This window comes from Dreissena polymorpha, chromosome 14, assembly GCF_020536995.1.
Source record: "Dreissena polymorpha isolate Duluth1 chromosome 14, UMN_Dpol_1.0, whole genome shotgun sequence".
Taxonomy (NCBI): domain Eukaryota; kingdom Metazoa; phylum Mollusca; class Bivalvia; order Myida; family Dreissenidae; genus Dreissena; species Dreissena polymorpha.
This window is the reverse complement of record NC_068368.1, coordinates 39,291,514-39,435,692: the sequence shown is the minus strand read 5'-3', so window position 1 is coordinate 39,435,692 and position 144,179 is coordinate 39,291,514. Positions and strand designations below refer to the sequence as shown.

Genomic DNA, 144,179 nt, shown 5'->3' with positions numbered 1-144,179 from the left:
GCGAGACTTTCCGAACCTTTTGTCATTCTTAAATTCAGAGTGTGTGATGTGCATGTGTTGATGAGGCATTATCATATATCTATATGTAAATTTAGTTTCGAAACATTGACACAATTTAAATTGTATTTCAGAAAGGATTATTTTGCTATTCAAACAATATTTGAATACAGATATGTGAATTACTTTTATATATTCGAATTTTAGATGCGTATGCAAGCAGAATATGTGTAAGGACGTCAGAACGTTTTATATAACAACATATGTATCCCTAACGTATCCGTTATAGCTTTCATGCACTATATGAACTATGCGAAAACATGTTGTGATATTAAATAAATAATATCAAAACTTTAAGCTGTATCCATCATAGATCTTCTGGGAATTACGTTAAATACAATTTAACTACGTATATGATGATTCAGACACTTGTTTATTTGTGCGTTCCTTATTTACCAAACGTGGTATACTTAAACCGTTTCATAAAACAATTATTATATGAACAACAACATCAACTAAATCTGGCCTCGCTAGATCTTGTTTTATTGTGTAATATCGTCTTGCATGAGATGCACATTTAAGTTGTTTGTAAATAAATATCACGGCAATGTCTGCTGTCTAAATAAATCGAGGACAAGCGTTCAATACCATGGCAATGGCAACTTGAGTGGTCAAGTACTACCAATGGGACATTGTAAGCCGAAAGAAAGCCATAGCATGTTCACGTTGAATTTGAGAAAACTCGCAAATTAGAGACCAGTTGATTTAGTTTAAACATATGTATTTCAAACAATACATATTGTTATACATTGAATTACATACATCATTTATACAGTAAACATGTTTGAATAGGATGGGAACGAAAGACAATGTCTTATATAGTTCTTCTCCTTATACAAATACAATTACATCTTGTTTGACGAACATAGTTGGTTTTTTATGATTACACAATAATATTGGCATGCAAAAAAGGAAGAGAAACTCTGAGTATAGAGTTTCATTTGTTAAAAATGAAAACAAACATGTTATAGGTTAACATTTGAAGGGTGAAGGAAAAAGACTGGCAGAGTTCGTAGGAAAGAATATAAGAAGTTTTGAAATACATGATTATGACAAAAGAGGGAAAAAAGGTTGGGAGTCATTCTGTAGCATATTACAAATCAAATCGATTGCTTTTAACAATATATTTGTGAACTGCATCAGCTTTTTTAGTATTTGTTAAGAAGTCACGAGTGTTGTCTCCATATAGAATAGTTTCAATGCAGGGGACAGAATATACGGACATTGATTTGAGAAGTTCGTCGCGAATATGTGCATACTGAGTGCATTCGAGGGAATATTGTGACGTCGTTTCACGACGTCCGCATTGACATAACGGGGATGTAATAATATTGCGTCTGATGTTCATTTAAAGCACTACACTTTGTTCTTATGTGCGTGTGTAACATTTGAGATCGCTCTTTCGCCGTATGAAAATAGGGGATTTGCAATCGGTCGATCTGTGTTAATGAGCCTTTTGAAGGAATATATCGATTCGGCGTTGTTGGCGACATCGGGGTGATTTTTTCATTCGGATACAGTGGACGGAAGAAACAAATTTGAATAAAGTGACGTTTGCGCTTTATTTGTTTCGAGATGTGACGAATTTCTTAATGAGTAAGTGTTACTTGCCCTTTTGTGAGCAAAAGAGACTGTAAGAAGTTTGGAAAATTGTTCGAGTTCATTTTGTACATTTATATTAGTTTATGTTTGTGTCTTCGTTGACTGCGAGTTTCTCATCCTAGTTCATTATAAAGTTTTTCAAACGAGACTAGACATGTACAACCGGATGTTATTCGCGCGGCTTTGATTTGGATTTTTTCTAGTTCATCTTTTTCATATTGCGTACAATTATCAAATACAGCGTCTGAGTACTCAAGGATCGGTCTTATAAACGATATATATATTTTCTCGAGAGCTTTTCTATCAAGCATTATTTTCAATCGACGCATTATATGAACTCGTGTCCATGCCTTTTCCTTTACAAAGGATATATGTGCATGCCATGTACAGTCATTGGACATAAAAACACCTAAGTGTTTATGGACATCAACAATAGGAATATCAACGTTTTGCATAGTCAATGGTGGATGAGTTGGTTTATTTATTTTGCGAGAAACTAGCATTGATTCGGATTTTGATGGATTAAAGCACACCAACCATTTTTCACCCCAGCTGGAAATTGTATTAATGTCTGACTGCAATACGGCTGCATTAACGTTAGGTGAATTTACCACCATGTAAAGACTAGTGTCATCAGCAAACAAATGTTTATGTGCATTAATATCAGAAATGATGTCATATATATACACTAAAAACATAAGTGGTCCTAGAATAGAGCCTTGAGGGACTCCGGCGAGAATTTCAATAGGGGTTGAATGCGATCCTGGTAATATTACTGTCTGTTTACGATCGGTAAGATAATTTGACAAACACGATAAAAGATTTCCTCGAATGCCTGCATGTTTTAATTTGCTTAATAGACCTTTGTGCCATACTTTATCCAAAAAAAAAATTACTAATATCAAAGAATACAACTCTGACCTCAAGGCCATTATCTAAGGCTCTGCAAAATGTATCATAGATATATGTAAGCTGATTGACAGTGGAGTCACCAGGCAAAACGTAAGATTGAGTGGGAGCAAAACATTCATTTGCACGAAGAAAATAAAAAAAGTGTTGATGTAATATCCTCTCAAAGAGCTTCTTAGTAGTATTTAACAGTGATATTGGACGAAAATAAGACACTAGGGATGAATATTGGGCACACATTTGCACTTTTCCAAGAAGAAGGCATTTTGCAAGTATTTAAACAAGAGTTAAACAAATCACATAAGGGGTACTTTAATTGATACATTGCCTGTTTGAGGATTCGGTATCTATAACATCGGGACCGGACGCTTTTCCTACATTTAGACATTTTATTGAGTCAATAACCTCCTCCTCTGTTATATGTATAGCCTGAAGGCTGTTAGAGTTTGCATGGTGCATAGGTGGAAGATCATGGTTGCTTTCATCAACTGAACACTGACTTGCAAAGTACTTATAAAGCATATCAGCTATACTCGTATCATCCACTACAAAAATATTGGTGTGATCATCGTAAAGATGCGGAATTGAGTTATTTGTGTTCTTGGGAATACATTGTCGAAGTGTTGTCCACCAGTCTTTAGCGCAAAGATCGGACGACTTGAGCTTTTGTGCCATACTGTTAAAATATTCAATTTTCGAATTACGTAAAAGTAGAACAACCTCATTCCTGACATGACGGAAATTTGACCAATTATTAATACTGTTAAATTGCTATGCTGTTCGGTATAGACGTATCCGTTTACGAATTTTTTTCTTTATGTTATTGTTTATTCATGGAAGATCTCGAGAACGGATACACACATTTTTGTTCGGAATACATGTACGTGCAATGTTCAATATTGTTTCTGTTATGTTTTCCGTGTATATATCAAAATTTTCGCATTTAACTAGTTCCCATTTGGTATCTGACATTAATTGTCGTAGTTTAGAATAATCACCAAAGTCGTAACGCCAGATGTGTCGATAAAAAGTTTTACATCTTGGTTTTGTAAATTTTAATGTCACCAAAACAGGGCAGTTGTACCGAACAGTTTGATCTAAAAAGGGTTCGCCTGTTCCAGAAAGAAGTACGGTATTCCGATTGCTTACAAAGTTTAGGTCAATTATGGAAGATGCATGTTCAGTATAATGTGTTGGTTCGTTAAAGGGGCCTTTTCACAGATTTTGGCATTTTTTTAAACTTATTCATTAAATGCTTTATATCGATAAATGTAAACATTGGATCGTAAAAGCTCCAGTAAAAAATCAAGAATAAAATTTAAAAAGGAAAAGAACATTGCCCGGACCAGGTTTCGAACCAGTGACCCCTGGAGTCCCGCCAGAGTCCTGAAGTAAAAACGCTTTAGCCAACTGAGCTATTCCGCCGAGTACATATTCTTGGAGTATTTTATACCTTATATAAGCAATCTTCGTAGTTTCACAAAATTTAACGACAAAAACAGAACTCTCCAAATTATTCAATCGTTTCGCGTTGCAACGCTTTATAATTTTTAGGTTTTAAAATCGTCAAAAGATGCATATAATGGCTATATTAGACCATGGTAAATGTTCAGTATTACTGTTTCCTCACAAATATCATAACTAAAACGAAAATTTGCGAATCTGAAACAACTTTTTTTCAATTTTGTCAATTTACCAAAGCGTGAAAAGATCCCTTTAATAAGTTGCATTAGGTTATGCTGTTGACATAATTAATTAATCGTTCGTGCATTCGATTCCGCAAGAGCATTTTTGTAAACATCACCTGTTATAATAATATCATTTATTCGTGTTTCTCTGGCTAGCGCAATGGAATCTTCTAAAGAAAGCATATATGATCTATCCGCACTGTATATGGTACCTGACAATATATCTTGTATGGGACCCCATAATATTACTTATATGGGACCCAACAGTATTTCTTATATGGGACCGAACAATATTTCTTGCAATGCTTCTTATATATGTGACCAAACAATGTTTCTTATATCCTTTGCACACCTGTAACGTATTAGAACAAGCACGTTTGTTCTCACATCAAAACCAGGGCAAGTTTTACAGTGAATGACTACAACGTTATAGAACGCATACTAATTTCGTTGTTTCAAAACCTGACCCCTTTTACGGGTAGGAACCCTAAAACTTTTTTTCTTAAAAAATACAACTATCAATGTTTGTAAATATACTTTAACATTATCAAAGACAAATATTAAAATAAGACTGCGATGTTCAAAAGTTCAATATACAGTCTGTTGACTATAAAGTTGTCAAATAAAGTTTCGACCATTTATGGTTAATAATTGAGAGTTAAAATCAAAAAATATTTAAATCCTCAGAATTCATCTTTAAAAAAGCAAATGAGTGGTATTTTGAAAACAATGACTTTCTGTCAAGTTTGTGATATTAACTTAAGAAAGTGCTGCATTTCGAATGTTTATATGACAACATTTTGGAAAAAAAGATCAAATCATACAACGGATCATGTGTAATAATATTGTTTATTGATCTGTATTGATTTTTTCATACGTTACAGAGGTTTATTTGCTGTTGACAAAGCTCGTAAAAATACGTTACAGTTCTACTTAGTATTCTCATGCACTTCATTTTTCAGTTGTATTAAAGCGTAAAAATACAGTAAAAACCGCTATGGGGCATCTCTTTCTAAAACAAATTATAACTTATTTCAGCGGATAATTGTTTCACGATAAACAACTGTGACGGGTAAAAACGTATTTTAGGCCCGATTTTTGCTGTGAACCGTAAAATGTATTTAAAAAAAACGCGAAAATCAGTTACAGGATTGAAAATTGCGGAAAACGTGTACGTTGAACAAGTTGTAGGTATTACCTTTAAAAAAGCGCCGGTTTTGGGAAGAGAAAAGTTGTATACGTTTCAATACGCTACAGCGTTTCGCTGCAAAAATCGACCAGATGCCTAAAGAATATGGGACCCAACAATACTTCTTATATAGGACCCAACAATATTTCTTATATGGTACCTGACAATATACCATATATGGGACCCCACAATATTACTTATATGGGACCCAACAGTATTTCATATATGAGACTCAACAATATGACTTTCATGTATATGAGACCCGAAAATTATTGTAAAAATGTTTATTTGTTATATGAGACCCTACAATGTTTATGACTGATAAGAGGCCCAAAAATGTTTATTGCATGTATTTAGGCAGAGGAAGATGTATTGTAATAGTGCAATATCATCTGTTTACCACCACCGTTTCCCTTTGAAAGAAAAGAAAAATCTGAAGAGAAGGGGAATGGGAAGCTTGGTATTAGTTGATAGCCGTGTGGATACATAATTATGGATGAATGTTACTGCTTCAATATGATTATCATAAAGGCTTTAAAGCAACAATCCATTTTCATTTAAAAAGGTCCTGTTTATTTTGGCAAAGAGATATTAATCTTAGTTCTTTGCAGAAGACACAGAGGGAAAGTTTTGAAAAAAAAAATATTGGTTTAAAAATAATAAAAGGCATTTTTAATGAACAATTCTAGGGAACAGTTAAGCATTTAAAACTTGAAATGTTTTATGTTATTCATAAACCAATGTGGGACAGACAGACAGACACAGTGATTGCAGTATAGCTCCAATCACTTGTGGTAGGGGAAAGCCATATAAAATAGCTACATCTTTTAAATGGAGCAAAGAATGGTCATTACATGTAATTTACCTTTGGTTTTTGACAATTTATTGCAATTTTCCCCCAAAAGTCCTCGTCACATGGTAGTTTTCCCTTTTGAAAGGCTAAGGCCGTACCCCAGAGTAAATTTTTTGTTTGCTTAATGGATTTGATACCCATTTTATTTGTTTAAACATATACAGGCAAATACATGTAGTGCCAGCTGAAATTGAAATTAACAAACTTGATTAAACGACTTAAGGTCAAGGCTATCTGTCAACAAGTAATACCTTTAGGAAGAATTATATCCACACATAATCCATCAAGATCTTCATTCTTTTTTATAGTTTCCTCTGCCACCAGCTCTTGATTGTTTCTATTTTCTTTTCTTCTTTTTGACCGCATCTGTTACATATGAAGAAAACCTTCACTGCCTTGGTAGATTTTATAACAAAGAGGAATCTTAAATGATTTTCTTAAGAACTTGCCTTCCACTTGCACTGAGAGCAAGTTACTATGAACATCTTCTTGCCCCCAGCGAAAACAGGTTGTCCACTTTCACAAGTATGCATATACTTTAAAAGATAAACACAAGAATGCCATGTAAGTGTTTTTTTATCATGTTATGAAGGAATATGTGAAAAATATATGAATAAAACACGTACATGGAACTAAAATTTAAAAATAAGTTACTTGTTTTATTTCTGCATAAACAAACTGTTGCGTGAAACATCTATCAGACATGAAAATCATGCAAGATTAATACATGGCATTATATCTGACATAAATGATATTTAAATTTTCATAATATTTAATGATTAATCAAATACCTGTAGAGAATTACATTTTAGAAATGCCTTATTATTCACTTAATGTCATAAAGACTAGTCACTTTAGGGAGAAGTTCTGCAAAATCTCAAACAAAAAGAAGGAATAACGTTGGCCCAGTTCTTTAAGATTATTAAATTGTGTTTTGGAAACAGCCAATGCTTAGAAATTAAAAACAGTTAAGACAAATGATGGTTGCTGGCCATGTTATTGAAACAACCATACTATTGACTGCTAGCCGCTGTCAATCAAACTGGACGGGGCTTTATAATCAATAATCAAGGTGACTGCCAACAGCTGTTGTGTTTGAGTGTATTTGAAACTCTGACCTTTGGGCAAAAGAATTTGGTTGAATTTAGATTGATCATGTTTAATGCCTTCTTGAACACAAATAAAGCTCATTTTGCCAGTGGTCAGGGCATGAACCAGCTTTCCTACTTTTTGTTACCAGTACTAGCCAACCACAAGTGATCCACTTATTCCCCACTTAATTCAGAGATTGGGGAAGAATGACCTACAAATACAATGTTCGGGAACCAATCTCTATGAAGAAACTTTATCCTACCCCCAGATTCAAACCTTAGAAAAGACAGTCTACCGCTCTATCAACTGAGCCATAAACTCAGCTAGCTGGGCAGGCCGTAAACATTTTTGATTAAAAAAATCAATGCACAGAAAGCAGAAAGCATACTTCATTTTATCATATGATCATACAACCGGACATTACCTAACTTTTGGTTCCTAAACATCAGTAAATTACGGACTGCGCATCGCGATAAATAGTTGATATATTTAGATGATATTTAACACATAGCATCTTCAAGGCCTGTTCTTTAAAACGCATTGATTGAGTAGTAATCGGAAATGCTCTTTGTCAAACAGTTCGGTATGTTTTGCTGACATGTATATACGATTTTGTTGATTTCTGTCTCGTTTCCAAATCTAGGTTAAACATTGTTCGCGGCCACATGCTATAACTATGTTGGAAGGCAAGAAGTTTAAGCATTAATTTTAAGGCCATTTATTAGTCCTTCTGCCTGCAAAAGTCCATTTCATTTTTGATTAGTGTTTTATGATTGTGCAACACCTTAAATGAAATAAAGAATTAGGGCAATAACGGATCAAGCGTGATAATATGGGTATTGCTTATATATTATATTAAAATATATGAAAATCTTGTTGATTCTTACAATAAATGACCTCAATCTTAAAGTTTTATTTATGATCTATGTTTAATATCGATGATTATATATGATTCAAACAATTTCATGGTTTATAAGACGCCCATATCTTTCTGATCTATTTAGGATTTTCTACAGATATTTCACACAAGAATACAGGATCACATATAGAAAACAATCAATAACAAAAGCATGAATATTATTTATAACTTGCAATATAACTTGGTCCTTGTAAACAACAAAGTTCATGTTTCGACAGGTCAAATAGCGTGTTAGATGCCCCCCTCCCTGAGTGGTTTTGATCATGTGATCCGTTATAGCTACAACTGATCCGTTAATGCATGAATTCTGCGGCAAAAAAAGGTAACAAAATACAGTTTGCTTGTGTTTAAAAATAAGACTATGTGCTGAATCAGTTAGCAAAGCTAATATTAAATCAAAAGAATCTCGGACAATCGCTCCTACGAACAATCGCTCCAACGCTAAATTTGACAAGGCGGACAGTCGCTCCTACGATGTTTTGACAGGGCGGACAGTCACACCTATGATATTTTGACAAGGCGGACAGTCGCTCTAAAATTATTTTGGCAACCCGGCTAACATCTATAATTAACAGACAATTAAATTTGCCAACTTGTTAACAGAAAGCCAATTTAACATGAGCCGATCAATGTGATTTTAATTAATTAATTTACTTATTAAGAAACTATGTTACTGTTGGTCGATTCTTTAAATGTAATTTAGCAATCTGTGAAAACAATATGTATATATTGTGATGTCAATATTACGCCAATATTTCACTACCAACATGGAACTTCTAACAAAAAAACGCAGGTCTGTTTTATGCTTAGAGGGTCACTCGTACTCAAAGAAGCACACGTCTAAGTCAACCATATGATGGTTATGCAGTGAATCCAAAATGTCTATACAGTCGAATTCGCCTGCATGTTGCATTTGATCAATTTTGTCTTCAATGTATATTTTTTTCTGGTCTATTTTGTGTTATTGTAAGATATACCGATAACATTTTATCAATATATTATAATTTAATTATTTGCTATTATTTAAATATAATCGGTGGTGAAACGCGTAAGAAAGAAGACGGTGAGCCACTGACAGACACTAAAGACCTTTCGTTTGTATGTTTTTTCGTTTGTGTATTTTGTGTGCATATATATGTTTATAAATGTCATATAAATGTCATATCATAAAAACAAATGAAATAAAGAACAACATATTTGCGGTTTTTATGTTAATCCCATTCCCAAAATGGCACTTATTCCAATAAATGTTATGTAGGAAATGTAATGTTTTGAATTGGCTTACTGTAAACAAGTTGGCAAAATTAATTGTCGATTATATATAGGTGTTTGTCTTTGATCCGCATATAGTACGTTTTGCCGTGGAATATAAATAATGTAGGAGCGACTGTCCGGGTATACAAAATATAGAAGGAGCGATTGTCCGAGTTGGCAAAATAAAATAAAAGCTACTGTCCGCCCTGTCAAAACATCGTAGGAGAGAATGTCCGCCCTGTCAAATTTAGCATTAGCTAAAGAAACTTCAGCGTACAGTTTATATAGTATTGACATACCTGTACGCTGAAGCCAACCCCGTATCGAAAGTCAACCAGAGTCGTGGCATATTTATGTCACGCTATAAATCAAAGACAGTCCATTTTCTTGGATACATTTCTTCATATATTGGTGAATGAATATAAATTACTGCATTTGGACATTGCTTAAGGTTCAAATGTTTCAAATGCATATTACAATAGATGAAAATAACTATCATCAGCCTGAAAGTCATAATTTTGACGCCATTGTCGCTTTGTCATGTGACGAGTTTTCATTTGGATACTTTCGGATTGACCTTGACATTTTTTGCTTTTGCTGGAATTGTTAACATTACTTTTGTTTTCTGAAATCTATTATTTATGATTAACAAGTTACGTCTGGTGGATTTAAACACTGATTTCAAAGTGAATTTGGTAATTTTGAATATTTTGTACATTGATTTTGTATTAACACTACAATTTGTTTACAAAACAAGCAAGAATAATTTAAAATACCGGGAAATGTCATTCTGAATTTGTAAACACTTGAGCACATGGTATGTTACTAAAAAAGAAATAACATCATATGACCGTGAAATCTCGGGAGATTTGCATTTCAATCATGTGTGTTGCATCGCTGTTTTTCTCGATATGTTAGAGCAGAAAAGATAAATGTTAAATGTTTAAGATAGTATTTTGTGAAATAACATATCAGTTAAATGTGAAAAATGTCAATCTTTTCAATCAAGTACCTGATTTTGGCCATTAACTGCTTTTACAAGCTGTTTTGGACCGGTCTTTGTTAACTGTCAACTTTTCGTGAATTCCTGGATGACTTTTATACTGGGGTTGGTCCATAACTTTAATGTCACCCCAGTCAAAAATCATAAAAAGGGACTTTTAAAGTTATGGAAGCCAGAACTAATTTAGCGTAGGAGCGATTGTTTGTGGGAGCGATGGCCGGATACCTTATCAAACTGGTGTAAAAGAAGTCTTAAACCATTTATTGCTTTTCCCCCGAACAACTTTATTACGCTACTGATTCGGTAATAGTAACATGACTGTACCACTAAAGCTAGTCCAACTTGTGTGGTTAAAGATTCTGTTCTTTTATAATTTATAACCCCAGTCTTACCAATGCAGTCAGCCTAAAATATATAGTGAAATTGTGTCGCATGGAAATGATGTAATGCTACCATCATGCTTGCTTTCATGAAGGTCACTATATCTGCATTAAAGGCAGATTATAGGTTACATTTGTTTGTTTGCGGTAAAAAGTTTGTCGCCTAAATTCGTTCCACGGCTTTACATGTTTGAAATATCTTTGTCACTAAAAACTTCAGAAACTGTGTCCTTATTATCGGTTGCAGTTTCAGTTTAAATTCAGTCATTTGCAGAATAATTTTAATAACCAAAAATATAAATAAACCTAATAAAGATTATCACCACCTACCTTTTTGAGTTTGACCGCGAAAATTGACCATTTTTCCTACAGAGTTGTCGTTCGTTGCTATGCTGGTTCCCGTCAAATCACTGCGCGGAGGTTGGTCAATCTCATACGCAGTGGCCTCCCTTATTCTAACATTAGTTAATGAAATATTCAAAACACTCAATTTTGGAGCAGTTGAGTGCACAACACCACTAATTTCCCAATTGTAGTCAAAACTCTGTGATTTTTTAAATCCAAAAAGACCCGGCCCTGATGCAAAACTGGTGAAAAAAACACTGCTTGGTGTCCCTCTACCACAATAGCTTAAATGTTTTGCTTGGACGAATAAGTAGGTCACAAGACCCCTAAAAGGCTTTGAAAATGTACTATTTAAAAATCATGTCATTAACCGTAAGGCCTACATGTAGAGCTTTAATATTTGGTATAAATTATCATCTTACGCTTCTCTACAAAAGTTGCTAAAATTATTCCCCTGTTAGACTTATATGTGGGAATTCCCTTAATAACTTCTTATCCAGAGCCATTTGACCAATGTTGCTGAAACTTCACAGAAGTGATCACTGGGTGACCTTCCAAAATATCTAAAGGTTCCGCTCGGATGAATAAGTAGGTAATGACGCCCGATATGGTTTGTGAAATTGCAATCTTTAACAATCTTATTAATGCAGAGTAAAAAAGACTGGTTCATCAGATAACCAATATAGAGCCATCACTGTGATTATTTTTCCCAAAATTACCGCCGATATTTGGCTGCTTCCCATAGAGAAAATCAACATTTTTTTCCCAAAATCTGACATTAATTTCACAAAAAGGCAAAGTTTTTACAATAAACCCATAAAGATTGTAATGTTATTCAGCGATAATGTCGTAGAACGACTACCAATCATGCTTGTCGCCGAACAACAACTGACTTACGTATTGGTTTGCGAATGTAGACAAATATATATGATTTTACGTTGCTATCAACACATCTATATATTGCGGAGGATATTGGCAGTAGTCAATGTATAGTGATTGAGCATGCCTGTAATTACGTCATCGTCCAAGATGGCGGCAAGCAGGAAAGAAATTACGATGAACGGCAAAATGTTAAATAACATTCGAATTAACAACGGATATCATATGGTTATAAGGAAATAATTTCATGCGTGTGCAAATTAACGCTTAAGACTAATTTCGAGATAAAAACAACACATATTTAGTAGAAATCTGAACAGTGAATGTGTGTCACTGAAACCAGTGTTAAAAAATTGCAGTTCAGTCTACTAGCAATATCTTTTAATTATAGACGTCTCAACAATAAGTGTCAACATGCGTACTTGTAATAAAGGACCAGGCCCAACAATATTCTTTACTTATATGGATACCTAAAGTGTTAATGATACATTTAATGTTAATTCAACTATAAGTGACCCTAGAATGGCAACTTGTATATTTTATGTTGGACCAAACGATGCTTCTTACTTATATGGGACCAGACCTTTTTCTGCCTATCTCACGGGTGTGATTGACGGACCCATTCCCAATGCCAAATATGCATATTTTTCCCCAATTTAAAAAAAAAATCCGAATTTAAAAAAAAAGAATTTTTTTTTAGAAAGAAGTGACTTATGACTTATGACTATTAGACTCCATATCTCAATGTTATTTTTTAAACAACCTGCAAAACATATAAACATAATTTATATGATTTTAATCCAAAATGCCTGGAAAACCCCTGCCCAAATAATGCTTTTGTCGATGAAAATATTTCCCAATTCGGAAGATTTCGCGACTCGAAAAATCTCAATTTTGCTAGGTACTTTTTCCCAAAAAAAACAGAAAAAGGCCTGGGGACCCAACAATAGTTCTTATATGAGATTAAACAATATTTCTTACAATACTTTTTATATATGGGACCCAACAATGTTTCTTATATGGGACCCAACAATACTTCTTATATAGGACCCAACAATATTTCTTATATAATATGGTACCTGACAATATTTCTAAATCACAGCCCTTTTGATAGCAATAACACCAAGGTGAGGTCTTACTGGATCGTTCGGTCTTTAAAAAACAGTTGTTTACCACCTGTTTATTTTATTGTTATGCCTTCCTTTTTTTCTAATTTATTTATATAAAACTCCTGATCGGTATTGTGATAATGCATTTAAATTAATGTATTAAAAATATTTCACGTAAATAAGATTCCTAAAACTGTAGTTATTCAGACACAACCATATATAACATTCGTATTCACAAATGTTTATTTCTCCAAACCATTGTGTAAATTCTTCTAATCGTATGTCTTGTGAGTAAATTAGTAAATATAAGATGCGCAGTTGCAATATTTAATGCAAATTATGTATTTCCTTTATAACTTACCATGTTAACCAGTTCACAACACTTTCGGCCAATTTTTATATATTTAACCATTACTTACACATTGTATAATGCATATATAATGAAGCTATGAGCTTATATAAGGTTTACTGCTGAATAAATGTTGTTTTTGTTGTTGTTGCATTCAGCTTTACTGGACACAGGATACGTACTGTTACCAATTTTAAACTTTTATCCACTTGAGTTGTTCTGTGGGAATTTATCAAATGAATTAATAATTACCTAAATTGAGTTGTGTAATTCGGTAACAAACGTAAAGACAACTAGACGTTTTGTTTTTTATTTTGGTTTTTGGTAAATGTACATAATTTATACAAAAAAGGGAAACACAATAACGAAGGGATCAATAAAAATTAAATTTTGCTAAATTATCAAACTTGTTTAAGCTTTCGAAAAAAAACGTGCATAACTAATACAGCTTTAAAATACGCAACAGGTAAATAGAGCCTGAAAAGGCGAGTGGTAACCGCGATTGAAGCACCCAAAAGACTCGGATTTAAACCCCGTTTTAATCACACCTCTTTCCAGCAACGCTTTACCCTTATAATATTGGTATTGTTCCAAACAGTCAAACGTTGAAGTTAATGCATTGAATGCTATGTTGTTGTTGTTGTTTTAATTACAAAAGTATATGAACAAGTCCTTTTAATTATTCATATTTTACAATTTATCAGAAACCGTTGCTATCGAGGTAGTAAACAAAGAATGAGTTTACATAGATATTAATAACCAGCCGTTAATAAGTGGTTTACTTTGTTTATATGTGTTCTATCTCTGTTATAATATCATGAATATGACGCAAAATTATATTGTTCAATATCCGATTCATGCTAAGATGCCGAAATAAGTTTCAACAAATATTGTGTGTGTATCACCGGCATCTACTAGTACGTTAAATCGTTCGTTCTTCCGCCCGTATGTTCGTCCGTGGTTTACCTTAAATTACATGTTTCATACGACGTCAACAATGTTTCCTGCAACGCTTTGATTTTTGCATAGATTTGATAAATTAATACTCTCAACAAACCCACATCCGCTAATCTCATTTGACTCTCACATTGACTTACATGACAATTTACCATTGTTGAAATGTGGTGTTGTTTTAACCTGCTACTTTTTCTGCGAAAATCATTGCTCTTTGACTTGTTGACAGTGGTATGTATGGGTTGTTGATAAAGGAATAATGGAATTGACAAGAAATTAAAAAAAAGTTTCGATTATATTTTCAGTTACATGGACGTGTACATTGCGTGCGCAAGAATGCATATAAACATTGTATTGTATGTTTAATGCATACAGTATTGTTATCTCGATTTCTTATTCACTGTAACAGTATATATTACATATTGTGTTTTTTATGCCCCAGAAGGAGGGCATATAGTGATCGGACCGTCCGTCCGTCCGTCTGTCCGTCTGTCCGTCACACTTTGCGTTTAGGTTTTGAAAAATGCTCATAACTTCTATGTCGCTTCAGATAGCAACTTGATATTTGGCATGCATGTGTATCTATTTGAGCTGCATATTTTGAGTGGTAAAAGGTTAAGGTCAAGGTCATCCTTCAAGGTCAAAAGTCAAGAAAACAAATCCATTGAAGTAATAAGCTTTAAAGGGAGATAATTTACTGTACCTGCCAAATGATAAAACATATTAATAAATCAAAGCGGCGCAGTAGGGGGATTGTGTTCTCGGTCAGCAGCTGGAGCGTGCGCGTCGCGACCGAGGCGAGAGTCATCCGGAGAAGATTTTCGCCACCCTCGAGCCGGACAGCATATATACAAAACCAGTAGGGGCCATCTGTACAAAGCATAATCTAAAACATCACTTCTATGCCGACGACTCCCAGTTATACATTGCATTTAAACCCAAGGATAATGTTGCGCGCGATGATGCGCTGCAAGAAATTGAAGCGTGTTTGAATGATATTTTACTGTGAATGAAGAACAACTTACTTAAAATTAATGCTGAAAAAAAACGAAGTAATTATGTGTGTACCAAATCGCAGTAGTACTGAAAATGTCACCGTTAAAGTTGGTACAGCTATTATCAGTTGTTTAGTGCGACATACTGCCAACTTGCCCTGGCGACAAACAACTAAATAACGCAATACATCAGTACCTTAGTGGTTACAAAACAGGGGGAACGTTTTGATAATTGGCGCTATTGTTTTGTTTTACTCGCGCAAATTTAACTTGAAAACTGCGGGGAATGGGGACTATGAAGGAAGACGTAATTTATACATTTATACATTTATCAACACGCGATAAAAATTAGTTTAGACAATGGACAGCTTATTTGAATCTATGTTTTACCAATATCCAACACAGATTGATTGAGAAAGTGTTGCAGTAATTTAACAATTATTTAAAAACATTTTTGTATTAAGATTATTTTAGTATAAAACCAAGAATGAACAAAGATACACACCATCATTGTGGGCGATACGACGCGAATGTAAAATAAGCGGCCATACAGGCAATTTAGCATATCTGTCGCTAAATGTACGGGAAACAAACAAATGAAGAACTTAAAAATAATCTTACTGAAAAATTAAAAGGTCCTTAAACATGTGCAACCATGCTTGTGCTATTAATTAAACTCAGACAGTTTTAAGTACCATTGAACTTTGAATTTTCATCCGTTGTTTATGATAAATTTAACACACCTCAAAACAACTCTATTTTCAAACTGAAATACAAATTCGTAAACTTAACCACCGCACCGTTCATATGACAAGATTTATGTCATTTGAAGATAAATATCCGAACAAACTCCCACGGCCAATTTATATTATTATATAACATCATGGAAATCTATCGTTACACATTTCCCGGATTGACACAATAGCGATTTTTTTTAATGTCATAGAGTAAAACATGGAAAATTGTATTTTGTTCAAACCAGCGAAATTACATTGCTGATAATTTAAAAGCAAATACCGTGTCTTTAATGCAAACTCATACATCGGTATGGACAACATAATGAAGCGTTTGTAACACTGTTCATCGATACTTTGGAAATACGGGTTTTATTAATAGAGCGTTTTATTTCTTAAGCCATATTATCGCAGTGACAGCATTTTAGGTTCTTCTTCTTATACCGGTGAAGGCAAAACAAATAAACGTATTCCTGTCAAGTGAAATTATTCGAAAATAGTTCACACAATATATTTATTAGTAAATTTGTGTAAATATATTTATAAAAATGACAAAAAAATGTCAATACGTTACTGTAAATTGCATACCTTTTTTTAACTCTTTTTTTTCACAAAAACTTGTATGAAGACTTATTGTTTTCATTCGATAAAGTACCATTTATTTGATTGCATACCTCTTATCCCACAACAAAGAGCATGCTACATTTAAGGTACTGTCAACAGTGTTTTTGAGGTTCATTAGGTCTGGTGTGTTGGGTCGGAAAAATAAAACATGTCTTACATTAAGGGGTGGTGAAATTTGTCTTACGATGTTATTAATATAGGCATACAACATGTATTTTATTTAAATATATATCGAGTTCACACTACAGGTAGTTAGATTACTAAGAGAAATCATCCGTTTGCAGCTCATTCCCATTAATTCCTTAACAAATAATAACGTACTCTCAACATGGTGTTCATTAATCAATAATACGCTGATGTTTTTGATATGCTGCTTCGATGCTGGGTGATTAAATTACTTTTAGTCCTTTCATACAGACGTTGATGTAATTAACGGGATATTTCTAATGAGAAACTATACATTGTTTTGAATTTAATTTCCATAACCGATGTGTGAACTGGTAAATGCTTCTTTTGATGTACTACGGTGTTATATTGCTAATTTTCGACAACGAGAGTACTGTTAAAGATAATTTCCGTAACCTCTGTGTGAACTGGTTTATGCTCCTTTCGATGGACTACGGTGTTATATTGCTAATTTCCGACAACGGGAGTTGTGTTAAAAATTAAAAAAAATCAATAATAAATACATATAAAAGACAGAAGAGGGGTGCCGTACATATTGCTACCGAGGTAATTAATGTATACCGTTGAAACGAAAGTGAGGTATAATAAAAAGTGCCATCGTGTGAATACACAATTTCTTTGAAATATAACTTTGTATATCAACGTTATTTAGTCCGTTCACGCATATTTTAATGCTATCGATTGACTGATTGGTATGTGTCAACATCGGACACAAGTTGTTATAAAAACGTACAGCGTCTTAATTATTCCGATACCGCTGACTGATAAAAAAATAATGTGTTCAAACGGTGACTCTGTTAGAGCTCTCACCAGCTCCAATACTATTTACTGTTAAATTGTTCGAGAAGTGTATCGATGTTTGAACCTTTGTTTTATATGTCTGTAACTCAAAAAATTAAGTTTTAAGCAGCTTTAAAAAATAATATTGAATGAGATGTTGGACCAGATGACTACGTGAACACCCCGCTGTAACAAAACACATTTGAATCGATAAATAAACGACGGTCCGAATACTTATCCTCCCAAAACCGTTGTATCCGAAATTTCGATTTTATTTGCGGTTTCTATTCTTGAGCATGCCACAAGTATTTCGTAAAAATAATGCATTTAGATTTTCCATGTCTATATGTATAATTGGTCTGGCGTGAGTTATAGCATAATCTGTAACATGTTTCTATATTTATGTCGCGATCATTAAACCTTGTTGACAATGTTTACCTTAAATAACAAACAGAAACCACAATTATGTAACAGCTAAGCATTTATACTGTGTGCTAAATCGATACACACATTGTAAAGGAATATACAAAAACCGTATCAATACCAACTTTCAACAGTATGTTAAAATAGTAATATAAAAAAAATATGTATTATTTTATAGGAAATTGTGTATTCTTGAATCCGAATGTTATAGGAGAACAGACAAGTTCAGACTTAAAAAGCACATTTTATAAATGAATATAATATAATAACATTTAAATAAAAACTCAAAAATAAAAAAAACGATATAGTGCTAAAAAACGATGATTTTGATGATCGGTAATTTCCGTAATGCGTTCGGCACTTTCCGCCACCATTTTACCTGATGACGTAGTCAAGAGACAACTGCGCATGACCCAGAACGACATTCATTAATTGTTATTTACGGTTACTAGATTTAATAAATTTCAACAATATAACAAAGGTATCTCAAAATATCAACAAAAAACATTTAACTATGTGGCAAAAAACATTTTGTTCCTAATTCTCCTAGTATAGTATACGAAACGCATATATCCAACGCGCTTTCGGTAATGCCATTGCGCTTTCGGTATCGATACCGAAAGCGCGCGCTTTCGGTAAATCTAGTAACCCCAAAAATTGACCATTTTTCCTACAGAGTTGTCGTTCGTTGCTATGCTGGTTCCCGTCAAAGCACTGCGCGGAGGTTGGTCAATCTCATACGCACTGGCCTCCCTTATTCTAGAAGAGACATTTATATTATGGCGCATGCCCAAGGGAAGTTACTGCTGTGAGGAGTTTGACCTAATGTGTGCGAATGGTAGATATAGGCCCGACAATTCGAGTAAAGTAACATAATTATGCAAATTTGAATTTAAAAATAGTCATGAGGATTTTAAGCAGACGTTTTATTAGTGGGTCTTCAACTGTCGGGTCCAAGGTCCCGATAATCGACTTAGGACCCGACTATCGACTAAAGACCCAACAATACGGCGGTAGAATTGCAGTTTGACCCACCATTTCACCCAATTTGAAACTATATATATATATATATATATATAAATGAAGATGTTCAAGATATTCATTGGTTTACAATTGTACACTTTGCTAAAAATATTAGGAAAATTGTTTCTAGTTTTAGAAAAACTTTGTGAATAGGTAATAAACAGCTCCTGAAAAAAATAGGATTATTTGTGTCATGTTTGAGCTGAGAGCACAGATTAGAACTTAAAGCACAAAATAAAATTGTATAAGCTCAGATTAGTTTGTTTGCACCAGCAGATCAAAACTTCATTATCTATTATCTTGTTTGTGCTCAATGCTCAATTCTGTGCTCATTGCTCAAACTGCAAATAGTTTTGTTGACTTTTATATCTAATATTGGAGCTTAATTATGCTTACATTATGACCAATGTTGTTTAATTCTGTGTTCGCAATCAGAGACGTAGATTACAACATCTCTGTCGCAATGCATCTGCAACTGACTGGCTGTTGATAACCTGAAAAAAGAAGAAAGCAGTGTAGTGTCAGGGCTAGTTTAAATAATTAGACCTTGGTTACACAGGATTATCATCCCACCAAGGAAAATTACAAGCATCTGGATTTAAGCTCGCTTGGTAGGCATGCTAGAATGGTCATCACATGTTTTAGTCCTGCATATGTCATAATCTCTTTCTCTTGTGTACTATGACTATGTAAATTGCTTAGCAGTTGAATTTAAAATTTAAAAAAATACCGATTATTTACAATAATAATTATTTTAACTCAGCTCTCTCAAATTGCAAGAACAATTGGACAATGTAAAAAGTTCTATTAGAATGAGCAGTGGCTTGTAAAATTTATTACATAGTTGTTTGTTATAAATGAGCATTGATAAAACAATCAAGTTAAATGGATGTACAAATACATTATCGATTTTTTAACAGAATAAATTGTATTATGTAAGCCAAAAATGCACATATCATTGGTAAAAATAAGGATTTTGACGGTACTAGAAATTCATATAATTAATGTTATCCGAAATAATATTTTCCATTTATTTATCCGATTCAACTATCTATTCAACTTGTGAAGAATGAAAACTCCCATACAAAATCAATCGTTCCATGAAAATGAGTCATACCATTGAAATACTTAATTATAATACTGATCAAGAGAAAAATAATTTGCACAACGAACCACCTTTTAAAATTTGCTAGTTAACTTACTATTGCCATCGCCTCCGCTATATGTTCTTCTGTAACTGCTGACTCTTTGTATACAAAGGGGCAGGTAATCCAGACTAAACGTTAAATTGACATAACAAACAATTTGATTGGCTGAGCTAAATCGGGATCTCGAGATAGCGAAAATTCTGCACTCTGTCTTTTTTACTGCACCGCTCTTTTTTTAATTGTACGCCGCTTTTATTTAGTTTTGCACTCCTCCTTTTGCTATATCGTGGCCACGACATAGCTAACTCGTGGCCACGAGATAGAAAAAAGAGGAGAGCAATTTAAAACAAGAGAAGCACCGCTCTTTTTATAATTGTACGCCGCTTTTATTTAGTTTTGCACTCCTGTTTTTCTAGAAAAAAGAGGAGAGCAATTTAAAAAAAGAGAAGTGAATGTCACCTTTATGCCAACGTTTACGTCACCATGTATGTATAGAATGTTTGGCATGGCATTGACTGTTCTGCAAGATAAATATATCGACTTTCTTTATTGGATGATTTCGGATTGTTTATATCCAATCAGAAAAGAGCTTTTAAACGTTATTTTGACCCATGTTAAGCGAGATAATAAAGTACCACTTTTTGTTCACTTCCTATTTCTGACATTACGAGTTGCCTCCCTTTGTTCATGCTACTAAGTAAGTTTGTTTTATTAATATAGAATTAAAGGGTATAAAACGGCGCAAATTACCATGGACGTCGCTATCTTGATTTCCTTTAGATTATTACTTGAGTATCTCTTTTGTTCTATATCATATAGTTTGAATAGTCACAATTTCTTTTCCGAGTCTTTCCCTTTTTTGTATTTTGGCCTTTTGCCTTTATCCTATTTACACAGGTTACACATTCTATACATAGATGGTGACGTCACTACGTTATTGTCAGTAACACCGGTCATTCTCCTAGCAGTGTTGTCGTTCGTGCCTCAACATACATGTAAATGCACAATCTCCACGCAGAGTTGTCGTTCCTTGCTCTCACATACAACTCTGCGAAAGGCTCAGCACGCCATTTTGTCTATAAAATAGCTAAAACCGAACAAACGCATTCAATGTATATTTGATTGGATATTTAAGATCGCATGCATTAAATTAAGAAATATGACTTTTAAATGTACGATAAATCGTGCAAAAACTTGCGAGTTTAAATGCAACTCTTTGGAACTATTTTATTGCCCATTTACGCAGATGGAATCATTTCACGCACTTTACAAATGTCAACAATTGAACATAATGTTTATTGAGTGACGTTAGGAATTGCTTCGACGTGTGTATGTATGTTGGTTTCTTAACATCAAGAAACCATATCAATTTTATAATAATGAATTAAGACTGATATAAGATATCATGGAATGAGATGGTTTTCTTTAATGCAGTGAATGCAATGTAATAGTCGTGCAAGAGATTGTTTAGTATACTGTAAACTCAATGATGAACGCTTGGTATGATCATGACATGAATGAAACGCTTTCATAACAATAGTCCGTTCTGAGCCCAACACAGAGGTGAATGTTATGTAACCGTCGTGCAAGAGATTGGTAAATGCAATGAACCGCAGTGTAAGTGAACACCGGTGTGTACACAATGCAGGTTACACGATTGCAACAGGAGTTGTCCTGATATTTAGGCAGGTTTTGCTTCTCCTCTTAAACTCGACACATTAATAATATTAATTGTAACATACAAATACTTTATATCTACCAAGGCATCAGTAAAAGGAATTTATGTATTAATTTTAAAGATGTTAAAAAGACATGTTATTAATACATTTAAGCAGACTAATTGAAATAAGCGTGAGAAAATAAATCTTGCTTGAAAATCTATTTTAAGCGTGGTACATGGTAGTTGGCTTTGCCGGAATTAAATGTTGCATTCTAAGATGCATTGTTATGTTGTTTGTTTTATAAGTTCACTCTCAAATGCATGTGAGTAAAAACGAACAACACTGTTGACAATGGAATTAGATGTCAAGTACTAGCAAATCCAAGCTCTGCAACTAGAAACTACTGAATATTTTAAACAATGTGTAATGTAATTGTGACTTATATAAGCACCAAACCACTCTAACATCTCACATCTTTTCTTTGCTTTGATGGTTAATGTTGACTTCTAAGGTTTGCTAGAATTTAACATGTTCACACAGGTGATATGACTTCATTAATTATTAAGGTAATTGACATCTTGTTATACATAATAATTAACTGTTATCCGTATTCAACAATTCTTTTAAAAAAATCAGATGTAAGACATCTCATGATGCTAAAGAATTCATTTAAAAACATAAAAAAATAATGATCTTAAAAGAAATCTAAAATTCTTGAAACTTAAGTGACGAATAAAGACCAACGTCAACAAGAAATTAAATGTCTCCCGTGATGGCATGCTTGAAAAAGTTTATAAAAACTAACCGCTGTTCTCTGGTTAACAATTGACGTTGGTTCAAGTAACTGTTTTTGCCTTTTGTAAATACATGTACGCAATCATCGACCTCCACCTCGCTAAAGAAACAGATATCCGACGGATTTGGTGGCGCAAAAAAGGGTATATTCCGGTACAACGAAACTGTCACTTGTACCGTGTAAGTAAATTTGGACCATATTGTCGCTTATAAAAGTTAGAAGTGTGTCCAAACAAATCCGTACAATGATATAATAACTGATAGAAAGAACGGGATACAAACCCGAGCATGTAATTAATTTTACAAAATACCAACAGATATGTTGATTTATTCTTTTTATGTCAATATATTGTATTACCACAAATACTTCAACATAGACATTACAGTAATTGATCCTAATTTATTTTGCTTTATGTCTAATACCGTTTAAGTAAATCAGGTTAAGCAATCATTACCAACACTCCCCCCCCCCCCACAGTTATTTCAATTTAAATTATTTCACAGCGTTTGTAATGAATGACTTCATAATGAAAAAAATATATTAACAACATCATCAACTGACATTAAATTACTCCATATGTTACCTATAGTAGAGGCGTTTGACTTTTTCTTCTAGAAGACGGGTCAATTTTCAATTTCTAAGAATCGCGGTAGCGAGTTGACTTGATTTCTAGAACGACGCTCCTATTCTCTATTAGTCTCGGAAGATTCCCAAAGGCGATTGTTGTTGATCAGAGATCAGACGTCGCATCTCCTCTAGAAGCAGTTTAAGCTCTGAACCGATCTCTGTGTCAATTCTCGATGGATTTTCAAAGGAGAATCATGATGTCTGTTAATGGTTTCACTAACAACATCTGTTTTCTTGACATACGATAACATCAAGTAAACACTAAATTCTTAAGATAGAACAAAACTACTTATTAATTGTGTTATACATCATTTCTCAATTTATGATAAAGGAAAAGCAAATATATTTTCTCAGGAATTGGGGACAGGTAAGTCGTTTTACAGTAGTAAATAACATTTGACATGTTTAAGAAACTAAAGAAATACATAACTAAACACCGATAAGAATACAATTGTCTCTAGTAACAATTAAGCCACGGACAAGTTAGTTTTCTACCATGGACATTGATTTCCGCTATAGCTTTCAAAATACTGACAAACAATGAACATAATCACTAGATAACGTATTTGAGGCTAAGAATTTGAAAACGTTAAACAAAACAATTTGACGCTAATGTTTCACATTCTACATTGTGCGGCTTACCACAGCACAGCGATGTCAAGCAAACTGTTTTCCGGTTTTAAATGGTAAAAAAAACAGTAAACATTTTAAGCAGTTTATCTTTAATTCTGAGCTATTTGTTTCGACCTCACATTATTGTTCCTATCAGACGAAAAAAAGTCAATGCTGGATTTAGAATGAGGCGCATTGGTTCCCTGATTTTCAGACGACTGAGAGACCTTGGTATCCTATAGATGGGAAGTAGCCTTCTAAACTGCGCCCTGGATATAAAAAAATAAATAAATAGTCAAAGACAAGAATATATATTTCACAATTATGCACCTGATTATTGCTAGACAGCCCTATCAGAAAAAAAGTGAATTTGAGTTAACCACAAATAGCGCAATTTTATTTTTCCAGTCCAAATTACATCATAAGCAAAACGTATGCATCATATTGGTCATTTTAATCAAAATGATTGTCATATTAATTTTATGTCTAGACGTGGAGAAGAACATAATGAATTATAACCTGTTCAAATTATATTGTGTCTTCCGAATGAAGAAACACATTATAAGAGTGTAAGCTATTTATATAATGTATTTTTAGCTCGACTGTTATATATATAGAAATATATATATATATATATATATATATATATATATATATATATATATATATGTGTGTGTGTGTGTGTGTGTGTGTGTGTGTGTGTGTGTATATATATAGTGGAGCTATCCTACTTTTTCACTTAGAATATGCAGCAAATGTTAAAGTTTGCGTACTTCCCCGAATATTTTCATTGTCCCTTTACGTATTGTTTTCATATTTTGCATACTTGTTCACCATCATGACCCCAACCTAAAAACAAGAGCAGACAACTGTATCAAGTATGTTGACAGAATTATTGCCCCTTTCATACTTAGAATATGCATATTATTGATATATCTCTGTTATAGTTTGCGTACTACCCCAAATATTTCCTATATCCTTTGACATATTGCATACTTGTTTACCAACATGACCCCAACCTATAAACAAGAGCAGACAACTCTATCAAGCATTTTAACATAATTATGGCCCCTTTTCTACTTATATAATTTAACATTTTGCTTCCACTTATATAATTTAACATTTTGCTTAAATTGACATAACTTCTTTATTTTTGATCACATTTTATTATTACTTTCACAAAACAACACTTACCTGAATACCACAATGGATTCCACTCAAACAATACCCCACGCCCCTACCCAGAATCCCTTCCCTCCCCCCACCCACCCCCCATTTTTTTCTTTTTTAAAAACATTATCTAATAATTTACCACACCCTACATCATACCCCCCTCTTACCACCCCTACCCCCCAACCTCCCCCCCATTTTTTTTAAACATCATCTAATAAATTACCACACCGCACATTACACCCCCCTCTCACCCACCCCCCCCCCCCCCCAAAAAAAAAAAAATTAGATTTTTTTCCTTTTTTTATTTTGAAAGATACTCTAATGACCCTAGCCCACATTATACCCCCTCTCAACTCCCCCCCCCCCCCCGCCCCGAAAACAAAATTTGTTCCTTCTTATTTTTTAAATATCGTCTAATACATTATTGAATATGAACAATTTCCCCATGATGGCTTACGTTATACTGTCAAGCACTCGAATAGTCGAGCGCGCTGTCCTCTGACAGCTCTTGTTTATGTATATATACAATTCTTCACCTTAACTTCGAGCCGATGAGCCAGCTTCATTACGGTGATCTCTTGCTCAAACATCTCGACCTTAGCCTGTGTTGTGGCATTACCTATGACAGCGTTCAAAAACGAACAGCAATACAAATAAACACACGCTTCTAAGGCAGGTAAACAATAAAATATAATTCAGTCATGCATGGCCTAACTGCTAATCTAATTGGCTGCTATACGAGTGAAATGTTACCAAATAATAATTATAACATGAGACTGCAATGTGTACATTCAAGCCATTCGTTTGAATCTTGATACTTGCCTGACCTTCAATATAAGAATGTTATGTTAACTTTTCAAATAATTGGAAAGAGACCTAGAGAAAAAAATGGATGTGGGTGCTGCTATTAATATAAATAGTTCATTACAATATTGTCAATATTGTACAGTCTTAATAAATAATATGGAATTTGCTCTAACTTACTCCTCAAAAAATCTATTAAACGGTTAAAGATGCTTTTTGCAATTCTATGATTGCCATTGCTGACGTGTAACTATTTGAAGGCATTTTAGTTAAAAAGTATGAATTAATATAATTATCCAGTTTTCAAAGCTAATCGTAACCGTTTCGCTAAAGTCATGCTATGTTTATCAGCTTGTTCCGTAAGCGAAGTGTATTGCAAATTTATTTTTAAAATTGTTGCCATGTGAACATTTACGTCTTAATGATACTATGCAATATAGGTAAAGTTTCGTTGAACAGTGTATTTGACAATAATTTCCTTTTTTAAATTACTCAGATATTAGCGTTCTGATCTTATGCAGATATGATTGATGTTGCATCTTTTGTGTATAAAGGGATGATACACGTTTTCGAGGGCATGATCATTTGCGGGCGCTCGAAAAATCCGTTTCTGGAAGGATTTTGAGAGCGCCCGCAGATGATCATGTCCGAGAAAACGTGTATTTTCGCTATTATTGCATAAACAATCACACATACCAAAATAAATTAAAATAACATTAAAATAATTATAACGTTAAAAACAAGATGTTTTGTTCATTCGACATCGACAAAATAATTCGATTATTTCATATGACGTCATACAGTTCAAGGTTGTGTTTTACATATACCTCACTCGGACATCATCAGAAATGACGAGGCTTTACCTTCGGATAGGCAGTTTTCGATTTAAAATGTGTTTAAACAGTGGATTAATGCAAATTTGAAATGCAGCCGCGCAAAGTAAGAAATGAGGAATTATTTTGAATTTACTGGTCGTGACGGATAAAAATATCGTCAGAATAAGGCATTGTTTTCATAGATGTTTCTTTCGACTGAGTTTCGTATACAGGTCTATCTTATTTCAATCCAGCTAAATTTTCTAAAAATGAACACTGCCAACATATTGTCACTGGAGTATTTCAAGCATACAGCAGGAACGTTGAAGGTACATACACACTTACATTTACAGCATAGTCTTTTGAAAGTGTTGAGTAAATAACCTTTACTTTATTGATGTTGCCAATAACATTAAGCTGTTGTCAAGAGAATGCAGATGGTATAATTTGAAAAGTGGATTGAAATATGCATTTCCTTTATCTCTGCATGTATGAGGATACTGATGCTTATTCAGTTCCCTATTTATGCTCATAAAGTCGACGAAGGCTGTAGTTATTAACAAAATTAAGGGAAGTAACTGCGCGTGGACCAGTTTATGGATATGAAAAACACATAACAGGGCTTGAACGGCACGTGAATTGCCTTGTTAATACACGATTTCTCCCGTTCAAGCTCTCCTTTTTGCCAAGTTTCTGCACCCCGCCAGAGGTCGTTATAGATAGAGTTTAAGCAATAATAAGTATTAATGTTTTAACTGCATTGAACATTCCACTTAAAGCGGGACTGCACGAATTTTATATGTGTTTAATTGTGATATATTGATAAAAATATAACAATAGCACAAAATAGGCAAGAAAAATTATACATTGAAGACGAATTTCATAAAATGTAGCAAAGACAAATTAGCGCCCCGAGCCAATTTTGACGAAGATATTTCGTACATATTTTCCTTCAATAACCGAAGCATTTGTGTTTTTATTAAGATCGGAGTTAGTGTTCGTGTGTCGTATGAATAGATATCGTTGCAGAAATTTAAAATGATCCGTAAAACTAAATTTAGATTCACATCGTACATGTATGATATACATGCTGGCGAATTCGACTGTGCAGACATGTTCGATTTCAGAATTAAATATCTTGCTTTTAATATTTTGCATTTTTCGACACCTGTTCTTCTTTACTTTTATTTTCATTTATATTCAAATATATGTATAATAAGGTTTTTTTACACATTTTATATACATTTATAAATATTTGACAAAATCGTATAGTCCCGCTTTAAATAAATTCAAGTAGAAGTATTGTTTATTATATGGCAATTTTAAGGAAATGCATCCAAGTACAGGGGCGTACCCAGGCATACGGCAGTACGCCCATGCGTATAATTCAGTTTCAAACTGAAAAAAAGATAAGAGAAAACTCTTAAAATTCGGAAAATGCAATAAAAAGTGAGGGCTTTGGGAGTTAGGGGTATAATTATGTAAACAAGGCGTTTTATTTTAGAAAATAACAGTGGGTACAAAACACAACAACGTCTTAAAGCGAGATTATACGATTTTGTATATGTGTTTAAATGTAATATATTGATAAAATATGTTACAATAACACAAAATCGAAAAGAAAAATTATACATTAAAGCCGAATTTCATAAAATGCAGCAAAGACAAATTAGCGCCCCGAGCCGATTGTGACGTACATATTTTCCTACAATAACCGAAGCATTCGTCTTTGTATAAGGATCGGAGTTAGTGTTCGTGTGTCGTATGAATGGATATCGTTGCAGGAATTCAAATAAACCGTTAACCTAAGTTTAGATTCACATCGTGTATGTATGTTATACATGTACATGCTGGCGAATTCGGATTTACAGCCGTTTTCAATTTCAGAATTAAATATCTGGCTTATTTCGCATTTTTCGACACATGTTCTTCTTAACTTTTAATTTATATTGAAATATATATACAATAAGTTTTTTACACATTTTATATAAATTCATAAATATTTGACAAAATCGTATAATCCCGCTTTAACTCCAAACATATGAAGTAAAGTCTTTTTTTCACTTATGATGGGTAGTAATCACTGTGTAGACTTAACTCGTTTTGCGACTGTGTTGTCGCCCTTCAATTTTTTGGGAGCCAATATTCGGACACGGGTACCAGATTATGTTACAGGTCACAATATACCAAAAGATTCCCTGCACAAATTCAATGTAAAAGCAATAACTTAAACAAAAAATAAAGTCAAACTTTTGCGCGTAGACACCCCCATAACCGTACCTTTTCTTAAAGAGCATTCCAAGCCGCAATGATTTAAACAATAAAAAAGATAGGTCATCCAGTATGTAAGAAAGAACTCAATGCGAATCAGCGGTCACTGTTTTATGGTCATCTTTTTACCGGCATCTCTCCAGTTGATGATGGTTTCCCGCCAACTGTCAAAGTCTCATGTAGTCTCCAACCTAAAAGCAAAACAGTGAATTTGTAGTATACAACAATGTTTTCCCTACCACATGAACACAGAAATATTCAAAAATAAAGTCATGGCAAGTGCCCGTACAGAGAATTGTGTCTTCAAATAAATGAAGATTTTGTTTTTCGAGGGTACACCAAAAGTATTTAGTATATTGTAACCTACATGGCGCAAATTTGCAAAATGTCGGCGAACGCTCCGTATTATCTAGATGTTTTTAGAGAAAGCGTCAGCGAAACAGGTTCATAAGTTGATACTTAGAAACTAGCTCTTTTGACAGATAAGTGGGAAAATGTTCACATCTTTACATGTCCCTTAAGGTTAGTCGATTTATTGATCAACCCGTTCTAGAATTTAAAATGTATATCTGAAATCTAGCATTTCTTTGAATTTTCACATTTCTGGACGTTCAAATCATGATAGAATCATAGGGACTGCCCAAATTAATTTCCATTCAAATTATTGTAGGTATCTATTCGAAATTGTTCTCCTCTATTTAATTTATATATTAAAAATCAATTACGAAGTACTTTCCCCTATCGCGCAATCGGTAAGCACGTCGTCATTTTGTCCCATTATTGACCTGAAGGGCAGTTGTTCGATCCCCACTAGAACCTTTCACTTTACTTTTTTCTTCCAATACAACCATTTCCTAGTTTATTTTGTCTTTTTAATCTCCGTAGAAAAATATAATTATCTTAACTTTATACCAAAACTAGCTCAAACACTCAACTTTAAATGAAGGTTTATTTTAAGTTAATCCAGCAATTTGGCGCATGATTGCGACTAATTTTAAGTGTGCAATGGGTAGATTTGACATCTTCATAAATTATAGTGAGCACTTATTAATATGTTATGTCTTTTCAGATATGTCCACAGGAAAATGCGAAAGGCACAAGCAGCTTGGTTTACGTCCACGACGTGGTTCCGGTATTCTGTTAGCGCCGATGGAGTATATTGCGTACCGTGCTTTCTGTTTGCGGAGGAAGATCCGAGATGTAAGGCTTTGACCAAATCTGCGGTGTCCAACTGGAGCAACGCTTAAAAGATTATCGAGAAACATGGCGATTCAGAGTATCAATCACAGCAAAGCATTGCCGCACTGAATTTCATCAGCATAATGCAGGGGACCACCAAGGATATTGAATGTTGTATACATTCTCAATATAATAGTTTGGTAGCAGTTAACCGCCAAATAGTGGTGGGTGTAGTCGACACAATTATCATCTGTGGACAGCAAATCCTGGCTATAAGGGGCAAAGGGGAGGACTCGCGTAACTTTAAGGCATTGTTAGACTCTCAGGACAAACATAACCTTGTCTTGAAAGAAAAAGAAGTGGCGACCCTCGAACAAAATATACGTCTCCAAAAAAGACAAAATGAATTAATCAGCATCTGCAGGAAATTGGTATCAAACAAGATAGTGCAGGCCTGTAACTATGCTGAAATGTTTGGATTTATTGCTGATGAAGCAAGCGACAGCCCAAAAAATGCGCGTCAAAGTTAATATGAAAAATATGTAATGGCTATAATTTACGCCCGCGACGTCAAACATGTGATAACAGTGTTTATCCCATTTTCACCGCGACATTGACGGTATAACACGTTGTGGAATATACTTACTTGTATTCAACACTGTGGAATATACCTGTCGCGTGCACGGACTACTTTTTAAATGACGTCATGCGATATGCGCTAAAATTAGGTCGATATTGTTTGGTTCATTGATCGAATTTTAAGGTCACCCATTAGAAGAAAATGTTCATATTTTGCAGAAATATATATATATGACATATTCACCAAAAGAACTGTTGAAATAAAATATAAAATTACACGATTTTTGTTTTGTTATTTTTTTTATTTATATTTACTTTACCACTGAATGATTTTTCATAAGAAACAAAGTCGACAAAACTTAAGCTTCAAAATTATACGACCTTCAACCTTTAAATCTAGTCATATGACATAATTTTTCGCCATCCGTATAATGAATCAGCTGATTGATGGCGTCATAAAATGACATACTTATTGCGTCATTTTCCCCATTTTTTTGACGATTTATTATAAACGCGACTTATGTCACATGTTTTCTACATGTACTGTATGTCGACATATCTGAATTGTCAATTGATCACATTTTCCTTATTTCGTGTAATGTGCATTGTTTATAACCAAAGCATATACTTTTGACATTTAACTTAAATATTAAGAATGTACAACAAGCCATACACATATCGCACAGTTCATGAATAATCTGCTATGTTTGCTTTCCTATTTAATTCACGTTAGGCATAGAGCTGTGTAAAGTATAAGATGGTAAAAATAGCACCACACTGGAATTGGGTACGTCCCATTTTGTACACGGGTATTTTCTACTCATTTATCTGTTGTGTACTGGAATGTTTTCCATTCTTTGTGTATTTATATATTAAATTATTTTCTCGTACAATAGGGCATTTACCATAGATAAATAAAACATTGTGCAAGTTTAAACATAATTATGTTTGTATGCAGAAATCTGCAAATGCAACCGAGTTTACCAACGGCTATTATTAGATAAACTGCCCCGGTTCATTTGAACAGCAGTAATGTAGAGTACATGACGTACCGTGTGACGAAGAAGAAAGTTTATCGCGTTCATAAACTCATTTGAATAAAGTAATAGAATGGCATAAGGGTCTTTATTTAACTATGCTAAAATAATTATTAAAAACCCTAGATGCAAAATCGTCAATTATTGAGTTAAATTGATTATTAGATGGATTTTAAAGGATAATTAAAGGTAAGATACTAGTTCTTACGTGTTATGATTTTTGTTTGTACTTTTGTCGTTCCCTGTTTTCGGGGAAATGATTTTAACATGGGCGCCATTGATGCATCGGATCACACACGGCATACCCATAACATTATATAAAAAAACACGTTCTGCGCGTCCTTAAATTCGTCGTCCGAAGTCGGAAAACGTATTGCCCTGTATATTTTGTCAAACAAAGTGTCAGTCGCTGCAATTGTCTGTTTACTCGTCAAAATTGTCAAGGTCTCCGATAGCTAAAGAAACTTCAGCGTACAGTTTATTTAGTATTGACAGACCTGTACAAAGTCGCGCCAGTCAAACATCATAAAAAGCGACATTTAAAGTTATGGTAGCCAGAACTAGGTCGTCGATGGTGTACATGTATGTTGACATCGACAGCATTTTGTCTGGAGCAATCGCCGCCATATTGGATTTTGATCATTTTCTTTCGAAAATAAAATGAATTATAGTTCAGTAAAATCTTCTTTTCGCGGTCGTAATGTGTTAAAATTCGCATACTGCGTAAAATTGAATGTAGGCATATGGTGATATTTTTACTTGTTTTACAGTTTGTGTGTGAATTTTTTAAAGACTATTTTGCGTACCAGAACAAATACATGTATATCACTACGCATGGTTACATTTGTTAGATTTTAAGCGCTTTTATGACTGAATAAAAATTATTGTTAAGGTTATTAGATCTATTTATGTTAAATGTCACGTTGAAAAAATCAAATGGGATAAATAGAATACTAGGATTAGCGTTGAATACAGAGAAGTTTATGTTGCTCGGCTCGAACACCGAAAGCGCTCGCCAAGGCTCGCGCTTCCGGCGTTCTAAGCCTCGCAACATAAACTTCTCTGTATTCAACGCTAACCTAGTATTCTCTATTTATCTATTATAAAGTTTAAGGTTTCAATTTGCAGGTATGAAGCGGTCGAATCACTATGAAGACAGCTGCAATGCAATATACGCAGAATTTAGGTCCTGGCTCACAATGGATGAAGCTACATTCCTGAGGGAATGCGCGAAATGGCGCACTTGAAGGATAAGTGCAGCACTGGCCATGGACCGCCCTGACCCGCTGAAACACTCGAAGAGAGCATAGCTTTTGCGAGTGAGTAGCTATACCCTAGCATCAGCAAATGCTTCATGCAGCTCCTCGTTATGCCTGTCTCCACCGCAAATGCAGAAAGATCGTTTTCCACAATGCGAAAGGTTAAGACATACTTGCGGAGTACTATTGGGACTGAATTTGGACTCCTTAATGTATAAAGGGAAAGAGAAATCAACGCTGAGCATGTGGTCGACATTTTTGCACACAGGAAAGATCGAAAATTAGCATTACTTTTCAGGGTGTAGTATTGCACATACAAGTGGGCATGTGTTTTATGTGAAATTAGAGGATGTTTTCTTTTTAATGAATTACACATAGTCATAACTGGTTTTATTGCACGAGTTAAATACAAGTTTAGTATGCTCGCTCAAGACTCAGCGAGCTTGCTGTTGTTTCATTCAAAGAATGTTTGTTTTACAGTTTAATTAAAAGCGAATTTAATTTTATGTTTACCAAATACCCCAAATAAAATTAGTTTCAGTGAAAAATAATGACGGGCTTAGTTTATGGCGCCATGTCGCACCAGATCCATCCCCCCTCGCAATAAGGCTTCTTCAATTTTAAAGCATTGACACTTAAACTTAGCAAATAAATTATGGCCGAACGTATATTTGCTGTTGACAATGTTTAATGAAGTATTTCCTTTTATCTGTCTTTTTCAAGCAAGAAATTGATGAATAAAATTGCGAAAACGTGGCTGAAAAATAACATCAATGTGCACCATCTGCAATGAAGTTTCCAAAATTTTCTTGGGGGAGACCACCCAAACCTCCCCAGCAGGAGGGGAGAACCCTCTCCCGCACCTATTCCCAACACTCAGCTTCGCTACTCGATCGTGCGTTTAGCTGAAACAGCATCAGGAACGCCCCTGAAGTATACGCACGTTCAAAGTTATTTATGAAGCAGAATTTAATGGTTATTCTTTCTTTCTTTTTTCCTTCATCCGAGAATATAAATTATACGAAATCTTTATAATTTAAGGATCGTTTCTCTTAATAATTAATATGCACTTTTTAACAGGCTACAACATACATGAACATGAATTAAATAATATTATATTTTATTTCAAAAAATATATAATCCATCTAACTTAGCCAAGAACGCGGCTCAAATCTTATAGCAGGCATAACTTTTTTAATGTAATGTGTTACGGACATTCATGGAATGTTTCATTGATTTCCTTAAAATAGCAAAGGCATCATTGAGGTCAAGGTAAATGGATATGTAGACCAAATGGACTATAAACAAATTCCGTTCGTATCAGCGTATAGAAATATAATCAACGTCTGCGACAGGCTTGTATTTACCTAGGTCTTATCGCGTATATAAATTCTTATCAAAAGTTTATTCATAAAGATGTTAACATGTAGCTGTCGAATAAAAGAAATCTACTACTGAAGCTTAAGTGGCCGAAACAGTTCACGCCACAACTTCCACGTTGTAAATTTGACAGTATATCTTATGAATAGGTTGAAATATCAAAACCATCATGATTATAATTGTCTTCATCATTATCGTCTTCATCAACATCGTCGTCGTAAATGGCATCATCGTCATCATTATAAGTAGTTAATGTAAATACAAATAAAACAATCGGATAAATTACGTGAGATTCATTGCGTAGTGAGATTTTTTTTAACAAATTGTGTGTTTCCACTCACCAGGCAGATCACCTTTAATTTATTTGTATGTACCTTTTTATGCCCCCCTTCGAAGAAGAGGGGGTATATTGCTTTGCACATGTCGGTCTGTCGGTCCGTCCACCAGGTGGTTTCCGGATGATAAATTACCGCACCCCACATTATACCCCCCTCTCACTCCCCCTACCCCCCATACCCCCCCAACCCCCCCAAAAAAAACAATTTTTTAAACATCTAATAAATTACCACACCCCACATTATACCCCCCTCTCACTCCCCCCTACCCCCCCTACCCCCCCAACCCCCCAAAAAAACATTTTTTTAAACATCTAATAAATTACCACACCCCACATTATACCCCCCTCTCACCCCCAGACCCCCCTACCCGCTCCCACCCCCCCACCCCCCCCAATTTTTTTTAAACATCTAATAAATTACCACACCCCACATTATACCCACTCTCACCCCCCCACCCACCCTACCCCCCAAATCCCCCCAACCCCCCCACCTCCCCTACCCCCCCCCCCCACCCCCCTCCCAAAAAATAAATATTGTTTTAAACATCTAATTAATTACCACACCCACATTATACCACCCTCTCAACCCCCCCCCCTACCCCCACTCCCCCCCCCACCCAAATTTTTTTTAAACATCTAATAAATTACCCCACCCCACATTATACCCCTCTCACCCCCCACCCCCCCCCCTACCCCCCACCCCCCCCCCAAAAAAAAATAAAAAAAATTTTCAAACATCTAATAAATTTCCACATCCCACATTATACCCCCTACACCCCCCCCCCCAAAAAAAAATATTTTTGTTACACATCTAATTAATTACCACACCCCACATTATACCCCTCTCACCCCCCTACCCCCCCCCCCCGAAAAAAAAAGTTTTGTTTTTCCTTTTTTTCCTTTTAGAAAGATCGTCAAATAAATTATTGAATATGAACAATTTCCCCATGATGTCTTACGTTATACTGTCAAGCACTCGAATAGTCGAGCGCGCTGTCCTCTGACAGCTCTTGTTAGGTCACAAGGTCAAAGGTCAAGGTCACAGTGACTCGAAATAGTAAAATGGTTTACGGATGATAACTCAAGAATGCTTACGCCTAGGATCATGAAACTTCATAGGTACATTGATCATAACTGGCAGATGACCCCTATTGATTTTCAGGTCACTAGGTCAAAGGTCAAGGTCACAGTGACTCGAAAGAGTACAGTGGTTTCCGGATGATATCTTACATTAGGTCAAAGGTCAAGGTCACAGTGACAAAAAACGTATTCGCACAATGGCTGCCACTAAAACTGCCAGTCCATATTGGGGGCATGCATGTTTTACAAACAGCCCTTGTTATTTATTTATTTTATTTATTTATTTTCGGGAGAGGAGGTGTCACAGGGTGAGATAACTGTGCGGCCAGTCAGGAACTCGAACCCGGGACGCCTCGCTTACAGGGCGAGTGCTCTCCCGACTGAGCTAACCGGGCCGCCACATAAATTCTCCCCTAACGTGACCAAGTTCAGACCGTACCAGGGGTCTGGTTTAGTTTTCGATCATTTTTGCTAAATTTACTGAAATAACTAGTAAGTTTGCAATTATTTTGCTAAATTCTATCGATAAATTTGCTATAGACTAAATAAACTTTTCTGAAGAACAGAACAAAGATAATTTAGAGATTTGGACGACTTTTGCATGTTATGGAATAGTCTTGTTAAATAAAATAAAAAAACATTTCAACGACTAAATAATTTAGCCGACAAACCTACCCTGATTGTTTGGCGGGATCAGTTGAAAAAATTGACTTCTTTTGCCTAACTGATAGTGATAGTTACCGGTACATATTTACCTTAAAGCGCTGGAGCTGAATTTTAAAGGCCTTTGCAAACAGTTTGGATCCAGATGAGACGCCACAGAACGTGGCGTCTCATCTGGATCCAAACTGTTTGCTATTCTGATAGTATTTTACAAATTCAGCAGACGACATTTTAGCAGACGACAAATTTCCCAGCATGCAAAGGGTTAATGTGTGTGTTGTTCAATACTTTAGATTATCGGACTTGATTTCCGTAGAAAACAAACATTGATCGAAAGATAAATAAACATATGCAAAGAAAGATATGATCATCCAGGCAAATTTATATTAAAGTCAAGCTTTGTAAATCATATTTCATTTAACATCTCGTGTCAGTTTTTAGATTTACCGAAGCATATACAAATTAAGCTTCACCAGTATTTAAACTAATTTCAAAGAGGTATTCCTTCGTTCGATATGAGTCCGATTTTATTTAATCTAGAAACTTTACCTAAGTAAATAACACCCAAATAACCAGAGATTATTGAATGGTGTAGATATCGCTGCAAAGTGATGCAGCGAGTAATAATTGACCAGTTTTTTCCATTATTAATTGAGTTTTCGGCACTGTTCAAATGTAAGATGTGACTTGTGGGACATAATGGCGCAGGTAATAAAATACTAATGAATTGTTGTCACAATTTTATTTATTTATTATTCATAAGTTTAGTTTGTTGTTTTTAATTGTGACTTTCTTATATCAAATTTAAAAAAATCACGATACATACGTTATTGATTATTGCTAATATTTCTTGTACAAACAATGGATTGATTCATGTTTATTGTTCACACAATTCATCTCACAAAATGCGTTCATTTGTAATAAAGAGAATGTCGGTCCTTTCACCTTTTCTTCAGCCATGAAAATAATTTATAATGGATTGTAAACGTATTTTTATTTTTCAAGTACTTTCAATTTCCAATATATGGTTTATTTATTAACAATTCACACAAGGATGTGTCCATTCTTTTAGCAGTCATTAGCAGCCAATAGAACAATCAATTCGTTTTTTATTAGTAATAATCATCTTATTGCTATGTACTTACCCCGCGATTTATAAAGACCAATGATTCATTCAAAACCAGAAGAAATTATTAATATTTTTTATATGCACAATAGACAACAATTTCTACTTTAACCACGCCAAATCTAAATGGCTCCACATCCGTGCCTCCAAGTAAGCCCGCACCCGCTACCCCAATCCCACCAAATGCAGACGGCCTACTAGACACGACGGATGGCCAAGTTCTACTTGTACTACTGATACTGCTGCTGGCGTTGGTGGTAGCAGTACCGATAGTTGCGTACTGGCTGGGCAAGAAATATTGCTGGATCAGAGTGTAAGCAACCCATAGTTATACACGAAATTGTCAACTGTATTCGTTTTTGAGGAAAAAAGTCATTGCGAACCACCGTTACTACGTGACATCTTTTTTTAACCCATTTATGCCTAGCGTCTAGAAAAAAAGCATTGGCAAACAGCATGATGCGGCGTCTCATCTGGGTCTGCGCTGTTTGTTTAAAGGAATTCCTGTAACAAATATTCTAAATATAGAAATATTAATACTAGACATCCCTAATTTTGGAAATAAATTGATCCAATTTAGAAAGATGGGAGAGTCCACTAGACATAAATGGGTTAATCATTGTGTTATGAACACGTAATTAAGAGGTAAATAAAATGCTCATTCCAACGAACATAAAATTTAGAGGTACTCAATATGAACATTCACACCTGATTGTGCGATTCATGGAACTTATAGCTAAAATTGAGGTAACATTGTTTTCGGGGTCTTTATAGAAAAACAGTAAGATATGTACAATACGCATGTTTTCGGCATCGTAATATACTAGTAATCTGGTATTGCATCATGCAGAAGTGCTAATGTAAACATCGAATAGGATAATTCTATGTTGTATGGCTGTTGTTTAGTACTTCTATTCACACAAAAACCATCGTGTATCTCATAGACAGCCGACGATGTAGTTATTCATCCGTAGTTGATTTTAAAATGCATTTTTACGTGATTGTGAACCGTGACAATAATCCACACGTACTTATTTATGAATATTACGTATTTTATAAGATCTTAATTAACTAGAAATTATTTGCTACCTTCTTCAAGTTTAAGGCAATGGACTTACCATTATGTTAGAAATCCTTTTGATACATTTAATGCAATCTAAATAGTATATGTTTCTGATCACAACGGCCCTAAAATGATCCAAATTTGCAGGCACGATCCGGAGCGCGGCAAATGGCAGACGGACAAAATGCCGAACCCAGCAGAAGACAACTCCAAGGCCGTGCAAACAGAAGTGTTAGGTGTGGTTTTTGTGTCATTCCCGTTCTCGCCCCTATGTTGTTAACGCCAATCCATTTTTGTGTGTGCTGTTTGTTATAGGTTTGATCTCCGTTATTGTAATGTTCTTAAAATCTTCCTTAAAACATCGACATTTACCCAGAAAATGGATTCGACACACTTTTATTTCGATGTTATCGTGCTTAAAATAAAAGAGGCGTTAAACTCGACTACAATATACGGTTTCATTACAGGTCTAGAATTTGACGAATTTTTCCGACGCCGTCAACCGATTGACATGTCGAAGTACGAGGGAAAGCAATTGGGGGTAGTAGAGGAACCGTATCCCAGGTTCTACAGGATACACCCCAAGGAATTCAACGACGTCTGGTCGAACAAGTACGCGGGAAACGAGACAAACTATATAACCAAGGTGTGGTGAACATTAGGACTTTCTTGAGATCAATCATTGCTTCAGATAAAACACCGCGTATTTTCTGTTAGCTTTAAGTAGTGTTAATAGGTTAAATTTAAGAAACACAACACGTGACATTATCAGTATTGACGTTCTTATATTTAATCTACGAGCCCGAATCATAAGCGTTTTATAGAAACTGATAACAATGCAATAAGTAACTTTATTAATTTCTATTAGCCCGAGTAACATTTCAATAGCCCCGGGCTGTAAAACCTATAGTTAGCGTTTAGACGGGCATTAAATCTATACAACACTGTGAGGTTCCTTTGGTGAACATGTCTTTCTTTGCACAATGACGCAATTTTAAAGGTAACGCGTAGACGCGTTATTAAATGGCTGTCGTGTACCAAGGGCCCGTATTGGCAGACCTTCGGCAGTATTGTGCATTTTGTCATACTTACTTTTTTTTTTGTATATTAAAATGACGATAAAATTGTTTGTCAAATAATAAGTTAATGAACGAGGTAGAAAAACTTTACAGAATCAACAGTGTGACCGTAATCTAGTTAATTTTCTATCTTTATTATCAAGTTTGAAGCATTCACACTTTAGAAATCCACGAATACCGCCACTGGCGAAAAACGGCTTGCATCGATAAGTAAATTCATATACATTTGTTTTTGGGTTCTTACGCTTAAACATAGTGTGCTGGTGTTATGGTTTGGTTTGTTTAAAATTTAATTCATGCTGCTGAATTTCATCATTAAAATAAACCGTATTTCTGATATGTTTTGTTGTTTTACTGATTTTATATTCGATTTTGGATTTGGTTGTAGCTTATACGAATACTAATACGAGACATCTCGACTCATCGTATTTCACTTGAAAAAGGAACACCAAGCTATATAGGTATATCTATAATAAGGTCCATTACGTACTTCTACTTTAACAGCTACATTTCATAAAAGTTACATTAAAGTATGGTTAATATTATGTGTCTAAAGTTAGGATTGGACACGTGGAGATCACGATAGAAACACTTGAATACCACAGTCATTACTTTCGGATACCGTGATCACTATACTTGGATCTCAATGCAACTACATATATATATCATAATCACTATACTTGAATATCATTATCATTATACTAGGATATCAAGATCACTACACGTGCATATCCTAATCACTACATTCAAGATCACTACATATGGATATCATAGTCACTATACTTGGATATCAAGACCACTACAAATGGGCATCATAATAACTATACTTGAATATCATAATCATTATACTTGGATATCCAAATCATTTTACTAGGATGTCAAAATCACTACACATGGATATCAGAATCACTTTACTTGGATATCATAATCATTATACTTGGATATCAAGACCACTACAAATGGATATCATAATCAATATACTTGGATATCAAGACCACTACAAATGGATATCATAATCACTATACTTGAATATCATAATCATTTTGCTTGGATATCCAAATCACTATACTTGGATATCAAGATTAATACACGTGCATATCATAATCACTTTACTTGGATATCAAGGTCACTACACATGGATATCATAATCACTATAACTGGATATCAAAATCACTAAACATGCATATCCTATTCACTATATTTGGATATCAAGATCACTACATATAGATATCTTAATCACTATTCTGGGATATCAAGACCACTACATATGGATAGTATAATCACTATATATACTTGGATATCATAATCACTTTACTAGGATATCAAAATCACTACACGTGCATATCATCATCACTATACTTGGATATCAAGATCACTACACATGGATATCATTCATAATCACTATAATTGGATATCACGATCACTAAATTTTGATAATGTGAGCACTACAGTTGAATATTATGAATATTTCACTTGGATAGCATGATTACTACGTTGGTATATAGCTTGCTTTGTTGTTAACTTTTTACAAAGATTAAAACGTCATAAAGTTAAAATTACTTGGAGTAAATCCATAAGGATTAGCCGAGGAGGAGTTTAAATCTATCCGATTAAAATAAAATCGTATACTAGTGGTACATATAACTTATAAATATTGATGGCTTTCAATAATTTTAATTCCAGGCTTGTCTAATAAATCTCAGACAAAAGTGAAATTTATAAAGAGCTACAAGGTTACACATTTTGAGAAAACAGGTGTAGTTATAATCAGAGATTTTTTCTATTATAATGTAAACTTTCAACATGCAACCTTATTGGATTATTTAAACGTTTTAAACCTCAAGTAGATTACATCAAGTTTGAAAGGAGCCCCTCAAAATTACATGTCCACTCCTATGACAATGAAGCAATTCTACAAGAACGTTTACTTGTATTAAAGGGGCCTTCTCACGTTTTGGTAAATTGACAAAATTAAAAAAAATTGTTTCAGAATCGCAAATTTTCGTTTTAGTTATGGTATTTATGAGGAAATAATAAAACAGAACATTAACCGTGGTCTAAAATATCCATTATATGCATCTTTTGACGATTTGAAAACCTGAAAAGTATAAAGCGTTGCAACGCGAAACGATTGCATAATTTGAAAAGTTTTGTTGTTGTCGTTATATTTTGGGAAACTACGAGGATTGCTATATAAGTTAACAAGAAATATCTTTAAAAAAGATAAACGGCGTGATAAATGAGATCAATGATAGCGAATGTCTTTTTCTGTGCAGTTCTTAGCTGCATCACACGCAGTAAGGGATGTTACGCGGAGTTTTCGCGGCTTATTTTACATTATTACATATTGCTGGTCATAAACCTTTAAATACAAAAGAGAAAACCAAAAGAAGAATGGAAATTAAACTAAAACATATGAGTCAATCGGCCACACGCGAAGTATCCGTATTTATAGGCGCGTTCTTCGAACAAACCTGTTTTAGTGGTTTGTCGGACATTGCTATATGATTCGATTATTAACAGTTTCGAGAATCATCGCGCTCATGCTTAATACAATAGTCAATATGGTGGAATAATTATTGTTAAATTAATCTAAAATAATATTTATCATTGTATTGTTGAAAACACATTAATAATCTATTATTGACATATCTTAATTATATTGCTGAATATCTTCATTTAACATATTTCTATTCTAAAGAAAATTCCATGTCACATAGTTCACGGAAATAGTCTTTATTATATAACGATTATTTTACTGGCTGCGAACTCCGGCGATGAACTGTATATAAACTCTGACTTTCACACACTTGCCGCGAATTGACCCGAAACATCGCGGGTTGAAATGCAATGCATTAAAGTGAGGCCTCGCTTCCACTGCTCTTTATACTTTTACATGTTAACATGTTGACATGAATATGGAAGCAAGTACTAAATATGAGAACATAGCCTTTAGTATAAACGCTTTTGCGCTGGTAATTCTCTGAAAATAAAAGGTGCACGCACAAACTGTATTTATGTCGAGAATTTATTGTAAAACTGTTCTATCTATTGAGCCTTTTCATTAGAGATAAAATTGTTTCATGCAGTATCACAGTGTTACAAACACGCGAATATGTTTCCAATGTTTTGGTGTTACACTCAAATCAGCCAATGGAATAAATGAAGTGTATTCATTCGTACCTAGCCGCGGGAAATTTTATTTGAATATTATTGGACACTTACAAAGGTCAGGTCAGGTGAAAAGCTGGCTTAATACAGCACGCCGAAAAAATACATCCGCTCATAGCATGAGCACAGATGGTCGAGTGGTCTAAGCGGGAGATTTTTTTCTCCAGGACTCCATGGGTCAGTGGTTCGAGCCCAGTTGCGGGTTACTTTTTTTTCTTTTTTTTTAAATTGTATTCTTTGTTTTACTGGAGATTTTTAGTTCCAAGGTTTTAATTTATAAATATAAAGCATTTAATGACAGGCTTCAATGCATGCCAAAATCTGTGAAAACGCCCCTTTAATTCATTACATGGAATTTTACTACCGAAAAATCGCTTATGTGTTTTTATGAGTAGATCGATACCCGATAGTTTAATACCTTTTTCTTAAACGTGAGTTTGCTAGCAGGCTATAATTTATACATTTGTATGAAAATAAAAATAAACATACAATGAACATAGTCAATAAAATATAAATAATTAACATGTTTAACATTCAGTTAAATATTGAATAAATACGTAATAGCTGTATATTACCATACGATGAAACAATATAATGATAGGTATGCATAGTACACAATACTTCTAAATGCAAAACAAGATTAACCCATTTAAGCCTTCAAAATTGGATCAATTTATTTCCAAAATAAGGGATGTCAAGTATATTTATTTCTATATTTAGAATATTTCTTACAGAAATTCCTTTCGGCAAACAGCGCAGACCCTGATGAGACGCCGCATCATGCGGCGTCTCATCTGGGTCAACGCTGTTTGCCAATGCTTTTTTTTCTAGGCGCTAGGCATAAATGGGTTAAACAGTACTATATACAAATTTAACAGAAAACACTTTCAGAATGAAGTAGATTCCGCGGTAAAGTTTCTAAATGTGAACGAAAATCAGGTTCATTCATCCGACTCGCTAGAAGTCTTCTTAGATTCGTTTTGACCACGTGGGCTTCTTGAGTCTTCCTGGTCACTGGACGATTCCTTTTCCTTACAACAACAACAAAACTTGTTGTAAAAATAGTCTCTAAATTGAGAATTAAAAAATCCGTAAATGAAAGGATTAATAGCACAATTTAAAAAATAAGAGCGAAGGCCAATTTGAAACCACACTAAAGCGGCGTCGGAAAATTCATAAACCAGATTTTCGTCCGAATAAGCCCGCCATATTGCTAAAACAAGGAAAGGTACACATGAGACGATGAATACAGAAGCGATAACTATCATAACAACCGTATATTTTATTGTGTTTATGTCCAACAATTTCATTCGCATATCCTTCAGATTATCCGTATCTGTGTTAAGTTTGTTGCTTTCGGTACTTCCGGTACGGCGCAATACTTTTCGAGTAAACGAATTCCTGTCACTTCCGGTTCGTTTAAATCCGCTACTTCCTTCACTGGCGGTCCTACGGATTCCGGAAGTTGATGTTGGCCCTTGTTTTGAGTCGCTTTTGCCGCTATTGCTTCGGCGCAAACGTCTGTGGTCAACGTTTCCTTCGCTTCGCGTGTGTTTCAAATTCACTGACGATTCACTGTCGACGATCTTTGAAAGGAACTTATTCCTCACATCACTCTTATTGGTCGTCTCGTCAATAATACTACGAATAGAGCAGCCGCTATCTGGCCGTGCGAATGTATCGGTACTGCAAGCGCTCTCCGGGCGCGTGATGCTGTTCGACCAAGTTGAGTCGCTCCGCGCGCTCCACGGCCGTCGAGATGGTTGCGTACTCTTATCGCGCGGTTCAATGCTGAACACTTGGTTCTCACTAGCGTCGCATATGACCACGCTCCGAACCGTCATAATGCTGCCCTTGGACCGCCCGCTGGCGTCCGTGAGAATGGAGTTCGGGCGACTGCACTGCGACAGTGGTCTGCCCGACAGAGGTCTGCCGCCATTCCCAAAAAGTCCCCGCAGAGCTGACGGTGGGCGGTCGTTATCCACGTCGGGTAAACCTTTCGCGTCAAGCTCCAAAAGCTCTCGCAGGTCTGGAATTGATTCCGGCATTGGTGGTGGATCATCGTCCGGTCCGTCGTACTCAACCACTTCGAAATCCTCCTCGTTCTCTTCTGGTATAGACGTGATCGGTAAAGGAGTGATTCCCAGATCAGACGACTCGTTCTCCGCAGTTGACGTCGTCATGGTGACCGTCGTGACATTACCACTTGCCGTTCGACGTAAACCATTCTGCGCGACGTAAAATCGAAACTGTTTGTGTTTGTAAAGCTGTCTTCCTACGAGCAGGTAACAAATGACCAACGCTAACGTAACACTTATGAAACCAACGCACTGTATAACACTATACGCCCATACGTACGATTGATAAGCTTCCGCTTTCACTGAAGTGCAGTCATATCCGGTTATCTGGATGGGCTGCCCCCGGTAGGTGGTGTTGATTGGAACTTCCTCCACCGTATACAGTGCAATTGATGGCCAACCTATCGCAACGCCAAGTAAAGCGTTTACGCCGCAAATAATTCTTGCGGACCGCTCTGATAGTTGCCTTTCGAACGGCTTGCAGATGCGTTTGTATCGGTCCATGGCGATAAAGCACAGCGTAAATGCAGAGGCGATCACGGCAAAATGATTCACGAACACCAAAAGGCGACAGGCGGGAACGTTTTCAAACAGATAAAACAGTCGCATGTCGCTGATCTCTATCGGTATGCCAAAAATACACGCTATCAGATCGAACGCCGATAAACACGTAATCAAAATCGACGCTGTCGTCGTTTTAGTGCGCCACGCGTAGAAGTAAACGACCATGACGTTACCCACTGTCCCAAGCACCATCAGAATACCGCAGACTACCATGGCAGGTATGAGTGTGGTCGCCTTTTCGTCATTCAGCTCCTTACGTATAGCGTCAATGCTCGAAACATTACCTGCCATGATTTGAACGCCGTTTATCAATTCCGCTGTACGTAAACTAATCTTGCTTTCTTTTAACGTAAAATTTCCGTTCTTGATGCATTAATATCACTTTATTGACCACCTGCGTGACTCATCGTCCAAGTATATTTTTGAACGTTTTAAAAGTTCAACGGTAATGATCGTTATACTTTCATGTTCACAGGTGGTATTCATACTTTTCTTTTTTTCTCGCAACATCGTTGTCGATTTGTCATTACCATTTGCACGCACGGCATGACACGAATCAAGCCTGTGGAGTATAAAACACGATCTATAAAACCTGAATAGGACGCATTCCTGTGTACTATCAAACAGTATATTTATAACTGCGAAGTAATATGCGGCATGAATTAAATAATATTTAAATTCATATAAAAAGTAATTTATTATATTAACAAGCAAAGTCGTCGAATTGATATTCCCCGCCAAATAAACGTTGTTTATGCATCGGTGCAAATCCCTTAATATACAGTATAATCATTCAGTGTAGGGTAATAATTAATAGGTAATAATTAAGTTAGTGTATGGTGATTGTTTTCATAAATTGCAATTCTCCTCGTTGATATCTACACACCCATAAAGTTTCATGTTAAAATAGTTTAGCGTATCTGATATATAGCTTTGAAAAGTTACATCATACAAAAAACAACAAAGGGCAATTACTCTTAATTAAGAAAGTGCATGGTTATGGTTCTTGTGCAAGGCACTTCTTCCATTGATTTCTTCACACCCATGAAGTTAAATGTTGAAGTGTTGTATCATATCTGAGATATAGCCCTAAAAATGGCATCATACAAAAAAAAACAAAGGGAGATAACTCTTATATAAGAAAGTAAATGGTTATGGTCCTTAAGCATGGCACTACTCCTCATTAATATTAATACACCCATGAAGTGTCATATTGAAATCTTGCATGGTATCTGAGAAAAAAATCATTATACAAAGAAACAAAGGGCAATAACTCTTCTTTAATAAAGTGTAGGGTTATGGTTCTTGTGCAAGGTACTTCTCCTCATTGATATCTATACACATTTGAAGTTTCATGTTGATATCTTATATATTTTCTGAGATATAGCCCTTAAGAGTTTTGTGACAGACAGACGGATCAATAAGACCACTTCTTTATTCGCCTTTGGCGGGGGAAAATACTTTTAAATCAATCTTCATCTAGTAACTTACAAAATGCATGCGGCAATTATGCAATTTTTATAGAATTTCTTTAAATATGCAAACTGTATAATTTTTCGTTAAATAAAATTAACTTGCGTTAAGGTATACCTTAAAGTCCATATATGTATCACCTTTAAACACGAACAATCCATAAACAGAGAGTGAAAACATTAAAAATCCAACCATCCCATGCCGCCTCGTACAATCATAAAGACAAAAAAATAAATCAAGACACTCTAGAATAAGTTTAATCCCCGAAATAATACTTACATTAGTAAAAGTATTATTTCTTTCAAGAGCGTTAAGCCCTTTCTTTTGTTTGATAATGTCAGTGTTGCAGATTTTAAGTACTTAAACTACTCCTTCGTTTCGGTTTGATAATAAAGCCTCTATCGAACACATTTGAAAGTAGCACAATGAACGTAATGGGTGGGATTTAAGAAAAGATGTTTTACTTGTTATATGAAATTTTGCTTAAATTAGGATCTACAGTCATGTCCAATATACGGCACATTGTAAAAAAACGGACAAAGCAATTTAATATTTGAATAATTATTCCAAAACAATTATTTTGACATTACTAGAAATTATAAACAAACACAGTGCATCACCCGACAATCAAAAAGGGATCAATCTTCGCAATTCATAAAATAAGTTTTAAAATTGCTGGCCCTGTAACATTAACTTTTGATCTCAAAATCGACACTGATTTTACTTTAATCAAGACAATAATCGCAGTTCTAGTTTGACGTATCATAGGTTTGTAACCTTGAACCTTGACCTAAAAAAATTAGTGTGGATCCTGTTTAACTACCGACTGAGGTGGTTGTAAGTTAAATCGTTGTTTATTCTTAAAGGGGAAGCGATTCATTTTAAATCTAATGTGATATCAAAATTATCTATGTATCATTTATTACGGGTGTTCTAGCCCTTATCTAGAAAGGATTATGGTCAATGTTAAAATGAAGTTTGTTTTGATCCACATCCATATAAAAACTCACGTGTTTAACGAGACCTCTTTAATCCGAGAGCAATCACGCAATTGATATGTTCATTCAATGTAATAACACACATTAGTGATACGTGTTTTGAAAAGGGTTGTAGATGATTTGTTGTTTTAATGATGAACGTGTACAATGCATAATAATAACAGATCAGGCTTTCATGAATCACAATGTGTTTTAAGTTTGAACAAGTACGTTTAATCAGTTAAAAATCGTATCGATAACCCGCAGATAAGATTTACATAATGTTCGTAAAATACACAACAAAAGGTCTAAGTAACAAAGCAATAATATGAACATATTGTCGTGCTAACAAAACCATGGTACGAAAATATTTAATATTTTGACAACCAAGCTATTGTAAGTCGTCGCCTACAAAAGATGTCAAAAATGTAGACTGGGAATTTTAATTACATTTGCAAATGGATATGTCTTTTAGTAGCAAACTCGCTTAGTATGTATAGCTGTGAATGACACAATTCGGTTACAGATTATTTTTAATTTAATTCGACAGACTCTTTAAAAACAAACTCAGCTGAATACACAATTACCACTTGAATAAATCGAACTAAAGATTAAAATGTGCGCAATTCAAATCAATTATGACACTTAAATGCATTACCAGACGAATACCTAACAAGATAAACATTGATTTATGTTCTGCACAAATAAATGATTAAATTAATGTGCAGCTTGACCGCGGGTATCAAACGAATATAAAATGTCTTATATAAGTTACTACATATAAATGCAATCATAACAGTGACCGTTATAAGTGTTCCAATTTATATCTTTGCCCTATTTAATTATGTAATGCCCGCATCTATAATGCCTTCGTCTAGTCACACCCAAGCCCGCAATTTTCATGACGGTTTTAGCAGTTTATTTTCATGAAAATAAAATAAGTCTAGCCCCGTAAATGACTGCTTGTAATGATAATTAAAACAGCAAATTATATATTTGCTAAAACAACGGTGCCACTATAAGCTTAAACTACCCTTGAATATTTTTTCCTATTGAAAAACGGTTTATGGTCCATTTAACCCATTTATGCCTAGCGTCCTGAAAAAAGCATAATGCAGCGTCTCATCTGGGTCTGCGCTGTTTGCTTAAATGAATTTCTTTATGAAATTTTCTAAATATAGACATAAATATACTTGACACCCCTAATTTTGGAAATAAAATGATCCAATTTAGAAGGATAGCAGAGTCCACTGGGCATAAATGGGTTAATATGCACGTTCTGTATCGTTATATCTGAATCTACATTTGCTCATTATAGGCCAGTTGGTGCCTTTATTAATTTTATACAGTAAATGTATGAAGAAAACTTAATTTAATGTCTGATACAACGCCTCAGTTATTTTCTACGAAATAACGAACATGAACACAATCTATATTGTAAATTATATGAAGTTATATCAAACACAAATACCGGTAGACACTCCCATTGTTGTTTTAACCAAAGTCTATCGATAAAAAATATGGAAAATTGCATTTATAGAATAATCTTTGTAACTTTCGTATTAAAACCGGCTTTGAAATGCAACTTTTCATCTTTGATTTATAAATGTATTGTCATTAGCGCATTAATCAGGTCACGAACAGGTATACCTGTAATTGACTTTGTGCTCAGTTACTTTAATCAGTTTAGAAAGGCCAGTCGTTCTCGGGGTGGATAAGACCTCCTGATCCTGATCACGCTTTAGGATTGCCGTCATAACATAGGATTTCACATGTAATGTTTGTATCAGAAGTTTTCACTTAACTTTTTCAGTGCTGGCACCGAATTTTGAAGGCCTTTGCAAACAGTTTGGATCCAGATGAGATGCCACAGAACGAGGCATCTCATCAGGATCCAAACTGTTTGCTATTCTGATAGTATTCTTTGAAATAAAATTGAAGAGAATGCTAATTTTAGAAATTCAGCAGACAACATTTTGACTGACGACAAATTTCCCAGCATGTAAAGGGTTAAGTGCAACTTATTTTAAGATTTCCGCGAGGAGCTGAGTTAATACTTGTATTGCCACAGTTTTCAGTAAACGTAATGAACCAATTTATGCCTAGTGGACTCTCCCATCCTTCTAAATTGAATCAATTTTTAATTCCAAAATTAGGGATGTCTAGTATATTTATTTCTATATTTAGAATATTTCTTACATAAATTATTTTAAGCAAACAGCGCAGACCCTATTGAGACGCCGCATCATGCGGCGTCTCATCTTGGTCTACGCTGTTTGCAAAGGCCTTTTTTCTAGACGCTAAGCATAAATGGGTTAAAAGACATGAATCCGTAATTGTTTTACTACTTTGTGGGTACATACGTGTATAAGAAACACTTGAAAAATAATTGATGTATTGCTTTATCAAAGTACTATTTATGTTTTTCATTTACATTCAGATGATCACACATTCTACCATTCTAACAAACAAGACATATATATTTTAAACTATTTTACAAATAGCATCAAATGAAGAGCAATATAAAATACCGGTAATGTTTATAGAACATACATGAAACATATCATATTTACTATATTTTTAATGATCAAAAAAGCAATAATGAAAGTAGATAGAAACACAGTGCTAGGAATGCCCTATATTGCTCATCTGTAATATGTGTTATGACACGAGTTTTATCATGAACAAATAATCAAAACATTACAAGAATGTGCATGTAAGCTTCACTAATCCAAACTGTTTCTCTATAATATTGACTTAATTAACTTTATTGTAACAGACAGGAGGTCCTAAAATCAGTAAATGTTTTCAGACCTCCAATATTTACACCTCGCTGGATTAACCTTCTCACACCAAACATAAACTTCTTCAAGTTTAAACATACAAAATACAGTTTAATTTTTTAATACTCTAAGGGGAAAATGACTAAATAATTTAATGAGTCAAATACTTGAACTAGGAAAATGTGTCTGAGTCTATTTTGAGTCAATTTTAGGCCAAATGATATCAGTGGTCTTATGACATTTATCTATGCATTTTAAGAAGTAACCATAACGCCACGTGCAAAGGTAGAGAGAATGGCATTTCAAAATTGGCCTTCTATTACAAGATACATACAGGCTTGGAGTTTGTGGGTTAAAAAAAAGTTAAATATAAGTTGAAAAAAAATACAGGAATGTTAAAAGAAATAGTAAATATTGATTGTATCATAACATGCAAAGTAAATCAATAAAACCAAAGCTTATATGTAAAATGTTATATCTATTAAATATTTTAATCATTATCTTATTAATTATATTATAATATAAAGTGCACAGAATAGCATTTCAAAAAATCACTTGTAAATTACATGCCAATATATACATAAATACATCTTTTTTTTTTCAATGGCTGCTAATGATGCTGATGATGATAATGAGGAAAAAGCTATCCAACTTCCTGCTGATGTTGCAGACAATGATAATGATGACGCCATAATTTTCACATGACCACATTGTGAATGTTAATCTTCATTCTATGGCTAAGCAAACCTCAACCAAAGATGCTGATGATGATCATGATGACTTAAGAAAGTTGTAATGCCATAGTGTCCACATTTGAAAGTGGGAAATAGTTGAAGTGTTAGTTCAAAACAAAAACTGGCCCTAGGTTTCCTAGTTCTTTTTAACTTGTGTGCACATGTTTCACATGTTAAAACACACAAAAACACTGCTCCTCCATGAATGTATTTGCTATCACAAATCTTTGCCCATTCTGCAGAGGGCCCCATCTGGGTTCGTATGCACAATACATCTTAAGTTACAACACATCTTAAGACTATTAAACATTATATTCAGTGTTTGTATGAAAGAATTTGCAGAACTAAATAACATTTTTAAATGATGTAAGTAACAAAACTGTCATTCCTAATGGTAAGGACATACATGTACTTGATTTCAGATTAAGTTTACATTACATGAACAATATAAAAACAATAAATACAACTTTACATTTTGTCAATTTTTTTTAAATTCTTAAGATGTCTTGTAAATAAAACAGTGATACTGGCTTTAATGGAAGGAATTATACGCAATTCCAATAAAAGTTCACTATAAAGAACAGTCTGTCATTAACTATATTCCTCTAAACGATTTTTTGTAGACAGTTTTGACTTTCGAACCTTCCTTCGACGTCTTCTTTTCTGGGATATATCTGTCAAATTAATGTAAAAGATATCATAAATACACAAATTAGAAATAAAGTCTTCATTTTAATATCTATTTATTTATATTAATTTTTTTTAAGTATAAAGATTAACACATCTTCACAATAAATGTATTAGAAATCAATATGATATGGGATAAATTAAGGTGCCTTTCCAAGTTCCATTATTTGTTATGTATTTGTACTGCAAACATGCACAGAAAAAATAATACCAGAGCAGGACTACAAAAACAAATGTAGATGAATCGTTTACCACCTACCATTGTCCTCTTGGCCCTTATTGCACTGTTTCCAGCCTACACATCTACGGAGATCATCAAGCTCTTCGTGAAGCTGATGCATTATTCCATAGTCAAGCGTCTTTATGACATTGTGCAACTGAAAAATTTTAAAGTAATATTACTACTCAAAATCAACGAAAATTTCGTACAATATTTCGTAAAATAAAGCTAAGCAATTAAAAATCATTGTTCGTTATGGCAATTGCCGAAAATTTAACACCAGATGTGGTCTGGTAAAATAGATGTTTGTGGATACAAAATGCTCGTTTTTATTATGGTTTTAACATGGTACCATTTTAGTGTTCGTGTGTTGTATGAAAAGATATCTTCGCAGGAAATAAGCATGGAATTTATTGTGGTCACAAATAAATAAAAACGAGCATTTTGTATCTACAAAAATCTATGTAATCATACCACATCTAGCGATGAAATTGTGCTATAAGGAACACTGATTGTTTAGGTGTTAACTTTATTTTACGAAATACTTTATGAAATGTTCGTTGATTTTGAGCGTTATAGAGACTTTAAAATGTGTTCCATTGTTTAGCGTCTTTGTGACATTGTGCAACTGAAAAGGTTTTAACTGTATTATATAGTCAAGCGTCTTTATGACCATACATACCTGAAAAAAGTTTAAAATGTATTCTAAAGTAAAGTGTCTTTATGATGTTGCGCAACTGAAAATTTTAAAATGTACTTCATAGTCAAGCCTCTTTATGACCATGCTTAACTGAAAAAGGTTTAAAATGTATTCCATACTCTCTATGATTTTACGCAAGGTGTAAAATGGCAAAATGTTAACATGACTGTGAAATCGCAAAAAATCCACTTTTATGATGCACACTGCAAAATCAAAGATTTTATGATATTGTGTAGTTGAAATATTTTTACAACATTGGTAAAAGGTACATCTCATATTTCTTATGTAGATAACATGTGTATTGGATAATGACAATTGATTATAAATTATGTAGCACAGAATTATGTTTTGTTCTTACATCAACTAAATTATAATGATAGATGTGGTCAATGAATTACTGATAAACATGGAAAAAAAAGCAAAACAGAAAAGTGTGCTACAAAGGTTCCCCACTACTTTATGGTGAATTCTTTAATGTTCACAGTGAGTTTCAAGTCTAATGAAAAGTATTTAACTTAAGAAATTGTCACGGCCAATAGAAATTCTAACAGTAAAGTGAAGAATGTGCATTGACAATGCATGTAGCCAGTCTTAGCAATGAACATTTCTAAACTGTTGTGGGGCCAGTTTTGATCCCAGGGGAGTTATTTGAATTAAGTTTAAGAAAAAAGGTGCATTAAATATTAAACTTTTGGGCATTGTGGTTGTAGAAAAAAAATTATTTTATTTATTGTTTGTTATAGAAGTATATTTAAACAAAAGCTGTGTTTGTGAAACACAATGTGCCCCATTGGGCCGCTTTGAAGCCATATATTTGACCTTTGACCTTGAAGGCTGACTTTGACCCTTCACCACTCAAAATGTGCAGCTCCATGAGATTCACATGCATGCCAAATATCAAGTTGCTATCTTCAATATTGCAAAAGTTATGACCAAGGTTAAAGTTTTGGGACATAATGACAGACAGACAGGCCAAAAACAATATACCCCCGATCATTCAATCTGGAGGCATAAAAGAATATATATTTGACCCCCCCTTGGTGAGTCCAGTTTTTACTTTAATGAACTAAGTTGTTGGGCAATATTATAGAATGGTCCAATTAAACACATAGACATTGTAGTTTCAAAGATAATAATCTTTCTAGTAATGTCTTTAATAGCAAGTAAAATGTTGAAGAAAAAAAACAAGTTAAACAAAAGCTGTCTCCATATGATGACATATGCCCCAGATAAACACTTTGATAGAACGTATGAGCATTTTTCAAAACCTACACGCATTTTTCACAACCTAAACTTCAAGGACAAGGTCAAAGGGGTCAAAATTTGTGTGGGTATGGAAAGGCCTTGTCCATATACAAATGCATACCAAATATGAATGTTCCATCTGAAGCAATATAGAAATTATGAGCATTTTTCCGAAACCTAAACCCAAAGTGTGAAGGACGGTGCGATCACTATATGCCCTCCTTCGGGGACATAAAAAAGTGGATAACTTTTGTAATTTTTAATGTAGGATGATATAAATTCCTCATGCTCCACTTCGTATGATGAGAACAATCCTAGCAAGTTTAAATTATGCACGTTGAAAAGTGTAGAACATTCACTGCAACAATTGTGTACATGTATAGGACAGAGAGTTGTATGGACCAACGCGCATTGTGATTCCTGTATACCTTTTTATTATATGCCTGCTTTAAGTTCCCCAAAAATACAAGTTGTATCAATCGGTAAAATACAACTGCACACAAATAATTCCCATATTATGCTACTCGTTTGTTTTCCAATTCTGTATTACCATACTAGCCGGACTACTTTTAATGACGTCACTTTGGATGCAGAAAATTATAAGAGCATTCTTGGTTAATTATGAACGCTTATAAACGCTTCATTTTTTTAACTTAAATGATTCAAAGTTGTATATAATAAAAGGAATATTACCCAAGTCAATTGTTACAAGTGTTTGTATCAGTCTCGTGGCTTGCGCTATTTCGATTTCACACGCAAGGCTCGGCCTCTCGAGAGATACGTCATCACACAAGCCACTTGACTGATACAAACACTTGGAACAATTGACTAGCGTAATATTCCGTATGTATTGGGGAGTATAACGAACAAACAAACCTGATAGGGATCCGTTTTAAAGTTGTAAAATTCCAGGAAACTGTCAATGTATTCGCAGTACAGGAAGTCATGAGTGCGGTTTATGGTGCGCAGACACCAATATGTGTTGTAGACGGCATTCGAGCAGATGCAAAGGGGAGGCACTGAAATGCATAGACATATAAAGTCAATATTGATTAATATAGATCTAATAAAAAGCTTATTAAATTAACTTACAGTTAACTTCCTTATATACTAGTACATAATCACACATTTATGAAAGACAAGGTCTTTGTTATAAAATTTGCTAATACATATACATTACCACTTAATTCTGAAAGTTCATACACTCAATTTGCGCACAAACATTAAAATAATTTAATAAAACCATTCGTTTTGTAAACATACATTTTCTTATCAAATGTAATTAAAGGGAATTAAATAAAAAATAATTTTCAAAAGAAAATTGATTTAGAAGACCGTATACACTAAAATTCAAAGCCATTTATACTGAGTTAACTTAGTACTAAACATAACTACAACTTGCTCAACTTTCCTTACTAAACAAAATGCAGCTTACTTTGTATAGACAAACAATGAACATTTTGTGTAGATCATTCTGCAAAACTAATGGGCAAAGCTTATATTTTGAAAAAAGAAGACTAGAGCATTAAATTAAACAGCTATAAGGTCAAGATATATCTGATTTAAGTAAGCCTAATTCTGGCAAAACTGGTTTAATGCATGTGCATAAAGTGCAATTTGCACAGGCTAATCAGGGAAGACACTATCCGCCTTTATTGGATTTCCGTTAAGACTAAAAGTCTGATTGCACAGGCTTATCAGGGACGACACTTTCTGTTTTTATGATATTTTCTGTTTAAAGAAAGTATTTTCTTAGCAAAAATCTAGTTAAGGCGGAAAGTGTCGTCCCTGATTAGCCTGTGGGGACTGCACAGGCTAATCTGGGACGACACTTTACGCAACTGCATTAAACCCCTTTTTCGCAGAGCAAGGCTCATATACTGACATGTCCAATAGGGCGGAGTCTTCCAGTGGTTTTTGTCATGTATGGAACATTTGAGATCCCCTTGGTCACAGTCAAACCGCTTCCGGCCTTTGATGTGCTTGTATGGGTCAATCTCCTCCGAGTCTTTCTCATCATAGTTTGTATGGTTTGGTTTGTAATTGCTGAATAATAGAAAGTGACACGTGTAGTTTGTATAGTTCAATTTGTTCTTGTTGAGTAGAGACACATGTAGATTGTATAGTTAAACTTGTAATTGTTGAGTAGAGACACATGTAGTTTGTATAGTTCAATTTGTAATTGTTGAGTAGAGACACATGTAGTTTGTATAGTTCAATTTGTAATTGTTGAGTAGAGACACATGTAGTTTGTATCGTTCAATTTGTAATTGTTGAGTAGAGACACATGTAGTTTGTATAGTTCAATTTGTAATTGTTGAGTAGAGACACATGTAGTTTGTATAGTTCAATTTGTAATTGTTGAGTAGAGACTTCAATTTGTAATTGTTGATAAGAGACACATGTAGTTTGTATAGTTCAATTTGTAATTGTTGAGTAGAGACACATGTAGTTTGTATAGTTCAATTTGTAATTGTTGAGTAGAGACACATGTAGTTTGTATAGTTCAATTTGTAATTGTTGAGTAGAGACACATAAAGTTTGTATAGTTAAATTTGTAATTGTTGAGTAGAGACACATGTAGTTTGTATAGTTAAATTTGTAATTGTTGAGTAAAGACACATGTAGTTTGTATAGTTCAATTTGTAATTGTTGAGTAGAGACACATGTAATTTGTATAGTTTAATTTGTAATTGTTGAGTAGAGACACATGTAGTTTGCATAGTTCAATTGTAATTGTTGAGTAGAGACACATGCAGTTTGTATAGTTCAATTTGTAATTGTTGAGTAGAGACACATTAAGTTTGTATAGTTCAATTTGCAATTGTTGAGTAGAGACACATGCAGTTTGTATAGTTCAATTTGTAATTGTTGAGTAGAGACACATAAAGTTTGTATAGTTCAATTTGTAATTGTTGAGTAGAGACACATGCAGTTTGTATAGTTCAATTTGTAATTGTTGAGTAGAGACTAATGCAGTTTGTATAGTTCAATTTGTAATTGTTGAGTAGAGACACATAAAGTTTGTATAGCTTAATTTGTTATTGTTGAGTAGAGACACATGTAGTTTGTATAGTTAAATTTGTAATTGTTGAGTAGAGACACATGTAGTTTGCATAGTTCAATTTGTAATTGTTGAGTAGAGACACGTGCAGTTTGCATAGTTCAATTTGTAATTGTTGAGTAGAGACACATGTAGTTTGTATAGTTCAATTTGTAATTGCTGAACAATAGAAAGAGACACAGGTTAATTGTTTTAATGGATTGTTTTGTAATTGCTAAATAATAGACAGACACACAGGTTAATTTTCTGTAGTTTGAAAGTGCTGAATAAAAGAAAAGGACACATGCAAATATGCACACAGATTTTGAAATTTATGTTATAAATGTATTCAGTGGCATAAAAAATGAAAAGCATTTACAAAAAAGCATACAAAATTATCAAAACTCAATACTAAATAGTGCATAACCTGCAAGCACTCTTGGCAAAAAAAACTATTAAAGAAAAAGTACAAGGAAGACAAAGGTAAAATGATTGAAAACAATGTCAGTTTATCTTTTTGTCACTTTGGCCTAGAGCTTGGACATTCAGTATGACTATTGATATTGACTTCATTCTTAACAGAGATCTATTTGTAAATCCACCACATTTTTAATATCCCAGACTAAGGGCTTCAGTATGTATAATATGGGCAAAGTTTTAAAGCTAACATTTTTACAACTATCTGTTAGTTTCATCTTTTGATTCCACATGATTATCTGACTCAACATTATTAACATGACTACAAACCTTTAAGAACCTAGCCTCTTCCATATTTAGATGTAAGCTAGGTTATGAGACATCTTGACAGACTTATATCTGCTTAGCCACCGTCCAATGATGGTCAACAAATGATTTTAAAATCTCACAATGAACGACATAATTATGGCCCGGACAAGCTCATTTATGGCCATTTTTTACCTTTGAACTCAAAGTGTGACCTTGACCTTGGAGATATTGACGTTATTCTTTCGCGTGACACATTGTCCAATGATGGTGAACAAATTTGCAAAATGATTTTAAAATCTCACAATGAACGACATAGTTATGGCACAGACAAGCTCATTTATGGCCATTTTTTACCTTTGAACTAAAAATGTGACCTTGACCTAGGAGATATGGACGTAATTCTTTTGCGCGACACACTGTCCTATGATGGTGAACAAAATGTGCCAAATGATTTAAAAATCTCACAATGAACGATATAGATTTGTCCTGGACATTTTTTACCTTTGAACTTAAAGTGTGACCTTGACCTTGGAGATATCAACATAATTCTTTGGCCCGACACACCCTCCAATGATGGTGAACAAATGGGCAAAATGATTTTAAAATCTCATGATGAACGACATAGTGATGGCCCGGACAATCTCATTTATGGCCAATTTTGACCTTTGAACTCAAAGTGTGACCTTGACCTTGGAGATATCGACGTAATTCTTTCTTGCGACACACCGTCTAATGATGGTGAACGAATGTGCCAAATGTTTTAAAAATCTCACAATGAATGACATAGTTATGGCCCGAACAAGCTCATTTATGGTAATTTTTGACCTTCGAACTAAAAAGTATGACCTTAACCATTGAGATATTGCGATACTTCTTTCGCACGACACACGTCCAATTATGGTGAACAAATGTGCCAAATGATTTTTAAATCTCACTATGAACAACATAGTTAAGGCCGGGACAAGCTAATTTTAGGCCATTAATGACCTTTGAACTCAAAGTGTGACCTTGACCTTGGAGATATCAACTTAATTCTTTCGCGCCACACACTGTCCAATGATGGTGAACAAATGTGGCAAATGATTTTAAAATTTCACACTAAACGACGAAGTTATTGCCCGGACAAGCATTTTACCTTTGAACTCAAAGTGTGACCTTGACCTTTGAGATACTGACGTACTTCTTTCACATGACACACCGTCCCATGATGATGAACAAATGTACCAAGTAATTTTAAAATCTAACAATAAATGACATAGTTATGGTCCGGACAAATTTTCTGTTTAAAACGCACTAAGTGAACCAGTAACCTAGTTTTTGACACGGCATGACCCATATTAAAACTTGACCTAGACATTATCTAGATACAACTCCTGACCAAGTTTGGTGAAGATCGGATGAAATTTTCGGGACAGACTGACAGACAGACAAACAAACAGACAGACCGTAAAAGTAACTCCTATATAGCCCCAATTACCAGTAATGTTGGCATAATAAAAACCTATTGTTAAAATTGAAAAAAAGATATAAAAAAACAACAATTTGTTTTGAAAACATTGAAAAACTATTTGTCCCAGCATATTAAATCAAACGCATTATTCCTTGAAATGCAAACATAAATAATACCTCAGTTCTGTTGGAATTGTAAAATGATCCTCATCAGCACATTATTTTCCATGAAATTCAGAAATAAAGCATACCTAAGTTCAGTTGGAATTGTAAAAGTATCCTCTTCAAAATAATCAACATTATCCTCCTCTTCTTCATCCTCTTCATCACAGTTGCAATCATCCACAGCCTCTTCCACTATTTCTCCCCCAATGTTGTCGACCACATTTGTCGGCTCAATGTCGTCATCTTCAAACTCCTCTGAGTCATTGATGTCAAAGATGAATCCTTGATCCTTTTCTATTTTCTTCTGCTTGCGTAACTGAATGCGCATTTTCTGAAAAATAAAGTAATTATTTGTATTAAGCACCAAGACATTAAAAATACAATGGTAACCCCAGAAGTTATTGATCACACAGATAGAATTTAATTTTTTTATTTGCCTTTTTTTGAGGTTTATAAATATAAATAAAAAACAGTAACATAATTTTCCAATTTAATGATAATAATTTTGGACATGGAGTGCAAGTTTGTAATAACCGACTATGAACTAGATGGAATACATTTATATTTTATAAAAAAAAACTATTTTAAACATGCTTGTATCAGTAAAACAAGAGGGCCATGATGGCCCTGTATCGCTCCACTGCTGAAAAAAGGCTGAAACAAATATTCTCTGCATGTGCAAATACTTAAATATAGGCCCTATTTAAGCACATGTACACTTTTGTGACCCCCTGGGCTTGGTCAAATTTAACCCCAGGGGCATAATCTGAGCAAACTTTATAGAGGACTACTATATCTCACAACATGTACATACAAAATATGGTAGCCCTAGGTCCTAGAGTTAAGGACAAAATTATTTTTAAAGTTTTCACAAAATAAGCAAGATCTAAGCGTATATAATGTTAAATTTTGTGACCCACGGGTCAGGGTCAAATTTGACCCAAAGGGCATAATTTGAACAAACTTGGTAGAGGACTATAAGATGTTACTGCATACCAAATTTGGTGGCCATAGTCTGAATGGTTTTCGACAAGAAGATTTTTTAAGATTTCACAAAATAGGTGCTTTATAAGCGTTTATTCAATTTTGTGACCCCCCAGGGCAGGGTCAAAGTCGACCCCAGAGGCATTATTTGAACAAATTTGGTAGAGGACTATTAGATGTCTCTACATACCAAATTTGATAGCCCTAGGCCCAATGGTTATGGACGAGAAGATTTTGAAAGTTTTCACAAAATAGGCCCCATATAAGCGTATGTTCAGTTTTGTGAACCCCCAGGCAGGGTCAAATTTGAACCCAGGGGCATAATTTGAACAAATTTGAAAGAGGTTCACCCCAGGAACATTCCTGAGAAATTTCATCAGAATTGGACCTGTAGTTGAGGAGAAGAAGATGTTTTAAGGAAAAGTTAACGCACACACGCACGGACGCACGCACGACGGACACAGGACCATGACATAAGCCCCGCTGGCCTCTGGCCAGTGGAGCTAATAACCAGAAAACATATCTTATCCATGTTTTTATAGGATTATTATCCAATGATGTCATTAAAACAAACAAAATGACGTCAATGTACTGCGTGTGACAACATGAAGATGTAACATTTTTATACAGGTTCAGAGGGACAACACTTTAAGCACAAGGATTAAGACCAGTTTTTCCAAAATGTGGCTCATTTGGGAGTCCACGCAAGTCCTTTTTTGAAAACCACAAAACTTCATGAAGAGGAATATAAAAGATTTTACTGTATATTCTAAGAGTTTTCAATGTTGATGTAGCCCCCCAGGAAGGTATTACAGTACCTTGAGGTTGCGCAGCCTACGCCGAGTCTCCTCTATCATCTCATCAAGCTGTTGTTTGTTTTTCTCCCATTCCTGTGGGTCTGTAATGAGCTCCCGATCACAGGTGAATGTGTTGTTGGGCAGGTAGCGACACCGCTGACGATTGGCCTGCAGCTGGTACTCTGAAAGGAATTGTTTGACATCTAATTAACGTTATTAGGGGTTTAATGCATATGCGTAAAGTGTCATTGCAGAATATCAAATAAAATCGTAAAAAAGACATATAATTAACAAAATGAAATATTTAAATGCAGCATTCCTATAGAAATAAAATAATTAACCTTTTACCACTTAGATACGTATTTTGACGCATTTGTAGTCCTATAGAAAGTTAAATTTAATTAAACACCTTAATTACTAAATTCAAGTTTCAAAGGCTTCATTTGCAACGCTCAGATACTGATGAACAGCAAACAGCATAAAACCTGAACAGACTGTGAGTTACTCGTAGGCTGTTCTGGTTTTATGCTGGTTGCAAAAGCCATTTCTACTTTGCTTCTTATGGGGGAAAGGGTAAATGCACTCACCAATCATTCCTTTCCTAAGCATCAGTTGCTCCTCAGCATTGGATCGCCTGTTTCTACGACCTTTTCTTGACTGACCTACTTGATGAAAATATTATTCAAACAAGCAAATTTGTTGAATTGATATACCCCGCCAATATGCTTCTGGACACAAAAGTGTTATTTTGACACTCAAAAAGCATTTTTTCAATATACAAAGGGCCATAACTCCATTATTAACAGATGGTGTACAATGCCATTTGGCATGCATCATCTTTTTATATATGTATATATATACTCATAACAAGTTTCAATGAAATCTGCCAAAGCACATCCAAGATTTGGCTCCGGACAAACAAAAAAGCATTTCAAGATAAAAAGGGCCATAACTCCGTTATTAACGGATGGTGTACAATGCCATTTGGCTTGCATCATCCTGTTATCCATATATATTCTCATACCAAGTTTCAATGAAATCCGCCAAAGCACTTCAAAGACATGGCTCCGGACAGACGGAAAGAAGGATGGACGGACAACGCAAAACAATATCCTTCCGCCTATGGCGGGGGATAATAAACACATAATACAGTGTCAGATTACTTCTTTGATCAACATACCATATTTTTAGGAGTGTAAGACGAAACTTTTTTCTAGACAAATATGGAAAAAATCAATATTTAAAAAGTCAGAATTTGTATTTTTGTAAGACCAGATTTGCTTCAATAGGTAAATCAAAAAAATATTGTTCACCGAAATATGCATATCTTTTTACTGCCAACATTTTTTAGGCAGTTAAAATAAAAATATTTAACTGCAGGTTTGTTTTTCTTTTAACATGTTTGCCAAAATAATACTTATAACATTTGTTTTGACTTGAAAGAAAAATTATATTAAAGTATATATTTAGTAACATTGTCTTAAAAACAACATGAAAAACATTTAATCAAAAAGCATTATGATAAAATGTATTTTAACCTGCCTTTAACTTTATTTCTTTGGCTACAATCACACATTGGACTCCTCTTATTTCTTGTGTACAATTCTTGTGCTCGTGGAACATATCTTCCATATGGCAGACTATCAGGTAGATATTCATTTTCTGTAGTGGTTCTGTTATAATTCCTGCACTTTTGTGCTCTTTTTCGTCCTTTGTGGTCTTTCAGACACACCCATCTCTGAAAAACAGTAAGGAGGACAAGCTTACCAACATGCAGTAGCATCACCTTTTTAAAGGCGATTTTTTTAAAATATATTTTATTCACACATTTTATTTCAAGATTAAAAAACAAAAAGATATACAATATGAACAATTACACAGTAATGTAATGCAATGATGAAAACAATGAATTCCCTTAATTTGATGTGGACCTTTGAATATAAGTTGTGGATTTAAGCAAATATCTGGTAAACTAAGTTTAGATGTCAATAAACATGTAAAATTGCTTTGTAAAAAAAATTGCAAAGACACAATTACTCAACATATAAAAACTAGAAATGATATAGTGTGTTTTCATTTAATTTTGTTCACATACAATTTAGTGGATTGTTATATTCTGGAATATTTGTTAGACCTTAAATTATTACATTTTTTTTATTTCTTACATTAGACTTCAGAGGTATACACCTTTTTTTTTATTTTTTATACCACATTTATATAGCGCCCTTTTCATACTTGAGATGTGCGTTCAAATGCGCTTTACAGTTTTTCCCTGATCACTGGGTCATAAGTCGTCCGTTAACATCTTGGCGCAGTATGCAGCCACGGCACATTGGCTTATTTCCCTCACAGGTACCCATTTATACACCTGGGTGGAGAGGAGCAGCTGTGGGATAAATTTCTTGCTCAAGGAAATTCCAGCGGTCAGGGCGGGATTCGAACCCGGGACCTCTCGATCCCTAAGCCAGCGTCTTACCAATAGACCACTGCTCCCACACACATGCTCAATATTTGTTTTTATAACATGACAGATCCATGAAAATCTACACAAATTATTGTCCAAAGATTCCTATTGGTATCATGGTACATGTAATTCACATAACAATAACGCATCATTTAACAAGAGATGTGTTTGTCAGAAACACAATGCCCCCTAATGCGCCGCTGTTTTTTTAACCTTTGATCTTGAAGGATGACCTTGACCTTTCACCACTCAAAATGTGCAGCTCCATGAGATACACATGCATGCCAAATATGAAGTTGCTATGTTCAATATTTCAAAAGTTATTGCAAAACTTTACTGTAATATTAAAGTTTTTTTGTTGTTTTTTTACCTTTGACAGTGAAGGATGACCTTGACCTTTCCCCACTCAAAATGTGCAGCTCCATGAGATACACATTCATGCCAAATATCAAGTTGCTATCTTCAATATGTCAAAAGTTATTGCAAAACTTTACTGTAATATTAAAGTTTTGGGACAGAATGACAGACATACAGGCCCAAAACAATATACCCACGATCTATCGATCCGGGGGCATAAAAAGATGAACAAATCTGTGAAATTTTTATGTAACGGTAAATAGTTTCTACCTGTCCAAGTTTACAAGGTTCCTGATTGCTAGGATCGGCACAAATTTTCAGAGTCTTTCTAAGATTTGTGTCAACGTACGATACAAGTTGTCCCCCCTGTTCTTTCAACAATTGGTCATCTTTCTCACGATTCAAGTCTCGAATTATCTTCATGGTAACTTTCCTGAAAAATGTCACAAATTTGTCTTATTGCACATCTTATCAAACGTGACAACTAGATTTTGTACTTGACTTTATATAAGTATTGATCAGTATGTTGGGCCATGAAAAGGAATGAAGGAAACTAGTTGTGATAAAAACACATCTGGGAAACCCAATAGGAATTTCACTCATTTATTGCTCAAATTAGAAGTCTCATTCTTGTCCATTATTGTTTCTGTCAGCTGCCAAAACCTTCTTAGAGTGCAATGATTCACATTAGCAGTGTATGAGAAAACATTACAAAAGTCTGCAGTGTCCAAACTAGGACAACAACAGGTTTTTAGTACACAGGATTTTTATTGAAATGATTGGGGTCAAATGTGTCGTGTTCTGAGAAACTTGGGCTTAATGCATGTGCGTAAAGTGTCATCCCAGATTAGCCTGTGCAGTCTGCACAGGCTAATCAGGGACAACACTTTCCGCTTTTATGGTATTTTTTTTCGTTTAAAGAAAGTCCCTTTTTCCGAAAATCTAGTTTAAGCGGAAAGTGTCGTCCCTGATTAGCCTGTGCAGACTGCACAGGCTTATCTGGGACGACACTTTATGCACATGTATTATACCAAGTTTTCTCAGAACAAGACACAAATAATGCATTAAGCAAGTCTAGACCTGTTAGTTAATATGAAATACGATGTTGATGCTTAACAGTTAAGATTATATACATAAATCTGTCATGCAATTCTTAATAAACTGGGTCTCAGGATAGGTGGTTTGTTGAGCACAAGACTGAAAAAGCTAACATAAAAATCAGATGATCATGTTTAAATGTCAACAAACTATGATAAAAATAACACAATTCCTCACCGCCATACTTTTAAGTAAATTTCTTGAATTTACAAACTTCTTGGCCAAAATCAAGTACTAAATTATCTTTTAAAGATCATAATTTCATTGATTAGTGTAACTTTTTGTATGATAGATAATGGTTCTTAACAAAAAAGTACTTCTGTTGATTCTTCCAAATAAACAAGAGCTGTGTTTGTGAAACACAATGCCCCCTACTGCGCTCCTTTGAAGCCATATATTTGACCTTTGACCCTGAAGGATGACCTTGGCCTTTAACCACTCAAAATGTGCAGCTCCATGAGATACACATGCATGCCAAATATCCAGTTGCTATCTTCAATATTGCAAAATTTGACCTTGACCTTGAAGGATGACCTTGACCTTTCACAACTCAAAATGTGCATCTCAATGAGATACGCATGCATGCCAAATATCTAGATGCTATCTTCAATATTGCAATATTTGACCTTGACCTTTAAGGATGACCTTGACCTTTCACAACTCAAAATGCGCAGGTCCATGATATACACAGTCATGCAAAATATCAAGTTGCTATCTTCAATATTGAAAAATGTTGACCTTTGACCTTGACCTTGAAGGATGACCTTGACTTTGACATTTCACCAATCAAAATGTGCAGCTCCATGAGATACGCATGCATGCCAAATATCGAGTTGCTATCTTCAATATTGCAAAATTTGACCTTTGACCTTGAAGGATGACACTGACCCTTCACCACTCAAAATGTGCAGCTCCATGAGATATGCATGAATGCCAAATATTGAGCTGCTATTTTCAATATTGCAATATTTGACCTTTGACCTTTCACCACTCAAAATGTGCAGCTTCATAAGATACACATGCATGCCAAATATTAAGTTGCTATCTTGAATATTGCAAACGCTATGGGCAATGTTTAAGTTTTCTGACGGACAGACGAACCAACTGACGGACTGACAGACAGACGGACGGACTGACAGTTAAAAAACTATATGCCACCCTTTGGGGGCATAAAAAAGTTATGGCGAATGTTAGTTTTCAGAGGGACGGATGCCATATATTTGACCTTTGACCTTATAGGATGACCTTGACCTTCACCTTTCAAAAGGTGCAGCTCTATGAGATACACATGCATGCCAAATATCAATGCTATCTTCAATATTGAAAAGTTATGGCCAATGTTTAAGTTTTTGGACGGACGGACAGACGCCATATATTTGACATATGACTTTGAAGGATGACCTTGACCTTAACCTTTCACCACTCAAAATGTGCAGCTCCATGAGATACACATGCATGCCAAATATCATGCTGCTATCTTCAATATTGAACAAGTTATGGCCAATGTTAAAGTTTTCGGACGGACAGACAGACGCCATATATTTGACATTTAACCTTGAAGGATGACCTTAACCTTCATCTTTCACCACTCAAAATGTGCAGCTCCATGAGATACACATGCATGCCAAATATAAAGTTGCTATCTTCAATATTGAAAAAGTAATGGCCAATGTTAAAGTTTTTGGACGGACGGACAGACGCCATATATTAGACATTTGACTTTGAAGGATGACCTTGACCTTCACCTTTCACCACTTAAAATGTGCAGCTCCATGAGATGCACATGCATGCCAAATATCAAGTTGCTATATTTAATATTGAAAAAGTTATGACCATTAAAGTTTTCCGACGGACGGACAGACTGACATACTGACGGACAGTTCAACTGCTATATGCCACCCTAGCGGGGGCATAACAAGAGCTGTCAGAGGACAGTGCGCTCAACTTTTCGAGTGCTTGACAGTATAACGTAAGCCATCATGGAGAAATTGTTCATATTCAATAATTTATTAGACGATCTTTCAAAAATAAAAAAAGGAAAAAATATAAATTGGGGGGGGGGGGGGGGGGTAGGGGGGGGGGGGGGGCGAGAGGGTGGTATAATGTGGGGTGTGGAAATTTATAAGATGATGTTAAAAAAAAAAATGGGGGGGGGATGGGGGGGTAGTGGAGGTGGGGGGTGAGAACGGGGTATAATGTGGAAGGTGGTAATTTATTAGATGATGTTTAAAAAAAAATGGGGGGGGGGTAGTGTTGTTTTGTCAAAGTAATAATAAAATGTGATCATAAATAAAGAAGTTCTGGCAATTTAAGCAAAATGTTCAATTATCTAAGTGTAAAAGGGGCCATAATTATGTCAAAATGCTTGAAACAGTGGTCTGCTCTTGTTTATAGGTTGGGGTCATGTTGGTAAACACGAATGCAACATATATATGCAATATGTCAAAGGATATAGGAAATATTTGGGGTAGTACGCAAACTTTAACATAAATTTATCAATAATATGCATATTCTAAGTATAAAAGGGGCAATAATTATGACAAAATGCTCGATAGAGTTGTCTGCTCTTGTTTATAGGTTAGGGTGATGTTGGTTAACAAGTATGCAAAATATAAAAGCAATATGTCAAGTGACAATGAAAATAAATGGGGTAGTACGAAAACTTTAACATTTGCTGCATATTCTAAGTGGAAAAGGGGCCATAATTATGACAAAATGCTTAATAGAGTTGTCTGCTCTTGTTTATAGGTTGGGGTCATGTTGGTAAACAAGTATGCAAAATATGAAAGCAATATGTCAAGGGACAAAGAAAATATTTGGAGTAGTACGAAACTTTAACATTTGCATGCTAACGCTAACGCAGACGCCGGGGTGAGTAGGATAGCTCCGCTATATATATTTCATATATAATAGTTGAGCTAAAAAGAACTAGGCTATAATATTTAACTTATTTAACTTATTCTACCTCACCCTCTCTCTATTAGCAGGGAATTTCTCCAGGGTCGCCGAGGGAAGACTAGGTCACCTCGAACACTGAAACAATCAAGATTGTCGAAATGTATCTATTGTTCATGTTTCTGTATCAAATAATTCATAATTCAATCATTTTTCTTTTTTTTTCTAAAATTATGAATCATTTGTTTTTAAAGAATAATATAATATAAAACGCCATATTTAAGTGTGTTATCTCTTTATTTAGGTAGTCAATAGGCTTCTTGTCTACTTAGACTGATGACGTCATTTTGGTAAAACATTTTATTCATCATAAGAACACCACTATATATGAACTCATTTGCTTCTGTTACACTCACTTAGTCTCATTGTGCACTCACTTCTTCTCCCATTATAATCAGTTGTTCTCCTGTTATGCTCAATTATTCTACTGTTAAACTCACTTATTCCCCCATAGGAATTAGTTAATCTACTGTCTTACTCAGTTATCCTCCTTTTATGTCCACTTATTTTCCTTGTAATACTCAGTAAATCTCCTACCATACTTACTGGTTCTCTTTTCATACTAACTTACTTTGCTATTACAGTAACTTTCACCTGCCATACTCACTTATTATCAAATTATACTGTTTCTCCAGCTTACTTACTAATTCTTGTATTATATTAAGTAAGCCTACTGCTATACTCAATTTTATTATATACTTATTTAATGCTTTTAACAAAATACAGGTTGTATCAATCGTTGACATAAAAAATCCTGTATTACGCTACTCGCTGTTTCCAATTCCGTATCACCATACTAGCCTGACTACTTCGACCCTATTAATGACGTCACATTACACGCACCGAAAATAGAAATATTTTATATTACGAAATATCATTTCTGTGACCAAACACAATAGTTTTATCTAAACTCTGTAAGGACATGTCAGACGTGGTGTTTTTTAGCAGTAAACTATGTGTTAAAAACGTATTTTGGAGTGTGTGTTTATCATGCATAAATGTATATTTCGATAGGAATACAATAAAATAGTGTGGTTTAAACTAAGTTTCGATAAAGACATGGAAGATAGAAGTGGAAGTGCATATCGTTTAAACGTTTTTGTTATAAACATCGGATTAAAGTTGTCAACTTAATTGTTATAAAAATTGGATTAACGATGGCATTAAGGTAAGCGTGTCGGAAACCTTTGTTTTCCCGGTTTGAATGTTTACACGTTAACTTACATGAACTGTATTCATACGTGTCTTAAATAAACTATGGCGTACCGTTTTAGTCATTGTTTTGTCAGTTTTGTTAAAGTAAAAAATACATTTGTTAACTGTTTTCTTAGTTGTTGTATATAATAAAAGGAATATTACGCTAGTCAATTGTTCCAAGAGTTTGTATCACTCTCGTGGCTTGTGCTATTTCGCATCTCACTCGAGGATCCTCCTCTCGTGTGATACGTCATCACACAAGCCACTCGAGTGATACAAACTCTTGGAACAATTGACTAGCGTAATATTCCTTATATATTCCTGTTACAATCACTTACTTTACCCAGTTATTCTCCAGGTATAATCACGTTTTTTTTATATTCACTTATTCTCCTGCTATATACTCACAAATTATCCTGTTATACTCAAGTATTTTCCTGTCATAGTCACTATAATCCTCTAATACTCTCATAATGTCCTGATAATAATGCTTCCTAATTTGTCTTGTTATACTCACCTACTCTTCTCTAATACTCCCTAATTATCATGAAAATTATGCTCACTTAATCTCCTTTTAAACTCAAATATTCTTTGGTTATAATGAATTATTCTCCTGTTATATACACTTGTTTTCTTGTTATACATTTATTCTACTGGTATACTCACTTTTCACCTGTTTGACAATTATTCTCCTGTTAAACTCACTCCATTTCATAGCATACACTTATTCTTCTGTAATACTCACTTATTCTCATGTTATACTTATAATATACTATTCTCACTCATTTTATATCATACGCTTTTCCTTCTGTTATACTCACTTATTCTCGTGTTATACAAACTAATTCTCCCGTTACACTCACTTATTCTCCCATTAAACTCACTTAATCTCCTGTAAATTATACTTACTTATTCTCTTGCTACATTCACTTATTCTCCTGTTACACTAACTTATTCTCCTGTTACACGAACTTATTTTCCTGTAAGATATACTCACTATACTCTTGCTACATTCACTCATTCTCCTGTTACACTCACTTATTCTCCTGTTACACTCACTTAATCTCCTGTTCAACTCACTTATTTTCCTGTAAGTTTTACTCACTTATTCTCTTGTTTGTGGTGCTTGATCAGTGTCAGCATTGATCTCCCGTCCATGTGGTCTGGGATTGCTAGGCCAGCCATGTCCAGTATGGTGGGAGCGATGTCCACGTTGCCAACAATATTGGGAATCCTGTGCAAGAAATTGGCAGAAAATGTATTTAAAACCCTTTCCCACTGAAGAAGCAAAGCGAAAATGGCTATATGCAACCAGCATAAAACCTGAATAGCCTTTACGTCACTTGCAGACTGTTCAGGTTCTATCCTGTTTGCTGCTGTTCAGTATCTTAAGGTTTAAAATGAAGCCTTTCAAATTTAAATCAATTAAGAAAGATCTTGGATTTAATTTGTTTACAAAGAGACTTCAAATGCATCAAAGTGCCTACCCGAGTGGTAAACAGTTTTATACCCCCATCATACTATAGTTATCAGTTATCATATTATCAGTTTATTATATGTCATGCCTCCTGGAAAGTGCTGCATAAATGTCAATGTTCATTGCTAGGAAGCAGTTGAATGATGAATCTAGACTTAAGAGCAAATGTTAGCATTAAGTGAAAACGCTAGACTTAACCATTTACTTCTTAGAAACGGATTTTCCAGCATTTGCAGTCCCTTAGAAAGTTATATTTATTTTAATAACTTTATTACTAGATTCAAGGCTTCATTTCTAACCCTTAGATACTGATAAGCTGCAAACAGCATAAAACCTGAACTTCAAATTACTCCCAGTTTGTTCTGGTTTTATGCTGTTTGCAACAGCTATTTTCCCTTTGCTTCTAAGTGGGAAAGGACTAACAGTTAAACTCCATGATAATCCAAGTTTTACATGTCATATCAACACTGGTACTTAATACTTACTTAGTGTCTCTCAGTACTCCTGGACCCCTAATAAAAAGGGGCACTCTGATATCAAAGTCATATGGGAGTGCCTTCCCCTTAAGGATTCCAAACTGACCAAGATGGTACCCGTGGTCTGAGGTGTAGATGATGTACGTATTGTCCAGCTCATTCAGCAAACGTAGCTGGTAGTATATCTGAATAATGTGGAGTTTTATGTGTTCAACAGCAACAAAAAACTTTGTTGGAATCCAAAATTTCGGAAACTTAAGTTCCCTTTTTCAAACAAGATTTGCTTCTTTTAGATAAAGTATGCGATTTTTTTTAATTAATAATTGCTTTTTTTGCTTAAACATTTCCTTTTTTACTTAAAAATGTATGAGCAAAGTTGGTCTTTCAATGAGATTTTTGCATTTTCTATGGGATTTGCCCTTTTTCCCATGGGATTTTTGCGTTTTTCCCATGGAACTTTCTTCCCACTTTCTGCATGGGGAAAAAAACCCATAACAACGTTAAGAATACACTACCAAAGTTTTCAAGTGTTCTAACACAGTTTTCAAATTTAATAACAAAGTTTAAAGTATAACAAGCAAATTTGTTGAATTGATATCCCCAGCCACAAATTAATTTTGTGACAGACTGACGGACAGACTGATGGACAACACAAATTCTATATCCCTTGCCTTTGGCAGAGAATAACAACAAAGTTAACCTTCTCCATAAGGCTGTCAACAGACTGCAATGTCTGTAGACGTTTACGCTGTAGCAGGTCGGTGAACGCCATTTCCATGGGCTGCATCAGTTTGATCTCCTTCAACAGCCACTGCTTGTCAGAGTTGTTCATGTAGTTCCAGCTGGGAGTCCTGTAGGTCAGAGGGTATAACATGTAATTATAAGGTCAGAATGTATAACATGTGTTCATAAAGGTCAGAGGGTATAAACATATATATATATACTAGTAAATATTCTTGGTCATAGCCTAAAACAAAATTAATATTTTAGGTTTGCATAAAAAATCAGGTCAGATGGTTAAATATATTTGGTCAGAGGGAATACCCTATAAGGATGAGGGTAAGGAATACTAGATAAGATGGACTCAAATTTAAGCAAAAAAGGTATGAAATACACGATAAATATGGACAATTACATGGCTGAGGTGTTCCTATGCATTAAATGGCATAAGGTGAATGTGTGACGTTGTATTTCATGAGCCAGAAGGGTAAGTTGAAAACAATTTTAGACAATCAACATGTGCATCACACACCATTGAAACACCACAATCTTTGAATATTCCTACAAATTCTATTGCAAATATCTTCTTACGATGAAAAAAAAAGTCATGTCAAGTTGAATGACACAAGTGTGTAAATGCCATCATGATATGATTATGATATGAACATTAATTCCAACTATTTGAAATGGAAACAGATTTTACACTTTAAGATACAGGATTCATGCAAAGTCAGAACATTTTATTCATAGGGTCAGATGAGGTAAAAGGGTACAACATATACATTTAAGGTCTTATGGCAGAACAAATATAAAAGCTGCGCCATGAGCGCATGATACGCCCGTCGTTCGCCAATGAAGTAGTAAGGTAATAAATAACCCTTTGAATCATTTTTTTACTTCAGTTTATTTGTATTTGAATACATGGTTTATTTTATAAGTACATGAGCATGGAAATCACGAAATTTTGACGAACAAAGTCCCATAACTCTGGAACGACAATTCAGAATTCCGTCAAAAACGAAAGGGGATCAGGGTTTATCAATATTAAGATTGTGTTGAAATTTGAAAAAAATCCATCGAAGGATATTTGAGCTACAGTAGGACATTCAATGAAATCACGAAATTTTGACGAACAAAGTCCCATAACTCTGGAACGACAATTCAGAATTTCGTCAAAAACGAAAGGGGATCAGGGTTTATCAATATTAAGATTGTGTTAAAATTTGAAGAAAATCTGTCAAAGGATATTTGACGTAGCGTACGACATTAACAGACGGACGGACGGACGGACGGACGGACGGACGGACGGACAGACGGACGCGGGGTATACCATAATACGTCCCGTCATAGACGGGCGTATAAAAAATCCATCGGGGGATATTTGAGCTACGGTAGGATACATGAACAACAATAACATTTAAGGTCACAGTGACCTTGACCTTAGAATGAATGACCTTGAAATGACAAGTGGTCATCTAAGTGTGCTTGCAAACCTTCATGTCAAGTTTGAAGACTCTATGTCCAAGCATACCAAAGTTATAACAATTTTAACATTTTAACATTTAAGGTCACAGTGACCTTGACCTTCAAATGAATGACATTGAAATGACCAGTGGTCATCTTCTAGTACTGGCCAATCTTTATTTCAAGTTTGAAGACTCTAGGTACAAGCATACCAAAGTTATAACATGAAATAAGAACTTTAACATTTTTACATTCAAGGTCACAGTGACCTTGACCTTCAAATGAATGACCTTGAAATGTCCAGGGGTTACTTACTAGTTCTGGCCAACCTTCATGTCAAGTTTCAAGACTCTAGGTCCAAGCATACCAAAGTTATAACAACTTTAACATTTTTACATTCAAGGTCACAGTGACCTTGACCTTCAAATGAATGACCTTGAAATGTCCAGTGGTTACTTACTAGTTCTGGCCAACCTTCATGTCAAGTTTCAAGACTCTAGGTCCAAGCATACCAAAGTTATAACAACTTTAACATTTTTATATAGCTACAGTAGGACATTCAATGAAATCACGAAATTTTGACGAACAAAGTCCCATAACTCTGGAACGACAATTCAGAATTCCGTCAAAAACGAAAGGGGATCAGGGTTTATCAATATTAAGATTGTGTTAAAATTTGAAGAAAATCTGTCAAAGGATATTTGACGTAGCGTACGACATTAACAGACGGACGGACGGACGGACGCGGGGTATACCATAATACGTCCCGTCATAGACGGGCGTATAATAAGAGTATAAAACATATTAGGTTAGAGGGTGTAACACAATTATAAGGTCAGGGTGTTTAAGTCAGATAACACAGCATGACTTTAAATCATGTCATCAAATTGATAAAATATCAAAATATCAAAAACAACATAAATAAAACATGCATAGTGGATTGTAACCTCACCTATGTTGGGTGTTGTTTTCAAACATATGTTGGTACTGTGGGGCAGAATCTTCAGGACCATGCGGTGCAGGAACACTCAGCATCATCATCACTGGTCTACAATGAAAATGTGTGACATACACAAAAAATAACAACATATCACAAATGACAGCAGTTAGCTCTTAGTCTTTCTGTATCTGCCTTGTTCTTCAATATCAGGTACATTAGTTTTACATTTCACCCTCATTTTAACTTAAATGTCAAAACTCACTTGTCACTCAAGTCAACTCTCAAGTCGCAGTGGTGTAGTGAATATGGAGTCTGATTAGCGATCGGGAGGTCAAAGGTTAGATCCTCACCGTGGGAGCATTCTTTTGATTTTCCTCAATAGACACCAAGTACTGGTTCTAGTCCCCGGAAACTCGACTCGAGAGGGCTTCTAATAAACCTTTTGCTTTCTATGCAATCGCTCTAAAATAAATAAGTTTTCACTAAAACTTACTTGTCTGAAAAGTACTGCTTGCTCTGTTTCAAAAAGGTCACGCTGTCGTTGGCGATGAGGTCCGTGAAATAGTCACGGTAGTAGTTGTCATCATGCTTCACCTTCTGTCCGTTGAAGTTCAGCGTGTAGTTATAAAAACGGGAATTCTTCACTAGCCCCACCCACTCTCTCCAGCCTGGGGGTATGTAGGTACCATTGTATTCATTGAGGTACTTGCCGAAGAAACCTGGAATATTTATGTTTGTGCATGTTGGTGAGTTTTAAGGTCGATAAATATAAGTATAGCATTTATCCCCCTTCTGATTGTTATGGTCGGTATATTTGTTGTTCCGTTGTCTTGTTGTGTTTTGAGACTTTTAAACACACCAACACAAACAGGCCAAAAATATACACATTAAACAAAAAGGGCGCCAGAATGATCACTATGATATTTGTAATTTTTGTCATTCTGATGGGCATATTTGTTGTTCTAGTGTGTTGTCATGTTCTTCAAACTGCCAACATGCCTAAACGATATGGCAGAAATGAGCCTCCATAGAAGACAAAGGTCACAAAGGATATTGGTTGGTTACCAATATTAAATCACGAGTGAATTAAATAGTAAAATGTTAAATAGTCTAACAAGATTAATTTCACAGGAAAATAATGTCTTAGAAATACACTAACATCAAATTTGTGCGGTGTTTTTTTCACAATCTAGGTGTCTCACATCATTGATGATCCTTTTAATTTATTGTATTCAATCAGGATCCCTAAATCTAAAACTAAATTTAAAAAATATTTACATTTTTATTTGCTTTTTTTCACTGTTGGAATCAGATTCGCAACCATATTAAATGACTGATATCTTGCTATAAACCAATGGAAATAATATGTGTGTTTAGTGCAACTTTTTTATGAACACTGTGTACATTCAACACTTCACAATTACCTGTACGATACCCTGCATCGCTCAAGTACTTTGCAAACGTCCTCGGTTCATGGATTTTCTGCCATTCAGTCCCCGAGCAGTTATCATTGTTCGTGTACACATGGTGGTTGTGGGGATAGAGACCTGGAACAAAAACAATATTCTTTTTATATTATTAACCCATTTATGCCCAGTGGACTCTCCCATCCTTCAAAATTGGATCAATTTATTTCCAAAAGTAGGAATGTCTAGTATATGCATTTCTATATTTAGAATATTTCTTACAGAAATTCCTTTAAGCAAACAGCGCAGACCCTGATGAGACGCCGCATCATGCGGCCTCTCATTTGGGTCTACGCTGTTTGCCAAGGCCTTTTTTCTACACGCTAGGCATAAATGGGTTAAGGTAAACATGCTGAAATTAGCAATAATACAAGATTTTAATTAAACTAGAAACATGCCCATATCATATGAAAGTCCACAATTAGGTACTTGTCGAAATAATGTATGAATAAATAAATGTTTATTGCAAGTGAGTGTAATTTCACATTACAACTGGACATTTTCTTATACTGCACTTGAATATGTTGGTGTTAATATAAATAAGTTTTAATTCTAAGGATTTCACCAGAAGATTTTATCATGTTATGGAATGTATTGGGTTTTACAAAGGCAAATGTGCAGCCACTTGCAATTTCTTTAAGTTGGCAACAAAACATGAAATTACTTAACTCTTTCAGTGCTGGAACCAAATTTTGAAGGCCTTTGCAAACAGTTTAAATCCAGATGAGACGCCACAGAACGTGGTGTCTCATCAGGATCCAAACTGTTTGCTATTCAGATAGTATTCTTTGAAAAAAAATCAAAGAAAATGCAAATTTTTGAAATTCGGCAGACAACATTTTAGCAGACGACAAATTTCCCAGCATGCAAAGGGTTAAATTGTTAAACCCTTTCTTGCTCAGATGTGTACTTTAACACGTTTGCAGTCTCTCAGAAAATCAAATAAATTGAAGACCTTTCTTAATAGATTCAAGCGTTAAAGGATTCATTTCCAATGCTAAGATACTGATGAGAAGAAAACAAAATAAAACCTGAACAGCCAACAGGTACTTAGTTTCACTTAGCATCTGAGTGGCAAAGGCTTAATGTCCAATGTCACAGTTAGGGTTTTTACTGGCCATTTTTGGAAGAATGCAATTTCAAGATGGGGAAAATTTTCCTAAAAAAAAAGCTACTGATATGGGAAAAACTAAATCAATGTAACTCTTTATATGAATTGAAATTATTAGAACAAATTCCTTTAATTTATGGCTATTTTAATATGTTATTGAAACAAAAAATAGGTATTATAATCATAAGACACTTCTACAACAAGAGCTCTGCAGTTGGAGACAGATGCACCTTCCCCCCTAAAAAAAAACAAAACAACAGGGCCTTGTCACCCATCACTCAATTCTTTGATGACATATTGAACGGAAACCAATTAATCACATAATTTTACAGTGACCTTGACCTTTGACCTAGTGACCCAATATTAATAGATGTGATCTACTGTGAAAGGCCAATACACATGGGAAGTGTCAAGCCAATAGATTAATTTGTTAACAATTTATGAATCAGAAACGATTTTCACACTTCTTGTGACAGTGAGTGACTTTGACCTAGTGACCTCAATTTCAATAGGGGTCATCTACTGTCCAAGGCCAATGCACATGTGAAGTTTCAGGCCAATTGGTCAATTTGTTGACGAGTTATTGATCAGAAACGAACTGGTCTACTGACAGATCAACTGACTGAAAGACCTACATCCAGCAAAAAAATATACCAACTCTTCTTTAAAGTGGGCATGTATTAAAAAAAATCTAACATTTTTTATTTTTTTACCAATTTGCTTTGGCAAGGGGTCCCTTTAACCCATTTTATGCCTAGTGACTAGAAAAAAGGCCTTGGCAAACAGTGTAGACCCAGATGAGACGCCGCATGATGAAGCGTCTCATCAGGATTTGCGCTGTTTGTTTAAAGGAATTTCTGTAAGAAATATTCTAAATAAAGAAATAAACATACTAGACATCCCTAATTTTGGAAATAAATTGATCCAATTTAGAAGGATGGGAGAGTCCACTAGGCATAAATGGGTTAATGTACCTGTAATTTGGCCATCAAAAGTCCTGAGACTGTTTGTACCTGTGAGCAGGGTGCTCCTAGACGGACAACACATGGGGGTGGAGACGAAGGAGTTGTTGAACTGGATGCCTTCCTGACCCATAATCTTTAGTGTCTTGGTCATCGTGGACATCGAGCCTGCATACAAAATAGAGAAAAACATTTTCAGCCCTGCTCTTGGAAAACTGGGCTTAATGCAGGTGTGTAAAATGTAATCCCGGATTAGTCTGTGAAGTCTGCACAGGCTAATCAGGGGCATGATTTTCCGCTTATATGGTATAATTCTTTTAAGGAAGTCTCTTCTTAGCAAACTAAGTTTAGGCAGAACGTGTAGCCCCTTATTAGCCTGTGTGGACTGCACAAGGTAATCTGAGAAGACACTTTACGTGTCTATTACTATTGTCTATTACGTGTCATGTGTATTATACCCCTGGGCACAGAGGGAGGCTCAATTACATTTGAACAAGTTTGGAGCTACATAAAACAGGTTTGAACACCCAAGGCTTTGAGTTATGGATTTCTTTCAAAACTTTTTTGATATTGTCAAGATAGTCATTAACACCATGTTTCATCAAATTTGAGACATAAAATTGTGTGGCTCCACAAGTGTTGATATGTGTTTAATTGCAATGGAGCAAATAGATAGTACAAATCCCTTATATTTTGATATACTGAAATCATGTAGTATCAGATCAGAATTAAAATTTTATCTGCAGTGCATTGAAATCCAGCCATCAAAATCTTTACCATAGTTACTTAGTTCTTTTTTCCTACAGAGTACAAGGAACTAACACAAGAAAGCACCCTTACACAATTTGTATATGCAGACCTCACTAGAGTCAATGACCCGGCATGTTTACCATTTTACACAGGTCTCATCTAGAGTCATTGCCCCATTTTGTATCAGTAGAGGTATCTTCAGTCATTGACCAGGGACATTCACCATTTAACAAGACGGTCAAGATCTCATCTACTGGTCTATGGCTTCCAATTGAGATTGATTTCAGTCTAAGTTTCTGTTTGCAGTTTTGTTTTTCCACCAATAAGGGAAAGGGGCCAAGGCCCATGAGAATGACAAAAACATCACGTTTTGACAAAAACTGGGGAATTTAGTTTGTTCTATGTTTCTTTAACATTGCTTTAATCTTTTTAATACACATGTATGTAATATAATATTACATTAGGCAGAGTAATTATATTCTACTGATCGGTTATAGTGTATCAATTAGTTACAAAATCCAATATAACAAGAGATGTGTTTTTTCAGAAACACAATGCCTCCTACTGCGCTGCTTTGATTTATTTATTTTTGTTTTTGATTACATCCCTCTTAAAAGTATTACTTCCCTTGGAAAAATGATCTGTACCTGCAAAATGATAAATATAAATTATCTCCCTTAAAAGCTTGTTACTTTCCTTGGATTAGTTTTTTTTCCCCTTTTACCTTGAAGGATCACCTTGACCTTTCACCACTCAAAATGTGTGACTCCATGAGATACACATGTTTGCTAAATATCAAGTTGCTATCTTCAATACTGCAAAAGTAATGGCTGATGTTTAAGTTTTCGCACAGATGGACAGACAGTTAAAAAGCTATATGCCACCCTACCGGGGGCATAAAACTTGGATACATTCAAGTTAGAATTTTAGGTGGTCATTTGGGAAAATAACAGTTTTTCAGTTTTTGATATTGGGCATTGGGTAGAATTTGGGCCCCAAAAAACAACAGCACTGGTTTCACTCTATATCCTCAAATGTTTCATATTTTATATTTGAATAAAATCAAAAGAAAATCTATGCTAAACATATAACAAATTTAGATCAATCAAATCTTATGTTAAGAAAAAAAATCAAGTAATTTTTTTTTTGAAAGATGAGAGTTTAAACTTCTCAGACCTGGGAAGTTGCATGTACCTTAAATACACGCAAAGTTGCAAACATAACTCATTATGCACCTCAACCGGTTTGCTGGTTCCAAGGTAGCAGGTTTAAATGTGTCTCAATAACCCTGCATTCTTCAACAAAATAGGAACTTACATGTACAACAAAAGCTGTCTCCATCAGATGAGATATGACCCCGAAAAACGCTTTTTTCGAAACCTAAACGCAGATTTCGAAACCTAAATGCAGACCCTAAGTTCAAGGTCAAGGGGGTCCAAATTTGAGTGCGTATGGAAAGGCCTTGTCCATATACACACGCATACCAAATATGAAACTTTCATCAGAAGAGACATAGAAGTTATGAGCATTTTTCAAAACCTAAACGCAAAATTGTGACGGAAAGACAGACTGACAGAAAGACGGACAGTGCGATCACTATATGCCCTCTTTCGGGGGCATAGAAAATATGTTTTGATTCAAATTAACCCATTTATGCCTAGCGTCCTAAAAAAAGGACATTGCAAACAGCGTAGACCCAGATGAGACGCCGCATGACGCTGTTTGCTAAAAGGATAGAAATAAGTATACTAGACATCCCTAATTTTGGAAATAAATTGATCCAATTTAGAAGGATGGGAGAGTCCACTAGGCATAAATGGGTTAAGGCCCCTCTCCCTATTCACTTACCCAGCAACTCATCTTGGTCGTCCGTCAAAACAAGAATGATATTGGGTCTCTTGCTGCGTTGCTGGGTCTTGGGTGACCCAGGGTTGTAGTACCTGCTGAACGTGTTCTGTGACCTTCTAAATGACCTTGACCTTGCAATGGAATCTTCCTGGTTCCTACCCATATTTCGATTGGCTGCTGCCTCGCGGGCAAAGGTCATGATCAGTAGGACTGACACTGTATATATGGTCAGAGTTTGTTGAAACTGGGACACAGTTGCCATGACAATTATTATGTAGATTAAAATGTCAGAGTTTTATCACATTTACATACAATTATATTATTTTGTTTACAATTTACATATCACAGATTTGATGTCCTGGAAATGCTGTTTAGGGTATGTTATCTGAAAGAAGAGGAAAACATGTTTCAACCATTTAGTTGACGAGAGTAATTACTTTAATCAATAAGATTAAACAAAATGAAAGAAACAATTTAGGACAAGTTTTAATTCACTGTCTATATGAATATTTAATTATTAATAAAAAGCTAAATACATTTTACCTTATACAAAATTAACCTCATAACGACATATGTACATGATCGTCTAGAAAACATTTCATGGTTGTTTTCCACAATCTTATTTGTTTAGCTAAAAAGTAACAATTATAAGCAGTAAGTCACAAGGAATCAATAAGAAACAAAATAAACATGAAAATATTCGACAACCACATACCAGCATATTTAAATACATGTGTAGCATAATTTTGTGGACATTGTCTTGTCATGAAACAGTAAGTATAAAATCTAAAGTAATACTAAAATCATATAATTTAAAGAGTCACAGACCAGAAAACGAAATCTGAACTGAAAGATCTTTCTCCCAACCCAACCATATTCAGTGCACTACTTTATGCTCTTCTTCATTAATAAAAATAATTTAATCAATTCTATATTGTACCCTACAAACTCTGACTAAAAATTATTTAGTAGATGACAAAATTCTTATCCTTCTACAGAATGCATTTTTATACACAAAAGTCTGCTTCTCAATCAAAATTTCTTCAGGCAGACCTACCGTATCTTAATCACTGCATACATCATAACCTGCATTCCACAGACAGCGATTCATAATTTTGTAATTCTGGAAATTTTCTGGTTAAACACTTAACGGATAATTTGGATAATTCGAGCAACTGACAGCACTTAATTTCAGGAACTAGAGCTTCTCTTTCTGACCTCATAAAATATTTGATGATTACAAATCAAGTTATGTGGAAATTTTAAGGGCAGAGATGACTTCCCCTTCCATTTTTGTCTTAAAACTGCACTTAATTTTAATTTTAAAAAGCTGTTTTACTTGCTACATTTCACTTCTGACATTTGATTGTGACCTTGACCTTTGATTGCGACCTTGACCTTTGAAGGGGACAGATATGGTACACGTGACATGCCGTTTACTGAATGTGGTCATTTGTGTTAAATTTAAAAGGACTGTCAACCGCGATTGACGAAAAAAAAGTTCTATAATACCGCATTTTTTACAATTATTCGTTTAAATTGATTAAAATATCACGACTGGTTTATTTAACATTACTTGAAAAAAGTTGTTAAGTTTTGATATTTTCAGTGTATTAGGTAATACATTTTACTGGGTATGTCTACCAGGTAACTAATACCAGTTAAGTATAAATAAAGCAAGTAGATTGATTCTTATGGAACCAGGAATGGAAATTGTGCATGCGTAATGAATTGTTTATATTTTATATATAAAATGATCAATCAACTTGCGTTATTTTTAGTGTGTATATCGTTATGTCTCCTATTTTCGCAATGTACTTTTGATTTCACATTGCAAAATTTTATTACCGAATATACTGAAAATATGAACTTTTTTCAAGTAATGTAATACACCAGCCTTTATATTTTAATCAATATAAACTAATACTAAAAATACTGTATTTTAACAAATTAATTTTTTCATCAATTGCGGTTGACAGTCCCTTTAATTTTTTTTAAATTGCATGACAAAGTTACAGTGAATAAAAGCTTTTTTATGACCATGACCAAGCTTGAACTTTGACCTCAAATTGCGACCTTAACCTTTGAGGTAGGGCGACAGATGTTTCATACAACACATCATGTAATGATGGTTTACACTTGGTCCAAGTTATTCTTACATTCGATCATTATATAGCAAACTTTTGGCAGAGACAGGAATTTTTTAGTGTGAGCGTTACAGAGCAAGTTTTGCAAATCAGTATGCGCTTAACTGCTTAACTAAGCTATGGAAAGACAACCACTGCCTGTTGCAGTAAAATTACAGTACAGCCAAAGCGGCACAAACATAATCCGCGGCTACGCCACGGCCAGATTATTAGTCCGCGGCGGCCGAATCGTGTGTTCACGCGGCGTATCGCCGTGGCACTCGGCATCGATCCGCGCAACGACGCCGAGTCTGTATTAACCACGCGTACTTTCGCGGAGTAAATCCGCCGCATACGTACGCGGCGGATCGAGTGAAAAGATATCCACCTACATGTACATACATGTATGTGTAGCGTAGAATTAATTACGCGCAACTGTTTATGTTTCGTTCGATTATCATTATTAAATTTGTAATCCGAAACACACTTCCGAATTTTAATGCTTACGCGTCCTTTGGCAAATTCTAGCGTCAAATAAACAGTGCTAAAATATCCTTTGTTTCATAAAAAGCGCGCGAAAATTATGCAGACATGTAGAACGTCGTTTGGAAAGTTTGGGTGTATTTTGTGTTGTATAAATACATGAACATCACGCATACATGCCATACGTCCTGATCTCGGCGGGACAGTCCCGCTTTTGGGCCCTTTGTCCCACCGTCCCGATATGAGACGATTTGTCCCGACATTCGTAAAAAACGATGTAAGGTCTATAGGTTCCCAATAAAATTCGCTATTCAAGCTCTGTTTCGCTAACACTAACCCCCGCTTATCCCTTTATTGCCCCCAATTAACAATCCGATTCTACTTATCGTGTGTACCAGTGTTGTTTATGACACCTCATCAGCGATTTATCGGCTAATTATTGATTTCATCAGGCATTCACACCATGGTGGTCTTCAAGATAGTGGTCGCTTATTGCTATCGATAGTTGTATTATAATGAAATAAATGTTGAAAATGTGTTTATTTTTGTAATTGTTTGAAACGGTTTACAAAACAATTGTTTTGTAAAATTAACTCTACGTCATTAATGAGTCTTTTACATTCAATTGTATATATTTTATATATAAAATGATCAATCAACTTGCGTTATTTTTAGTGTGTATATCGTTATGTCTCCTATTTTCGCGATGTACTTTTGATTTCACATTGCAAAATTTTATTACCGAATATACTGAAAATATGAACTTTTTTCAAGTAATGTAATACACCAGTCTTTATATTTTAATCAATATAAACTAATACTAAAAATACTGTATTTTAACAAATTAATTTTTTTATCAATTGCGGTTGACAGTGCCTTTAATTTTTTTTAAATTGCATGACAAAGTTACAGTGAATAAAAGCTTTTTTATGACCATGACCAAGCTTGAACTTTGACCCCAAATTGCGACCTTAACCTTTGAGGCAGGGCGACAGATGTTTCATACAACACATCATGTAATGATGGTTTACACTTGGTCCAAGTTATTCTTACATTCGATCATTATATAGCAAACTTTTGGCAGAGACAGGAATTTTTTAGTGTGAGCGTTACAGAGCAAGTTTTGCAAATCAGTATGCGCTTAACTGCTTAACTAAGCTATGGAAAGACAACCACTGCCTGTTGCAGTAAAATTACATGTATGCAGACGAGAAATGCTAGGAGCGTCTGCTAGGAAAGATAACCACCACATCTACCTGTTCATAGTTCACCACTGGTAAACTGCAGTGGGTGTACATGTATATGACTAAAAGTGTTTAACAGCTTGTAAGACGACATTGGCCAGTCTAGTGTTTATCATTCAAATCTGTACATATTGGCTGCTTACAGGGAGAACGGGGCTTTATGCATGTCAAATAAGATTAGCCTGTGCACACTGATTAGCCTGTGCAATGCGCACAAGCATATCAAGGACGACACTTCCTGATTTTATAATGTTTTTTGTTTAAAGAGTCTCGGGTACTGGGATGACAATTAATGCATATGCATTAAGCCCTGTTTTCCCAAAATGAAGCTTAAATTATATTTTTTATTAATGATTAAAAAAAACACACATCTGGACCTGTGCTTTAAGATACACTCTTTATAAATTTGAATGCGTTGTGTTCATCTAAAACTTGCAATATAAAAAGAGCTCTATAACATAATTTTTAAAACTGAGTTGCATCTAAACTTATACAACAGCGAACACCTACTGTGCCATCAGCACTTTGATTCAATATATAGCTAATACCTTTGTATCCTGTAGCTTTAATTCCTAATACCTTTCTTTCAAGCAGTTTTGTACAGTTTTCCGGTTTTACACCATCAACAAAAATGTTTACAAATTCCTGCATCCACTTTTAAAACTTTATAGCAACTGCTTTTGTCAAAGTCCCAGTTAGCTTAATATCCACATTGCTAACAGACCCAACCTCTGTTCCCTTTGTTGATTAGGCTAACAATGTTAAAATCAAACTTGCTTTGCTCAGATTAGCTTTTTTTGCTTTTAACTAAGAAAACAAATCTGCAAAGCAACCTTAGCCAGTGGGTTAATAGACCACTCCAGTAAAACATAATGCGCAAATTTATCGCCTACATTTTTTGTCATACAAACAGACATTTATTGTGATTAAAAGTGGCCAGGCAGAAAAACATAGCAAATATCAAGTAAATGAAAACACTTGCTTGCTGGTAACTCACTCTGGATGCAACAAAGTATGCAGTAATAAAGTTATTAAAGTGGAAGACAAGAAGTTTATCTTAAATTGATTCTGCCCATCTTAACTAATTTGGTCAACTATCTGACATGTAATACCAAAAACTGTCATTTAAAATAAGTACCAAATTCCTAATTATTCGGGATGTGACATGTTAAATGTAAAACATGCACATTACCTGAGGCCTTTAGCCAAAAAATCTGTTTTTGATTGTTCAACGAACAGCTGAACAGTTTTCTAAAAGTGTCTGCTGTTTGGTTTTAAAACAAAGGTTGTTACTGACTCAATATGAAGGAACACAAAGTCTCTATTAAAGTACTTAGCATACAACAACAAGTATGAACATTCCGATGTAAACTATTCAAAATTCCAATTCAAACTGCTGAATCAGCACTAAGTATACCACATGTTTTATTGTTCAATGAAATAAAAAAAAATCAATTAAAATCTTGAATTATGATTAAAACAAAGGAATCCATGAGATGTCATTATATTTTTGCTGCACCCATGAACACCACCCCTGAGGTCTATCATGAAATACATTCTGATGTTTATCACATCTGCTGTACTTGATAACATCTTAAGGACTGGCAGTTTGTTAAAGGCACATAATAAAACAGCAGACTTATCAGGGTCTACATGGAAAAAATGACATTGAATATTTACTTAACTAACTTAACATTATTAAAGGTGCTCAATTATTTTGCCTGAAATATTAATTGGATAATTAGCAACTTGGTACTCGAGCTTCACTAATAGGCCTACCTTTTTGAAAGAAAAGTAAAATTAAGACAACTTACTTAAAAATATATATCCATATACAGCATTTATTTTAATTATATGGTCCTTTTAATGTGCTGATTCCAAGTTGTTGTTTTTAATTCTCCTACAGCGGGATTCAGTTTCATATAATATTACTGTTTGAAATAAGGATCACCAATGTCATACACTTACACACCCTCAAACACTTAAAAAAATAAACAGACTAACCACAAAATGTAAATTGCATGTCATTCAGTGCATTGAAGTGTGCATGATTTTGACAGAATAATACTCTCAGTACAATTTTTATAGACCACTTATTTATGCATGCAGATGTTTTACTTTTTATATATTTCTTTCCATATGATAATTGTATAAAATAAGAACGATAAGTGAACAACAAAGCTTTGATGCATTGTTCACAAGGCAGTCCTATAAAGATATCACATAAAGCCCCATGAAACAGCAAAATCATCAGTATTACTTTTACAATTGGGAGCAAACTAAAAGAAATTCATTGAGCTGTCTCCATAGGATGACATATGTCCCCTAAAATTGCTTTGATAGAAGTTAAGAGCATTTTTCGAAACCTAAACGCATATTTCGAAACCTAAACGCGGACCTTAAGTTCAAGGTCAAGGTCAAAGGGGTAAAAATTTGTGTGCGTATGGAAAGGCCTTGTCCATAAACACATGCATACCAAATATGAAGGTTACATCTGAAGGGATGTAGAAGTTATGAGCATTTTTCAAAACCGTAACGCAAATTTTGAAACCTAAACGCGGACCCTTAGTTCAAGGTCAAGGTAAAAGGGGTCAAAATTTGTGTGCGTATGGAAAGGCCTTGTCCATATACACATGCATACCAAATATGAAGGTTACATCTGAAGCGACAGAAGTTATGAGCATTTTCGAAACCTAAATGCAAAGTGTGACTGACAGGCAGACGGACCATGGACTGACGGACAGTGCGATAACAATATGCCCTCCTTTGGGGGCATAAAAGTTCCTTATTGTATTCCCTGACTGGAAACAAAAAAAGTTTACTCTATAATCGTGTCCCTTATCACAGTGGTTGCATCGTGCCAACTTGTTTACTGCAGTTGGGATAAAGCCAATGAAATGTATTTTTCATTCAAAGTACAACAGACATTGTTTGCCATATCTCAGATTCACTTACACTTAAACTTTGTTTGCCACTTAAAGAAGCAGCCTTTTTGCCAACACAATGTTGCCCCAAGTGGGTAATTGAGCTATTCAGCTAGGTAAATAACATTATAGAGGCAACTTCTGACTGAGGACAATCCAATTATTCGTTATGTTTACCGTCCCTTTAAAGTGAGTATATACAATTTTGTTAAATATAAATGAATTTATATAAGATGTGTAAAAAACTTATGATATATATATCTTTTAATATAAAATGAAATAAAAGTTTAGAAGACCATGTGTCGAAAAATGCGAAATAAGCCAGATATTTAATTCTGAAATCGAAAATGTATATCATGCATGTACGATGTGAATCTAAACTTAGTTTAACGGTTCATTTTAAATTTCTGCAACGATATTTATTCATACAACACACGAACACTAACTCTGGTCCTAATAAAAAGAAAAATGCTTCGGTTATTGTAGGAAAATATGATCGTCACAATCGACTCGGGGCGCTATAAATTTGTCTTTGCTGCATTTTATGAAATTCGTATTTAATGTATATTTTTTCTTGCCTATTTTGTGTTATTGAAACATATTTTATCAATTTATTACAATTTAACACATATACAAAATCGTATATACTCACTTTAACCCTTAACCACTTAGATAAGAATTTGTACACATTTGTAGTCCCTCAGAAAGTTATATTTAATCAAAGACCTTTGTTACTGTGTTCAAGTTTTCAAGGCTTCATTACAACCCTTAGTTACTGATGAGCAGCAAACAGCATAAGTTACTCGCAGGCTGATGTGGTTTTATGCTGTTTGCACATAGCCATTTTCACTTTGCTTCTGAGTGGGAAAGGGTTAATGAAAGTGAATAAAGGCAAAACTGTGTCTCTGTTTGATTTGATTCATTTTGGGCCTTATTTGATACTCAAATGCTTGTACATTCATACTTTATTTTATTTCTAAAGTGAACCACACTTTAACCCATTACCTAGCGTCTAAAAAAGGCCTTGGCAAACAGCATAGACCCAGATGAGACGCCGCATCATGCGGCGTCTCATCTGGGTCTGTTCTGTTTGCTGAAAGGAATTTCTGTAAGAAATTTTCTAAATATAGAAATAAATATACTAGACATCCCTAATTTTGGAAATAAATTGATCCAATTTAGAAGGATGGGAGAGTCCACTACGCATAAATGGGTAAATACCACATTATTATCACCAGAGTCAGAATAATTACTTGATAAATATTCTGTATACTATAACACTACACCTACAACAATAATGCAATACATCAAGAAATGTATTAAGAATAAAAACTCTCAAATAAAAATATCAATACAATATTGCCCTTTTATAAGCCTATCTATGGAAGTTTAAAACTTACCATTAAATGACTATTTTCTGTGTGATTTTTATTAATGCCCAATATGCAAATTTTATAATGAGAAATCATTTTAAACCAACTTTTATTCATTTATCTGTTTAATTATACTCCTTCCCTTGTTGTGTTTTCCTGTTCTCTTTTAAATGCTGTACAAAATGGTTCTACCATTAACACTACAAATTAATACAGTTAAATTCTTGGCCTTACCAAGAGGTCTAAATTAATTCTAGATGCATTCTTTATCAGACATCTTTGTTGCACTAGCTGACAGTTAAAAGGGAAGATCTACTATACATTAAAATGTCATTTGTAAGACACAATTGAATTGTAATTATTTTACAAACTTCATTGTCAACATTATTTGGATCTCAAAGATTGTATCAGATAATATCCGCATCATTTGGAATAGCATTTTTTTAAACATTAAGAACTGTACATGCAATAGCACAAAGATTCACAAAAATCATTTAAAGCATTAGGGTATAAAATATCCATAGATCATACAGTTATTTCATCAAGAAATATTTAGAGGGATTTGTTTGCAAATTTCCATTTTGTTAGTGTAATTAAAATGCTAAATTTTCCAAAATATTTTACATCAGTCAAAGTATACACAATCATCACATCCTTTACTGTTCAGTTATTGTAATTTGTTAACTTAAATATGTATTACATGTGTATGTTAAGATGCCAATATTATGTATCTGTCAAATTCAGTAATTATTAAACCTTTTAAGAAAAAGCTTAAATGCAGAACAATTAACAACAATTCACTCACATTATGTTTTCTTCAAAATAAAAGACATCCATTTAAATAAAAATCAAATCCTACACACAAGTGGTGCTAAACAAACTCAGCCCACATTGGAAATGACTAAAACCGCTCCATACAATTTGCTGAGTACACAAAAAGCACAGAATATGTTTGTCTTGTAAAGAAAAATCAATTTGTTTCCATTTGTTTCCCACAAATAAAAAACCAATAACAGCTCCAGAATTCAGGACTCAAGATTTAATCCTCAAGAAACAGACTGAATCAATCAATATCAGAAATTGTGCAACCTCAGCTATTTACATGTAGAGACCTCAAACAAATTGACAATTCTTTAAAGGGTTTGGTCACAAGAGCTTTTAGGAGGTATGATTTGAGAGACAAGGCAACACAAAGGGTCTCAAAGGTGCACAGTTACTGTACATCAGGGAGTGACGCCACTAATGACACAGACTAATACTGAAAATACATTTTTCGTTTATGAGTAATCATCATTTCAAACTGATCAATTCATAAAGCGCTACAATTAGAAATGATTTAATATTTTGGTGCAGTTTTTCTGTTGTTTTTGTTAACAGTTTGTGACAATAAATGTATTGCTTATGTAAAATACTTTTTAAACAAGAGGGCCATGGGCCCTGAGGCGCTCAACTGGGACCCAGAGGAACTTTACTATAGTCTTAAAAAGTGTGAGTTCATTCATGAAGATTGGACCAAAAAAGTTACTTCACATGTGTTTTATATTTGACCTAGTAGTAGTAACATAGTTTTTGAGCTGACATTGCTCAGTTTCGCTTTCAGCTGAGATTTCATTGGGACAAATATTCTGACCAAGTTTCATGAAGATTGGCCAATAAATGTGGCTTATATAGCATCATCAATTTTTTGTAATAAGCAAATGAGGAAAACTGCCCAGCCCTCTGGCAACCATGTTTTTCAACTACCAGTAACTGGAAGAATATTCCAAATGACAGAGAAGTCAAAAGAACAATTAAAATGATTAAGTTTCATTTAGATTGCACTAACAATTTTACTTCTAGAGTGTTAACAAGGTTTTACTACAGTCATATAATAAAAAATGTCCCGCCCCCAGCTAGCGGCGATTTTACAATAATTCTATATGGAAAAATGCGCTTCTCCCAGAGGGACATGTTTTTCAACTGACTAGAAACATTTTTCAAACTTATCCCAGACATCATTAGAACAAATTTTCTAACAAGTTTTATGTAGATTGGACTAAAAATGTGACTTCTTAATGTTAACAAAGTTTTACTATAGCAATATAAGGAAAAATGTGCCGCCCCTGAGGCCGTCTTGTTTATAAACAGACAGTAACCATTTTGAAACTCATCCAAAATATCATTAGGACACATGTTCCGCCATAATTTCATGAAGATTGGATGAAAAATGTGACTTCTAGAGTGTAAACAAGGTTTTACTTACGCCATATAAGGAAATTGCCCCGCCATCTAGCGGCAATGTTTTCAACAGACCGAAACCATTTTCGAACTGATCTAAGATATCATAAGAATTAGTCTTCTGCCTAAGTTTCATGAAGATTTGACAATAAATGTGGCTTCTAGAGTGTTAACAAGGTTTTACAATAGCCATAATAGGACACCTGCCATGCGCCTTGGCAGTGATGTCTTTCAATAGACTAGAACCATTTTCAAACTCATCCGAGATATCATTGGAGCACATGTTCTGACCGAGTTTCATGAAGATTGGGCAATCACTGTGGCCTCTAGAGTGTAAACAAGGTGGACACAACGGGCAAAAAGGCGATCACAAAAGCTCACCACGAGTTGTGCTGAGGTGAGCTAAAAATGATGTAATGTAACTCTTATTGTAGAGTAGTTTAAGCAATAGCTTTTTAATTCAAAGGACAGTTTATCTAGCCAAGGTGGGGTAAACTGGAGCTCTTTAGTTTTTATGTTTACATTTAATGCATAAATGATTACACAGCACAAAAATGCCAAAATCTGTGACAAAGTCAGTTAAAGTACTCAATGCCAATAATCTTTAGAACCATTGATTTGTCTGCTCGTCAGATACATGAATCAATGATTCCATTACAAACCTCACTGAGTCTCCTAACATTACTCAAGCACAATCAGACTTTGCAGACAGAATTCATACTTCTCGTATACATAGTAATATTATTACATTTATATCAGTCGGTAAACACACAGCACAAATTTTGAGTGCTGAAATACTTGTAGATTAGGTTACCGTAATAACTCTATGTTTTCGAAAACTTAGATACGAAAAATATTAACAAAATACAGGTGTCCGAAAACTTAGAGTCGAAAATAGAAGTGTCCGAAAATAGCGTCAATTGTATCAACGACTACCGGTAATAGCACGCGCGTGTAAAATACCATGCCGTATAGTATAAATTACAGTTATACATGTTTGCACTGCATTTTAAATAATTGTAAATGCTTAATTTATTTGACAGAAAGTTACTTCAAGGTTGTACTTTGACCAATGAGTTCAAAAATGAGCATGTGATGTACCGATACACGCTTGTATGAACCTGTAATTAACGCTATAAAAAGAGCAAACTATGCATTCTTTGTTTGTTCATTTCCGATAGTTGTTGTGTAACACCTTCCATTGTTCGTAAAACTTGTAATAGGGTGCATCACAACATGAAACATTAAGTATTTGTCACAGTTATTTTACTGAGAAGGGGTAGTACCATTGCGGTAGATAATTGAACTGGTAATTGACACTACCCCTGGTAACTGTCATAGCGCTTATGCTATCGGGCGAAACCATTGTTTAATACCGGTTTACAAGGTTATTTACACAATAACGCAAATGTAATGGCCCATTGCCCTCAGGCATGCACCCGCATTTTTTTATGATGTTAATCTGGTTGTAAAACCCCATGATCGAAGTGTCATTAGATATCGAAAACAGGTTCGAAAGTTGGTAAAATAGCGCTGTAAAATATACTGTCCGAAAACTTAGAGACATAAATAACGGACGAAAACTCGTGTGTCCGAAAATAAAGAGTCACGAAAAATAATTATTTTTGCTCAAAAAGGGGGTGTCCGAAAACTTAGAGTGTCCGAAAACATAGAGTAATTACGGTAACACCTGCAAATTTGCATTGTACACTACCAGTAAGAATTCCCAGAACATTTAGAAAGCATCTCTACTTGCAACTGCTGAACATTTCACAATGCATTTGTTGTTTTCTTCTACAATATTATAACAGTATCATTAACTGTAATCTTTTATAAATATTTAGCTAAACATTAATTTGAGAACTGATACTACATACACACACCCATGTCTCACATAAATCAAAGCGCTGAAGGCACTGAAGTTGTTCGCTATTGCATAATCTTAGACGCAACTCAGTTTTCAAAATTATGTTAAAGCTTTTTATATCGTAAGTTTGAAATGAACACAACCCATTCAAATTTATAAAGAGTGTTTCTTAAAGCACAGGTCCAGATGTGTGTGCACTGTTTTTCCACATAATTATGTTATAGAGATAACTTAGACAAAATAACAACAATATGTCTCTTTTTTCGCAATTGGTTGCTTCACTGGCAACCATCTTTAGAATTTTGGTTGCCTTGCTAAAGAATAACAAGCCTAAATTCATGTACATGTTGTGTTATGTGTACTTGATCTATTTTCTTTAAATTATTGAGCAACAATTTTGCCAACATGACAAACTTTTAATGCATCATGTCTTGTTGTGAGCCAGAATTGAATCATTTCTTAGGCCTAATTAATCCACAGTCGCCAATTTGTATTCTATGATTAATTGGATTGAGTTGTTCAAGCTTTGAAAAAGCTAATTGCCCTGCTTTTTAGCCCAACTTATAATAACCAACTTTTGAAATTGAGTTTCCTGGGCTTAAATCTACTGGCCCCATGCTAACAGGCAATCATCAAACCTGTTATTCATGATGTAATTTCTGACAGTGTATTGAACTCATTCAATTTGCAAGTCTGAAAGTCTTTAAAGGTACCATTTCATGTTTTGGTAAATTGACAAAATTTTAATTATTAAACAATTTAATAATTTGGAGAGTTCTGTTGTTGTCATTTTATTTTTTCATACCATGAGGATTGCTTATATAAAGTATAAAATACATCTCTCATTGTATGAGCACGAATGGCCGAGTGGTCTAAACAAAAGACTTTTATTCCAGGGGTCAGTGGTTTGAGCCCAGTTGAGGGTTACTTTTTTTTGGTTTCTTTAATTTTACTCTTGTTTTTTTTAATGGAGCTTTTAAGATCCAATGTTTACATTTCTCTATATTAAGCATTTAATGACAAACTGTGAAAAGGTCCCTTGTAGATTTTTACTAAAAAATGCCACAAGGTAAAAATTTAGAACTCATTGGTTGTTTTTTTGATTTAAAGGTGATTTTGTTTATTTGCCTTGTCACCATAAAATCAGAAAGTGTTGTCCTTGATAAGCTTGTGCGCATTGCACAGGCTAATTAGTGTGCACAGGCTAATATGAGACACCACTTATTTGACATGCATTAAGCCCTGTTTTCCCTGAAAGCAGCCAATATGTACAGATTTCAATGACAAACTGGCCAATATCCTAGCACAAGCTGTTAAACACTATTGATTACATAGACACACTCACTGTCTGCAGAGTACCAGTGGTGAAGTATAAACAGGCAGATGTGGTGGTTATCGTTCTAAGCGTAGTTAAGAGCAGACTGACTAGCAACGCATACCTCTAACCTTAGATGTCCGCAAGATACAACTAAAAAGCTTCCGTCTAAATCAGTTTATAAAATGTGAGCCTTTGAGACAGTTTTATCAGCTGCCATGATTCATTCATTAACATGTTTAAATGCTGAATCATGTGTTTGTTCCTGTAATATAGGTGCAGTGCCCTTCCTTTACTATTATCCACAGAACTTCTCTGAGCTTGTAGCAGGTACATTCTAGCATTGTAATTTCCAATTGTTAGTGATAGAATTTAGACAGTTTTGACTTCTTTCACCTCCATCACATTATGAAAAAGTTACACAGGTGTGTACGCAAATTTAACAATATTTGTAATTATTTAAATGCCATGGGAAGATTATTAAATATATGCCAGTTTGTCTTGATTATAATTATTATTCTTTGTTTGAAACTTTGTCGAATGTAGAGATGAAAAAAAAATTGTCCTTTAACTCGTACAATAATTAGTAGCCTTTTTTGTGACAATTTTTTTTTTTGGGGGGGGGTTAATTGGTTTGTTGGCAAAATGACAACTTCACTTTAAACAAACTCGAGAAAAAACTTAATTTCAGACAGGATTTAAAACTGCGAGCTGTACAAAATTCACTTATCAAGAAATATAATGACATGCAACTGGTTGAAAAACATAACAAAGTCAGCTGTGAATGCAAACTTGCCTATTTGTTTGTACAGGGAAATGACAAACTGTTTCTTCAAACTTCCGACAATATGGCTAGACAATGAATCATGCAATTTTATCCCATCATTAGTTGCGCAGACGAAAGCAATACCTCCATGAAAGCAATACCCCCACGTTGAAGCAGAAAATTATGCCATTACTATGGGATACAATCAATTATCTTAGCCAAAAAAATAAAATCTATATATAGGTGTTTTAAAAACTTAATTGTTTTACGTTCATTAAATGCATCAACAAAATAGGGATAGGTAGAACAGGTCTCCTGGTAGGATTTGACAAGTATTAAAATAATTTAATTCTATATTTCTTTTTTTTAAAGCTGCTTATATTATTAACCTTGAACAACCAATTCACTTTATTAAAATTATTATTAAAGAAAAATTAGTAATAATGTGATATATAAAACTAAAGGCATGGCGGAGACCAATGCAGCTGCACTCTTCCAGTTAGTCCATATAAACGGACTGCCAGAGCCTTTGATAATTTTTGCTATGGCGGCTCTGGCAGTCCATATGCACCCCTTCATAAACATGGGTGCAGTTCAGTGCAGAGAATCCGTGCGCTTCACTAAACAGACGTCGTTCGAGACAAATTGAGGAAAATAATGAATAAACTTCATAAACATGTTAAATTTACCTGAATGGCAACCTACGGATGTTATCCTTTGCATGCACCCTATAAAAACACGATGATGTTTCAACACACTTTCCTCGCTGACACGTTTTATGTTTAAATTTGAAACAGTGTATTCTGTATCGAATAACACATCGTTATCGACTTTGTAGGCTCCAACACATAACCCGATGTGCAAAATATTGGTGTACTGCGACCTAACCAATATTGGGTCAATTTTCCAATATTGCGGATACAGCGTACGAAAGCAAAACTAAGTCAATAAAAAGCAATTATTTATTGTTTTAAAGGTACCATTCGTATGAGTTTGTGGTTGTGACAGGTAAACGTTGATAAGATCTTGCAGTTTCAGTGTTCCTTAACCATTGCATTGTTGATTAAATTTTGCACCCATGGGCAAGAGCCAGCACATTGCAACTATCAGCTAACCATTGGGTTATAACTTATAAAGCTGCGAGTTGAATTATTGCAACTACCTTCCAGTAAGGTTTTGATGGAGAACAAGTAGACATAGTTTTTATTGAAATGGTCAACTGTAAGTGTCTAAATCTGAGGCATTCAGGTGATATTAAATTTAATATTAACAGATACATGAACATATTAAGCAGTTATAATCCTTCGTCACTATTTTTAAGTAAAAGCTCTATTATTTAATTCAAAGCATTCTGTTAATCAACAAGAGATGTGTTTGTCAGAAACACAACGCCCCTACTGCGCCGTTTGAAGCCATATATTTGACCTTTGACCTTGAAGAATGACCTTGACCTTTCACCACTCAAAACATGCAGCTCCATGAGATACACATGCATGCTAAATATCAAGTTGCTATCTTCAATATTGCAAAAGTTATGACCAAGGTAACAGTTTTGGCACTGAAACACACATACATTCGATCCGGGGGCATAAAAAGTGTATAATTATACAAATAAACACATTAAAAAAGAAAAATATATGATTATATCATACTAAGTTTTATACTTAATTAAATGACAGAGGATCAGAGAAGGGTTGAACAATAGAAAAATGGCATGTTTAACTCTTTCAGTGCTGGAACCGAATTTTAAAGGCCTGTGCAAAATTTAACAGTTTAAATCCAGATGAGACGCCACAGAACGTGTTTGCTATTCTGATAGTATTCTTTGGAAAAAAAACAAAGAAAAAGCTAATTTTAGAAATTCAGCAGACCTCATTTTAGTAGACGACAAATTTCCCAGCATGCAAAGGGTTAAAAACATAAACAACACAAACACAGTGGAACATAATTAAGTGATGTTGTATTGCCTCCCTGGTCTACTATGTCATATAATTTGGTCTTTATCAGTTTATGGGGGCGTGGAATGAAATCAGACACAGATCAATGTCTGGCTTATAAACATATGATACACATGTATGAATGAAATAACTGATTTACATAATGAAAACTGTAAAAGATTGTTAATCGTCCTTCCAAGGTATCAAAAGAGGTGGGACAAATGTCTCACAGCTCATGAAAACTTGGGGACAATTTCCATGCATTTGAGACCTAAACTTATGAACTTAAAATTAATAGTTTTTCAACATAAAGAATATTACTCTTTTTTTTAAACAAATATGAAATGGCAAACAACTCTTTTACACAACTCTATTATATTTAACAATCAAACTCAACCCAACATGACTCTTCTTGCTTAACATTTTATTGCGAATATTGGAAATTGATATTCAGTTATTTTGTTCTTGAAATTATTAAACTGTCTCTCTTTTTTATTTTCTGAAAAGAAATGTCCAAAATATTCACCCAATTTATTAATATGGCTTCAGACAGCATGCTTCGAACTTATTTTTCAACCAACCGGCATCATTTTCGAACTCTTTCAGGATATTATTAGGATGAATCTTCTGACCAAGTTTCATGAAGATCAGACAATAAATGTGGCCTCTAGAATGTTAACAAGATTTTACTATAGCCATATAAGGAAAAATGCCCCGCCCCTTGGCAGCCATGTATTTCAAGCAAACGTAACCATTTTCCAACTCATCCAAGATATCATTGAGACCAATCTTCTGACCAAATTTTATGAAGATTGGACAATAAATGTGGCCTCTAGAGAGTTACATGGAACAAGGCAAATGTGCCATATATGGAAAAATGCCCCGCCCCCTGGCGGCCATGTTTTTCAACCAAACAGCATCATTTTCGAACTCGTCCAAGATATTAATGGGGTGAATCTTCTGACCAAGTTTCATAAAGATTGGACAATAAATGTGGCCTCTAGAGTGTTAACAAGATTTGACTATAGCCATATATAGCCATATAAGGAAAAATTCCCCGCCCCTGGTGGCCATGTTTTTGCAGCAACCAAAACCATTTTCATACTCATCCAAGATATCATTGGGACAATTCTTCTGACCAAGTTTCATGATGATCGGAAAATAAATGTGACCTCTAGAGTGTAAACAAGGTTTAACTAAAGCCATATAAGGAAAATAGACCCACCCCCGTGGTGGCAATGTTTTTCAACCAACCGGCATCATTTTTGAACTCGTCCAAGATATTATTGGGATGAATCTTCTGACCAAGTTTCATGAAGATCGGATTAAAAATATGGCCTCTAGAGTGTTAACAAGATTTTACTATGGCCTTATATAGCCATATATGGAAAAATGCCCCGCCCCTTGGTGGCCATGTTTTTCAAGCAAACGTAACCATTTTCGAACTCATCCAAGATATCATTAAGACGAATCTTCTGACCATATTTCATCAAGATTGGACAATAAATGTGGCCTCTAGAGTGTTAACAAGGTTTTACTATAGCCATATAAGGAAAAATGCCCCACTCCTGGCGGCCATGTTTTTTCACCAACTGGCATCATTTTCGAACTCGCCCAAGATATTATTGGGATGAATTTTCTGACCTAGTTTCATGAAGATTGGACAATAAATGTGGCCTCTAGAGTGTTAACAAGATTTTACTATAGCCATATATAACCATATAAGGAAAAATGCCCAACCCTTGGCAGCCATGTTTTTCAAGCAATGGTTACCATTTTTGACCTCATCTAAGATATCAGTGGGACAATACTTCTGAGCAAGTTTCATAAAGATTGAAAAATAAATGTGGCCTATAGAGTGTTAACAAGGTTTTACTATAATAGCCATATACGGAAAAATGCCCCGCCCCATAGTGGAAATGTTTTCCAACCAACCGTCATCATTTTCTGACTCGTCCAAGATATTATTGGGATAAATCTTCTGACCAAGTTTCATGTAGATTGGACAATAAATGTGGCCTCTAGCATGTTAACAAGATTTTACTTTAGCCATAATAAAGCCACATAGGGAAAAAAGCCCCGCCCCTTGGCAGCCATGTTTTTCAAGCAAAGGTTACCATTTTTGAACTCATCCAAGATAACAGTGGGACAAATCTTCTGAGCAAGTTTCATAAAGATCGGAAAATAAATGTGGCCTCTAGAGTGTTAACAAGGTTTTACTATAGCCATATAAGGAAAAATGCCCCGCCTCCTGGCGGCCATGTTTTTCAACCAACCGGCATCATTTTCAAACTCCTCCAAGGATGAACCTTCTGACCAAGTTTTATGAAGATAAGACAATAACTGTGGCCTCTAGAGTGTTAACAAGATTTTACTATAGCCATTATAATATAGCCATATACGGAAAAATGCCCTGCCCCTTGGCAGCCATATTTTTCAAGCAAACGTAACCATTTTCAATCTCATCCAAAATATCATTGAAACCAATCTTCTGACCAAATTTCATGAAGATTTGACAATAAATGAGGCTCTAGAGAGTTAACAAGGCAAATGTTGACACCGCACAACGGACAACGGACGACGGACAAAAAGCGATCACAAAAGCTCACCATGAGCACGTTGTGCTCAAGTGAGCTAAAAAATGTTAGGGGGGAAATTGGGATTCTTTTATTTATTTCAGTTTTGGATCGGGTCAGTTTGCTTGGGGATTGGGTCCGTTTTACGGCCTTTTAAAAATAGCAGGAAAACCACTAAGCAATGTTTTTCTAATATTTGATCTGGTGACCTAGCTTTTTGTATATGTTACAAACATTCTGACCAAGTTTCGTAAAGATCAAGTCAAAAATGCGGTATTTAGAGTTGTAACAAGGTTTTTGGAAAATTTGACCTGGTGACCTAGTTTTTGGACATGCATGACCCAGATTCTAACTTGGTCTGGATATTGCTAAGATAAACTTTCACACCAGACAAAGACAGCCACATTTGTGATTATAAAAGTACCAGGGAAAGATGCATTTGATATAATGGCAGGGAACGATCTAGAACAAAAAATATAATAGTGTGCTGGGCCTTCCTCTAACCCCCCCCCCCTGCAGCCACATTGGACTGGTAAACAAAAAATCTTATGAAAACATGCCCCACTTTTAATTTGCGATCCAAGATGCCTCCATAATATGGTCACTGTTTTTTATATACAGTAGACTCTGCCAATACCAGACTCTCTGAATACTGGAACTCTCCCGATTCCGGTCAGGCCAGTCGCATATTTTCTCCTTCTATTTCTTTGTTAAAAAATGTTGAATAAACCGAACTCTCTCAAAACCGGAAACCGAACAGATATCTCCGTGAATTTGGTCATTTTCAACTTAAGATTCTCAAGATGCCCGAGGCGTGAAAAATACAATACCTAGTCAGCACAGCACGTGCGGTGTCACACATTTTGCTCGCGCAATCATCGATAATCGGATTAAACATACCATAAAGGTGTCAAGTTGTTACCGCGCTAAAGAAGTCCGATTAAATAATGTAAAACAAACTGTAAAATGTCTATAATAGACGTGCAGTAACACCAAAAAGTGATTGACTCGATCGTTTTAATAAGCTTATGACAAACAATTTAATTACAAAATTAATGCATGCCCTTGCGACAATTACTTTCTTGTGATCTTCTTGGGTAGTTTAAAAGATCTTATAGCCAAGTATTTAACGCTTAAATGGTTGTTTGTTTGTCAGATAAAACTGTAAAAAATATGACCGTAAAATATCCATCCATCTGTCTGCAAATTCATTCATTGCCTTTTCTTAATTTCAAACGCATCTTCAGCATCAATAGTCTCAAATCTACAAGACTTCTCAAATCGTTATTGTCTTTGAGGTTTAATTAATTCAGAGCTATTTATAGCGAACTCGAACACGACTCACTCGCCTATATGACAAATGTCACGTATGTACATGTATAAAGCACCACACTCACTTTGGGATTAATCATAACAAGTCGGTATGGAATGTTTTTTGCTATTAATCGAATGAAAACACATTGTTTGAAGAATGCTTTAAACATAAACCTTACATGAGGACAGTTATCACATGGTACATGTAAATGTATATGGTTTGTTTTATTCTAATATGATTTTGTACACAATGCATACAATGTATATTTCGGCAATATGCATACTCTTAGTAAACTGGAACTCTCTGAAAACCGGATGATCACGCCGGTCCCCAGACCGTCCGGTTTACAGTCTACCCGGTCCCCAGACCGTCCGGTTTACAGAGTCTACCCGGTCCCCAGACCGTCCGGTTTACAGAGTCTACCCGGTCCCCAGACCGTCCGGTTTACAGAGTCTACTGTAAATAATGTTGGGAAAATTAGCAAAAAAGGAGCAAAATTACCGAAAAGACACGCAAATTTTGATTACTGTGAAACCATTTATTTTCGTCGGCACAAAATTTCGCCCTTTTCATAAAAATGACCATTTCGTCCGCTCTTAAATTCGTCCATTTTTGGTTTTGAAAAAAAAACAACGTCCGATTTGTTTGTAATACATGTAATACGCGGTTGCGAAAAAATCATGCTGGGGAAAGAGAGGTGACTCTTGGTAGTCACTTGCAGGAGGTGGGCCTTGTTTGGCATATGCCAATTAACAAGTCTGTTATTTTCGGTGATAGTAACTGTCCCTTATTATTTTATGTCATTGACACGTGCTTTGTTATGATTAGCGGATAAGTGGGACTGAATAATCGTTAACGAGTGTTTTAAACAACGAAGCATGGAAGAATGGACCATGCAGTTAAAACCAAACAACCAAACACAAATCAAAATGTTCTTTATTAATTTGTAACAAAGCGCAGAATATATTTCAGTCAGGTGTTGATCACACATCGCCATATCTTAATTGCGATTAATAGTATTGTCTTTTATCCGGATTCGCCGCGTGTAGGCTGTATAATCTGCAACACCCCTGAAAAACAAAATACACACAATGGGTAATAAAGTTGTTAACAATTAGCGCTAATCAACACTATTATACCTAAACGAAGTCGACGCATTCGATACAGCCGTATTGCAGTCGCGTTTTACAGGAAATGTCAGTTGTCAGTACACTGTATAATGAACACCCCTTTGTGGATTTAACTTGAGTGTGAATAGTCGACTGTTTCATGTTTTTTGTAGCAATACCATCTGCGTATCTGTATTATAAGTATACCAGTCAACAAACAAGGTGCGCGCTTCCGCAAATGGGTATTCGGACGTTCAAAAAATTGACCTACGGTTTAGCGTTCACGCCGTCGAACGCATTAACCAATATAACTCGGGTTTTTTTTTCGGCGTAAGCTGTATTAAGCCAGCTTTTCACCCTGATTTGAACTTTGTAAGTGTCCAATAATACTCAAATAAAATTTCCCGCGGCTAGGTACGAATGAATACACTTCATTTATTCCATTGGCTGATTTGATTATAACACCAGAACATTGGAAACATATCCGCGTCTTTGTAACACTGTTTTACAGCATGAAACAATTTTATTCTTAATTAAAAGGCTCAATAAATAGAACAGTTTTACAATCAATTTTCGACATAAATACAGTTTGTGCGTTCACCTTTTATTTTCAGAGAATTACCAGCGCAAAAGCGTTTATACTAAAGGCTATGTTGTCATATTTAGTACTTACTTGCATTGCATTTCAACCCGCGAGGTTTGGGTCAATGCGCGGCCATTTGTGAAAGTCAGAGTTTATATACAGTTCATCACCGGAGTTCGCAGAAGGGGTTGCGATCATTGTGTTACACCGGTCTTACTGACAATAACGTAGTGACTGTAATGCATTGCTTTCCAATCCGCAAGGTATCAAGGTCAGTTTGCGGTCAGTTGCAGAAATCTTTATATAAAAGCCGTCTCGTAAACTTTGTGCACTTGAAGTCTGTTTTGATCAGAAAGATACTAAATAAAGATATTCGGCGATATTATTGTGGTATGTCAATCATCGATTTTTGATATGGTTTCAACATTTGCATGATAAGGACCAATTTTTATAAAATTAATTAGAAATATTTATCCATTTAGACCAGTTTATTAAGCATGAGCACAATAATTCGCTATACTATAATTATGCAATTAAATAAGATTCGAGTATTGCCGGCTGACCTATATGCACTCGTTTATTTTCATATTTCTTGTGTTTTTCTATTCTGTAAATATAGATATCTGAGTAATAATATCACATAAAGCAAAATAAGCCACGAAATCTGGCGCAACACCCCGTAATTGATTTGCTTATGATGTAGCTAAGAACTGCGCACAAAAAAGGCATCCGCTACTTTTTATCTCATAGAGATAATTTTTGATCGTTCATAAACATCGACCACAATCAACGCCGTATATCTTTTTTAAAGATATTTCTTGTTCACTATTTCTTTATTTGCCAAAAATACTAGTGGCTTATAACTTACCTTGCAATCTTTTTTTCTCGCATTTTGCGAGTGTGCGAGTGTTAATTTCGAACCCTGTGTTTATGCTTGGATTACGCTGGATTTAAATGCCTCATGCCTACGGTAATTCAGTCTTATTTGTTTCAAATATGGGACATGATTGTTCGTTAGGATCTTGAATTCGTTCATCGGTCGAAGGACGAAAAAGGCGAAAACTAATGTCGGACAAATAATAATGGTTTCACAGTAGTCAATTGCTGATTATCCAAATATGAGCGATTTTCAACCGGCCAAAATCTTATTACAAACAGTCTATTTTGCCGTCCGCCGGCTCTTATTGAGAACCCTGACAAACGGCCATAATTTTGTCCATGCAAAAAACTGAATTAATTGCATCTAAGATTGGGTGACAATTGTTGTTTTTGATAGAAATTGAATCTTTTGGATCTGACCAAATGAATTGAAGCAGTACCACTGAATACACTCCCTAATAGGTCGCCATGGTATAATGGATATGGTGTCAGCGTAGCGACCAGGAGGTCACGGGTTCTATTCACACTGTGGGGGCATGCTTAAGATCTCCACCAAAGACAACAAGTACTGGTTCTGGGCCCAGGAAACGGACTAGAGAGCGCTTCAATAGGCCCAGGAAACGGACTATAGAGCGCTTCAATAGGCCCAGGAAACAGACTAGAGAGCGCTTCAATAGGCCCAGGAAACGGACTAGAGAGCGCTTCAATAGGCCCAGGAAACGGACTAGAGAGCGCTTCAATAGGCCCGGGAAACGGACTAGAGAGCGCTTCAATACGCCCAGGAAACGGACTAGAGAGCGCTTCAATAGGCCTGAGGCTTTGGATGCAATCGAGCTTAAATAAATAGGGTTAAACTAAATTTAGTGTATTTATACACTCCCTGATAGGTAGTTTTCCATTAAAGTTTTTAATCGAGAGTCTATCAAGATTTCAATAAAATCTGCATGTTGTATCTTAAACAGAAGTTTAATTGTAACATTACCAGGTCACTATGGAGTAATCAATATGGTGTCCGCCTACAGACCTGGAGGTCACAGGTTCGATCCCCACTTACTGTGAGAGTATCTTAAGATCTTCCCCATAGACACCAAGTAATGGTTTAGTCCCCGGAAACTGACTCGGGAGCGTTTCAAATAAGTAGTTAGTAATTTAAATGCAATAAAGCTTAAATAAATGTTCAAACTAAACTGACAGTATTTATGCCGATTGGAACATTAAATAATAAACAAGACCACCGCATAACGGGTGCCAATGCTAGGCTGAGGGTGCAGTTTTGAATAAAATAAAAGCTTGTCAGATTAAAAAAAAAAATTAGAGGTCACAGTGACCTTGACCTTTGACCTAGTGACCCAAAAATGGGTGTGGCATGTAGAACTCATCAAGGTGCATCTACATATGAAGTTCCAAAGTTGTAGGTGGAAGCATTGATTTTAGAGTAAAATGTAAAGGTTTTAGCATGACGCGGATGGCGGATGACACAACGAGCTGGCTATGACAATACCTTGGGTTTTCTCTCTCTGAAAACAGCCGAGCTAATAAAATGGAATATTTAAGTATATGCAATGTACATTTGATTGCAAACTATTAACACTAAACATGTATGCTGGCATTGGGTGAAAAGAAGAAAAAACTTGATAAACCCTTGATTTGATACGAATGTGGTAAGGTCTGTGAAACAATATTATTGTGGACCAAAGCTGTATAATACAGTGTATTGGTAGTGCTAACCTATATATTGATATGCTCCTTTAATAATTATTTAATTTAAATGTTAATTTTAAAAAAAATTCGTTTGAAAGGCCACACCTTAGAGTAAGCTGCCATATGATTTTGCACTCTAGTTTGGGTCAAATCAATTAAAATTAAATAGGCAAATTATAAATTGATAATCTTGTTCACTAATGAAAAAGTATGCCACAAACATCATGAACATTACTGATTAATTCAATTACAATTTCATTTAGTTATCATAACATAAAATGATTTAGTAACAATTAATTTTTAAAAATATATGCGAAACTTACCGCAACAATGTGAGCGAAATGTTTTCAACTGCAAATGTCATAAATATTTATCAAATAGATCTACATGTATTATTGCCTGATACTACTGTTCAGTGCAATCTTTTGCTTTGTTGTTGTTGTGTTGATGTTTTTGATCATTAGGACCAAACGGACACAAATGAAGACGGTGCATTACCATAACATTTCAAGTTTGTTTTCCACTGCTTCTTTTTGACGAAAAAAATATAAACAGTTCTTAAACAATACATCGAACTATACTTTAAGCCAAACACAATAGGCCATTTAAATTAAGCATTGTGTACTGACATATCGTTGTCTGTTCCTCCCCTGTTTCAATTTTAAAACACTTTAAATTTTAGAAGGGGCCTGTTACAGAGCAAAGTTGTTCAGTGTACAATGTCTGTAAATGCTCTTAATTTCCGCCAGTTCGATGGAAACATTGTATTTTTATTTGAACAAATAATTTGAACAAATGTTTACAAGACATGTATGTATTACATTTACCAGAGACATAGATAACGTCTACGCCTCTGCATTTACTAAATAAGTTGAATATGCTGAATATAATTTACTATATTATCTAGAAGGGTGTTTCAAGTTCAAATAATATATCAGTCAATATATTCCATTTAATACAACGGTGTGCTTATTTTTAAGACGTTGTGAATAATTATTGAAAATAAACGACAATATTAATTTACCATATCACAAACCCATGAGAAAGGCAAACAAATATTGCAGGACATGAGGTCCGATAACTGTAAAACTTTACCTGATCCCACCAGATTTTACAGGACCTTGTTGTTTAACAAAAGTATTGAAAATAGAGTTCATTTCTCCATTATGATGTTCACTATGCTTAACAATTTTATAAACAATTCAATAAAAACTAAATTCAAACGTGTTTTTAAAAACATACGGTAAAAGTTTAAATTAAAAGGAAAGAAAACTTTGTAATTGTTTATACATTAAAAATAATTTTTAACAGCAATATAAAGCATCAGTACTAGTATTATTACTTAGCAAAATCCGTTCCATTGTATCGAAAATCAATATATCTAGGTAAACTTAAATTACAGCAGTCCGTTTTTTACATATTCCTAGTTCCATTTTCGACCAAAACACGAGGTCCGACAGTTTCGGGAATAATACCGGACCTCAGAAAATTTAATCGGAAATGTCCGAGGTCCGACGTCTTTCGCATGCGTCGACTTATCACATATACATCTTAATACAAATAGAAAACACATCTTTAAGAGTAACAGAATACTTCTTAACACATATACCAGTATATTAAGATCGTCACGGATAAACCGAAACCCTCGAAGTTCGAGCAACCATGTAAAAGTAGATTCATCTGAATACAACACGTTTATTTGCAGGGTATTCAAATTCTTATTGTACGTATGAAGAACAAAACAAATCCTTTGGTTTTTAATCGCACAAAAAAATATCCTACTACTGTCCGGTACTTGATAAGTTGGCGCCTCTGAAAGTTGACAATAAAGATGAAGAAATGTGATCATGGCCATCAACTATGTTCTGGAACAATATACTTTACAATCGAAAACGAACGGGCGAACGACGTACTTTCATTCAAGAACAAGTAAACTAAACCCTAGTGATTTAATCACAACAAAGATATGTAATATAAAGAAGTAGTCGGAAAACAAATACAAATTATAAAAAATGAATCTGGTCGAGCCCGCACATCTCACTCTTTTATTATGCAAGGATATGTACAAGCTTAAGGCAATCTGTAAGTCTATGAGGTTATACCGCGCCTGTGGTTTGCATTATGCAAGCATCTGGAGTTTGTCGCCGAATTCATATCTTATGAACTTCTTAGACTGACGGATGGTGGAACAATTGTATTATTATATATGTAATTTCGAGTCAGTTATAATTTACTGAATGATTGGCAATTTTTAAACAGAGTACAAGAAAAACCTCCATGTGTCCTTATGGTGTGTTGGACATCAGCCAAATTTACATATGAAGGGAGTTGAATTGAAGCGGGGTTACCTAAGACAGAAGTATGTGTACCAATTTGTGTGCAAACCGGAAAGCGTGTTAATACTGTTGGTCTTAAAGGGGCCTTTTAATAGATTTTTGCATTTTTTTAACGTTTGTCATTAAATGCTTTATAATGATAATTGTAAACATTGGAAATAAAAGTCTCCAGTGATAAATCGAGAATAACATTTAAAAAAAAGAAAAAAAGTAACCCTCAACAGAGCTTGAACCACTGACCCCCTGAGTCCTGGAGTAAAAGTATTATCCATTTAGACCATTCGGTCATCCTTCCTCGTGCAATAATAGATGTATTTTATACTTAATATAAACAATCCTCGTACTTTCACAAAATTTAACGACAACAGAGCTCTCAAAAAATTATTTAATCGTTTCGCGTTGCAACGCTTTATAACTTTCAGGTTTTTAAATCGTTAAAAGATGCATATAATAGCTATTTCATAGCAAGGTAAATGCTCAGTATTACTGTTTCCTCACAAATATCATAACTAAAACGAAAATGTTCGAATCTGAAACAATTTTTTTCAATTGTGTCAATTTACCAAAACGTGAAAAGGCCCCTTTAAATCTAGTTGCATTCACAATTCTTAAATCAACTTTTTACTCACAAAACTTAAACTTGCGTATGTGTTCATTGTTTCACGTACTAGGCGATCTATGAAATAAAAGGTTTTAGTAAATTCTATCCAGTAAAACGAGGATAATTAATTGAAAAGGTGATTTTATAGATATATATTGTTTAGGTGGAGTGTGAAAGTCTTTTGTCATCGTTAAATTAATTATCGTGTATTTCTTTCGGTAATATGCTCTAGAATAATCAACGCCGAAAATGTTTGGATTACAAGCTCTTTTGTAAATAGAGATGTATCATTGATAAACTTATGCTGGGCAAAGATAACCATCAACGGAGTAAGATCCATATACATAGGATCATACTAGCATCCCCGTGAGAATGACAAAGAATCCCTAGATGAACTTTGGTCATCATTAAAACTCATCCCCAAGAATAGCATCATCTGGCTCCTAGGAGACTTTAACTTGCCTGACATCGACTGGACAAACGAATCCTTTAAGCCTACCTGCAAAACACAAGGAATTGTATGAAGATTTTCTAGAAAACATGGTCACCTATAACCTTCAAAATGTAGTTAAAATCTACACTAGAAACTTGAACATCCATGACCTTTTCCTAACCAATCTGCCATCAGCGACCTGTATCGTAAAAACCACACCGAGTCTTGCCACTTCAGACTACGACATATTTTTTTCATGAAATACAAATCAACAAGGGTCGTTAACCCCAACCTAAAAGAAAAATCCCACTTTTACAAACGTGCTAATTGGTCACAGCTGAAACAAGATATTGACACATTTCGCATGGAGTTTATTGGTACTATAAATTATACAAACCCTGAAACTGCCTGGACGGACTTCAAAGTTAAACTTAACTATTTATGTGAAACTCATATCCCAACAAAAATAACAAAGACCAGACAAGACTTGCCATGGATCACCCTATCAATCATTAGACTCATCAGACGTAGAGACAGGTTATATAAAAAAAATCAAATAAAAAGTCTGCCGGCCGAAAGTTAACATCCCAGTTCAAAACTTTAAAGTCCTCCATCCAAAACCAAATAAGGAAGTCCTATTGGCATTATATAGAAACGATTATCTTTGAAGGTGACTCACAACTAGTTTGGAGCAAAAGTTCTATAGCTTTGTCAAACACAATTCCGAAAACTTTGGAGTGTCACCTCTGGAGTCAGAAGGTATCACCCACACAAAACCTACTGACAAGGCCAATATCCTAAATAGGCAGTTTGAATCAGTTTTCACTCGGCCTCAGCCCCTCAGCCTGAAGCAGGCCTGCAGCACCCTAATTAACAAGGTGAAGTTTTAAATGCCTTCGATAAGTATCACAGAAGAAGATGTAGATAAACTCCTGAGTGGACTCTGCCCCAGTAAAGCATCCGGCCCAGACCAGATTCCCCACGGATCCTTAATAAACTTCACAAAGAGAGTTCTCCCATTATTTGCAAGATATTCCAATTATCTCTTAGTTTAGGTATTGTTCCGTAACACTGGAAGGTTTCAACAATAGCTCCTGTGTTTAAGAATGGATCAAGGTCAAAACCCAGCAATTTCATACCCATATCACTTACATGTATTGTCTCTAAACAGATGGAACACATAATTGTCTCAAACTTAATGTCACACTTTGATAAGCACCAGCTAACATGGATTTAGGTCAAAACATAGCTGCGAGACACAGCTGATTAGTATCTCCCAAGAACTAATTGACTCTCTGGAAAACGGTCAACAAACTGATGTCACTGTACTGGACTTCTCCAAAGCGTTCGATAAGGTATATCACCACAAGCTTATCTTCAAACTATACAAGCTTGGGGGTGAACTTAAGAGGTCACTTCCTGGATAAGGTCCATCCTAAATAACCTTACAAAGAGAGTTGCGGTTTAGGGTCATTACTCAGATGAACTCCCAGTTATGTCTAGAGTCCCACTAGGTTCGGTCATAGGTCCCTGCCTCTTCTTGACATATATAAATGACCTCCTTGACAGTATAAAAAGTAAGGCTAGGTTATTTGCTGACGACACTGTAGTCTATCTGTCAATCAAGTCCCAGTCGGAATCAGAACAACTTCAAAATTACCTCTACCGACTAGAACAATAGGAAAGAGATTGGGCAATGGAATTTAATCCTGATAAGTGCGAGGTTTTACGAATTACTAGAAAAAGAAACCTCATCATATTTCCCTATACCCTCCATAATACTGAATTCAAATCAACTGTTAATGCCAAGTACCTTGGGGTAACCTTAACTAAGGATTTAAACTGGTCAAAATATATTAATAATATATCCCTTAAAGCAAAAACTCCCTCCATTTCATAAAGGGAAACGTTAGGACCCAGAACACAAAGGTTAAAAAAAGCTGCTTATACCACATACGTGCACCTACAACTTGAATATTGTTCAGTTGTGTGGCATCCCTGGCAAAAATATACTTGGCTGATAAATTAAAAGGGGTCCAACGAGCAGCAGCCCGGCATGTCATACTTGATTATGCATACACCAGAAGTGTCACTCATATGTTACAGACCCTTCATTGGAACACCCTTGCCAACCGCCGCATGACCAACTCCCTCATAATTCTGTACAAAACTCACAACCAACTAGTCAACGTGGACCACTGTCACCTTACCCCTACAAGAAACTTAAACTTTCTAATCCCCCAATCACGCACCCAGTATCACATGAATTGCTTCTTTCCCCGCACTATAATGTATTGGAACGGTCTTCCATACCTGGTCAAATCAAGCCCCGATCTCGATTCCTTCAAAGCGAGACTCGAGGAGGTTAAATTCTAAGTTGTAGCCCCTGTTTTTATTTTAAACCTAACTCTGCACTTCTGGAATACTTTTTACTTTATTGTATATATCTTAAATACTTTCACTTTTAGATGACTTTCTTAACCGACTAACATTGGTTTCCGTGACAACGCGCCCCCTAATTATAATCGTGATCGATTGTTCGGGAGTATACCGTAGATGTAGATAAAAGGCCAGAGATCGGCAAATCCAGACCGTTTAAACTACACACCGATATGACCTAGACCGACCTCAAATAATTATTAACTATTACATATTTTTCGAATTCCAGATGAAAACTATGGTAACCCAATATATTTTTGTGTGCAATCACATTAAGGTACAATATCATTCGCAAAAGAAACAATACAGTGGTGTTTTTTTACATTGGGTACATTTGTGCGCAGTAATAAAATACCTGTACACCGTTTACCTGAATTTGAGTCACGTGACCAATTCGTTTAGTTCATTCAGGTGTTTCTTTTCAAAACATGAACTCAAATGCGGAAATAACGTAAATTCACACACACGAACACTTTGACAATCAGTTATGTACACTTTAATCAGACCGGCCTTTTTAGGCATTTTATTTTTGGTAATGGCCTACGTTGTTCAATCCCAGAAATACAATGTAGTAGTGCGATGCAGTCACGGAGAAGTGGAAGGGTTCACGATCAACTCCCAGTACGAGGCGTTCCCTAGGAGGCGAATCAACGTATTCCTGGGGATTCCGTACGCCAAGCAGATCGGCCAGTATCAAGACTGGAGACGAGAGTTCAGATTCAATGTAAGAAATTTGATTGCTCAATTAATTATGATTGTCTGAAACTGGCTCACTGTCATTTACATATTATCGTATGATTCCCTGGTTGATGGACATTTCGTGCCACTACCAGTTTGCGCCACTGATATTTGTGTCGGAGGGCATTGGACGTTTCATCCCACTGATAGAATATAGGCGGATCATACATGCCAGACTTCCCGATCTCGGCGGGACAGTCCGGCTTTTTGGGCCCTTTGTCCCGGCGTCCCGATATGAGACGATTTGTCTAGACATTCATAAAAAACAATGTAAGGTCTATAGGTTCCCAATAAAATTCGCTTTTCAAGCTCTGTTTCGCTAACACTTACCACCGCTAATCCCTTTATTGCCCCCAATTAACAATCCGATTCTACTTCTCGTGTGTACCTGTGTTGTTTATGACACCTTATCAGTAGAGCTGCAACGATTCACCAACAGCTCGATTCGATTCGATTTCGATTTCAGACACTCCGATACCGATTTTTTCGATTCGATTCATCTTCAAACCTAGTTTTATCATACATTCACTTTTATGCCTCAAAATTAACATTTCTGTTCAAATATGATTTCAATAAAACACATAAAAAAGAATAGCAAATAAGGACTCAATTTGAATATAAAAACTTCTGACTAGAAGATTGTGTTGATTACACAATAATATTTAAAAAAAATCATAAGAACGTATCTGGAATCAGTTGAATGGTAGTACTATCACTATTACACCTTTACCCAAAACCGCTATAAGCATGTCTACCACTGTGCCATGACAGCATCACCTGTTACCTGTAGGACAAATCACATTCTCTAATAAACTTAACAAAACTCCAACAGAAATAGAACTTCTTTTCTGGCTGGCGACTTAAATACTGCCACACTTTTGATTTTAGCTTCTTAGGCGCATCTGATAATTTCAATTTGTCGGCAACAACTTGTTCAGCCATTTTGACGCTTTTTCCGAAGTAGACCGTAACGGGCTTATTGATTGGATGACTAAAGTAATAAGCAACCAATCGCACGCGTCGTAATTACAGGTAAAGATAAAACCTACACCTTCCTGTATCAATAGTCAGAATACAGCGCGCTTTACGTATCTATGTATATATATATATGTTAAAGAATCGAATCGAATTTGGTAGGTTTGGTATCGTAATCGAATCGAAGCATTTCGAATCGATTTTCGATGAATCGGATCGAATCGTTGCAGCTCTACTTATCAGCGATTTATCGGCTAATTATTGATTTTATCAGGCATTCACACTATGGTGGTCTCCAAGATAGTGGTCGCTTATTGCTACCGATAGTTGTATTATAATGAAATAAATGTTGAAAATGTGTTTGTTTTTGTCTTTGTTTGAAACGGTTTACAAAACAATTGTTTTGTAAAATTAACTCTAGGTCATTAATTTGTCTTTTACATTCAATGTTTAGTTCCAAAATAGTGGGATAATCCGAATGTGCAATATACCAAAATCGCAACAAACAGTCCAATAAAAAATACCCATCCTGTCTAGTGTAATTGGGTGTAATTGTTATAAAAACAACGAGGTGCTATGCATGACAGTTTGACCCTACTCCATTTAAGCTAAAAGCAACGAGGTGCTATGCATGACAGTTTGACCCTACTCCAATTAAGCCGCGACAATTGACAAGTAACAAACTGCGCATGGATACATGCTTAAAAAACATCGCAACAAACAGTAAAAGTGGTACCCATCTTGTCTTAGATAGTTTACTGTAACCCGTACTTTCAGTGTACTGGATAGCCTCCCCTGCGATAATGTTTGCCATTGAAAGTAATATAGGGCGACTTCGATCGCAAACCATAGTTTCCATGGTCTTACTAAACTGAGATCGAATTCACTTTGGTTCAACTAATCTGGTCTCATTGGATGAACTAGACAGAAACGGCCATTCCTCTGGATCAAAGATGGCAGCAAATGGTAAGATGTGTTAACGCTATTTTTATTTTTGTAGAAATTTGTTCATATGTCGTGAATCCAGCGAAAATTAAGCTGTCCATGTGTCTTTATTGATGCTTTTATGCTATGGCACGTAATATAAATAAATGTTTGGTGACAAAATGCCCATTTAACTGGATTAATTTGTTTATGTACTGCAACTATCTTGTTTCTGAGCACGAAGCGTTAGAAATAAGGTTATGAAATAAACTCAAAAGAATTATTGACTGTTCACTTATGTTTTGACAGCGTTTGCAGACTCGAGGCTGGCAATAGCTATCAAAACTTCGTAGCCAGGATACTAAATTATCAGGATATGAAAAATTATTGTTCAGTATAGTATATTACGGTTACCTCAACTTAAAACAAATGTTTCTGTTTGTTTGATGTACGTAATATATATGTTTGATTTGATATTCTGTCGGTCTATGAAGACATCCTTTGTTTTTTAGATCATGGCATGCAATCCCAACAGATGCAAGTTTGACTGTTCAGCATGTTAGAAAAGCAAGCTCTACACCTATTCAGGGTCATCAGCCCCACCAGATTCTAGTCTGTCTTGTTTGTTACACACCTGGTCATCTGTCAGGAACTAGAGAGAATACATCTGACTTAGATAACCCGTATCTAAGTTTTTAATATGTGAAAGTTTAAGTATGCATACTACCCTGTCTTAAAAGATTTTAGTTGATCACAAAATAAATTTATGTATTTAAAGAAGATTATATGTGTTTCCTTGGTTATATAATTGATTAATATTTTTTAATGAAAATCAGAGGATCTCCGATAGCATTTTTTCCTGGAGTAATCACATAACTAAAAGTGATTGGGCGTGAACTTATTTCAACGCCAATCTCTATTAGTACAGTTATTGTCAGTTACTGACTTAAGTATGATCACTTAATTAATTAAAACCGGTAATCAAAAATACCAGAATATTACTGGTATGTTAAATAAACTGCTTAGCAGCAACATAGCTTGATACATGGTTTTATTATAATTAGTTGTAATGTACATTTAAATTTTTCAAATATCTAATATGTTATTTCAGAGTTATTACAAGGCAGCCATGAATTGGACAGACTGGTCTGATCAATGAAAAGAACGGATACACATGCATCCCATGCTTACATGTCCAGGATTTGACATGAGTACATGGAAATCAACAAGTAAAATTCCCTCCAATCGAAGTTCTTTGTTGATACAGCTTTTCCAACGTCAATGAGCTTTACAATCACCCATTATCAACTGAACGCAACTGTGGAGCTGCTAGTATCCAAGAGGTCAAGGGTCAAGGGCAAGCAAGCCTGAAACAATTTTTAGATTAACTCATACACATTGGTACATAGTGTATGTTGTTTAAACTGACATAACATCATTATGAAATAAAAACATGTCATAGCTAAAATTAATGATATGCATTGGTATATATTTTATGAATTTGGCAGCATGGTTTTATAGGATATATTTAACCCTGGCTATTGGTCTTGTACTGTCAGTAGATGACCTTATTATTTGAAATAATGCTTGAATTTATTTGTGTCAGTCACTCAGTGTGGAGGCGTGACCAAATGTGTTCCTTTATGGTACTGTCGTCATAACGTAATACTTGTGCTAATACATACTGATTTTATACAATTTATTAAATTTTAATATGTGAACTGCTTATAAACAAAGCGCTAAAATATCAGTGTAAAAATACTCGTGAACTTCGAGTTTAAGTGACATGAGATGCCTTGATTTTTTTTTTTTAGTTTTAAGTTTGTAAGGTATTTTTTTTATTGGAGACTTGTGATGAAATATGGCGATTCAATCCTTTTATCATCGCAATAAAGGATACAAAGTATTTGATCATAGGTCACTCAGAACCAGAATAATTGGTGAAAACAATGTCCTGCAAATAACTGCATAAACATTGTGCTATGCATTTTCCAGATTTTTCATCAAGAGTCAATAACATGAACAGGAATTGTTGACTGTTTTAGGTTTATCTACCGAAGTCAATGTTGAGTGCGAGCTGCACATCATAATTATGATATTGGGTCTCATTTCATGAACAATTAAATCAAAGCACAATGCTCTATAATCTGTAGATAATGTAACCTTTTCCATGTTTGATCCGTCTATTAACAACCATTTATTGTAATAGTCTAACATATAGATGATACAAGTGTTGTTTTTTTTTCATAGAGAAACAATTGATTGAACTTGGAAATAATTTGATATGGAAAAAATTTGAAAATTGGGAACCTTGATTTTGAATTTTATCATAGTTCTGTTCCGTGAATATAGAGTATTATGTTTTGCGTTTATTATGTAATAGATTTTGTTGTTGTTCTGGTTTAAAATATATAAATAAATCACATGAAGAAAAAGGAATATAATTGTTAAAATTTTATTTATTATTACATAATTTAATAACACAGCAAAACATAACTGCAATAATGTTGAGTGAACATATTATTAAAATAAAATTTTTGTTCAACCCCGTAAAATAAAATATGCATTATTTAAAATAGACAAATAATAAATTATTACATGTAACTGTATCATGAATCAAAATTTAAATAGCATTTAGACGGCTATACTCTAATAAGTTGAGCCTTGCTCTGGGAAAATAGGGCTTAATGCATCTGTGTAAATTGTTTTACCAGATTGGCTGTTTAGTCCACACTAATCAGGGAGACACTTTCCGCTTGTATCGTATTTTTGTATGAGCGAAGAGTTAGTTAAGGCAGAAAGTATCACACCAGATAAGCCTGTTAGGACTACACAGCCTAATCTGGGACAACACTATGTACATGCATTAAAACCCCTTTTTACAGAGCGAGCCTCAAGTATTTATTAAATGATTAATTAAGTCTTCTTACATTATAATATTTTTTTAAGAAACACTGAGTCAACACTGAGTACAACATGTTTATTTAATAGCTTCCGCAGGTAAATTAGTTGAACATGAAGTAAAATTATTCAGGAAATGTACATCAAGTGCCAAGCTTAACTAAACAACACTGTCATTTCAAGCAATATATCGAAAAATTGTCTTGTTACTCGATAGTGTGCACGAAAATCGTCGATATTTTCTTTGTATTCCCATGTAATTTGGTACTGTATGATGTTCTTGTTTTGAGAGAGTATACCCAAAATAGTTAGTATACTGTAACCTTTTATAACCTAATCAACCTAAAGTGCATTCGATCATTCACCCTTCCAGACATGCGTCTAACAACTTCCGTTTCCAGACTTAAGTTCGCGATCGAAGTCGCCCATAATGAGTATTGTTGTCGTAATGTTCCAGATTTTGTACTCTAAAAAGATGAATATTATCTTCGTTGTTTGCTATTGTCTTATTTAATAAAACTGTTATTGTTATGTTTTAGATTTCATGCTTCATATCAGATGTTTTATGTCTTAAATAAAAGTTTCAAGAGTTTTTGTTAGTACTATACTGACTTCAGTAAAGGTGGAATGATAGATCGTTTTAGGTGTCCTGCTTTTTGGTCAAATGTCCCGACAATTTTTTATGGAATGTCCTGCTTTGGACCTAAAAAATTCTGGCATGTATGAGGCGGATAGGTGTGAATAATAGCGTAGAGGTGTGAATCATACCAGGAAACTTTCGCACCTTTGATTGTAACATAATGTTCAATGTAAAAACAATATTGTTTTATTTCAAGATTATTTATTCAGACCAAAAGTATTCTGCGATTTCATGATTTCTTTTTTAATATAATACATGAACAAAATGCATGTCAAAAAGGAAACCCCCCTTTGCTCATACACATGCGGTGCATGAGCAAAGGGGGCTTTCCCATATGGTGCTGAAACAGTCCATTCAAGAATTAAAGTCTTATTCCAACTTTACATAATAGACTGTTATAGTGTTTTCACCCTTCTTCACGAAGGCATGTATAGAGAACAGCTGGTAAAAGGGAGTTTTTACCAGTTTGAACGTCCTGTCGATGGCTTCCTTAAGCTGAGTCAGCTAATTGGACGTCGGGAAGATGATGTGACGCGCATCACCAACCCGCAAGTCGTCAACCAAGAAATAATTGCCAATAAATGTGACGTCAAAATTCAAAATAAAATAAAAATATAATAAGATATTTACTATAATTAAACTAATTATTATTATAATTACTATTATTATTGTTATTATTATTATTACTATTACCATCTTCATTTTATTAGTTCATTATTGAATAAATTGTATTACTGTTCATTCATGCTACATATATAATTATTTATGTATTGAGTACATACAAATAGACATGATGCATACAAAATAACAACACTTCATTTGTTATATGTATTGAACATAATGAACTATGCACCACATATTTTTATACTTACAATAAATCATTTTATTTTTATTCAATATAATTATAATTGTAAACACTGTTGTAATACTACATTGATATACACCCCAATATCATTCATACCATTACGGCAGTATTCACACCTATCAGCCAATATAGTATCTGTGGGACGAAACGTCTACCCCTTTTCAACACAAATATCAGTGGTATGAACTGGTAGTGGCACGAAATGTCCTTAACATGATTCCCTTAGATCGATCGTCTCCTCATTTCAATCGCTTTGTTCACATCAAGAACGTGGCACTCTTAATAACGTTACACACAAGCACTCCAAGTATTTTGTCTTACTAATATTGCTCTGTTATACAGCACAAAATGTTAAGCATCCCTCTTCAAATTTAGAAGAACGTTTTTTTCAAATGCAATTTTAACTGAGATATATATATATGTATTTAAAAACAATTGGAAAACAGTTATTAACAATCATAGTAATAATGTTAAATCTTTCCCATTTTCTTGGTTTATCTTAATATTTTACCCAATTAAAAAAAATCACTATGATTGAATAAAAAAATACTGTGAACAGGTGGATTCTGGGGAATCTTAAGTGCTTTATTGGCAGTTATATGGAAAATATTAACAACTATAAACATACCAACTTAAGTGTTCTTATTCAAACCTTGATCAATTTACTGAGTTTAATAAATATATTTAATAATTATGTTTAACTTCCAATATCTATACCATTTAACTTTCATGCCATTACAGTTAACTGTATAGGGTGACAAACATACTATAGCAAAATATGCATATGATAATACAAAAATCCTCTTGACATATAAATCAAACCATGTTTGTCTTTTTCCATTTTTAGCTCCACTGGCCAGAGGCCAGCAAGGCTTATGTCATGGTCCTGCGTCCGTGGTGCGTGTGTGCGTCCATGCATTAACTTTTTCTAAAAACATCTCCTAAACTACAAGTCCAATCTGATAAAACTTCTCACAAATGTTCCTTGGGTGAACCTCTTTCAAATTTGTTCAGATTATGCCCCTGGGGTCAAATTTGACTCTGCCCCGGGGGTCAATAAATTGAACATATGCTTATATAAAGCTAATTTTGTGAAAACTTTAAAAATCTTCTTGCCCATAACCATTGGGCCTAGTGCTACCACATTTGGTATGTAGTGACATTTAATAGTCCTCTACCAAATTTGTTCAAATTATGCCCCTGGGGTCGATTTTGACCCTGCCCCGGGGGTCACAAAAAAGAACATATGCTAATATAAAGCCTATTTTGTGCAAACTTTAAAAGTCTTCTCGTCCATAACCGTAGGGCCTAGGGCTACCAAATTTAGTTTGTAGTGACATATAATAGTCCTCTACCAAGTTTATTTAAATTATGCGTCTGGGGTCAAATTTCACAAAAATGAACATACGCTTAAATAAGGCCTATTTTGTGCAAACTTTAAAAATCTTTCTGTCCATAACCGTATGGCATAGCGCTACATAGTTAAACATACCAAATATATTTGGTATGTAGTGACATCTAATAGTCCTCTACCAAATTTATTCAAATTATGCCCCTGGGGTCAAATTTGACCCTGCCCCGGGGTCACAAAAATGAACATATGCTTATATAAAGCCTATTTTGTGCAAACTTTAAAAGTCTTCTTGTCCATAACCGTAGGGCCTAGGGCTACCAAATTTGGTATGTAGTGACATCTAATAGTTCTCTACTTAGTTTGTTCAAATTGTGCCCCTGGGGTCAAATTTTACCCTGCCCCGGGGGTCACAAAAATGAACATACGCTTAAAAAGGCCTATTTTGTTCAAACTTTAAAAGTCTTCTTGTCCATAACCGTATGGCATAGGGCTACCAAATTTGGTATGTAGTGACATCTAATAGTCGTCTCCCAAGTTTTTTCAAATTAAGCCCCTGGGATCAAATTTGACCGTTCCCCAGGGTCACAAAATTGAATAATGCTTATATTGGGTTTATTTTGTGCAAACTTTGAAAGTCTTCATGTCCATAACTATTGGGCCTATTTCTACCAAATTTGGTATGTATTATAATCGTAAAGTTCTCTACCAAGTTTTTTCAAAATATGCCCCTGGGGTCAAATTTGACCCTGCCCCGGGGTCACAAAAATTAACATATGCTTAAATAAGGCCTATTTTGTGCAAACTTTAAAAATCTACTTGTTCATAATTATAGAGCCTAGGGCTACTAAATTTTGTATGTAGTGATATCTAATAGTGGTCTACCAAATTTGTTCAAATTATTCCCCTGGGCTAAAATTTGACTCTGCCCCGGGGGTCACAAAACTGAACATATGCTTATATAAAGCCTCTTTTGTGCAAACATTAAAAATCTTCCTGTCCATAACCATTGGGCCTATGGCTACCAAATTTAGTATGTAGTGACATCTTGTAGTTCTCTACCAAGTTTGTTCAAATTATGCCCCAGGGGCCAAATTTATATATAAAAATGCTCACCCTTCCAACTTTAAGCGCCCAGTGGGACGAGGGACAGAAAAAGACAGTCACATGCTTGAGTACATTTCAACCCATGTGCATTGCACGCTTTTTTCGCATAAAAGAGAGTGGAGCGATACAGGGCCATCATGGCCCTCTTGTTAAATGATAAATGGAATTCCATAATTTATAATTGCGGACAAGGGTTTTCAAGTAAACAAAATTTACCAATTTGTCTTTAACAGTTTTAAGGCCAGAAAGTCAGTTTTTAACGGTTTATTGTATTTGATTTGTAAAATATTCATGCCAAAATTGTGAAATGTTGTTTGTAAATGGCTATTCTCAATGAAGGAAAAAAGCCCTGATTATTCCTGTGGTATTTTCTTCTACACTATGGATTAATTATTATCATTTTATGAATGTTAAATGTTGCTCTTCATATGTTAATAAATGACCATACAAATCTTAAATTTTAAGACATTAATTTGCATCATGAGATCAACTTATTGTTAGCTAAGCCAGTATTTTCAAAACTGTTCACTATCAGATCACGCTCATGGTTTCATTTAATTAAGTAAGCATAATAGCTTTATAAATAAACTATTCCATCCATGTTTGAATAAGTGATTTTCCAATAAAAACTTCTTCATCATTGTATTGAGATTTTATTTTAAAAAATGCTAAAATATTGACAATCATGAATAGGAGTTTTTGTACAAACAGTGTGAACTTACCGGTACCTTGGTCTACCCAAGTAGGCAAATAAGAAATGTATGAGTCGCGTTCTGTGAAAACTGGGCATAATGCATGTGCGTAAAGTGTCGTCCCAGATTAGCCTGTGCAGTCCGCACAGGCTAATCAGGGACAACACTTTCCGCTTAAACTAGATTTTCGGTAAAAAGGGATTTCCTTTAAACGAAAAATACAATTAAAGCGGAAAGTGTCGTCCCTGATTAGCCTGTGCGGACTGCACAGACTAATCTGGGACGACGCTTTACGCACATGCATTAAGCCCAGTTTTCTCAGAACAAGGCTCGTATTAAATAATTTGGAGTGCTCTACTGCTTATGGATAATGCCTTTGTTTGGCTACTGGTCCTGTCTATTTTCCTTACAATTATAACATCAAAAAGATGTTATACCCAAGAACTTGTTGTTTCCATGGCTACTCAAACAGTGCTTCTTTCAAATATATTTGGAATTGATCTCAGGGTTATTGGATTATAAGGAAACATCGTATTGTTATGAGTTGGATTGGGATATTCATTTATTTATTTGTTTGCTTACAAGTTTTAGCAAATTGAGAATTAAAGTGTTTTTTGCATCATATTTGCTAAGGTTCAACACATAAGAGATTTGCTTGGGAAAAGAGCTGAACATTTTGATTAAAAAAACATTATTTGTGGGATACTTTTAAATCAGAATGTTAAACACAGTCCTATGAGAATAATACATTTTTTGATACTGGGAATGTAACATAATTTCAACCCTAATTTGACCAAAAAGAAACACTGTCGAAGATTGCATTTCCACTGAAATCCAAGGACATTGCATAGTCTGTCTCACCCATTTATGTACATTCGGACATAGTACATAATTTTATATAGAAATTGGGGCCAATGTTTTTCCAGAAAGAAACATTGTCAAAGTATGGCATTTACATTGTATCCAAATGATATTGCTGAGCCTTGTCTATTTATTTACATTCAGAAACCAGAGAAGCCATCCTGGGTGGGCGTGTGGGATGCCAAGTACTACCGCCCCGCCTGTCCGCAGCTGCCCTGGTTTGTCAAGCAGACCAATCCTTCCTTCAACCGGGAGAAACACACCAGCGAGGATTGCCTGTATTTAAATATATTTGCGCCAAATGTAAGTGATTTTAAACCAAGTTTATAACTTTAACTAAGAACGAGAGGATTATATTTACTTTTATTGCTTGAGAACTTGTTACAAGTCTAGCTTTAAAATGTGACTAAGAAAGAGCAGTATATTCTTACTTTTATTACTTGAGAATATGCTACAAGTCCAGCTTTAAAATGTGATCAAGAATGAGTAGCATATTCTTAGTTGAATTGCTTGAGAACATGCTACAAGTCCAGCTATAAAATGTGATCAAGAATGAGCAGCATATTCTTAGTTGAATTGCTTGAGAACATGCTACAAGTCCAGCTATAAAATGTGATCAATAATGAGCAGCATATTCTTAGTTGAATTGCTTGAGAACATGCTACAAGTCCAGCTTTAAAATGTGATCAAGAATGAGCAGCATATTCTTAGTTGAATTGCTTGAGAACATGCTACAAGTCCAGCTATAAAATGTGATCAAGAATGAGCAGCATATTCTTAGTTGAATTGCTTGAGAACATGCTACAAGTCCTGCTTTAAAATGTGATCAAGAATGAGCAGCATATTCTTAGTTGAATTGCTTGAGAACATGCTACAAGTCCTGCTTTAAAATGTGATCAAGAATGAGCAGCATATTCTTAGTTGAATTGCTTGAGAACATGCTACAAGTCCTGCTTTAAAATGTGATCACGAATGAGCAGCATATTCTTAGGTTTTTTTCTTGTGAAGAAGAGCATGTAACAAGTCTGCCTATATAGTTCTGAGATTTTTGGCCAGTCCATTGGTAATTTGATGAAAGCATACAGTGGTATTTTAGGGCTGATTTCGGGCAAATTAAATTTGGCCCCATTTCATTACTCAAAACGTATATAATATTCTGCCCATAATTTATACCTAACTATCTCTCTCTACACGTAAGCCTTATTTTGAAAAAAACAACACATGACTAAACTTTTTCAAAAAATATGTTAAAAGGCTTTTTGTAAAAAAAGCCATGCAATTTTTCAAACAATGTTTGAGCAATAATCTTCATTTAACATTTCCAGAACAGCATATGATAAATGTTATGACACAAAGTTTATAAATTAACAAAAATATAAACATGTTATCTTCCATATTTGAAACAAAATAATTCCCCTTTTATCATAACAACCCCAATCTAAAGGGCCCCTACACCTTTCTCAACAGGTGAAAAAGCAACATTTTTTTGATATTTTGTCACATATGAGTAAATGCACTATATGATAATGTTCTCCTTAAGAAATTTACAGCATGAACTTTTGAGCCAAGAGCCTTTAAGCTAATCTGGGATGACACTTTACATAGATGCATTAAGCCCAGTTTTCCCATGACACTTTACATAGATGCATTAAGCCCAGTTTTCCCAATTCAGCCATTTTTGTACAGAGCGATGGTCATATATTTCAGAACACAGAGGAGCTCCCACAGAGTTCCCCAGCCTTGTATTCGGTGATGGTGTTTATATATTTCAGAACACAGAGGAGCTCCCACAGAGTTCCCCAGCCTTGTATCCGGTGATGGTGTTTATTCATGGGGGTGGCTGGACCATGGGCGCATCTCAACAGTACCCCGGGGTGTTCCTGGCTGAAAGGGGGGTCGTTGTGGTCACATTCAACTATAGGCTCAACGCTTTAGGTGAGATTGAAATGTTGTAGACACATACCGGTAAATATAGTCGTTAACATTTAGGTTAGATTCAATTGTTGACAGCTAAGTTTATACAAAAAGTTAGTTTGTAACACTTTTTCTTGTCTAACACATAGGATTTAAAGCTTTTGCCCTAGTACCAAGGCCTTACTCTACAGACTTAAAATATTGTATTATCATCTTACAGTTTCAGACTTAATAAACATCACTATTACAATGAACTGTAAAAGCTTCGGTCCAGAAATGAAATTATTACTGTGGAGAAATCATTACAGTGGACCTGTAATAGACCAAATTAATTTCAAAACTCATAAAGATCATCAATGTTAAAATAAGATGTCTTATATAAACATAGGGAAAACTATTAACACTGTTGGCCAAAATGCACTATTAATGATGTAATGTGAATGCAGATCTTAAAAATACAGTAGACATGAGTTTCTAAATGAATTTCTAGTCTAGATGAAAAGATTTGCCTGATTTGCCTGTGAAGTCCACACATGCAATCAGGCAAAACTTTCCATATAGACTGGCGTTTCATTTGCAAATGACTCCCTTTAAATGAATAATTGCATTAAAGCAGAAAGTGTTTTCTCTGATTAGCCTGTGCAGACTGAACAGGCTACCCTGGAATACCACTTTACACACATGCAGGAAGCCCAGTTTTCCCAGATCACAGCTCAATTTTATTCACACTTCAGGATTTTTGAGCACTGCGGACCGGTATGCACCAGGAAACATTGGGCTGTTTGACCAGCAAAGAGTGCTGGAGTTTGTTAAAGATAATATACGTTACTTCCGAGGGGACCCTAACATGGTGACGCTGTTTGGTCATAGCACTGGGGCAGCCAGTGTTGGTCTACACCTTCTCTCACCTAGATCTGACAGTGAGTTACAGCTGGGTTTTATTCACTTATTAAAACTGGACATTTTTTACATCCCAACCTCTGTACTTAGTGCATGTTTTGATTAAACTCTTATGATCAAATATGAAAAGCTTTCTGAAATGTTAATATCTTTATCCATGACACAAGTTAAAGGATTGTTGTATTTAAGTTATAGAATTAGTTTTATTTTATGTATAGAAAATTGGGAAAAAAGGTGATATTTGAAAATATTTATAATGGAGATTATCTTTTATATAATGTTATAATTATTACTCTGTGTCTACACAGAATTTTTCCACCAAGCGATCATGATGTCAGGCTCAGATCGCACGCAGTGGGCAGTGCTACCAACGAGCGAAGATGCCGCCTACTATGCCACTGAGCTAGCACGAGAGACCGGCTGTCCTCCCAACGATAACTTCAGGCTGATCCGATGTCTCCAGGAGCATAGAAGTGCTGATGAAATAGTGAATGCTTCTGCTAGAGTGAGAGTAAAGGTATGAGAGAATCTTCTGTGGCTTTGTCTAATGAGAGATTCTTGGACAAGTTTTAGTTACAGCTGAATCTTTATTTCACCCTTTCCCACTAAGAAGCAAATTGAAAATGGCTATGTGCAAACAGCATAAAACCAGAACTGCCTTCGAGTGACTCGCAGTCTGTTCAGGTTTTATGCTATTTGTTGATGATCAGTATCTAAGGGTTGGATATGAAGCCTTTCAAACTTGAATCTAGTAAGAAAGGTCTTAAATGAAATTCAATTTTTTAAGGGACTACCAATCTGTGAAAATACATATCTGAGTAGTAAAGGGTTGAAAAACAAATACATGTAGACATTTATAGACCTTATTCGTAATTGGACTTGTCTCTACATGTAGGTACAAACTTCTTTTTACTTTTACCTTCACTATCTTGTTTCCCATGAATATTTGCATGCTTACAAAAGTGTGATGTAAAAGTTATTAGAATGATATATAATCCTGTGGATTAAGGTAATTTTATTTGTACCATTATTTGTAAATTAAAGGAAAAACTAGTGTGAGCCGCATTCTGAATGACAACTATTAGGAATATGTTTCGTAACTTTGAAGAGATACTATGTAAAAGAACAGACAAGACATACCTTTAAAAAGATATAAGAAGTTTATCCTGATTGTGAACATAAAGGTTTGACAGTTACATTTCTGAATGATTAACTAGAAACAAAGTTTTATTTTTTGATGTAATTCTCTAATCAACCATATGAAATATTTTTATGTAGAAAATTGCATCTTTATGTATAAAATATATGCATGCATGTCTATAAAGTTTATAAAGCTATACATAATACAAATCCAACTTTTAATGCTACTTTATGCACATATACATGTATATATGCTTGCATTCACACACTATAGACAATATAGGAAGTATCCATTACATATATGTCATCATGTACCTACAAACTTGACATTGGCATGTATAGATATATGATTATACAACAGATCATTCTATATTTATCTTCAAATGGTATAATTATGTGTTTGACATAAGTTTGGTCTATGAACTGCACAAGCTAATCTGGGGTAACGCACATGCATTAACCTCCAATTTTACCACAGCATGGCTCATTTCTTTGTTAAATTTTCTCCAGGAGGGAACTGTTGGCACGCCATGGTGTCCAGTGGTAGATGGCCCCTTCCAGGGCTCTCAATTTGCCTTCCTGGTTGACCACCCGCGCGACATGCGCATGCAGGGGCGCTTCCAGAAACTGAGGGTCATGGGCGGGCTTGTGGCCGACGATGGCTCGTATTTTATCCGTAAGTTTGTGGACCTATTTTATCCGTAAGTTTATCTATAAGTCTGTGGACCTATTTTATCTATAAGTTTGTGGACCCATTTTATCTATAAGTTTGTGGACCTATTTTATCTATAAGTTTGTGGACCTATTTTATCTATAAGTTTGTGGACCTATTTTATCCGTAAGTTTGTGGACCTATTTTATCTATATGTTTGTGGACCTACATTATCTGAAAGTTTGTGGACCTATTGTATCTGTAAGTTTGTGGACCTATTTTATCTATAAGTTTGTGGACCTATTTTATCCATAAGTTTGTGGACCCATTTTATCTATAAGTTTGTGGACCTACATTACCTGTAAGTTTGTGGACCTATTTTATCTATAAGTTTGTGGACCTACATTATCCGTAAGTTTGTGGACCTACATTATCCGTACGTTTGTGGACCTACATTATCTGTAAGTTTGTGGACCTACATTATCTGTAAGTTTGTGGACCAACATTATCTGTAAGTTGGTGGACCTTCATTATCTGTAAGTTTGTGGACCTACATTATCTGTAAGTTTGTGGACCTACATTATCCGTAAGTTGGTGGACCTACATTATCTGTAAGTTTGCGGACCTACATTATCTGTAAGTTTGTGGACCTACATTATCCTTAAGTTGGTGGATCTACATTATCTGTAAGTTTATGGACCTACATTATCTGTAAGTTTGTGGACCTACATTATCCGTAAGTTGGTGGACCTACATTATCTGTAAGTTTGTGAACCTACATTATCCATAAGTTTGTGGACCTACGTTATCCATAAGTTTGTGGACCTACATTATCTGTAAGTTTGTGGACCTACATTATCCATAAGTTTGTGGACCTATTTGATCTGTAAGCTTGTGGACAAGAGGCTGGGCTGTTTTGGGGCACAGATTTAATAGCTGTTTAATGAATTATCTCAAATGCTGAAAGTGTTAGTTTTTTTCTTCAAATCCAGTCCCTAAATTGTCCCAAGATCAACTTTTAGATAATCTGGAATATGAACTGTTTAGTGACAATATAAACAATGTTGAAATAATGAAAGGGCTCTTTTTCCTTAGCAGTTATTCACAAATTTGAGAAGTTCAAAAATCCAATTTTCACAAATTAAAGAAGTTTGAGACACAAATTTTGACAATCATAAAATGATTGCAACTCATTTAGTTTGGTGTTTTCGGAGAAAACTCGAGGTATTGTCATAACCAGTTCGTCGTGTCGTCTCCCGTCCGCTGCTGACGTTTGCTGCACATTAGTATCTAAGGGTTGAAAATGAAGCCTTTAAAACTTGAATAAAGTAAGAAAGGTCTTTAATTAAAAGTAACTTTCTAAGAGACTACAAATGCACCAAAAAGATACGCACTTTGTTTTAAATTCCTTCGAAATCAAATAAAATAAAAAAACTTTCTTACTAGATTCAAATGTTAAAAGCTTCATTTCCAACCCTAAGGTACTGATAAGCAGCGTACAGCATAAAACCTAAACAGACTGCAAGTTACTTGCAGGCTGTTCCGGTTTAAGGCTGGTTGCATTTAGCCAATTTCACTTTGCCTCAAAGCGGGAAGAGGTTTTAAAGGCCTTTTCATGTTTGCAGCCAACATGCCATCACTGGAGGAAGGCATCTCTCCGACACAGTTTGACAATATCATCCTGGAGTTCCTGCGCGACCTCAAGGTCAAAGACATGGTGAACCCCATGGAGGCGCTACGCTTTGAGTACTCGTACTGGCCTCAGAAGTCCAACTACTCCTATATACGGCATGAGCTCATGAATGTAAGTGGAATGTAGCATCGTGATCAAAGTTTGTCTTTATTATGCTCCCCGAAATAAAATTTTGGCGGAGCATATAGTTCCCAGTTTGTCCTTCCTTCCTTCCTTCCTTCCTTCCTTCCCTCCCTCCCTCCCTCCCTCCCTCCCTCCCTCCCTCCCTCCCTCCCTCCCTCCCTCCCTCCCTCCCTCCCTCCCTCCCTCCCTCCCTCCCTCCCTCCCTTCCTTCCTTCCTTCCTTCCTTCCTTCCTTCCTTCCTTCCTTCCTTCCTTTCTTCCTTCTGTCACACTTTTGTTACCATTTCTCATAGCGCCTTCAATACTTTACCAATCTCTTTCATATTTGGCGTGTCGGTACCTTGCACGACCTCTACCTTTTGATGAGGTTTGAGGTCACTGGGGTCAAGGTCTAGGTCACCGAGCCTAATAATAGATATTTTCCGTCACTCTTTTGTTACCGTTTCTCATAGCGCCTTCAATACTTTACCGTTCTCTTACATATTTGGCATGTAGGTACCTTGCATGGACCTCTACCTTTTGATGAGGTTTGAGGTCACTGGAGTCAAGGTCACCGATGCTAATAATAGATTTTTCAGTCACACTTTTGTTACAGTTTCTCATAGCACCTTCAATCCTTGACCAATCTCTTACATATTTGGCATGTAGGTACCTTGCATGGACCTCTACCTTTTGATGAGGTTTGAGGTCACTTGGGTCAAGGTCACCAAGGCTAATAATAGATTTTTCCGTCACACATTTGTTACAGTTTCTCATAGCACCTTCAATTCTTTACCGATCTCTTTCAAATTTGGCATGTAGGTATTTTGCATGGACCTCTACCTTTTGATGAGGTTTGAGGTCACTGGGTTCAAGGTCACCGAGGCTAATAATAGATTTTTTCATCACACTTTTGTTACAGTTTCTCATAGCAGCTTCAATCCTTTACCGATCTCTTTCATAATTGGCATGTAGGTGCCTTGCATAGACCTCTACCTTTTAATGAGGTTTGAGGTCACTTGGGTCAAGGTCAAGGTCACCAAAGCTAATTATAGATTTTTCCGTCACACTTTTGTTACAGTTTCTCATAGCACCTTCAATTCTTTACTGATCTCTTTCATATTTGGCATGTAGGTACCTTGCATAAACCTCTACCTTTTGATGAGGTTTGCGGTCACTGGGGTCATGGTCACCGAAGCTAATAATATATTTTTTAGGTGGTTATTTACACATAGATTGACAAAGCGCATCATCAGGGAGCATCCATCAGTTTCACTAATATTCTTCTTTACCGTATAGTTGTTTGATGCCGCAGAGTATAATGTGTTCTTCTTTAGAAATAAATTGACAGTAATACTTAGTGGACTTACAGGACTCAAAAGTCCAACTATTCCTACATACCGGATTAACTCATGAATGTAAGCTGTTTGTAGCCTCATGAATGTGAGCTGTTTGTAGCCTCGTGAATGTGAGCTGTTTGTAGCCTTATGAATGTGAGCTGTTTGTTGCCTCATGAATGTGAGCTGTTTGTAGCCTCGTGAATGTGAGCTGTTTGTAGCCTCGTGAATGTGAGCTGTTTGTAGCCTCGTGAATGTGAGCTGTTTGTAGCCTCATGAATGTGAGCTGTTTGTAGCCTCATGAATGTGAGCTGTTTGTAGCCTCATGAATGTAAGCTGCACAGGCTTATCTGGGAGAACACTTTACTCACAAGTTATACCGCCATCTGGTTATATTGTGATTCGTGGGACTCATGATCTGCGATATTATCAAGCTGTAGTGTACAATTTTGAATTTCCTGTTTTGTGTTAGTGAAAAAATACCCTACAGATAAGATGAATTCAGTGAAATGTAAATTATGTATATTATTTAAACACTGTACTAAATAATCACTTAGTAAAACATGAGGGAGTGTAGAAACCTATTTATATAAAGCCACTTGCTATGTTGGGCTATCAGTTGACAAAATCAGGTCACCCTTAATTACTTTCTTGCCCCAGGAAGTTTAAAGTTTTTTTACATTAATTATTTTTATTAAGACCTACCTTTCTCTGAATAATTGTGTTGAGTATATTAAGCTGTTTTGATTAGGTAAAAAATCTGCATATGTGAGTGTACAAAAAATGTAACTCCAAACTGCACACCAATTGATTGGTCTATTTTATGAACAGTATGATCACCACATTATTCAGTATTAGGTATGGGGGAAGTCACTTCTAGACAAGCACATTACAAAATTAAGGCACTGAGTAATGTCAAAATTGTGTTGCCCAGTATGGATGAGTATTTCGCATAACATATTCCTCCCTATCAGTATGTTATTCGCTAATTTACAATTATGTATTTAATATGATAATAAACCCTCAGTTAACCCTTTCCTGCTAAGAAGCAATGTAAAAATGGCTTTTGCAAACAGCATAAAATCAGAACAGCCTGGGAGTAACTTGCAGTCTGTTCAGGTTTAATGCTCTTTTCTGCTCATCATTATCTTAGATTTGGAAATGAAGCCTTTAAAATCTAGGAAGAAAGATCTTTACTTTAATTAGATGTTTTAAGGGACTACAAACACATCAAAATGCCTGTAGAAGAGGTAAAGGGTTAATATTACTGTGTTTCAGATGATGTCCGACTATCTGTTTGGTACAGGAATGGACGAGACACTACGCTCTCAAAATCTCTACAACCGCACCTACATGTATGTGTTCTCCTACAAGTCCAGCTACGACTATGTGCCAACGTGGAGAGGTAAGCTGATATACTGATCTGCATTGGAGTGGTTTAATTTGGCTTCACAAATCAAAAGAGGGAGATTTCAGCTTCAAAGACATTTTACATTAAGTTTTCTAATTACGATATCTGTTCACAAAAACTCTGTCTTGGCTGAACACATAATTTAACCCCCTGTTACTAACCAAAGAGGGGGTAGGTGTAAAATGAAATCACCATGTCTGTCTGTCTGACTGTCTGTCTGTCTTTCCATCTGTTTGTTTCGGTCCGTTTTTTCTGACTGTAGACACAAACTTGTTTAAAAGCATTCTCTCTAACTTTTCATTGTCACCATTCAAATGTTCAGGCAATCTTCTTTAAGATATAAAGTTGTGCATACAGCATTTTCCTCATCCTACATTTATAGGACTATATACTCCTTTGTCAACTTCGACATTCTACAACATCATGCTACATATAACAACATTTGCTGTTTGGGTGGGGGGAGGGGTATTCTTTGTGACTATTGTGATAAATTCTGATTTGTCGTGAAGTTATACCCATGATTAAAGCTGTTCTTCATTTCATTAAAATATTTAGGTATGACTCATAGGTATAATTATTATTTCATATTTTCTGTTCCTCGACATAACTGCGTTAACTCAGAATTCAAGCACATTTTAATATTCAATATTTCATTATACTTATAATACTTATAATATACAACTTTCAACAGGTGTTTCACACGGCTCAGAACTCCAGTACGTATTTGGCTACCCGTTCATCAACTCAACCTACCAGAAATTGTTTGGCGTTTTCCCACGGCAAGAATATGAGCCCTTCAATTTTACAGACAGAAATGTCAGCAGTGACATGATGTCATTGTTCACTAACTTTTCAAAATCTGGGTGAGTTGAAAAACATATGTGTTGTAATAAATACTTGTCAAATATTTTCATTAAATTAAGATCATTTTCCAGGTAAAGATTTATTACCTTTAAAAAATGTTGTTTACTTTAGCAAAATAAAGTACAATCAGAAAAAAAAACAACAATTATTTTGGCATTTATTGTCCAAATTTACATTTGTTATATGTTTGCCAAGAACACACGATAATGTGAAGTTGAAATAACCCTTCAATCTTATAATATATAATATAGTGTGTTTTTAGCTTGGCGTTTTTGGAGAAAACCGGAGGTATTGTCATAGCCAGCTCATCGTCCAAGGTCGGCCGTCCGCGTCGTGCTAAAACCTTAACATTGGCTCTAAAATCAAAGTGCTTCCACCTTTGAAACTTCAAATATAGATGCACCTTGATGAGTTCTACATGCCACACCCATTTTGGGGTCTCTAGATCAAAGGTCAAGGTCACTGTGACCTTAAAAAAAAAATCTGACAAGCTTTCATTTATTCAAAAATGCACCCATAGCCAAGCGTGGCACCCGTTATGCGGTGCTCTTGTTCAACAATCATGCTGTTTTACCACATTTAAAATACTCAAACAATGAAACTGTGCCTGTGTGTGCATAAAAACAATTACAAAAGTTCAATCAGAGCATGAAATGAACAGTTTTGTATGAGATAATCACCAAAACAATGTCCACTCCAAGCTTGTGAAATGAACAGTTTTGTATGAGATAATCACCAAAACAATGTCCACTCCTAGCTTGTGTATTCAGGGCATGAAATGAACAGTTTGTATGAGATAATCACCAAAACAATGTCCACTCCTAGCTTGTGTATTCAGAGCATGAAATGAACAGTTTTGTATGAGATAATCACCAAAACAGTGTCCACTCCAAGCTTGTGTATTCAGAGCATGAAATGAACAGTTTTGTATGAGATAATCACCAAAACAATGTCCACTCCTAGCTTGTGTATTCAGAGCATGAAATGAACAGTTTTGTATGAGATAATCACCAAAACAATGTCCACTCCTAGCTTGTGTATTCAGAGCATGAAATGAACAGTTTTGTATGAGATAATCACCAAAACCATGTCCACTCCTAGCTTGTGTATTCAGAGCATGAAATGAACAGTTTTGTATGAGATAATCACCAAAACAATGTCCACTCCAAGCTTGTGAAATGAACAGTTTTGTATGAGATAATCACCAAAACAATGTCCACTCCAAGCTTGTGTATTCAGAGCATGAAATGAACAGTTTTGTATGAGATAATCACCAAAACAATGTCCACTCCTAGCCTGTGTATTCAGAGCATGAAATGAACAGTTTTGTATGAGATAATCACCAAAACAATGTCCACTCCTAGCTTGTGTATTCAGAGCATGAAATGAACAGTTTTGTATGAGATAATCACCAAAACAATGTCCACTCCTAGCTTGTGTATTCAGAGCATGAAATGAACAGTTTTGTATGAGATAATCACCAAAACAATGTCCACTCCTAGCTTGTGTATTCAGAGCATGAAATGAACAGTTTTGTATGAGATAATCACCGAAACAATGTCCACTCCTAGCTTGTGTATTCAGAGCATGAAATGAACAGTTTTGTATGAGATAATCACCAAAACAATGTCCACTCCAATCTTGTGTATTCAGAGCATGAAATGAACAGTTTGTATGAGATAATCACCAAAACAATGTCCACTCCTAGCTTGTGTATTCAGAGCATGAAATGAACAGTTTTGTATGAGATAATCACCAAAACAATGTCCACTCCTAGCTTCTGTATTCAGAGCATGAAATGAACAGTTTTGTATGAGATAATCACCAAAACGATGTCCACTCCAAGCTTGTGTATTCAGAGCATGAAATGAACAGTTTTGTATGAGATAATCACCAAAACAATGTCCACTCCTAGCTTGTGTATTCAGAGCATGAAATGAACAGTTTTGTATGAGATAATCACCAAAACAATGTCCACTCCTAGCTTGTGTATTCAGAGCATGAAATGAACAGTTTTGTATGAGATAATCACCAAAACAATGTCCACTCCTAGCTTGTGTATTCAGAGCATTAAATGAACAGTTTTGAATGAGAAAATCACCAAAACAATGTCCACTCCAAGCTTGTGTATTCAGAGCATGAAATGAACAGTTTTGTATGAGATAATCACCAAAACAATGTCCACTCCAAGCTTGTGTATTCAGAGCATGAAATGAACAGTTTTGTATGAGATAATCACCAAAACAATGTCCACTCCTAGCTTGTGTATTCAGAGCATGAAATGAACAGTTTTGTATGAGATAATCACCAAAACAATGTCCACTCCAAGCTTGTGAAATGAACAGTTTTGTATGAGATAATCACCAAAACAATGTCCACTCCTAGCTTGTGTATTCAGAGCATGAAATGAACAGTTTTGTATGAGATAATCACCAAAACAATGTCCACTCCAAGCTTGTGTATTCAGAGCATGAAATGAACAGTTTTGTATGAGATAATCACCAAAACGATGTCCACTCCTAGCTTGTGTTTATTCAAAATTTTACATAATACACTTTAAAACATTTCAAGCTTTCAATGGATGAAGTATTTATTTTTGTTTCACTTTAAAATTTGATTTTTAAATCAAGCGCCATAAATTAATGGACTCATAAATGTGAAGGCTATTTTCAGTGACATGTAAACATGTTAAAAAAATCTGAAATATTCAACTGTTGGAACTCAAAATGTTATGGTTGATTGTTCACATATGTATTGATCTAGAGCATTTAGATTTGTATTGAACTGAAATTGATATGCTTGTAGACAGCCAACCTTACAGAAATTGGATGTGTGGGGCACTGGGCCGGTTTCCTGGCTGGAATATAACCTACAAAATCACAGCTATCTGGAGATAGGCAAGCCAGTATCTAACAAAATCAACTATAGGCAGCGAGCGTATGTGTTCTGGCGAGAATATTTTCTGGCTCTAACTAACAGAGCTGCCTGTGAGTACGCCAAGTGCAAAGCTTTTCTTTTGACTTTACCCATTAGCATAAACTGAACATTTATTGATTGTAATTGATTGGAGGAATTAAACTGCCCCTTCTGGTAATAAGACATTCTTTTGACATAATGGGTAGCTACTTGATAGACTATTTTATTTATTGTTTTCATTCTTAACCATGGAATTCAATTGATTCCATGATTTGTATCCGATTATTTGTATTTAACATCCAAATAATATCTGACTGAATAGACTACATAAAAGCACTACTTTTTATTTGTGTTCTTTGTAGTTAATATTAAAACTTGGGTAAATAAGATTTAGCCTTAAATGTTTGTAATCTTGGGGATAGCTGATTTATTATGTGTGAACATTTTACACAACAGCCATTTTCATTGGTCAGTTGCTCTAGCAAAATCCATGCTGAAAAGTTACAAGCAATCTCATTTGCTGTAAACAGAATTAAATGTTTAATTAATATATATACTGTATTTATATATATATATATATACTGTAAAAAAAATAAAATATATATATTATAATGTTATTAGCATTTTGATTGGGCATGCACTGTTTCCATTTGACACTAAGTTATAAAATCATAATTGTTAAAAGTCATGAGGCAGACCTCAAACACAATTGCGAATGATTTCTCATTTCAGTCTATACGACAAGCACCTCAAAGCAGTTGGGTGCCTCGGAGTACCAGATTGCAACGTATTCTGTTGCAGCATTAGCAGGTGTGCTCATTGTAATCTGTGTGGCTCTAGCGATTGTGATTTGTCGGATGCGACCGAGAGATTATTAACTTTTTATGCCCCTGGTAGGGTCGCATATAGCAGTTGAACTGTCCGTCAGTCAGTATGTCAGTCTGTCTGTCCGTCCGAAAAAAACTTTAGCATTGGCCATAACTTTTTAATATTGAAGATATCACCTTGATATTTGGCATATATGTGTATCTCAAGGAGCTGCACATTTTAAGTGGTAAAATTTCAAGGTGAACATCATCCTTTAAGGTCTAGGGTCAAAAAACAAAGTCAAGGGAAGTAATAAGCTTTAAATGGACATAGTTATCTGACCTGCCTACTTATATATTTTTGTTAAATAAATCAAAACGGCGCAGTAGGCGGCATTGTGTTTCTGGCAAACACATTGTGGTAAAAGGTCAAGGTCATCCTTTACGGTCTACGGTAAAAAATACAGATTTAAGGGAAGTAATAAGCTTTAAAAAGGGACAAAATTATTCAATATTGAACATAGCCACTTTATATATTTGGCATGCATGTATCTCATGGAGCTGCACATTTTGAGTGGTGAATCTACAGTCACGGTAGTGGCTTTTAATTATTTGCTACTAAAAATAGAGATTTTTTACAGACAAATATTTTCAAGGGAAGTAATTTATATAATTATAGATCTCATATTTTATATTTCCTTACCAAGAATTGAAGTTCTTTTCACAGTTACTGAACAGATTTATTATTTTGATTATTTATAACCCAAATGATTGATTTTTCAAAGTTTTTTTTTTAAATGATATTATAATTTCTTGGATGTTCATTACATACCTGTGGACTTATCTCCATAGATACATGATCAGCTCTGTATATGATCTCTTAAACCACAGGCCTTGGTTGTCAGTGATGTCTGACATGGTCATAATTGACTGTGAGACCCCCACCCCCACCCCCCCAGTTGGATTGGACAAAATTCAAGGGAAGTAATAACCTTTAAAGGGAGATGATTTCTATACCTGCCAAATGATAAATATAAATTTTATTTCAATGCGGTGCAGTAGGGGGCATTGTGTTTCTGACAAACACATCTCTTGTTTTAGCATTCATTTATTAGCTCATCTATTTTTTGAAAAAAAATTATGAGCTATTGTCATCACCTTGGCGTCGGCGTCGGCGTCCGGTTAAGTTTTGCGTTTAGGTCCACTTTTCTCAGAAAGTATCAATGCTATTGCATTCAAACTTGGTACACTTACTTACTATCATGAGGGGACTGGGCAGGCAAAGTTAGATAACTCTGGCGTGCATTTTGACTGAATTATGTGCCCTTTTTATACTTAGAAAATTGAAAATTTTGGTTACGTTTTGCGTTTAGGTCCACTTTTTTCAGAAAGTATCAATGCTATTGCATTCAAACTTGGTACACTTACTTACTATCATGAGGGGACTGGGCAGGCAAAGTTAGATAACTCTGGCGTGCATTTTGACAGAATTATGTGCCCTTTTTATACTTAGAAAATTGAAAATTTTGGTTAAGTTTTGTGTTAAGGTCCATTTTATTCCTTAAGTATCAAAGCTATTGCTTTCATACTTGCAACACTTACTAACTACCGTAAGGGGACTGTGCAGGCAAAGTTATGTAACTCTGACTGGCATTTGGACGGAATTATGGGCCCTTTATACTTAGAAAATTGAAAGTTTGGTTAAGTTTTGTGTTTTGGTCCACTTTACCCCTAAAGTATCATAGATATTGCTTTCATACTTGGAACACTCGCAAACTATCATAAGGGTACAGTAAAAGAACAAGTTGCATAACTCTGGATGTCATTTTTACGGAATTATGGCCCTTTTTTGACTTAGTAACTTTGAATATATGGTTAAATTTTGTGTTTCGATCCACTTTACTTCTTAAGTATCAAGGCTATTGCTTTCAAACTTCAAATACTTTCATGCTATCATGAGGTTACTGTACCTGGCAAGTTGAATTTTACCTTGACCTTTGAATGACCTTGACTCTCAAGGTCAAATTATTAAATTTCTCTAAAATTGCCATAACTTCTTTATTTATGATTAGATTTGATTGATACTTTGACAAAACTACTCTTACCTGACATACCACAATAGACTCCACCCAAACCATCGCCCGTGCCCCCCCCCTAACCCCCCCCCCCCTATTTTTTTTTTTTTTTTTTTTTTTTTTAAGATCATCTCACAAATGACCACCACACCCTCACACTATACCCCCCCCCCACCCCACCCCCTCCCCAATTTTTTTTTTAAACGGTTAAAAAACAAAACTATTTATTTTGATTATTTTATGTTTGAAATACCGTCCAACCATCGCACCCAAGAATCCCCCCCCACCCCCCCCTCCCCCCACCCGAATCCCCCCCCCCATTTTTTTTTTTTTTTTTTTTTTTTTAAGATCATCTCACAAATTACCACCACACCCTCACACTATACCCCCCCACCTCACCCCCCCCCCCCCAATTTTTTTATGAAATGGTTAAAAAACACAAATATTTATTTTTATTATTTTATGTTTGAAATACCGTCCAACCATCGCACCCAAGAATCCCCCCCACCCCCCCCCACCCCCCCCACCCCCCCACCCCCGATTTTTTTTTTCCTTTTTTTCGCATTTTTGGAAGAAAATGTAATAAATGTCCACACCCCCACACAATGCACCGCTCTTCACTCCACCCCTCCCTCCTTTGTGATTGAAAATGAGAGTCCCTTCACCTTTAAAAAGAAAATAGATGAGCGGTCTGCACCCGCAAGGCGGTGCTCTTGTTTTTCTTTTGTAATTACCCATTATTCATTAGTCTAGTTTTCTATTAGGACACATGTCTTTAAAGACTGTTGTTAAAGGACTCATGGAAGATTATTTTTAAACATTATGCCGATAATGAGTGCAAGTTAACCTGTTAGTTGATTTAGTTCGCCTGTTCATTGTATTTGTCTTCCCAAGACACGTACTATATAACACTATTTTGTGCAATATCATTCCTTTATTTTAAGCAATGTTGTACATAGTGTTTTAAAAGTATGCCAACCAGCAACTGCAGCAATAATGACTACAATTAATCAAATGCAAATACGTGTAGACATGTACTATAAACATTGTGTAGTCTCGCGCTGTTTTATAATTCGTAGTATTCAGTTTCCGTTATTGTCCCCTACCGGTGAAACCGGGCTTATAGTTTGCACTGTGTGTCAGTCTGTCAGTTCTGGATCCTGCAATAACTTTAAAAGCTCTTCATATCTTTTCATGAAACTTGAAACATGTACAGATGGCAATATGGAGATTATGCACATCAATTTATTTTGTTCCTACGTCAAATATTGTGGTTGCTTTGGCAACAAATATTTTAAAAAAATATAAAAAATTAATGACAATGGTAGAGTTTCACCGGAAGGGGACAATATTGCTTGTCAATCTCTTGTTTTCAAAATATTTTTTCAGTTCATAAGATTATTGTTCACGTATACATGCACTATTATTTGCCCCATCCTATATGAAGGTAAAGGCACAATCAAATTTTGAATTTTGGTTTATGTAAATAAATAACATTGTCAATTTATAATATAATAAATTTGTTGCATGTCTGTAATTTTCATGGCATGTAAATTATGTTGATATTTATGTGAATTTAAAAAAATGTGCTAGGTTATTCAGGAAAATGAAAATTTGCTACAATTGGTTTAATTTGATTAATAATAATCTTTTTTAATAATATATTATTCTTTTTTAATATACGGTTTGTTTGAAGCATTTCTATTTTAAAATGTTCTCAATTATTTTTTGTAACATTACACGTGATATAATGGCAATTAAACGTCTTTTAAACTGAGGAAGTTTATGGAAAAATGAATAGATTGCTATGCATAGATGCATGGTTCATATTCTATCATATTTCAAAACAATTGCTCAAACATTTGATATTATTTGGAGCAATGGTGAGCCAATTTTTCCTGCTTTAATTGTTATTGTCTCGTTCATAAGAATTTACTGTCAGGTTGAATACTTAATTACATGTAATTTCATTCTATGTAAAGATATATTCTTCTTTGAACATATATATAGAGGCTAAGAATAATATAATTATTATTTTATTTGTGAGGAGCCTGGTGTATTACAAAAAGATCAGGCAGCATCATGTTTTTCTGTTTAACAAACCTCTATGTCCCCATTTTAAAAGAAACAATAAAAACATCTCTACGGTGGTGCTTTTTTGCAGGAATGAATACGATTTAGAAGTTTGATGTGTAATAATGACATCATGAGCACTTGTGATTAATATTTTTAAATAGCTGTTTTGCTATTGTTGTTGCTTTTTGTGTCAAAAATATATTACATCTTGGTATCAAATTGTTTGTTTTGTTGAATCTGATTTTATGTTGCCGTACTAAAAATGATGACTTTATAGTTGCATGATACCGAGAAATATGACCTACCTCCAAACATGGCCTGATATAACAACTTCCTGTTGAACTGATAAACAAAATATATCATGCAACGTTATATCAGACAAATATCAATGTAGCAGTATGATACATTTTACATGTATATTGTTGTTCATGAACACATGTGATTTCATACTATCATGACATTTTGTATATAGTCATGGTTAATGTCTTTTTGTGATTATTATTTATGTAAAGACAAAATCCTTTTACACAAATTTGAGAATATTTAAGCTGTTTCTTGATTATAATGTCTAGATTCGTATATGTATTCAATTTATTGCAAATTATCTTCATTATTCACTATGGCAACATAGTCCAACTCTGTGCCATCATCACTTTCATCATGTTTACTAACATTGTCATTCTCAAACTAATTTGTACTTACTTAGCATATCACATGTGAAATATTGCCCATTATTTGATCATCATTATTATAATGGTCATCATTGTCATTAAATTGTGTTTTATTAATATATAGTGTCTGTGCACATTGTAAATATACATGTTTTCTTATATTGATAATTTTATTCATATTATTGCCATTCCAAAATATCAACATCTCCACTGAATGTAATAAGTCATTTAACTGACACATCTATATACATGTGTCATCTTCTGAATGTAAAAAGTAGTGTAGCTGACATGTTGTACAATTTTCAGAAATGTAACTGACATGTTGGACAATTTTCAAGAGAAGCAAAAATTTTTTAGTATTGCAATTTTCTGATTTGTGTTATAAAAAAAATGTGAAAAATAAAACAAAACTTTATTAAGATGTCTTTTTGAAAACAAGAAATAATGGAGAAAAGAGAAGTTACCATTATTTCAACGCTGAAATATTTTGAATGCAAAAATTAGCGTAAGTACTCTTACTGTTTTTCGGAAAATATAAACTACTGAATTGTCTCCTGGGGGTGAATTGTCTTGGGGTTGCTATGAACGCTACATGTACTTCCGACCAAGCCACGTGTTAAAAGCATTTGCGCAATAAAAACAAGTTATCCTAGTTATATTCAGTGTACATGGAACAACCAATTCAGCTCACCTGAGAACAACAACGTGCTTATGGTGAGGTATTTTGTACCCTTTTTTGTGGTGTTTGTTACCATCAATGTAACTTCTGAAATTATGTGGCTTATAAACACTATAAAGGTCCTATTTAGTGTTTATATTGATGAAATTTGATTCGACCATTAATTCCAATTATAACTGTGCGGAGTTCAAAATTGGGTCATGAAGGTTTTCAAAGTAGGGCACCATGTCAAGTTGAGGTAATACAATATCAATTTTTGCCCAATCAACTCAAAACATTTGTCTTCAGGATATCTTGCCTAGTTCCTTAGTTAAAAATACAGAAACCGCTGTGGCAGTTTTCCTTAGACCACATTTATTGTCTTATCTTCATCGAACATTTGTCCCATTGATATTTTACATGGATTTTTAAATGCCAGCAACAAACACACCATTGTGTCAAAATTGTAGGCAAATTATAATTAAAAAAGCAATTATTAGGGCTACAATGCCTTTTCATTGATATTATCTGCTAGGTTCCAATTTCGATCAGGGCTTTGTAATTGCAACAAAAGGATTTTCATCATCATGTTCAGTATCTTGAGCTTTTTTTACCATAATGGTCATTGCTATCTCACTCGCAAGAAGTCAAAATTGTTTAATTATATTAGTGCTTATCATCATCATGTTAAGAGACCAAAACTTCTTCCCTTAAAGTATATTATGTCTTTCTGACCTTTTGGTTATTATAAACATCATCATTTCAATATGCACATTCCAAGAGTTTTTATTATCCGTGCAGATTTTTGTGCCATAGATTTTTCTGGTTATGCTTTCACTCAATAATATTAGCAAACATGGGAAAGAAACAACAAGTGTGCAAACTTTTCAGTGAGAATCACTTTCAATGATGAGCATGTGTATATTGACATGGTTAAATAACATTTCGTTTTTATGAACTGTATATTTTTGCATAATATCTCATGATGTATGTAATCAGTGTATTTGGTTTTAAGCGTCATGTACATTCCATTTCATTGTATATGTAAACATAATTAAAATTTTAAAACATACACTTTTTGTTACACCTTAAAATGAACAAGAGGGACGACAATGTGCTTCGGAATGTTATGTTAATATAAAAATCTATAAACCTTTATACTAAATGTTCGCGATACAGCTGATGTTGTTTTGAAATAGTATCGTTTTTTCCCAGAAGACGGGTAAAAAGATGCACCTGCATCAACCATTAAATTCAATCATGATCGTTTGTTCATAGACAAACGTTAGCTGTCAAGCCCGGGTATAAAATCCGGACGATAAATCCTAAGGCGGCCGTCTTTAAACGCTATCCATACGTCACCGGTGGCGTCAATATCAACGACGTAGGCTTCCTGTAGATTCTTGAAAACCGCCGTTTGCAAATACTTGCCGTCTTCGCTGAAAATATGCAAGTTCGTCACGGCGTTAGCGTCTACGATGAACAAGTGACGCTGGAACGAGCACGCGATTCCAGTGGGGCGTAACGGTCCGCTTGAAACGGTCGTCTTGACGTCACGATTGATTGCGCCTTTCCAGATTCCGTTGGCGTCAAGTATCGTGACGTTCGAGATGTCGTCCGAAAAAAAGATGTCGCCGATGTAGTTCGTCTTCATGTGGCGCGGCCTGTACACCATCTTCGGGTCCGGATGAATAAAAGAGGCCAGGAGTTGGCCTGTAACTGTAAATTTCAGGATTTTCCCTGCGTCATGAAAGGCCACCAGCATTTCTTGTGCCCCGTCTCTCGTTACGCAAAGTGCACTTGGAACGTCGTTCGTTCCAAAACACTTCAAAATTTTCTTGTCATGCGTTATCGCTTTTATTGCATTTCTAGTAATGAAAAATAGATTAGAATTCTGATCGCATGATATGTCCAGAATGTTTTCTCGCACGGACATGATTTCTGAGAACCGGATGTTGGTGCTTGGCTTTGTATATCGTCGATTGTCGAGAGGATACGTGACGATATACTCGCGGAAGGATACGTACATTTTAGTTGCAGACGTTAGTGATATTTTAGCGGTTTCATCTTCGAACGTTCTTTTCGGTATCGGCATTTGTGTATCATACACCCTTGCGTACACAACATGCTCTGTGAGTTCATGCACAAATTCGATAGAGCAATTTTTGTTGCTATTCAACTCTGTTTCAAACATAATTGAGCCAAAGTCAGGAACCGCCCTCAAAGACATTGAAAGCAGAATTTCTTCACGCGGCCATTTCGGTTCTATAATTAGCTCCATATAAGCACGAAGCGTTCCGAACTCTAAAAGTAGTTCGGCGTGACTGACGTCATCAAGCTTGCTCTTTACAAACGCTAAGCAAGTTTCCACTTGGAATAATTGTTCTTTCAAAAACAGCAGCTTTTCATCCATAACTTTGAAATAATCGGCCGCTTTTGAAATTACCACAAGAGACCAGTCTTCTTCCGTTTGCAATAATTTGTCCCAATGTCGCTCAGCGTAATTGTTATATCTTCTAACCGCGTCATCTACCTGACTTTGAAGTTTTGCTTTACTTTCAGTTATCTTC

General features: G+C 35.0%; 4 protein-coding genes across 8 annotated transcripts; 2 read left to right on the top strand and 2 right to left on the bottom strand.

Annotated features, from left to right (window-relative positions):
- Nucleotides 1-37,338: 37,338 nt before the first annotated feature.
- LOC127858930 (uncharacterized) lies at nt 37,339-40,373 on the top strand. The gene is made up of 4 exons (XM_052396274.1): nt 37,339-37,476; nt 37,987-38,207; nt 39,105-39,193; nt 39,425-40,373. The coding sequence occupies exons 1-4, from the start codon at nt 37,468-37,470 to the stop codon at nt 39,610-39,612; spliced, it is 507 nt and encodes a 168-aa protein (XP_052252234.1). The 5' UTR covers nt 37,339-37,467; the 3' UTR covers nt 39,613-40,373.
- Nucleotides 40,374-41,726: 1,353 nt separating this feature from the next.
- Nucleotides 41,727-47,526, bottom strand: LOC127858927 (uncharacterized). The gene is made up of 2 exons (XM_052396270.1): nt 47,440-47,526; nt 41,727-46,411 (listed from the first exon to the last, which is right to left on the bottom strand). The coding sequence occupies exon 2, from the start codon at nt 46,138-46,140 to the stop codon at nt 44,149-44,151; it is 1,992 nt and encodes a 663-aa protein (XP_052252230.1). The 5' UTR covers nt 46,141-46,411; nt 47,440-47,526; the 3' UTR covers nt 41,727-44,148.
- Nucleotides 47,527-50,685: 3,159 nt separating this feature from the next.
- Nucleotides 50,686-105,988, bottom strand: LOC127858926 (putative extracellular sulfatase Sulf-1 homolog). 5 transcript variants are annotated; one of them, XM_052396266.1, is made up of 19 exons: nt 105,856-105,988; nt 81,118-81,502; nt 78,571-78,687; nt 76,405-76,527; nt 75,474-75,699; nt 74,993-75,088; nt 72,557-72,707; nt 71,866-72,041; nt 71,009-71,137; nt 68,722-68,784; nt 64,924-65,086; nt 63,375-63,570; nt 62,420-62,494; nt 61,854-62,014; nt 60,138-60,382; nt 56,554-56,714; nt 55,545-55,687; nt 52,763-52,880; nt 50,686-52,490 (listed from the first exon to the last, which is right to left on the bottom strand). In XM_052396266.1, exons 2-19 carry the CDS (start codon nt 81,377-81,379, stop codon nt 52,408-52,410), a joined length of 2,688 nt encoding a protein of 895 aa, XP_052252226.1. In that variant the 5' UTR covers nt 81,380-81,502; nt 105,856-105,988; the 3' UTR covers nt 50,686-52,407. The 5 variants fall into 5 exon arrangements, with proteins under 5 accessions (XP_052252226.1, XP_052252229.1, XP_052252225.1 ...); XM_052396269.1 differs by lacking the exon at nt 105,856-105,988 and adding an exon at nt 92,147-92,165; XM_052396265.1 differs by lacking the exon at nt 105,856-105,988 and adding an exon at nt 90,073-90,244.
- A 5,521-nt stretch (nt 105,989-111,509) lies between these two features.
- On the top strand, nt 111,510-137,236 carry LOC127858928 (acetylcholinesterase-like). Its single transcript, XM_052396271.1, has 11 exons — nt 111,510-112,065; nt 122,540-122,698; nt 124,168-124,330; nt 125,044-125,229; nt 125,518-125,726; nt 126,860-127,025; nt 128,627-128,805; nt 131,411-131,537; nt 132,235-132,406; nt 135,213-135,394; nt 136,056-137,236. The coding sequence occupies exons 1-11, from the start codon at nt 111,829-111,831 to the stop codon at nt 136,199-136,201; spliced, it is 1,926 nt and encodes a 641-aa protein (XP_052252231.1). The 5' UTR covers nt 111,510-111,828; the 3' UTR covers nt 136,202-137,236.
- Nucleotides 137,237-144,179: the final 6,943 nt, after the last annotated feature.

Excerpts from the sequence above, each read along its gene's own strand:
- LOC127858928 (XM_052396271.1), top strand. The coding sequence starts at position 111,829 with ATGTACACTTTAATCAGACCGGCCTTTTTAGGCATTTTATTTTTGGTA. Across the intron at positions 112,066-122,539 it reads GACGAGAGTTCAGATTCAAT|AAACCAGAGAAGCCATCCTG; the intron begins GTAAGAAATTTG and ends ATTTACATTCAG. Across the intron at positions 127,026-128,626 it reads CGATGGCTCGTATTTTATCC|CCAACATGCCATCACTGGAG; the intron begins GTAAGTTTGTGG and ends TCATGTTTGCAG.
- LOC127858927 (XM_052396270.1), bottom strand. The coding sequence starts at position 46,140 with ATGGCAGGTAATGTTTCGAGCATTGACGCTATACGTAAGGAGCTGAAT.
- LOC127858930 (XM_052396274.1), top strand. Across the intron at positions 38,208-39,104 it reads AAATATTGCTGGATCAGAGT|GCACGATCCGGAGCGCGGCA; the intron begins GTAAGCAACCCA and ends CCAAATTTGCAG. Across the intron at positions 39,194-39,424 it reads CGTGCAAACAGAAGTGTTAG|GTCTAGAATTTGACGAATTT; the intron begins GTGTGGTTTTTG and ends GTTTCATTACAG.
- LOC127858926 (XM_052396266.1), bottom strand. The coding sequence starts at position 81,379 with ATGGCAACTGTGTCCCAGTTTCAACAAACTCTGACCATATATACAGTG. Across the intron at positions 72,708-74,992 it reads GAAAACAACACCCAACATAG|GACTCCCAGCTGGAACTACA; the intron begins GTGAGGTTACAA and ends TCTGACCTACAG. Across the intron at positions 60,383-61,853 it reads GTAGGCTGCGCAACCTCAAG|AAAATGCGCATTCAGTTACG; the intron begins GTACTGTAATAC and ends TTTATTTTTCAG.